This window comes from Rhinolophus sinicus, linkage group LG07, assembly GCF_036562045.2.
Source record: "Rhinolophus sinicus isolate RSC01 linkage group LG07, ASM3656204v1, whole genome shotgun sequence".
Taxonomy (NCBI): Eukaryota; Metazoa; Chordata; class Mammalia; order Chiroptera; family Rhinolophidae; genus Rhinolophus; species Rhinolophus sinicus.
In genome coordinates this window covers 85,536,606-85,654,284 of record NC_133757.1, presented here as the reverse complement: position 1 = coordinate 85,654,284, position 117,679 = coordinate 85,536,606, and the positions used below count along the sequence as shown (strand labels likewise).

At 42.3% G+C, this 117,679-nt stretch overlaps 1 long non-coding RNA gene and 1 pseudogene across 1 annotated transcript; both read right to left on the bottom strand.

Moving 5' to 3' along the window:
• Positions 1 to 51,867: 51,867 nt before the first annotated feature.
• On the bottom strand, positions 51,868 to 52,465 carry LOC109435992 (charged multivesicular body protein 1b; annotated as a pseudogene).
• Positions 52,466 to 67,160: 14,695 nt separating this feature from the next.
• Positions 67,161 to 94,792, bottom strand: LOC141572817 (uncharacterized). Its single transcript, XR_012498307.1, has 3 exons — positions 94,629 to 94,792; positions 94,017 to 94,536; positions 67,161 to 68,069 (listed from the first exon to the last, which is right to left on the bottom strand). It is a non-coding gene; the product is annotated as an uncharacterized LOC141572817 (long non-coding RNA).
• Between the last annotated feature and the right edge of the window lie 22,887 nt (positions 94,793 to 117,679).

The window sequence follows — 117,679 nt, the reverse complement described above, 5'->3', positions numbered from 1 at the left end:
GCTAGGACCTCTAATACAATGGCAAATAGTAGAAGTGTTGGAGATAAATCTTGTCTTATACCTGAATATTATGGATATTTTTGTAGCATAACATAAATTGACTGTGTGTCAGGTATTATTAAATAAGTATTTGTCTTAGGTTAAAAATAATTTTGATCACAAATACATGTTGAGTTGTATCAAATACCTTTTTAGTACTTATGAAGATGAGTACTCAATTTCTATAATTGAGATTAATTATATTAATACATTTACTAATGTTGGCCTATCCTTGCATTTCTATAATAAACCCAACAGAGTCAATGATTCATTCATTCATTACAAATGTATTAAATGCTTACCTTGCTGGAGACACCATGGCAAACAATGTCAAGTTCATGCCTTTGTGGAATTTATATTCTAGTGAAGTAGATGGAAATTGAACTAAGGACTTCTCGTTAATTCTATCTTTGCAGATGTGTGATGTATTTCATTGCTTGACACCTATCATTTATTCCCATCATGTCCTGGAAGTTAACTTCTTTCGTGCTTTGTGGGTCATTCCTACGGTGCTTACAGTCTGCCTCTCCAACTCTTCCAATGATTTTGCAAGTTCCAAATTTCCTTTATTAAATCCCTTTTGGCTTATGATGTTTGGAACAGTTTATATTTCTTGCACTAAACTAGCACATCAGGTTTTGGTATCAGGGTTACACAAGCTTTATAAAAATAATCTCCATCCTGTCTCATGTTCAGGATTAGTTTAAATAGACAGGATCTATGTGTTTTTAAAATTAACAGTACTTGCCCATAAGGCACGGAGCCTTTGATACTTTATCTAATTTATTTGATGTTTATTGATTTATTCAAATTTTCTATATTTTGATGAGTATATTTGGGTAATTTTTTTCTTATAGAAAATTATCTATATCATTGGTATTTTCAAATGTATAACCATAGAGCTGTATCTTGTTTTCTGCTATAATTTAAATGTTGTATATCTGAAATCATTTCTTTGCTGATTTCCACTGTGACACATTTGAATTTTATGTTCTGTTTTGTTTTTATTCCTCAAGACTATTCCAGCCTACACTCCCATGAGCAGTGCACCAAAACCTTGGTAGTATCAGACTTTCTAATTTTGGCCAATCCAATGGATGTGAAGTTCTATCTCAGAGTTGTTTTAATGTGCATTTGTTTGATTGCTGGCGGAGTTGAGCATCTCTTCAGATACTTTTTGGCCATTGGGTCCCCCTCCTGTTAACCACTTCTTCATCGCATTGCCCATTTTCCCATTGGATTTTCAGCCTTGCAGGTTGCTGTTGCTAATGCTTCTTCCCGCTGTCGCCGCTGCTGCTGTTGATGAGTTACAGGAGTACCGGGTATGTTGAGAGGTTAATCTACTGTCAGTGTTAGATGTTACAAATATTACCTCTTAATATACTTTGTCACTACTGTCTTTTTTTGATTAGACATACTTCATTTTTGTATAATCAATTCCATTCATTTTTGTGCCTTTGGGTCTTATGTACTTAAGAAGTCTTTCTGTAGCTCAAGATCACAAAGAAATACCCCCATACTTTATTAGAGTTTTATCTTTTATAGTCATGTACTTAATCATTCTTGAGTTTAACTTGTAGCATGGTCTAAGATAGTGGTCCAGATTTTGTTTTCTCCCTTGAGTGAGCTCCTTTTTTTAAATTTTTTTTTTTTAATTGAGGAATATTGGGGAACAGTGTGTTTTTCCAGGATCCATCAGGTCTATGTCAAGTCGTTTTCAATCTAGTTGTGGGGCCGGGGGTGCGCAGCTCACTGGCCCATGTGGGAATCGAACCGGCAACCTTGGTGTTATGAGCACTGCGCTCTAACCACCGAGCTAACCGGCCGCCGGAGTGAGCTTCCTTTGAGATGATTACATTGTTACATGATAAGATAGAAAACTGTCCCAAATCTGGTTGCTGTGTGTATATATGTGATGTAATTTACAATTCCTTTTTGGGGAATGATTAGCATTCTTGAGCAATTTGTTGATAGACTTTACTGAAATTAAGAGCACCTCCTGAGAACTTGTGGGTCTTGAGAGGAATCTGAAAATGCTAATTGGCATCCTTTTATTGTATCTTCTTTTTTCTAGAACTTTCTCTACCAAGAGAAATGTCTTTGAAATGACTAACTCAGGACACTCCTCCCTCATGGCAAGTTTAAAATAAAACTTTGATATGGGCTTGTTATCATTTTCTTTTTCAGATAAGTTGTTTTAACAAGTTTATACAATCTTCAGCTCTTCATTTAGATACATTTCTCAGTTAACCAAAGTACCTCTTTGAGTGATTTTTGGGGAAATAATATGTGGATATTATCACTTTTTACAAGACTATCACTATTTCTATTACAGTTCTGGTTGGTAATAATCCCCAAGAATTGTTTAGAACCCTTTCACAGAATATTGATATTTAGTGTTAGCTTCAAGTGAATTCTCTACTCTCATTGTGATGACAATTGTTTAGAAGTTGTTTAAAAGTATTATTTTTCCAGTCACTCTACACTGGTTCATCAGATCTCTCGCAACTAAAAATTTTTTGTAAATGTCTAAGACTTTGCTTTTCCTACAGAGGGGAATCAATTTGGGTCTCCTGAGCAAGCTGCTTAACATTTCTGTTTCAGTTTCTTCATCTATAAAATGTAATAATGATACATTGTTGCTATTTTCATGTAATGGGAGTTGAGATCAAGTCTTGTAAGGATTTTATTCCTCTCCTCCAGGACTCAGTGAAGAAATGAAGAGAAACACTTAGAACTATTGTACATTTTACTTTTCTAGATTTAAGCTGCAATGGTCTGTGGAGAATAAGAAGGCGTGGCTGAGAGTTTTATTTTCATGTTTATTATGACAACTCAGTGCTAACTGGAGCACTGATCTTCTATTTCGGGTCTTCTCTGCCCTCGTTAGGGTCAACCTCTGTAGTGCCCACCCAGTGTTTTGGAGACATCCCCAAACAGATGACTATTATGAGTATGGGAGCAGCCCCTCACCCTAAGAATCTCGCTGTGCCTCATGCACGGCTCTGGGGCACAGGTAGAGCTGAGGGCTCCCCCACTTCATCTCCAGCCTCGGCTGCTTCGAGTTAGGGCTGGTGGGGTGACTGTCACTGGTCCCTAGGTAGTTTTGCATCTGAAGAAAATGCATGCAATGAATGCAAAGGAAACACCTGTCTAGGCAGACCCTTCCTTCAATCCAGTCTCACCTGTAATGTATCTTGGAGAAATTCCTTGCAGTTTATTGTATGAGAATGGCACCTTTCTCTAGTTCCCAGCAATAATATGTATTTTTATTGTAATATTCTTTTGGCAATTTCAATAGGAATTTGGAGCATGGGCTCAGAGGACTGGAATTTCTTACTCGTTCTGTATCCCCAGCACCTACTAAAATATAATAAGTGTAAAGAATATGTGTGATGAAGACAAGATGAATTCGATGAATTATGATCACATAATTTATAGTTTAAATCAGGGTCCTTTTGAGAATTAAAGGGGATACTGGCCAGCTGGGTCACCAGAATAGCAGGAGTAAAATAGGACTGTCCCCAGTAAACTGGGCTATATGATCACCCTATGCATAAGGGAAATGGGGGGAAAAAGAGGGAAAATAGTAGTGCAAAAGAATGAAAGAGAAAATAATTGTGCATGGGTTTCCTGGGAAACCAACTGTACGATGGATACTAGGATACAGGAAGTTGATTGAGGAATGCTCTTGTCAACAATAAATGAGGAGGCATGAGAGAAGGGAGACTGGGCAGAGAGAGAGGTTAATTTTGATAGGCCACAGGGAACTCTGAAACTGGGATGGCCCTTCAGAGATATCCCAAATCAAGGCACAGAGCTCATGCCTTTGTAATCTAGCATCAGCTGGTCAGGGGATCTGTGCTGACGATGGGAAGGTGATATAGTGTTGGGGAAGGTGACCTCCACCTTCCATGAAGGTCAATATCCTCAGAGGGATGCAGCTGTGACCTTCACTAGCCAACAGACCCAGTAGCTAGGGCCTGCCTAGGGCCTGCAGGAGGATCAGGTCACTCACTGCAGTACCCGTTACGCCCCTGGTGCCGCTCAATCACCTCCCTCATAGAGTAAGTTTACCCCCATCTGGGGAAGGTCCTAGAGGGTTCAGTGGGACAAACTATAGCCCCTGCAGCTGCAGCTGGACTCAAGGTTACTACTGACACTCATTGTCTTCCTCTACAACCCATTCCAGATCCCCCTCACTCTCAAACAGCACTTATGCTGGTCAGGGTGACTTAGAATGTCATCCATGAGAAGGGTGAGTCTCTAGTAACCATATTTCTCTCAGGAAAAATCCAGCAGCCATCAAAATTGGGTAGGAGAGCACCAAGAGATTCCCCACTGGATCACTTGGAAGCCAAACACATCCCTTCCAGCTCCCTTTTCCCAATGTAACAGCAGCCTCTCTACCCTCCTCCCAATGGTCAGGGCCAATTACCCCAGCCAGGATGGTGAGTTCTTTCTTCAGCTGCTGGTCTCTTAGCACAAGGAGCCTCAACTGGGCACGCAATAGCCATCACTCAGGGCTTTAAGCTCTTGCCATCCAATGGTGGAAGTATTCCTCTCTCTGGGAACCAGAACTTCTAGAAACCCAGAGTTGCAGGGAAAAGAATCCTAAGTGGGTCACTGGGAATGAAGACAATGGGGCCACCCCTACTTCCAAACCATGTTTCTCAGGCTTATGTGTTCTATCTATTGGAAAGACAGTGCCACATAATGGCATCGATTAAGGGAGTGTCCTGAGTCCTGGAGAATGGCACACCATCCTCACAAGATATGATCCCAAAGCTGGCACCTCAACCATTTATCAGGCAAGCAATTTCTAGGTATTGGAATATGTGATAGCGCCAATGGATCCCCTGCTCATGTGCCCACTGCCCACCTCCTTTGCTGGAAAGTGTGTCCCATGGTCTGATGTGTTGTTTTGCAGTATCCTGTGTTGGTAGATCAATACTCTGTAAACAATCAGAGTTGTGCTGGTTTCAGCACCACAGGTGGGAAAAGCAAATCCATACCCCAATTGTGTCCATTCTAGTCAAGATGAATCACTGGCCACTTTCCACCAAGTGGCAGGTTGGTCAACTTGAGAGATGCTGCTGTTCAGGGGCTCAGCATCGGTCTGTTGCTGGCAGGTTGGACATTTAGCAGCAGCAATGGTCAGTCTTGGTGACTGGGCCCTCATGCTGTGGGGCCCATACATCTCTGCCGCCCTGGTTACACTGCCCAAAGCACTTCCCATTGAGAGGATTTTCCCTGCCACAGTTGTTCAAGGCCACCCCTGAGTGGGGCGATAAAGAAGCCGTAGTGTAGTTTTTATTTGCACCACATACCATCCTGACCCACCTGAGCAACGCACCTGGCCTTTTTCCTCCTTCATCAGCTAGTCATAAGGAATCACTCAACCCCGTGCAGCCAAAGTGTTTGCTGAGGAAGAGGCATTGCCTCAAAAACAGTGATGGTTTAAATGGAGGTTTGGAGGTTTGGACCAATGATACATTCAGCTTTCTGATGCTCTCGCTTTGCAAATGCCCAACCCCAGATGTACCACTTCCATCTTAAGATATATTGTTGCTGGGACCTCCAGACCTTAGGACTTGGTGGGTCTGACAGATTTCAGCTCATTAACAGTCAGTTCTGGCAGCCTGATCACTTGATGTCTCATAATCAGTTGCTCCACGTGTACTAGGTCCAGAAGCCTTCCAGGAATTGCTTTTCAAAACATATAGTTCGCTGCCAACAATGACCTGGCCTTACTCCAGAACTCTAAGGGTCTACATTGTGATTCTCCCCTTGGGGCATTCCATAAGCTTCCCCTGGCGTCTTTGGAGACCACAGATACCTCTAATTCCACAGGATCTATTGGATCATAAGACCCCAGCATCATTACTGCTTGAACTTCAGCCTGGACCTGAGCTCGTTCCTGCTCTGAGTACCACCAGAGTTGGCAGCCAATGGGAAAGCAGTATTCCCAGCTATGGAATATATCGCTCCGAGAACCTGAGGTTCATTGGGCATTTCCTCCTTAGTGGTGAGAGGTGCAAGATGTAATAATTTGTCCTGTACTTTGAAAAGGATGTCCTATCATGCTCCAGATCACCAGGTCCTTAAAGACCTTACTGTGAGGCAGGCCTCTGAATCCTCATTGGGTTTATTGCCCATTTGCTAAAGCACATGTGCTTACCACGGCCTTCAGCATACTGGTCACTTCTTATTCATCTGGTCTTATTAACATTATGTCAATAAAGTGGACCAACATGATGTTCAGATTGTCCCGTTCCCTTCAGCCTATGTTATAACAGAGGATGAAAAAGTAAACATAGCCCTAAGACAATATCATAAACATACATTTGCCTGGCACTTATGAATGTGAATTGCTTTTGCTCCTCCTTTCTAATGGGTAACAGGAAAAAAACATTTACTAGATTAATGGCTGCCCACTGTGGCTAAGACCATCTAAAATTGCTCTAGAAAAGACACTGTAACCAGCACATCAGCTGTAATTGGAACTACTACTTATATTAGTTTGTGGTTGTCTATTGTCATCCTAAAAGATCTGTGTGGTTTTTGTAGGAGCTGGACTGATATGATTAAATGGGGATGTAATGGGGACCACCTTCCCTGTATCCCTCAGGTCTTCAAGATGTCATTAATCTCTCCTCTCACTGCCAGGATGCCACATTGCTTTTTATTTTCTCTCTGATCTAGAGGAAAGGAGAAATTTCAGAGGCCGCTATTTGACCTTCCCCCCTGCCATTCATCTCACCCACAGGCTAAGGAACCAGTGTGGAGGTTTTCCAACTACGAAATATGTCCATTCTGATAATACATTCAGAGACAAGGGAAGTGACACTAGATGGATGATGGGTGCACTGGACCCACTGTAAGCCAGACCCAGGACAGAATTCCATATATTACCGTCTTCCATACGCTCCTTCTCTAGCAGGGGGGCCGTAATGACACTTTTGGGTGCCCAGGTATCAATGTCAACTTAGAACCTGTATCCAACAGTCCTCCAAATGTCTGAATGGTCACCTTTCCCCACGGAACAATTATTCAAATAAATGTACACAGATTCTTTTAGAGAAGGACTTTGGCAATGATTATAGACTTGCCACCGTGTTGTGGGATCCATTCTTCTGAGGACCCTTCCTCAACTTCATTCAGTAGGTCCCAGGTCTGAAAACTGCACATGTCTGAACACTGGACAAGGGATCATGACTTTTATCTGGATGGCTGCCCTCAGCTTCCTGACCCCTGCTCCTTGATTTCTGTTTATTTTATAGATTGAGCCCCGCTCCTGTTGATTGCCCATCTGTCTCCATCCTGGAGATACCTGTAGCGAGTCTAGAATTTCAGAGCTGGTCAAGGACAAAGATATGACCACCAGGGGGCAGTAGCACACAATGAGCTTGCTTTGACAAAGCTGCAGGCAAGGGGCAAGTCCTTCACAGAACTTCCAGAGACAAGGGGCCACCATCCAGAGGGAAAGAAGGCAAGAAAACTCCCAGGGGAGAGGGGAACAGCGAGGGCTTAGGTGTCTAGAAGATGTCACTCGGTAGCCCAGCGGGGAATCTCTGACTCTCCAAAGGGCAGCCGTGGGCTTAGAGTGTTTTATAGTTCCAGGGTTTGTCTTTTCTGTGGCTTGCATATGTTGAGCAGCGATATTTTATAGAGTATGCCAAGCAAGAGGGCTCTAAGTGGCTAAAAATCTATTGGGGCTGTATTTAAAGCAATTGGATAAATTTTGAGTTTGACTCTGGCGGGCTTTCCAGCTAATGGTCTCAGCTTGCTATGAAGAAGTAAACAACTTAGTGGCGATCTACAGGGGCTGTCTTTGGCTCCTTTATATAACAATGCCTCGTTCTCTTCATGAGCTCCATCTTTCTCTCTGGGTCTGGGCCCCTGACCGCCACCCTGATTTAGTTGCTCATTATCAGTATCTTCATCTTGCCTCTGATGGTGCAGTGCTTCCGCTCGGCCTCTGTTATTTAGCCATCGTATCATCGCCATCGCTGAGGAGGCCCAGTCACTTAACAGCATCTCATGTCATCTGCCCTGATCCACAGACGACAGCCCCCCCTCAATTTCTCAATGATGCTGGTGCTTCTTTCACGAGCTCGTCTCTTATTGCTTCTATGAATGGAATCCCCTCCAGATTCTCCCAGGAAACATGGCTGGCTGGTGAGTTTTCCAGCCTTGCATGACATGCCCTTTTCACTGAAGCTTTTGATCCCTTCTTCCACTGTCTTATACAAGTTTCCCCAAGTCATCCTAAATGTATTAGCAATGTCTCCCAGGGTCTCAGAGTACGAGGGTCCAGGGTCCTTGCCAAGGTATTACATACTGCAGCGTGCTCCCACATCGATAAACTCTCTTTACTCAACTTTATGTCCTGCCCATTTTGATCCACCCTCATATAAACTCTCCTGGCTCCTGCTAGTTCTGGGTGCCTAGGTCCGGAAGCCCCTTTGGAGCATGGTCACCTTCCTCCATCAGCAAGCCCAGCACTTCCCGGGCTGGGTTATGTTGGGACCCCACCTGAGTTATTGGTCTGATAGCCAGGACTGGAGTTGGGGTTAGGTCCTAAGAGGTGCGTGATAACTTGAAGGGTTGAGGTGCAGTGTTTTCAAGCAAATGGAAAGTTCCAGCCTTTAATTAGCAGGAGTGGTCACTTCTTCAGGCCCAGGATGTTCAGTGACTCTGGTAATTCAAGATGTTCCAGTGTAGATGTCACAATCCAACCTCTCAGGGTCTCATTCTTTCCAATCAGGACCCTTGATATCTGGAGCTGTGGTACTTTTATAATTCAGTTCCAGGCTTATTCTTGGGTTTTTCTGCCTTTGATCAACAGGATATGAGTGTCTTTACATGCTGCCAGGGAGGCCTCTGGATTCCATACTGAGCCTTTTGCTAGCTGGTGATTAAGCTCCCTCAGCCTTTCGTTGTCTTTGATAAGGCGTCAATTGCTCTCCGAGGTAGTGATCCAACTACCCTGGTTGTTATTCGACTGGATGCCTGTGTCCCCCCCCCCACTTTAAACACATATGTTGAAGCCTTAACCCAGCACCTCAGAATGTGACCTTATTTGAAAATAGGGTCTTTGCAGAGATAATTAGTTAAGATGAGGTCATTAGAGTGGCCCCTAATCCAGTATGACTGGTGTCCTTATAAAAATGAGAAAGAAACTTGGACAGAGAGACACACATAGAGGGAACATCATGTGACGATAAAGGCAGAGATCGGGGAGATGCTTCTATAAGTCAAGGATGCCAGAAAACCATCAGAAGCGAGGAGAGGGGCATCTCTCACAGGCCTCAGAAGGAACCAACCTGCCCACACCCTGATCTCAGACTTCCAGCCTCCAGAACTGGGAGACAATAAATTGCTGTTGTTTAAGCCACTCAGGTTGTGATCCTTTGTCACCCAATCCTAGCAAACGAATACAGCAAGTCTTCAGCAAGCAAACAAAGGCAGTTCAGAACGTAAGGGGTTTGGGAGAATGGGTATCCCCCTAGCAAGTGGCCCTGTCAAGCCTGGAGACTAGAGGGAAACAGCACAAGTGCCCCAGTTTCACTGGTCTGGTCCAAATTGCAGAGCAAAGTTCTCTTAACTGTGCCGAGTCCATTTGCTAAACAGACTGGTCCTGATGTGTTCCTGAGGGATCCCTCTTGGATACTCAAGTGCTCTTTTTTAGTGCCCTGTGAGAAATGGGACACCTCTCCCAGGGAATGCAAGGATTTATGCAAAAGAGAGAGACAGACAGAAGGAAGGAAAGGAGGGAGAGAGGGAGGGAGCGAGAAAGAAAAGGACAGACCTTCACCCTCATATTTTCCATTCCTTCCTGCCAAGACATCCGTTGCGACCTTGGAAAACCAGGTCCTCAGACTGCCCTGCAGGGTGGAGTTTGCACACAGGATGTATCGCTCTGCTCTCCCCACAGGAACTCCATGGAGTGGGTGACTTCTGGGGACAGTGGTGCTATGAAGTTGAGAGCTCATGTGAGCTCTTCATCTATAAGAAAGAGAAAGGCACCTCCTCAGCTGCTTCTCCTCTCACCCTCTCTAGTTTTTCCAGAGAAAGTGCATAGCCCTGTTCAAGTAGCAGGAAGAACCGCCCTTGGATTTAGTGTGTTAAGTAACCAAGAAGAATGGGTGATCATACAAATCACAAAAAATTGAGGACAAACTCAAGCTGTATTCATGTTATATGTTCTAATGTTTTCAGAGCACTTTCTCATCTATTATCCCTATTTGACAGTCTGATATCGCTGTAGAAATTGTAGGAAGAAAGATTATTTCCATTTAGCAAATGAAAACCTGTGTCATAAAGAAGCTAAAGGGATATGTCAAAGTTAAGCAACTAGCAGAACTAGGCTTAAAAAGTCAGACTTTGGTTTTTAGATCAGTAATTCTATGGACCAATAATGGGTCAGAAACATTGTATCATAAAATAATGGCTTCCAGGATTTATGTTAAAATGTGTGTGCTTTCCTAGTAGAGGTCCGATAAGAAAATTACCATTTTCTAAACTGATTATTTACTAAACGTATATTTGGTGTTTAAAAGATGTACCCAAGTCGGTTTTTATTTCTAAGCATGTATAAGCTTTTAAAAGCCTTACATGTAAAGTTTTTGTCTACAACAAATATTCCTGACACCATGATGTAAAAAGGGCAATAAAAGAAATGTTTAGCTATGTGGTTCCCTGCACTGTATCAATTTTGTCCTTGCAACTGCTCTCTATAAATAAAAAGAAAATGTGGTCACTGGAGTTTGCGAAGTATATGAATCTATTTTGAGTCTTTTCCAAAGGTAATTGAAAAAGCCAACGTTTCCTCAAACTGCCCTAGCTGATTTGACTGAATAATAACCAACAGCCAAAAGAAATACAATTTTGTTCCAGAATGGACCAGGGAGAAGACTCCCCTCCCAGAAACCATGCAAATAAACCCTGGCCCACAATTTTATGTCCTAGATGAAATCGGGATGCAGCGTGGATACAGTTTAACCACAGCTGGAACGCGACACAGTACTGGTCCTGTATTTCTTCAGCAAGGTGTCCTTGTAGCAACAGTAATGACTCCAGCAGACTCCTGAAATTCACTGGCTAGCTACATTGTGTTCAGACTCTTCGGCAAAATCATTCTCACTTGTGATTTGGGTGACAGATGCCCAATTAGGGGTGAGGGACAATGGATGTCTATGGTCCTTGTTCTCGACTGCCACCACTCGGGATTTAACTGGGACAACAGAAGCAAAAGGTCCATGGGAATGACTTCCATGAAAAGTTTCATGACTAGGATAAGGATCAAGATGGCAGTCGGGATGGTAAGAACATCATGCTTCCATGAAGCCACCTGGATGTAACCCTTGTTGCACCTGTTAGCTTTCTTTTCCTTCTCTATTGCTTATAACACCCAGCCCTTCCAGCCACTGGAAAAAGCCCAGCGGTCTGGGCAAGAGGCTGCAGAGAGGTCCAGGAAAACCCATCAAGGTCCATATCTTACTAGCAACAACACCATCCCTTACCCAGGGGAGCAGAGCTCTGCATTTTAAACATTTTATACCTGTTATGGACTAAGACTCTATTTAAAAAAAACAAAAAAACTTAAATCTTCCCTATCTGATCCACAAGTGGGCAGGAAGCAGAAGGGAGAGGGTGAACATTTTGTGTGAAGGGGCAATGAGTAGTGAGGCTGTGCTGGGTGGTACAGCAGCCGTCAGCCATGTCTTGGGGCCCTGGAAGTGTAGCTAGGGAGACTGAGAAACTGGATTTTCAACTATGCTTCATTTTAATTGATTTAAATTTAAATAGATAACCACGTGTGGTGGGACAGCCCTGAGTTAAAGGAAGAGAAGCAACAGAACCAACAAAATAGTTGCTATTTCTCTGCAGTCTTGGACGTCGAGTCTCTCATTTATGTCTCATAACATTGCATGTTGGGCCGGATGAGTAGGAAATATTATCTGCATTTTAAGCAGACATAAAAAAGATAAACAGACTCATTAAGAGTCATTAGGTAGTTTATAATGGAAGCATGCCTCTGACTCACAATTTCTGACAACTAGCTCAGAGCTTTATCTTTTATATCTGTATAATAATGACGACAATAATACATTAACGACATAAGTAATATTGTGGACTGCTCGCTATGTGCCAGGAAGCTCTTTGCCTATGGTGCTCGGTGCTTTCCAGCAGTTGCACGTTGTGGGGTTCAAAGAAAATGATACTGCAGATATGGCACACGGAGGGGCGGTGGTAAACTGGGATAAACTACACCCCTCCAGTGTGCCGTCTGAAACAATCCATTATACTCAGTTTACAATTTATAATTAAGCTAACAATAAAATGCAAAGTAAAAGGGTAGATAGTCAATGTTGATTTTGCATAAAACTTGCAAACGTTTCACGAAAAACTGAAGCTTGCTTGTTTGGCCATATCTTTTTAACATCAAGTTTTATGCTGGAAATCACTATGCACAATGCCTGTCCAAACCCTTTTAAAGGTGATCTCCTGAATGGTGAATCATGTTGACCATTGAAGAGGAGTTGTGTTCACAAGTAGGTCACAAAAATGTTAAACCATTTTTACACCCGTTCAAAAGCGTACAACAGTCGAAATTACATTTAAGGAATCTATCAGGTCTTTCGATGACAAATGCAGTGGTGCCATTTCTCATAATCATGTCAGTATTTTGAACTCTGAGAATGTGTGTGCGTTGAGAGTGGTCACCCTGCAGCTAGCGTGGATGACACTGAAAAAGGGCACATCAGCCCCAGAGAGACAGAAGTATCTAATTTGGTAGAGGAAGATGGTGCCCTTCACCTGAAGCTGGCACACTGGGAGCAGCTGGGTCCCCTGCCAGCCACCTCCCCACCAGCACATTGGACACCTGTGGCATGAACATGTGCCCCTTGCCTGTGGTGGGCAGAGAAAAGTCGGTGGCTGGCTGCTGCCATCGATTTCGATTTCGAGGGTTTGGACTGTGTGACTTCCCTCAGCACATTGCAATACAGCAGGTGCCAATATCACTCATCCTGCTCACTGTCACTCATCATGCTTGATACCCGCAGCAGGGCGGCTTTGTAGACATACAGCCAGTGTGCTTGCACAGGGCCACGTGCTCAGACGGACCCCACACTTGGTTGACTGCTCTGTATCAGCATATTGAAGTTCCTAATAATTTTTTAACAAGAGACCATACTTTTCCTTTCCCACTGGGACCCACCATGGTGTTGGCAGTCCTCAGGGCACTGCTCATTACCCAAGGCCGGTGGCTGGGGCCTCATGGGAGACTCTCTGCTCCCTTGGAGGGATTCGGTATCTCACAGCAAACGGCACATTGGCACACGGATTGGGAAGCTTGGCAACATCTCGTTTAATCCTTACAGCAATCCTATGAGGCTGTTACTGTGAGCATTCCCATTTTAGAGATTAGAAAATTAAGACCTAGTTACCTCCCAAAAGCCAAACAGCTCAAGGGAGCCGCTAGGTTCACACTCAACTGTCTGGCTCAGAGACTGAGTTTCTAAGTCTCCCAGCTTTCAGTCCTGGGCTTCATCCACTGAATCTCAATTATTAATATGAGAAAAGGAGCAAAGAAAACAACATAAGAAAAGATTCAGAGGGCTACTCTGAAAAATATTTTTCTAAAAAACCACCACGATAAGATGAAACTCAAAAGACTCCTAATTGTCATAAACACAAAATACAAAATAAATTTGTTCTGGCACATTCATGACATTTCTCAGATTGTAAACATAAAAAAGACTGACTGGCTTGGACAATTTCTGGCTTATGGGAATGGAAAGGCTGGTCCACTAATCTTCCAGGCAAGGGACCACATGGCTCTGACCCACATATGGCAGCCCCTCTTCACATCCATTCAGCACACACACACTGCCAGCCCTCAGTGTAAGTGACGTTTGTTGGGCATGAGTGTGGTGGCTTGTTTGACTTGGACACAACACTGTGAAGGCCTGAGATAAGGCACATGGACATGTACATGACCTCCAGCCATCCCCACGTACACATGAATAAATACACACCCATGTACACATTTACATATATGCACGCTTACATGTAGACACCAGCATGCACCCATGTGCATGCATCTGCACACATGTACACATCTGTGTGTATGCACACAGACACACATGTACAAATATAGGCACCCACACACAGGTGCACGCACAACACATGTATTTACATGTACACACACACATGCATACATACAGATGTGCTTCCATGTGTGCATGCATGTACACGTGCATGTGTGTGCACAGTTGTGTACATGCACACACATGTAGACACACATACAGGTGTACATGTACACAATACACCCACACATGCACACAGACACATGTATGCTCATGTACACAGTACACTCACATGTGTATATATTCATACACATACATGCACATACACACACCGCTCTGGGGCAGGCGAGCCCTCTGCGGGGAGTTGTGTCGGCTCAGTCTGAACACCCCAGAATGCAGCACTCTTTCTCTGACCATTGTTCTCTGCACACAAACTCCCAGCCAAGTTTGGGCTTTCTTTCGTGATTTGCGTGTAACTTCCATCCGAGTGCTACTGGAAAGACTTTTGGACTTGACAGACAAAACGAGTAAGAAACTGATGTCACTTGTATGTGTCGCTGCAGATGTCCTGAGTGGGTCAGTGGCCAGGGCTGGACATCAGAGGGCAGAGCTGCCTTGCCCTCCGTGCAGGTCCTCTGTGAGGCCCTGGCACAGCCTGCCGGTGCTGGAGGACTCGGTTCTGTGCTGTCCTGCTCACAGAGCCAGCCTCCTCTCTCCGAGCAGCCCCTGCCTTTCCCAGGCTGCAGCCACAGCCTCCAGACCCGGGACCCCTGAGCCTTGGGGGAACAAAGACTTTTGGGACAAGTTTTATTACTGATGCCTCCTGTGCTCATTCTCTGGGCCAGGTCAGTGCTATTAACCCCATTTCACAGAGAAGGAAAAAGACCCAGAGAGGTCAGATGCTTCACTCAAGGTCGCACAGCATGTGTGGGGCCGAGGTAGGACAATTAGTCCCAGCCTGTCTGGTGGGATAAGGCGCAATGATTTGTGACGCAGCACTCTAGAGAGGCCACTGTGAAGGTCCAGGAACTCAGACTTCAGGAGGCCAGAGATAAGCGTGGGGGCAGCATCCAAAATCTTTATTGCTGGGTGACAGCCTCCCCAGCCTACTCTGCCCCTCCTCCCACCACAAGCTCCCATCTGCCTTTTGTTCCACTAGCTGAGTGAATGATTCCAATTGCCCCCATATAGTTAGGCTGTGGCTTATAAAGAACTTCAGCAGCTATAGGATGCTCTGGCATTGCCAGCTAGAGTCCAAAGGCAGAGCAGAAGGAAACTAGCTCTTATTCTGTCCTGATTTTTCCTCTTCTAACTGATGCTGAATTGCACACGGCCCCCCCAGGTTGAATCAGCAGCCCTCACAGCGAGGGGTGGGGGACCGTGCGTTGCCCACTCAGTACCCGTCTCTTTCAGTCCCCCAGCTTTTTGCACGTGGCTGAATATAAACAACAGACTGGTGCCTACTTGTAAAAAGGAAATAAAAGAAGAAGGCAAAGCCAAGATGACAGACGTGCAAAATGGGAAAACACAAAAACCAAAGGCCACAAACCTCAGCTCAGAAAGTAGGTCCTCTCAGCCAAAGCCCACGTTTATGCCCAGCTCTCCCAGGGAGCTGTGCAACTGGCAAGACAAACCGCCGCGTGCTGGTGATGGGCACGTCCTGGGAAGGAGCCCAGACCCGCGGTGTGCGCCGCTGAGCTTGTGAATTTCGGCTGCCAGGGGCACGTGCATTTGCCAAATCCAACTGGGTCTTGCCAGATTTGGAGGTTCCCGAGAACATACAGACCCAGGACTCCCAAGCTTCTCCACGCGGATTAGAGGCGAACACAGGAAGGTCATCTATGGGGGCCCACAGAGTCTTCTTATTTAAAACGCCATCCTTCCTCATCCGCCCAGCCTTTCCTCTCAAAGATCCTCCCATCAGCAAATCTTTACCCACTGCTGGGAATGCCACCCAACAACGTCAAGTGAGTTGGGGTGGGGAGAGCATGAGGTGCATTTGTCACCCATTTCAGCTCTCCAACATTCCATCCCTTTCCCCGGTCAGGCACTTCCCTTCTGTATTAGCTCATGTTGCCACAAAACATACCACAGCCTGGGGGCTTAAACAACAGATGTTTATTGTCTCGTAGCTCTGGAGGCTGGAAGTCCAAGATCAAGGTGTTGGCAGGTTGGCAGGCCTCTCCGAGGCCTCTCCGTTTGGCTTGCACACATACAGACATACATACACGTGAGGGCAGATGGCTGTGTTTTCACTGTGTCCTCACATGGTTTTTCCTCTGTGTGTGCATACCTGTGTCCTCTGTGTGTCTAAATTTCCTCTTCTTATAAGGACACCAATCAGATTGGATCCGGGTCCACTGCAATGGCCTCATTTTTACTTAGTCACCTCTGTCAAGGTTCCATCTCCAAATGCAGTCACGTTCTGAGGTCCTGGGGGATAGGCCTTCAACACAGGAATTTTGAGGGAATACAGTTCAGTCCATAACACCTGCTTGGAACTCGAAGTGGGAGGCAGAGTCTGAGTTCCACAGTAGAAGCTGAAGATGTCCTGCCCTCTCCTTTCCCACGCTCCCTTGCAGCTGGGCCAGGCATGGGACTCACACCTTGTTAATGGAAGCTTGCGCTCTGGACAGAGGGTCTGGAGGAAGTAAGGCAGGCACCAGGGCAGAGGGGCTCTCTCTCCCTTTGCTGCTGTGGGCAACTTGCCAGGAACAGCCAGACCCTCTTTCTGGCACAGAAGAGGGGGTATGGCTGGCGGGGGAGGCCGTTTCTGCAAGTCTGTGCTCCTCGTGTAGCATCCAGTGCCCAGCAATGTCTGGTGCTCAGTTCAGCCACAGAGGATACAGTTTCCACAGCATGGTTTTGGGCACAGTTCCTGGCTGCTTAGCCTCAAACTCTGGTTCTTTCGCCTGCCCTGTAATTCTGTGAGCTGTCTGATATGCTTTCTAGTAAATGCCTTTGCTGCTTAAAGCAGCTAGAGCTGCATTCTGTTGCTTGCAGTTGAGAATCCTAACTCATACAGAAGGGGAAACTTTTCACTTTTATAGTCAGAGCTCCATCTGACTTTAAATAAAATTTAAAAAAAGATTAAAGTCAACTTTCATTGTAATTTAGGAACCAAAATGACTTTCAACATAACTATTAATTGATTGCGTAAATAAATAAAAGTTTCCCTCCAGACCAATTTTTATAAAACGCTCCTCCTCAAGAACCTATCATGGCTCCCTATTACCCACGGTTTCAAGTTTAAGCTCCTCTGTCTGATGCTCCATAATATAATTGCAGCCTGTCTAGCCCACCTCATACCTTTCTCCTGAGGCCACCTGCCGTTCTGATGCGCAGGCTTTCACATCAGACTGTTGGGGTTTGAATCCCGACCTGCCACCTTCTGGCGATGTGACCTGTGATGCTTGCACCCTCTCAACCTCAATTTCCTCCTGTGTACGATGGGGATGATGATGATCCAGGAAGGCGCTTTGACTAACCTCTCGACATCTGTGCCATGCCAGGAGAAGAGTCTGACCAGCAGGTGTCAAGAGTAATTGCGGGACCAGCAGCAGCATCACCTGGGAACTTGCTAGAAACGCCAAGTCTCGGGTCCATCCCAGAGCTGCAGCATGAGACACTCTGGGGGTAGAGCCCAGGGCACCACCACTCTGGGCTAGCAGTGGTTCCACCAGCACTGCTAGCAACTGGTTTAAGGACAGCCAACACTAATGCCAGCAAGACTGAAGAAAAAAGTTGCTGCAGCTTCTAGCAAAGAAGTTTCTTGGCTCTTAGTGCAAAGCCATGGAACACCACCTCCCTCTTCTCTGGGAGGGTTGAGGAAATGCCTTGCAGTCATGAGGAAAGATGAAGCCAGTGCGTGGGGAGGGCAGTGCTACGAAGTACACTGAGCAGTGAGAAATGGAGCCAGACCGGTGATGAAACCCTGCCTGCAGCCCACCCTCCTTCCAGATATCCAGTTATACGAGCCAGGAAAAAGCTTTATCTCTCAGCTTATGTGAGTCAGGTTTCTGGGACTTGCAGCTAGAAGAATCCTAATGATTCATCTCCTAGGATGGCCATCAGGAGATGACACACACACAGAGCACTTAACACAATATCTGACATCCTGGAAACACGTGGTGTGTGTCTATTGTCATCGTTAGTCTTATCATTACTGGTATTAAATACATTCCAGATACATTAAAACAAACTACATCTTGACCAATTCTAATTCTCCAGCCATGAACACATGCCATCATATGCTTTAGGCTTTGAAATCCCACCTTCTTATTTCAAGACCCACCTTGAATGGGACCTTTTCTGAAGCCCTTGGGAATTACTAAGGCTGCTCCAACTTCTTGTCCACTGAATTCTTGTATACACTTCCCTGCCTTAGTCTTCCCAGGTTTGCCATGGGACTGATATAATTGTGTCAAGTGGGGTGGTTATACAGTTGCACATCACACACAGCCTTCCCTGCCGTGAGGGGTAAGCCTGTGTGTCCAACCTTCGCTTTCTCTTCCCCAGCAGAATGCTAGCTCCTCGTAAGCAGAACCCACGTGTTATTTCTTTTGTTTCTCTACAAGGCTGAGCATGATGATGGGGAGGGACCTGAGCATCCACCAGGTACCCTGTGAATGCTTCATGAACTGTATTATCAAATTTGACTCTACACAGCTCTACAAGGTAGTTATTATTTTCTGTACTCCTCCAGCCACACCAGCACAGCGGTAAAAATAGTCACAATAAGGATCTTAAAAAACTATATTCTCTGGCTTCAACCTTCCGGGGAATTCCAGGCCGTCTCAGAAATCGTTCTGACATCCTCAAAGTGTGAGCGATGGCTCACCCCCGGAATCTGCCACCTCCCTCCTCTCATCCTCCCCACACCTCACCTCCACGACCATGCTGTCCCTGCCACCACCACAGTCCAAGTGTCAGCTCCCGGCCCCGTGTCAGAGCCTGGGACTGAGAACAGAGTCCCTTGTCGCTGCTGAAGCCTCAGATCCACTTGCTGCAGGTGGCGCTTTCCTGCTTCTTCACCTTGAATGTGTTGTCTTCCTCCTCGGAGCTTCTAAACCCATCACTCATGTTGTGAATTCACTCACCTCTTTCTGTTTTGTGACTCCCACCCAGAGAAGCCTTTCCTGCTGCTGAGCACAGTGAAGAAAAGCCACAAACCCCGCTGTCTGGGTTCATTCCCACCGACACTTGGTAATTGTTTAATTCATTTCCTGCTGACTATTAAACTCTTCCAGATCTCGTCCACTGTCTGGAGATGTCTGGCCCCTCTCCGCTTCCAACTCGTAGATGAAGAATTTCATCTCCTATTTCGCTGAGATCACTGAATCTTTTTTCATGCCTCGACTTCCTATCTCACTGAATCCTCACCTCCTTCTTTTCTAATGTTGCGGACTCTGCAAAGGATGGCTCTGTCCTCTGCCAAAGCCAGCCTCTCGCGCAGCGCTTGTCATCTCCCCTGGGTCTCTGGGCTGTCACCTCTCTGCCTTCCCTCATGGACTTCTTCTCCCCTGACTTCACCTCCTTCCCGGTGTCTACACAGGATCATGTTTACTCTCCACTAAAATGAAACCTACGCCCTTTCCCTTCACCTGCTCCTTCCACAAGCTTCTGCTCTCAGCTCTTAACCACCAAACTTCCGGAAACCACAGTCACCTCCGCCATGCCCCCTCCTACTTGCCCCCACCTTCTTCCCAATCTGGTCTCTCCCCCACTGCTCTCCTGAGACCGCCTTCTCAAAGGTGAGCAATGGCCCTCTCGGCACACACCATCTACCTGTTCTTGGTGGACCTGAGCCCCCACCTTTGTGAGCTTGTCCCCTCTGCTGTCATGACCTTGCAGTGTCCAGCATGTCCCTTACCTGCCGCCTTCCGGAGAGCACCTCCTGTTTCTGCTCTCAGCCCTCTTCCCCTCTCCTTCCATGCTCTCTCCCTCAGTGAACACACTCATATCCACGGTTCCAACTATCATTTCTCCTAACAAGATGAGGCCCCTTCTGTACCCCTTGCCTGACTTCCCCTCCCATGCACCAAACAGGCAGACTCACTCCTTCCGGAAGTGATCCCACCAGCTTTCTCTCCCGAAAGCTGCGTTTAATCCCGACACCCCTTTGGTCAACGACTTTCAGACCTATTCATCCAAAAGAACGGAGAGGGATCATGGAACCGTGGAACCTTCAGTTAGAAGGAGACTTTAGGATTATTGGCAGTCCAAACTCTGCTCCAATGTCGGAACACACGTCACATTATTTTTGGACAGATGGTCACCTGGTCTTTGCTTACATGTTTGTCGTGGTAGGAAGCTCACTATTCCACGCAGTGCCTTGTCCCATTTTAAAACAGTGTTAAATGGTTATTCAGTTCTCCTTCTCACGGGTCCTACGGCACAATATGCTCTTCTTTACCATTTCTCCCTCACGTCTTTCCCAGACTTTAGCCAAACTGAATTATTCTCTGTTGCCCTAATGTGTCCCTCTCTCCCACTTCCACACTCTCTCTTATGCTGATTCTTATCAGAACTGTCTTGACTCCTCAGCTCAGCCTTTCCATCCTGCAAGATGGTGCAGACGCCACCTCCAACAAGGACTTTTCCTGATCTCACCAACTAAATGCCCTTTCTCCCCTCTTGAAACCCTAAAAACACTTTATTTATGCTTCTTATCCACTTATCTCCCGTTCTATTCATTTATTTATTCATTCCGCGACATTTCTTGAACTCACAGTGGCCCTGACCCTGTCCAGGCACCCGAGATCTGGCAGGAAACAAGGCCTGGAGTCCCTGCCCGAGAGCCTGTCGGCGCCCAGGGAAGGAAGGCATTAAATGCTGGGCACCATAAAAATGTGTGTTGACTGTTAGACAAGGAGACGTTCGGGATATTTTGGGAGGGCCTGGCAAGAGGCTGTAACCTGTCCAGGTCCGAGAGCGCATCTCGGAAGAAGCGCGGTTCGCAGAGAGCCGGAGGACGCATGCGCAGCATTTGGATGGGCCTGAGCGAGGGTGTGCCAGGTACAGGAGCGGGCACCGCAGGAGCGGAGGCCCGGAGACAAGGCAGCGCCACCCTTCAGTGAGCTCAAAGAAGTTCTCCATGGTCGGTATTCAGAAGATAAAAGGGACAATAGTAAGAAATATTGGAGGCCTTTGGAAAGTATGTCAGGAACACTGTTTTAACATTGAACGTCTTTGGGAGCCTCTGAAGAGCTTTACAGAACAGTGGTACCACCAACATATCCGTTTCGAAACATCTCTCCGGTGTTCTGCCTTCATTATGGTTAGGTGTATGGGTCTTCTCTGCCCCCACCTTTCAGTTTTAACTTTCTTGCATGCAGGTCTGTCTATGCCTTTTTAGCCCCCCAAAGGCCTGACCCAAGGTAGAGGGCAGAGCAGGTGTGGTAATTAATCAATGTTTATAGAAGTGGGTGTGGGAAAGAAAATATCTTTAGTCACTAGATGGTGAAAGATGAAAAGTAATAGCTATGACTATAGGCTATGCAACCAAAGAGGGCAGCAATAAGTTAAATAAGTGTATTTGTTCATTAAAAGATTAAAGACTAGGAAGTGTTCCCTAAACCTAAAGGGTATTTGGGGCACAATTAGTTAACCCTTTGAGATACATGTCTTGGAAGAAACTTCTGTCTGAACATGGGATTCGATGGGGTACCCATGTCTGGCCCCTCCTTTGGGCAGACAGAACTGGGCTCCAGACTGGGCTGGAAACTCCTGGGGGAGGGGGCAGATCAGAAAGTGGGTAGGTGTATCCCCTGGGACTCAGGTGAGTAGGGAATACTGTCCATATCTCTTTTCTTAGTTTTGACAAATGTGCCAAGACAATGTAAGATGATGCTAATGGGAGAAGCTGAAACTGGGTGAGGCGGATGTGGGAACTCTCTGCTGTCTTTGCATCTTTCCTGTAAATCTAAAATTAATTCCCCAAAATGTTTGCTTAAAAGTGGGGGGAAGGATAAATTGGGGACTCCAAAGGAGGGGAAGGCAGTGCTTAGTCACCAAGAAAGGCCTCTCCTAGACGAGCAGAAGCCTGACTGAGGAGACACCTGTTCCTACGTGTGTGACTTAAAAGACAAGCTGGCATTAGACACTCATAAAAATTAGAGAGTGAAAGGATCTTACGCTTCCACCAGTTCAAATCCCTCATTTTACAGACAATTGAAGTCAAGAAGAGATAAACAGTAATTTACAATTGTTTAGCACATGTACTGGAAGAATTTGTTCTAATCTTTTATTAGGAACATTTTAAACAAACAAGATTAGACACTCTAGCTTAGGAATGCTCACTTGTTTTCAAACTTTTGCTAGTCTTTCATCCATTCCCCTGGAATATTTTAAAATAAATTCTACAACTGATTATAGCAGTAAATGTTGTAGCCTGCAGCGCCAGCAAATAAAGGAGAGGTTTTTGTTGTTATTGTTTCTTTTTTTATAACTAGTAAGGTAAGTATTATTGTTCCCCTCAGGGAAGTGACTGAGGCTCCCAGCCCTGGCTGATGTCACACCACAGGAAAAGCCAGGTCCCAAACTGCCTTTTCCAATTCCAAATTCATGGCTCTTCCTATTACATAGCTAAAGTGGTAGGAATCACTGCTAATAAATTGGAAATCATTTTCCTAAGTGTGTAATGTAATTAATGAGTGTACATACATCTTTTAGGAACACAGTCAAATAAATGAGAGAACATCAGAATTTTTTTTTTTTTTTTGGCTGCCTTTAAAAAAGAAAGCTGAGTATGCAGTGGCAGAGAAAAGGGAATTCTTCTAGTAGAAACTGAAATATCTAGGTGAAAAATCAATAGGCCTTGTGTTAATTTGCCTCCGGGATATTGGCATTAATGCCAAAATCTGTCTCCTTGCCAAGATTGGGGACGATTTGCCTGGACTGGGGCGCCATCTAGTGGACATTTCCACATCCTCTGTGGTACTGGGGCGCAGAGCCCAGCTGCACACTGAACGCAAGATGGCCTGCTCGTCCTCTCCAGGTTTCACTAGGCAGCGCTTTTCGGGGGAAAAACTGATTTTTAATAGGAAAAGCCTATTTCGCTATTTCTTTTCTTTATTTGAAAGATGCATTTGCATATCATTTTCCTCAAAACTTCAGTTATGAGTTCTAATTCCTGGTTTGGGTTTTGGTTTGGTTTTTGTAAGAAGTCCCCATTATTCCAGATACAACAGTCACCAGGCAATTCTGTGTGTGCACAAATTAGTGATTTGCAGCATGATGGGAAGGTTACCAGACCCAGAACAGCTAGTGCAAAGGGGACCACCCTGAGACAGCCCACCAAGGATGGCAACCATCACACATGAAGCGTGTGGTCTGTGATGCTGTGATAAGCTTTTCCCAAGCCAGGACTGACACGTACCTAGCTTGATCTTTCCCACAGACTCATGCAGCCCCTGCAGTGGCTGAGACACTACAGGGGATTGTTCTCACAGAGGTGTGTGACCTCAGGGGGAACTTTCCTGGACATGTCCAGCCTACAGTGACAATTAATACAGCATAGTTTTAAGTTACTCAAAACGCACAAGAATGCGTGATGGTTCCAGCTCTTAATGAATCTGGCAAATTTTATCAGCAACTTATCCATCATCTGGGGTTCTTTTTGTACCAATAACCCTTGAAGCACTTGGGAAGGGAGAAAGCATTTTTTCCAAGCTTCTCAAAAGAATCAAGTGACATTTCTCTGTTTGAAAAATATACCCAACTGCCTTCCTGAAATGTTGGTCTTAAGGAGTGATTCAGTGGATAAAATAAGTTTGTTTTGTTTTTGTAAAAACCTGTTCACAGGAGCATATTTTAGTAAGGACAATGTTTCTTAATTGGGAGGGCAGTATTAGAATCTTCTTAAAGTATGACTAAAATTATGGATTGTCTCTCTAGAAAAATACATTCAAATATACAAAATTTCGATTTACTGCTGCCCAAAGAGGATTAAAACTCTATCACTAGAGAAAGGGAGTGTGCAGCGCTGTGGATCACAGCCTTTTCAGCATCCAGAGTTTCTTGTCAATTCAATTTTATTCAGTAAATCAATGGAGTGCTTGCCAGGTGCCAGGCACTGGGCTAGGTTCTGAGTATTCAAAAAAACAACAGATACAGTCCAGGCCATCAAGAAATGTCATAACGTTTTCTTATCACTTTTCTTCCACAGACCTCATGTTTTAAAAGAATTTGCTAATGAAACTTCAATTATTGGTTATTCTCTGTCTTTCCCTAAGATAACCCATGTCACTGCCATGAAGAATCCAGAGATTGCATAGAACCTGGTACACAGCAGATGCTCAATAAATGCCCAATTATAATGAATGAAGTTGATTAAATTATAATCAAAAGTAAAAAGAAAAACTTAACATTTTGAGTTTTATCATGGACAAACCTTTTTTCTAATGGAGAAACTGATATTTGAAAAGGCTTATTGCAACTAGTCTCAGAATACTGTTTCACCTGAGGCTACTAGTTGCTAAGAACCATGGACTAGACACTCAGAATGTGCTGTCTCTGAAAAGGCTCTACCCCTTTCAAGAATTCCAATTATTCAATAAACATCACTGAGATGTTTGGTTAACGATAAAAAGGAAACTCATAAACCCTTCTTTCATATCATAAACCAAAATAAATTCTGGAAGGATTAGAGTTAAATGTTTTAAAAGAAAGGAAGAGCGAAAGAGAGAGTGAGCAGTGGGGAAGCAGGGGGAGGGAGGGAGGGAGGGAGGGAAGATATAAGTGAATATCTGATTTCTGAGTGGGGAGGATTTTCTAAGCATAAAGACAAGTTTAAAAACTTCTAATGAAAATATATCAATGTTCTACTTTTCAAAAACCCTAAAAGGCAAGTAGCAAACTGGAAAATGAATTCACAACAAATATGGCAAAGGTTGAACAAAGTTAAGTAAAGGATCAAAGCATATTGGTAATAGAATAGACAGTTGGGCAAAGGGGCTGACCGGGTGTGGCAGTCACTGAGGCTTCAATCATATGGCAGGGATACCACCTCCCAGATGCCTTCCTGCACCAGAGACCCCAAACCACCTAAAATTACATTTCTCTGACTCCCTGGAAGGTGTTCATCTCAGTTATTCATATAAATATATTCATATAAATATATATGTGTATATCTATATGTAGACAGTGATATGTATATATGTATATATACATATATAAATTACATATATGTATATTTTCCATATATATATATGGAAAAAATTGCGAGTAATCTAAATCTTCACCATTAATGGGAGAATTAAATAAACACTATTGAATCCATAGAGATTATTATGCAGTTATTTTCAAATCATGTTTAAGAAATATTTTAATAACCTGAGGTTAGGGAGATCCCAAGAAAAACCACCTCTGTGGAGACTATGACTTTCCTCAACCCCAATTTCAAAACTTAAGTATCTTTCCTTCTCTTGAGAATCAAACAAAATGACATTGATAAAACTGTGAATATTGTCTTTTGTTCTCTGTGTCTCTTTTTATTTACTGTTTGTCCTTCTTTACATAAAGGAGAAGTTTCTTTGTTTTCAAGAAATCAACTCACCTTGTAATCAGTGGTGGGGGAAATATATTTATTGGTGTTGAAATGAAGTGGGAAAGAATGGGAAACCAAGACCCATGCCTCTGTGTTTTTGAACGAGACTTTGACACCCAAACTCTTAGAGGGGAAGGTAGAGGAGTGACCAGTCAACAATCTAAGTTATTATTCCTTGTTCTTACACCAGACAAGTGAAGACCAAAGGACCTTTCCAGAAGAGGAAATAGATGGGTGGGTGAAAACATAGATAGACAGACAGTTGATAGATAAATCAAACATTATAGCATGTATACATATAATTTTATATGTGTAATATGTTATGTATTACATTATAGTATGTAATAAGATTAGAGGAAAAGTTTTTCCATCAGCGTCCCAAATAAGATGAAAGAAGATAATAATTAGGTTAATGAATAGGCCATTTTATTCTTGTCATAAGTGGAATAATAAAATATTTTAAGACATTTCTTCATCTCAGAACAGTCACCCTGTCATGCTAGCAAAGGTTGAGCGGAAGGTGTGGGGTAAAGCCCTTCACTCTGTCCAGTCACAACAAATGTCCCACACAGTTCTGGGGTTCACAGACTATTTGAATGAAGGTAGACTACTACTCATAGACAAAGGGCCAGATGAAGTATAGGTCATATCTGACATGGAAAATAAGAGGGATAAAGGGCAAGTCCCCAGGTGTCTAGTGGCTTCTGTCTTATTTAAATCAAAGGAATATTTTAAATGGTCTTGTCCAGAGAGGAATTTAGACCCCAAAACACAAAGTAAAAGTCTTAGTCTATACAGCTAGATATAAAAATCAAGATAACAAGTTTGTATACCTATTATGATAAGTTGCTAAACTAAAAAAAATGTAAGGCTGCACCGCTGATAAGCCAATGAATGTAAATGTTAAACACAACAGTTGATAATCTCACAGAAACAGAAGTCACCAGATACTGGATGAAGTAGTCAGGCCCAAAAGACCAAAACCAAATCTCATCAACCCTCTAAACTCAACTACCAATTTACAGGGAATCAGAAGCCATGATAAATGACACAACAGAGATACAAACAGCAAAATCCAGGCCATGAAAAAAAATCAGGTAAATAATACAGTTTCTTCAACAAATAAATTACAGCGGGTGGGGGTGGAATAAAAAGATAGATGGAAGCATCTAGATTACAATAGGCTCAATGGACATATCAACCGAGGACTTCCACATTAGATGAAAGGGGAGTCACTGGAATTGCCTTCCTAAAACACACAACTATAAAACTGGACAAAACGTATGAAGCAACTATTCTCAAATATTGGGCAATAGACAGAGGGGGTCTGCAATCCTTGAAAAAGGATACACATCAGGTGAACACCACAGTAGCCTTGGCTTTCAGCTGAGGAGAGCATTCCTGACCATGGTTCAGGGGACGGAGCCTGCGCAGAGCATGGCATCTCACTGGGCTGAGGAGGCAGCGGTTTGTGTTTGAGGCTGTGGCAGTGGGTAGCTTTTCAAGCACAGAGTCCATGAGATGAGGAAGCTCACAGAGGTCGGGGTGGGAGGCACAGATGTTTGCATGGGGTTTCCCTGGGAGTAGTTAGCGATTACTGCGCATGTACCAAGTGAGATTCCATTAGGCTTAGCAACGAGCAGTTGCTGTGTGATCGAGAGCTGAATAAGTACTAGAGTCTGTGCTTCTGGAAGATGTTAGAGTTTTGGCCTATTACAGAGTGGAAAGACCTCGTTGAGCATCTTGGGCATTTAGTTAAGACTCAGAAAGGAAATGCCTCTAAAATATGCCCCACACCCTACAGCTAAATTTGGCAAACATTCTATAGACAACTGGATAGCAAATATGTTAGACTTTGTGAGTCACATACAGCTTTTGTCTATTCTTCTTCTCCCTCTTTTTTCCTTTCTTTTAACAATTCTTTAAAATTGTAAATACTATTCTTAGTTCACAGTCTCCCCATAAATAGTCCATAAATTGAATTAATGCACAGGCCAAAGTTTGCTGGTCCCTGCCTAGAGTGAAGGCAGTGTTCTAGAACTAAAGACAAAACCAAAATAAGCCCATCCTAACAAAGAATAAAAATACCTGACAGGATAAAAAAGATCAAAAACAAAACTCATCAATTTTAATGGTGGATAACATAATCCAGACTCTGTTGTATCATTCACAATCTCCAGCATACAATTAAATAAATTACTGGATATATAAAGAAGTGAGAAAATGTGACTCATAATTTAAAAACAAACAAACAAAAAACAGAAAGAGATTCCAAGATGACCCAGATGTTGTAGTTAGCAGACAAGGATTTTGAATTATTATAGTCCTATTACGAAGATATTCAAGGATCTAGAAGAAAAGACAGACATAATGGATGAACAGATAAGGATTCTCAGATGAGAAATGAACATAATGAAAGGGAACTGAATGGAAATTCTAGAATAACTAGAAATTTCTATATTCTATAATATGTGAGATGTGCTTAATAATAGAAGGAATGATCAGTGGACTTGAAGATAAACAGAAATTATCCAAACTGAAAAACAGAAAAGACGTTGGAAAAGAAATGAACACAGTTTCAATGATCTGTGGGGAAATATGAAGTGATCTAACATACAAGCGATTAGAGTCCCAGAAAGAGAAGAGAGGGGGAAAGAAGCAAAAACAAAACATACAAAAAAGAAAAGAAGAAAAAGAAGACATAATGATCAAAATTTGTTTAATATCATGAAAAACATCAACTTATAGATCCAAGAAACTCAGTAAACTCCAAGAAGAACAAATACATAGAAAGGTCACCTAGGAACATTGTAGTCCAAACTCCTAAAAATGACAGACAAAGAGACTAAAAAGCAGTCAGAGAAGGGAGAAAAAAATAAAAGACATATCACAACCAGAGAAATAATGATACAAAATATGGCTGATTTATTTTTATGAGAAATAAAGAAGGCCATAAACCAATGGTATGACATCTTTAACATGCTGGAAGAAAATAATCTGTAAGCCCAGAATTCTACCTCCAATGAGAATATTCTTCAAAAATGAGGAAATAAAGATTTTTAGATAAACAAAAGCTAAAATAAGTTTTAAAGTAAACACGCTCTACAGTAAATGTCAGATAAAGTTCTTCAGGTTGCAGGGAACTGATTCCAGGTCGACAGATTATGGATTTACAGGAAGGAATGAAGAATATTGAAAATGGTAAATAAGAGAATCAATACAAAGTGTTATCTTATATCGTCTCTTAATTTCTTTAAAAGACAACTGACTGTTTAAAGCAAAAAGAATAGCACAGTATGATGGGGTTCATAATATGTCCAGAAATAAAATACTTGGCAACAATAGTAAAAAGGACAGTTGAAGTTGACTGTACTTTTTTTGATGTCCACAGCAATGTTAGTTTCGCATGCTCTTCCAGACTCTAGATATTTCTTTCAAAAGTTGGAGTCTAACTACTCTCTCCTTGAAGATGAGCTGGTCTTTATGACTTCTTTAACAACTAGAATGTGGCCCAAAAACATTATATTGATCATGTTCTTTATTTTATGTTTTGACATCTTGGCATGGGGGACTTGCTGGGTGGGGAAAGACTGCTCCTCCTAAAGCTAACTAATTCCCAAGATAATAAAAAACTCAACTTGAGAACATGCCCTTCGTATGCAAACCAACCAATCCTGAGCCCATATTTTCAAACATCTCCTTTATCTAATTCTCACACACAAAGCCCAAATTTCCCCTGCCCTAAATCGCCCAGAGCCAGGTAGCAGACAACTAGAGACCAGGCCCGTAGCACAGAGCCCACTGACAGTATTAAAACCCTCCAAGCCTAAGCTGTTTCCCCTGGCCTGCCTTGCCTTTTCTACGCAAAAACACAATAAAAGCTCTCGACCTTGCTTTCCTTGTGCTCCTGTGTCTGCCTCCTGACCAAACCTGGTGCTTCCCCACCTGGCCCTACACAGCATGGCATCCTCCCTTCTCTTGGAAACTATAAGGAATAAATTCTTCTTTCAATAGCATTGACCGCTCAATGTCACCACTCATTTGCTTCTATAAATTAAAATCTTGTATATACTATCACTGATACAGATATACTGCAAGACTTCTAAAGCTAAAGCATAAAGGTGAATATGCCTCTCACCTGGTTCTATTTTCTCTTGGATGCTCCCTCTTGAAACCCTTGAAAGCATGTTGTAAAGAAGCCCAGGCCACTTGGAGAGCCCACACGTAAACGTTCCAGCTAATAGCCCAGCTAATGTCCTAGCCAAGAACCAGCATCAACTGCCAGGCATATGAGTGAATGATCTTTCAGATGTTTCCAGGCCCCAGTTTTCAAGTCCTCTGGCTAAGTTCCCAACACTGAGAAGAAAGGCAAGCTGTATATCCAACATGTCCTGTCCAACTTTCCAATCCACAGAATTCATGAGCATAATAAATGTTTGCTTATGCCACTAAATTTTGGGTTAATTTGTTATGAAACCAAATTATCTGGAACAGAGACTAGGTTACTTTGTAATAACAAAACAAACAAACAAATTAAACTAAAGCATGTGGGAGTGGCTTTGGGAACAGGCAGTGGACCAAAGTTGAAAGGGCCTTGAGGAGAGTGTTAATGAAAGTGTAAAAGGACTGGGAAACAGTTAACAGGAGTCTAATGACTCTTCAGAAATCTGTCAGTAAGGGCTTAAAGAAACATGTAGGAAATAGTGGAAGTTGAAGAAAAAGGACTTTGTTACATATGGGTATAAAAATTTGCCACGATGTTCCCTGTGGTAATATGTAAAATATAAATTGTACCTGATAATGTGGATGATATATATAAAGAGAATTCCAGGTTGGGTGTTGGAAGTGCTTCCAGAATTCTTCTAGCTTCCTATAGTAAAATAGGACAGGAGAGAGATGAGCTAAAAAAAAAAAAAAAAAAGAAGCATTCTATTTTCAAATGAAATATATAGAAAATATGAAGGATCCAGAACTTACTGGGTTAAAAAAAATCTGTTTCCCAATCCCAATCTTTTAAAAGTTCTCAAAATTAGTCAAACCAAAGGCTCTCTGAGGATTCTTCAGAGCATGCTACAAATATTTTCCTGTGACTATTAAGTTTCTAAGAATTTTAAGGGTTTTGGCCCTTGGCAGCTTTACAGAAATCCCCCAAATAGAGGATAATTTATCTCAATGAAATTTCAGGGTATGGCTTTTGTCTAATAATGTGATCTCTGATAAATTCATAGAAAGATTGCAAAATTGTAAAGAGAATTGGAGTCAAAACACAATCAGACGGAATGAAGAGAGACAGAAACAATACAAAATGAAAAGAAGTCCATGGACCCCAAACTACCACAGCAAGAAGCAGCTGAAAAACTACAATGGCAAACACTGGGCACGTCTTATGAAAAAGACAGGATGACTTAAAGGCAGAGCAATGGAAACTCATTCCCACACAGAAGGACCCAGATCTGACCAAGGAACTGGAAATATGTACCTGGCTGGATTTCAGAACCACCATGGACCAGTAGACTCCCGTGTGTCTCTATTGTTTTCTCCCCTTTGAATGACAATGTCTGTACTAAACATATGTCTGTCCCACCACTATTGATTTGATATGGGGTGAGCAGATAACGTGTCTGTTTAGTTTATAGGGTTTCAGATCAAGACATGAGAGGCTGTACATGAGGGGTACATCCAAGGTGCCTCGTCCACAGCTGGACCTGATTTAGGAGATGAGATCCTAGACATTGAGACTGAGCCTGATGCCATAAAAGGATGACCTCAAGAGGTCATAGGGGAGAAGTGAGTATATTTTGCATGTGAAAAGATGAATTGTTGTGGCCAGAGGGCAGACTGCAGTAGCTTATACTTTTCAAAAAAGGCCACAGCAGTATTTCTGGTCCCAGAGTTGCTCTTTGACACTCTTTCCATAACAAGGTGTCTAGAGGGTATTGTGCTGAGACAAGTCATACAGAGAAAGACAAATGCCGGATGATCTCACTTATATGTGGAATCTAAAGAACAGAATAAATGAGCAAACCAAACAGAAACAAACTCATAGATACAGAGAACATTTTGATGGTTGCCAGAGACTGGGGACATGGGTGGAAAAAAGGAAAGGATTAAGAGGTACAAATTGGTAGTTACAAAATAGTCATGGGAATGTAAAGTATAGCACAAGAAATATAGTCAGTAATATAGTAAAAACTATGTGTGGTGTCAGATGAGTACTGGATTTATCAGGGTGATCACTTCTTAAGTTATATAAATAGCTAATGATTATATTGTACACTTGAAACTAATATAATATTCTATGTCAACTGTAATTGAAAATAAGAAATTATTTTCAAAAATAAAACATTTTTAAAAATCAATAGAGAGAGGACCTTCCTTTCCCCCGTGCTGCCTCCCTTGTGCTGAAGCACAAGCTTAATAACATTGGTCTGGAAAATTAAAAAAGTAATAGAAAAAAGCTTAAAGAATGAAGATGTAAAGACAGAAAATATTTTTGGACAGCTCTATAATGTGTTTGTGTTTTAAACTGTTATTACAAGAGTCAAAAAGTTTTAAAAAATTAAAAAGTTTATAAAGTAAAAAAGTTACAGTAAGCTAAGGTTAACTTATTATTGAAGAATGATTGTTTTATAAATTTAGTGGAGCCTGAGTGTAGCATTTATAAAGTCTGTAGTCACGTTCTCTAATGTCCTTCACATTCACTCACCACTCACTCACTGACTCACCCAGACTCACTTCCAGTTCCTGCAAGCGCCACTTATGGTTAAGTGCCCTCTACAGATGCACCATTTTTTTTTACTCTCTTATACCCTATTTTTTTTGTACCTTTTCTATATTTAAGTATGTTTAGATACACAAACACTTACCATTGTGTTATAATAATTGCCTACAGTATTCAGCTCACTAGCAGCTGTGCAGGCTTGGAGCCCAGGAGCAATAAGCTCTACCTTATAGCCTAGGTGTGTTGTGAGCTAGACCATTTAGTTTTATGTCAGCACACTCTGAGATGTTCACACAACGACGAAATCGCCTAACAATGCATTTCTTAGAACATATTCCTGTTGCTAAAAGATGCATGATTGTAACTATCTTGAGGTAAAGAGGTCAGACCAAAAAAAAAAAAAAAAAAGTATGTATGGTTTAATTCTTTTAATATGCAACTCTGAAAATGACAATTCTAATATATAGTAACAGAAGTCAGACGAAACTTTTCCTGGAACTAGGGTTGGGGGATTCACTAGGAAAAACAGTGGGTCTTTACAATCAATTATGTGTGGTATTTTCTTTTCAGCTAATGCAAGCTCTGCACTTGAGCATGTTTCTCTGATCATTAGAACTGCCAGAAATCTATTTACATCCGGTACCTTAGAGCCCCTATTTCTTTTCATTCTTTTTTTCCTATCTCTAGGAAAACAGCATCACCAACCATTTCTGGGTTTCAGATAAACCTCAGCAAGTAAAGACGTGTTCACTAACCACCCTCCTTGTTGCGGGGAGTGGGACGAAGGAACAGGAGGGTTTGTGGGGGGAGCAGCAGGACTGAGACCTGAGCAAGCCGTCCGGACTCGACCTTCATTCGCCCCTGAAAGAGGATGATTTCTTAGCAGAAGAGCTCTGAAATGCTACTACTGCCATCCTTGTTTCCTGCTCAGGTTCTGACCTTGAAGAATAACAGATGGTACAGAGAGGAGGCTGGAGATGGGGGAATGGACAGCACTAGTAGCTGTTGGTCCTCAAGTTGGAAGCCTGTCTCTTTCTTCATCATAGTCATTATTGTATGACACTCAGAATTCACCAGTCTTTGATATAAGCAGACAGATCACCCTGTTAGGATTCATTTCCTGTTTAGTCTCCACTCTAGAAATAAAGGGGATGAGGGCCCTCCTGGTGGCTCAGGCGGTTAGAGCTCCGTGCTCCTAACTCCAAAGGCTGCCGGTTCGATTCCCACATGGGCCAGTGGGCTCTCAACCACAAGGTTGCCAGTTCAATTCCTCAAGTCCTGCAAGGGATGGTGGGCAGTGCTCCCTGCAACTAAGATTGAACACGGCACCTTGAGCTGAGTTGCCATTGAGCTCCCGGATGGCTCAGTTGGTTGGAATGTGTCCTCTCAACCACAAGGTTGCTGATTCGACTCCCGCAAGGGATAGTGGGCTGCGCCCCCTGCAACTAGCAATGGTAACTGGACCTGGAGCTGAGCTGCGCCCTCCACAACTAAGACTGAAAGGACAACAACTTGAAGCTGAACAGCACCCTCCACAACTAAGATTGAAAGGACAACAACTTGACTTGGAAAAAATCCTGGAAGCACACACTGTTCCCCAATAAAGTCCTGTTTAAAAAATAAAATAATAATAAGAAGAAGAAGAAGAAGAAATAAAGGGGATGAGAGTGCTTGTGTTCAAAAGAGGGTGCTAGGCGTACTTGATGTTTTGTGATTAAGGGTCCAAAAGGAGAAGCAGGGCAAGTAGGCAGAGCTGGCCCTGGCTGTTTTTAAACACCAATCTTACTCTACCTTCTGAGAAAGATTAAAATCTTCCCCATGGTTAGGAGGACTTCAGGAGACAAGGAGGCATGTCCTGGGGCCAAACCAGGGCAAGGGGAGGTGGTGAGAAAGGGAGCTCTGGGTCCCTGAGCCCCCTCCTGAAACCCCAATTCCAGTATTGTTCTGCCATCCAGAATATATTGGAGCCTGTGAACAACGTGAGGACCATTGGGGGCAGGCATCACTCAGTGACTGAGGCTCGGAATCTCCAAGTACATCTGCAGGTCACGCACTGCTCGACCCTAGGAGATGACATTCCTGCTGGAGTCTGTAGGAATGCTGCTCCCTGAAGATGTGCAGTGTATGACCTTCACAGTCATTTGCCACTATTCTGCCAGGGCAACGGGAAAGAAAAACGCCAGACTAGAAGATTCACCTTCAGGGAGATGACTTGCCCGAGCAGATGGCTGCTCTGCCGTTGGATGCTCTGCCATCGGAACTGGAGATCCTACTTGCCAATCTATTACTCACCGCAATATGATATGGGATTCTCTTACTTATATGCTCTGGGGACCACTATAAACGCAAGCAACATAGGAAGGCAAAGCTGGACAGCTGGGGTATGTTATACAGACTGAGCTTAAACGTAATTATTTTAATTAAATTGAAACAGCAGTAAAAGAAAAAAAAAAGATACGTAAGGTGGCAGGAAGGTTCCACTCCCCAAAAATGGCAAGCTCAGGTGGAGTGAAGTAAAGCATTAATATTAGGAGGGTGGGACATGGCAACAAGAGTTTGGGGACAATAATGGAGATACAGGCAGAGCAGAGGGGTCATTCTGGGAGGTTAGGAGAGAAACACCAGATGCACAGCTAGTAACTAGGGCTCCTTTTAGTCCTGCTGCCTCAGAGGATGGAACTAGCAAGAACTGGATAGGCAATCAGAACAGTCGCCAAGTACTTTTGCTTCATAGCAAAAGCAGCTTCTTCAGGGAGATTGAAGCAGTATGTAGAGAAATTGGAAAATGCTGTGGAAAACGAACCAAGACAGAATTCCAATAGTGCGGGTTAGGTCTACCCTGGGAGGAAGGAGACCTATGAAATAGAGTTTGGTCTGGCACCCTGGGCTTGCTCCTCATAGAGTGGGTTGGATGTTGGGGATAAAGCTATGGATATAATTCCTGAGTTGGGCCTACAGCTAAGAGTGGAAACCATAGAGAATGACACCACTCATCATCTGGGTAAATCTACAAATGCTGGGCTCAAGAATAGACCTCAAGAGGAAGGAAAATGGTATTCTGGAAGGAGACACAGTGCAAAGGGGAACTCAACTGTCCATGAGAAGAAAACTTCCTCTGTGAATATCCAGTGTCCTGGAGGGGTGAGTAATGAAGGGAATCACAAGGGACCCAAAAGAGGAGTCTGACTGGAGAATGATCCCAGCTATTTTAGCTGGAGCATAGGAGAGAGAGGAATGGCGGATAGACATCAAAAGAAACCACGGCACTCTGTTAGATTCTAAAAAGCTCCCTCTCCGTAAGCCGTAATGTGTTCAAGCATGATTCAGTATGGTGTTTTGAAACACTGTGAAGCCTCGGTTTGTTGATGTTCCTTTCTTTTCAAAGTCGTCCCTTTCTGAAGCCTGTATTACCACTACTATTCAGGGGTCTATCCAGCCATTGAGTGCAATGCATTTCCCAGGTTTCTGATTAAGAGTTCTGGTCAGGCACGTATTTCAGTAGATTTTGTGGCCCACCAGGGTCCTGAAATACGATGTCAGCTTGGCTCGTTTGCCTCCACTTCGGCTTCAATTCCCACTTCCCAGGCCTTTTACCCCACTTGCCCTGAAGTTCCATATCCTGCCCTGAACCCAGCCTGATGGCTATGTTCCCAATGCCTCTGTCAGCTCTCATCATTCCCCTGGGTGTCAAAGCTCACTGCCTATTTCCTGCCTTCCCCAGTCCGTGGGTGGTTAATGTCATGAATGTACATATATTCCTCTAGCTGAGGCCACATGGTTGCCTGATGTCTGGAATCTCTAGCTGTCATGCTCCACTCCCTGGGTTGGCTATCCAAATTTTGATTCTTAGTAGAATGTAGCCTAAGCTTGTCATGAATCTGGAACACATACTCTGTGTCTACATTTGGAGGAATAGCTTCTACAACTGGGCCAGTGTTCCAATCCAAGTGGTAACCTACACCCAAGGAAATAGAGTGTCATCAGTACCAGTTCACCCCCACTTCTGCTATCTTGCTACTCTGTTCAGCATGCTTTGTTCTAGATCTCGCTAAACTTATGATAGCCCAAGGGTTACACTTAAATAAATGGTTTTCTTTAAAACAATAAAAAAGTCTGTATTGTTTCCAATTTTGTAGCCACTTACGAGGACAGAAAATAAAGATCCTCAGAATAACAAACAAATGCAACTGATAGAGCTGTATTTTTTCTGAAGGGTGGTGCTCAATGTCAGTTCAGCCCAGTGCATTGGCTAGAGAGCGCCGGCTAGTGGGGAATAAGCTGCCTATTGTGGAGGTGCGGAATATGAGAGGACAAAACATCTTTTACTGATGTTAGAGACGTTTCCAATCCCACAAAGACAAATTACTCTGCTAAAAACAGGAAAGAAGTTTAATTGCTTGAAGATACAAAATCATTTCGACAAAACTCTTTTGGTATTTTTTGGCATGAATATATTTTTAGGTAGACAATCATGTGCTTTGTTAGAGTATTATGTAATTGAACTTTATATTTCTTATTTTTAGGCAAATGTACAAATTAAAAGTTTAAACTTTTAACACTTCTTTCCTAAAGGAAGTTATGTCCAGTATACATCAGAGAATCAAGACAATGTAGACTTGACCTCCTACTTTCTATAGCTTTCATACAGTAATTGTTGACGCTCATAGTGATAAACCTAAAGCAGTGGTTCTCAAGTAGTGCCCATAAGAGACACATTTTAAAACATAGAAGTGTGTTTTTAAATCTAAATTCCTGGTCTCTAAGCCCAGTGACTCAGATTCGCTGGTCTGCATGGGGCCCAGAAATCTGCATTTTTAACAAGCACCCTAAGAGACCATGCACGTGGACCCATAACAGGCTTAGAGAGATTTAGGGCACTGTCAAATGCCACAGTTCCTTCTGAATCATTAAAGAATGATAAAATTATGTGTATTCATATGTATTTTAATGCTTGGAAAGCTAGTAACCCCATATGAGTCACATGTACTAGCTCTCTGTCATCAGCATACTTGATAACACAAGTCAATTTGACACCTGAGCAAGTTGGGTAACAGGTAACTCACCCCTGAGTGTCAGAAACACGGTTCTAGACTCAATATTCCCACTGGAGAATTCTTGCTACTTGCTACTTGCCTGATATCTAACTGCCAACTGACCAGACATGTGTGTTCTGGTTTCTCCATACAGTCTGCCTTGCTCCACAGCTAAAGCCACTGTCTCACCCATAGGTTCAGCTCTGTGGCCCCTCCAATGAAACCCCACCACACTCAAAGGAGTCCTTGAAGCACTGACAGCCAGACAAGTGAGTTCTCCTGATTTCATTAAATACCTCCCTACGTTCTGGATAATAAAACTGAATTCTCTCCAAAGCACACTGACCAATTCAAAGAGTACCAGCTCTTGACTTTCAGCCCAATTCTATCACACCTTCTTCAAAATATATACATATATATGTATATATGTGTATACATATATATGTATGTACATAGGGATGTATATATATACATAGATATAGATATAGATATAGATATAGATATAGATATAGATATAGATATAGATATAGATATAGATATAGATATAGATTAGATATAGATATGAATGTATCCTCTAGCCCTTCTTCCTCAGCTATTTGGAGTGGTGACTCTCAACCTTGGCTGCCATTAAAATCATTGCAACAGCTTGTAAAAGTTCCAATGCCTAGCCACCAGCATACACAAAAATTAACTCAAAATGGATCAAAGACTTAAATGTAAAAATAAAAATGATAAAACTCCAAGAAGAAAACATCGGGTAAACTGTCACAACCTTGGATTTGGCAATGGATTCTTAGACATGACAACAAAAGCAAAAGCAAAGAAAGAAAAAATGGATAAATCGAACTTCATCAAAATTAAAATCTTCTGTGCATCAAAAGACACTATCAAGAAAGTGAAAAGACAACCGAAAGAATGGGAGAAAATATTGCAAATCATGTACATATCTTAACCTAGCCTGCATAGTGAACTCACCTGGGGAGGTTCACAACATATTGATGCCTAGGTCTCACCCCAGAAATCCAGATTTAATAGGTCCAATTCCTGACTCTAAGTGGAGAGATCCTAAGAGTGCCAGGAAAGAGAGAAGGACCCATCTTTCAAGAACCTTCCAGAACCTTTCAGAGCCTTCCAGATATCGCTGCCCAGGGACTGACATGTGAGTGAAGTCATCTTAGACCCTCCAACCACACCAGCCACCAGCTGAATACCAGTATGTGATTCCCATCCACACAATGTGAAAAAGAAGAATTGCCTGTTCAAGCCTTTTCCAAATTCCTGACCCATAAAATTGTTATAAATAATAAAATTGTTGTTGTCTTAAACTGTTAAGTTGTGAGGTAATCTGTTATGCAGCAACAGATAACTGGAACAGAGTCCAAAGGAATGACTGATGAAAAAGTCTTAAGGCAGGAACAACTTTTGGAGTGTTCGAGGGACCAAACTAAGTCCAGTGTGGCTGAAGCTAATGAAAGAATGCAGAAGAGTGGGATATGAGTCGGGGGACTTGAGCAGGGACAGATAGTGTGGTGCCTGGTGGGCAATGCGGTGGATGGCCATTGAAGGGATTTTAGTGGATGAGGTCTGAATTAAGAAAGTTCTTTCTGGCTGCTGTGTGGCAAACAGAAAGTAGTGGAGCAAGAGTGGACAGAGAGCAACCCATTAGGAGGCTGTTGCAATTGGTTATTTTTCCTGGTTGGGAATTTGGCCCAGTATGTAGAAACTTACCCTGCAACACTGCCATCATGTTCCTGACCTTTCTTCCAGTTCAAGCAACTGAACCTCTGCCTTATTTCTGTAACTTGTCCTTCACTTTTCATCTTGATATCACCGATGGTGCCTTTATCTTGCTCCCCAGTGTTCTATGTTAATGGAGGCAGCAAGGAGAGGAATTTTTCCTCCTTTAGCTCATTCCTCATATGTAGAGAAGCCCCACTGATATACGCTTGGGGAGGAGGGTAACTTATTTGGGAACAATAAATATTGTGAGCATACTCAGCTCAGCTCCCAGTTGCCCATACATACCAAGAGTCCTGCTCTACTATCTTCTATGTGATAAAATAGCCCTGTCCCCATGGATGAGGCCCAGGGTGGCCGAGTGCTATGGTGACTGGGGGTAAGTCCAGAATTTTCCTCACCTACTGACATAAGCCACATTCTTCAAAGTTTCATTAATAACGAAGGGGATATTTTCACTAATGCCAGTCAAGATTGTGGAGTAGGTAAACGCTGTGCTGTGCTTCTCTCATAACCACATCAAAATCACAACTAAACTACAGAACAACCATCACTGAGAATCATTTGAAGTCTAGCTGAACAGAAGTCCTATAACTAAGAATATACAGAAGAAGCCACGTTGAGACTGGGAGTAGAGGTAGAGACACAGAACTTGCTGGTCCTATAGCAATGTGTGGTGGTTAAAAATTGGAAGAAATATCCTGGCTGTGGAGGTCCCCATTGAGGAGCAAGGGGTTCTAGCCCCATACCAGGCACCCCAGACCAAGGCGCCAGTGCTGGGAAGAGAAGTCTGCACAACTTCTGGTTGTGAAAAGCAGTGGATATTGTTGCTAAGTGAGACAGAGGGCTGCTGGAGTCCCAGGCATTCCTCTTAAACTGAGACCCTGCCCCACCCAACTTGTGGGACCACCCAAGCCTCTTCCAGTGGCTTTTCCATACAAACATCCTATCTTGGCTCACACTGTGGACTTTCCCAAAATCTTTCAAAGGTTCAAACCCCAATAAGCAGCATCTGGACTATGCGTGCTCTGTACCTTTTACTAAGTAGCCCCAAGCTTGGCACTAGCAGCAGCTGGCCTCAGTTCACAGCTTAGCCTCTCCCAGACACCTCAAAGCCCAGCACAAGTGGCAACTATTTACAGATCACTTTGTAGCTCATACCAAGTGGCCCTGGGCAGGGTACAGACAGCAGCTGAATTTGGCCTGCAACAGAGACCCTCCCAAGAGTCCCCAAAGCCAACACACCCAGTGGCCAGTTTTAGGCAACAGCAGAACACTACCCAACCACCTCCATAAATAACACATCCAAACAGCAGACTGGGCAGGCACCAAAGCCCTGCTAAAGAAAATCTGTAGGGTCAGCCCCTGCACCACAGCTCCTCCATTGTAGTCATGGCCAGCCCTCACAACCAATCATCCTGAGGGTCAATCCCTCCCATTGACATGCAAACAGCAATCAAGGCTCAGCTACAACAGGAGGACATACACAAGGGACACACCTGGAGCATGTGGCTCAGATGACCAGGTAGATTATGTCATTGGGCCACACAGGACACCTACTATATAAGGCCACTCTACTAAGATGAGGAGACATTGCACTTAATTGCACCTAATTTGCACCTAATACACAGAAACAAAAACAGGGAGGCACCCAAAATGGGGAAATAAAAAAACATAAATAAATAATAAAAGAACAAAACTAAAAGTTCCAGAACAAAGCTTCAGAAAAAGAACTAAACAAAATAGAGACAAGCAATCTATCAGATGCCAAGTTCAAAATGCTGGTTATAAGGATGCTCAGTGATCTCAGGGAGAACTTCAACAAAGAGAAAACATAAAAATGGAGATAGAAAACAAAAAAGAACCAGTCATTAATGAAGACTACAATAACTGAAATAAAGAATATATTAGAGAGACATAACAGTAGATTAGATGAAACAAAGGACTAAATCAGCAACTTGGAAGATAAGGTGGCAGAAAACACCCAATCAGAACAACAACAGCAACAACAAAAATCCAAAAAAATGAGGTTAGTTTAAGGAGCCTGTGGGACAATAGCAGGCACACCAACATTCACATCATAGGGACACCAGAAGGAGCAGAGAGAGAAGGCAACTGAAAACCTATTTGAAGAAATAGTGATGGAAAACTTCCCTAACCTGGCAAAGGAAATAGACAGGAAGCACAGAGAGTCCTAAACAAGATGAACCCAAAGGGGCCCACATCAAGACACATCATAATTCAAATGCCAAAGCTTAAAGACAAAGAGAGAATTTTAAAAGCAGCAAGAGAAAAGCAGTTAGTTATCTACAAGGGAGCTCCCGTAAGACTGTCATCTGATTTCTCAACAAAAACTGCAGGCCATAAGGGATTGGCAAGAAATATTCAAAGTAATTAAAAGCAAAGACCTACAACCAAGATTACTCTACCCAGCAAAGCTATCATTCAGAATGGAAGGACAGATAAAGATCTTCACAGACAAGAAAAAGCTAAAGGAGTTCATCACCACCAAACCAGCACTACAAGAAATGTTAAAGAGATTTCTTTAAGAAGAAGAAGAAAGATAAAAAACATGAATAATAAAACAGCAATAACTACATACCTATCAACAATTACTTTCAATGTAAATGGATTGAACGCTCCAAACAAAAGACATAGGAGGGCTGAATGGATAAGAAAACAAAACCCTTACATATGCTTCCTGCACGAGACTCACTCCAGATCAAAAGACACACCGAACAAAAGTAAAGGGATGGAAAAAGATATTTTATAAAAATGGAAACAAACAAAAAAATTCTTTGGTAGCAATACTTATACCAGACAAAGTAGACTTTAAAACAATGGCTAGAACAAGAGACAAAGAATTACCTAGTAATCCCACTTCTGGGAATTTAAGAAACCCAAAACACTACTTCGAAGGGAAGTGTGCATCCATAAGTTCATTGCAGCATTATTTACAATGGCCAAGATGTGGAGGCAGCCTGGGTGTCCATCAAATGGATGAATGGATAAAAAAGAGGTGGTACATATACACAATGGAATACTACTCAGCCATAAAAAGAATGAAATCTTGCCATCTGAAACAACATGGACAAACCTAGAGGGCATTGTACTGAGTGGAGTAAGTCAGACAAAGAAAGACAAATGTCATATGATGTCACTTATATGAGGAATCTAGCAAACAGAATAAATGAAATAGAAGCAAGCTCATAGATACAGAGAGTATTTTGATAGTTGCTGGATGGGGGTGGTTGGGTGGATGGGTGAAGTGGGGAAAGGAATTCAAAGATATAAATTGATAGTTACAAAATAGTCATGGAGATGTAAAGTATAGCATGGGAAATTTGGTAAGTAGTATTGTAATAACTATGTATGGTGTCAAATAGTTACTGGATTTATCAGGGTGACCACTTCATAAGTTATATAAATGTCTAATCACTGTGTTGTATGCCTGAAACTGGTATAATATTGTATGTCAACTGTAATTGAAAAATAAAACAATATTTTTTAAAAAGAAAGGTAATATTTTGGCCTCTGTTGCCTGCTTTCTGTCTCTCAATTGGATTCAAACTCAGGTGGAGAAAAGGGCCTATTTATTGAGACCCTAAATCCCTAACAACTGAGATCCTGCATCCATAATCTGCCTGGTAGTCAGGACCCTTGCTTTGTTCACTAATGCTCCCAGGAAGGACCTGCCCCAGACCTCTCTGTTGGTGACCACCTGATTGCCCTGATGAATTTTCATATTTCCAGTTCGTAGGCTTTTCCGTTTTCATATGACATCTACCTGTCCCAAAGGCTACCCCTCACATTTGGTTGGATTTCCCAGAGTGGCCTGCTTCCCAGCCCATCACAAGTCACCTAACTCTGGAACTGAGCATGGACTTCCTTGTATGCTGTACTAACATCAGCTGAGTCTGCTCCTTCAGGTCTGTCCTAACAAGGACTGCAGTAGATGTGTCATTCACATGTCAGAGTCCCTCCCACTGACCAACACACTCATTGACCTATGAGCTCCCATCCTTACAACATAGATAACAGAGGGTTCTAGAGTTCTACCAGATACTAACTGTATGTCCTTCAGCTAGTTTCTTAATCTCTCTGTGCCTGGGGGACAGTGATTGGGGATGGGGATAGTGATTATGGCATCTACCTATTTCTATGAGAATTCATGTCCCTTCAGTGATACACAGGACTTGAGGGGATGATGCTGCCTCCACACCTACCTCTCCTGAAGGAAGCTGGGATGCTAGGAGGATGGCAGAGGTGTCACTAAGGCCATTTCATCAGAGAACAGAGGGACAAGAGGGAAAACAACAAAGGAGAATGAGCATTTGGATGCCGGAAAAACAGGCTCCACAGGGGCTTATGGGTAACTAGATGGGCTAAGTAAATAAACATTTTATACCTCTGGACTCCAACATTCTGTGATACAACTATAGTGTGGTCACTAAATATGTTAACAATATTAAGAAAAAGAGGAACGTGATGACCACCAGGTGGCATATTACTTTGTCAAAACTAAGAAAAAACAAAAAGAAATTATATTGGCAAAAGAATAGACAAATAGATCCATGGAACAGAATAGAGAGACTAGAAATAGACCCACATAAATATAGTCAACTGATCTTTGACAGAGCAAAGGCAATACAATGGAGCAGTCTGTTTAACAAATGGTGCTGGAACAACTGGATATCCACATGTGAAAAACCGAATCTAGACACAAACCTTATACCCTTCACAAAAGTTATCTCAAAATGGATCACAGATGTAAGTGTAAAATGCAACCTATAAAACTCATAGAAGATAACATAAGAGAAAATCTCAATGACCTTGCATTTGGCAGGGACTTCACAGATAAGATAACAAAGGAATGATCCATGAAAGAAAATAATTGATAATCTGAACTTCATTACAATTAAAAATTTCTACTTTGCGAAAGACAATGTCAAGAGAATGAAAAAATGAGCCACAGACTGGAAGAAACTGTTTTCAAAATACATATCTGATACAGGACTGTTATCCAAAATATACAAAGAACTCTTAAAATGGAATAAAAAAACAACCAACCCAATTTAAAAAATGGGCCAAAGACTTTAACAGATACTTCACCACAGAAAATACACTGATGGCAGAAAAGCACATGAAAAGATGCTTCACATCGTATGTCATTAGAGAAGTGCAAATTAAAACAATGAGATACCACTACACACCTATTAGAATAACCAAAATCCAGGACACAAATGCCGGTGAGGATTTCACTCATTGCTGGTGGGATTGCAAAATAGTACAGCCACTTTGGAAGACAGTTTGACAGTTTCTTACAAAACTAAACATACTCTTACCATAAGATCCAGCAACACACTTCTTGGTATTTACCCAAAGAAGTTGAGACTTATGTTCACACAAAAATCTGCATATGGATGTTTATAGCAGCTTTATCCATAACTGCCAAAACTTGGAAGCAACCAAGATGTCCTTCAGTAGGTGGATGGATAACCTGTGGTCCATCTAGACAATAGAACGTTATTCAGGGCTAATAAACGGCCTATCAAACCATGAAAAGACATAGAAGAATCTTCAATGCATATTACTAAATAAAGAGAATCCAATCTGAAAATGTTACGTATTGTGTGATTCTAACTATATGACATTCTGGATGGTGGGGATATTGACAATGAGGGACGCTATGTGTGTTGGGGGTGGGTATATGGGAAATCTCCATCTTCCTCTCAATGTTAGTGTGAACCTTCAACTGCTCTATACAATAGTCTTCAACTAATTAATTAAAACAAAAATTAATAACTCCTGTAATATAGGTTTTTTAGATGCAGAAAATCATTACTTGAGTTCCAAAACTAGAAAAATGTCAATTACCTTGGTCTAGGCAGCGCTGCCTAGAAGGTAGAAAAAAATGTCTTTTTTTTTTCTAATTATCTTAGCCCAGAGTCCTAAACATGCCACATAAAGCCATTTTTTAGCTAGATTATTTCAACATCAATTATTATTTTAGGTGGTGATAACACTAATAACAAAACAAAATGAAACATGCTAACCATGGGTAGGAGGATGGGAAACAAGAAAAGTATTTCCTGGCCCCAGGAAGGAGTTGCAGCCAAAGAGGAAAAGCTAAGGAAAGAACTGGCATGTTGAGTTTCATCTCCAGCCTGCAGAATTATCTGGAAAGCATGCAGTCCATGTGAATTCCTGAGTGTGATCCAAAACCAAGAAACTTATTCACCTGGAGTTCTTTTTGTAGGATGACTTACTCATGCTTGGTTGGGTTCTTAATTTGGCTTTATCTTTCAGTTGGCAGTATTAAGCAATTTTTCACAAAAAGAATGCTTGGGTGCTATGAAATAATTTTCTTTATCCTACCATTTAAAACTTTTTCCAGGAAGTGAGAAGCTGTGTTCATAGACTCATTTTGAATCATCATACTTTATTTCTATTTACATACTTAATGCTTTCTTCAAAAAGCTTCCTTCAATTTTGTCTTTGATTATGCCTTCTGTTTCAGTTGTTCTGTTTCTTAAGGAGCCCCCATAAGCCTTGGGTTGAACCTCCAAACTCTATCATCTATGTTTATTATTTTAATCATCCCTCATAGTTGTCTTGTTTATATATTTTTCAGATTTGTTTGTCACATCACTAATTTAGCTTATTCACTATATTAGCTCTATGCTTTGCACCTTCTAATGAAGATTTTAATTTCACTGTTGCTCTGATTACCTTCCCAATCTTAAGCTGTCACTGATGACAACTAAAAAAAAAACCTGACTCTATTCAACTTGCAAAGGAAATCTATTGTTTCACATAATAAGGACTTCTCGGACCCTCAGTTAGTTATTAGGACGATGTACGTAGCTACTAACCCTATTTTCATTATTTAGGAAGTCATCATGTACTCTGTCTGAGGGACTTACATGGAATCCTCTTCCACCTCCACTGCCTATTTCTTTGATTTGATTATCAATTGAAATATGCAAAAATATGTAATCTTGGGGACCTGCTGCCAGCGCTTCCTGTCTCTGATTTTGCCTGTGGTATTTCCTTGAGAGGCCTTATTGCTCTTTCCAGGATGCACTGGGCAAAATGCAGTTCTCCTCAATGTCACCTTTCTCTCTCTCTGCACCCTCCATCCCCACTCCCACCTCCATCCTGTCCATCTCTGGTGCTGCAGTAAGTGTATGGATGTGTTACAAATTATACTAATAGATGAGAATTGAGAGGGTGTTGTACGTGCCTTGGTTGTTTCAAGTTTTGAGTTTTTGATCCAGGGTGAGGATAAAGAGGCCTTTGCCCTTATGTCAAGCTGGAAGCAGGCTGAGTATGGATGGTTTATTAATTTACTTTCAGTGTGATGCCCTTGGCCTTGTTCTTAGTAGAAACTCCTTCCAAATCTTGGCATTAGGCTGATTGTCAGTACTAATTTATGATGATTGGCAAGTTTTGGTCTTTTTTTGTATTTACATGGATAGCATATCTTTATCAGAACTACTGCACTATTCAGAAAATACAGTACTTTGTGCAAACATATTCACCCCAAATCCACTGAAATCTGAAATCTACGGTAAGAAATTTGCAGGCTTGAACCAGTGAGCACATTAAGTAGCCCTGAGCCCAGGCTGCAGGATACAGAAAGCTCTCATTTTCCCCTGGCCTCTCGTAGAGTTGCAGCCCTTGGTGGTTCCCAGGTTAGATCTCCAGGGCACCCGGGGGCACTAACAACCTGGGTGCAGTGCAGATAGAAACTTGAATGCTTTTGACATATTATTTCATTATTGACTTACGTTGTAGCACATGTCCATTCTATGGCATAGAGAGAAAATATAATTACAACCTATGTGGCTCAGTGATGTTGTATATGTCCCACAAAGAGACCCACTAAAGAGTGGGCTAACGGGTATGCAACTGAGCCTTCCAAATGCTTTATTTTATTCAGAAATTTTTGGTGGGTTTTATGTAGATGTTTAAGAGTATCTTAGTCTTATTGTTGTTTGCTTGTTGGTTTGTTTTTTTGTGTGTTTTCTTTTTATTTTCAGAAAAAAAGATAGTTGAGGTTTTAGGCAACCACAGAAGCATTATGATTTTTCCCACTGAATAAAATCAGGCTCCCGTTCTCTAAAAAATTGTTATTTAGCACATTTTCAGTAAAGAGTGAGCTTTAGCTATGAAGGGATGACTGCATTTCAGTGGGAAGTTGGGAACTGTGTCAGCATTCTTAGCCAACAGTATTTTCCTGACCCATCTTGACCTGTTCGTCTCTCTTCTCCCTTCCCAGCCATTGTAAGTGGATGTCCCACCCCCCATTTTTACCTCTGTAATATCCCAGAACTCGGGCTATAGGATTGTCAACGTGGACTCTACTGAACTGACCACAGCAGCCAGTTTTACTTCTAATGAAAGAGTCTACAGGCTGAGCTTAAGGAATGAATAATGATGGTCTGCAGATGGCACAGTAAAGAGCTGAAACAGAGAAAAGATTGCATTAGTGCCTAGAAGAAGGAAAAGACAGCCTTTATACTGCCTCTCACTACCTTCTGCCTTTGCCCCACCCCCCACAAGGTCACACGTGCTCTTCTTGCGGCAAACAGCAGCATAAGGAGTTAAAGAAACCAATCTTCTCTCTTTTCAAATCCTGCAAAACCTGGCAGCTGGTAAAGGTTGCTCTCACAGGCATCGTGTGTCAGTGCTGACTGCAATGATCTCATTATTTCCTCATCAAAATAGCATTTTCTAACATCACCATTGGCAGAAACAGGCTTTAGGGAAGAAAAAAAAAGGAACTTGCACTAACCCAACAACATCTGACTTATTTTTTTAATCAAATATCCAGGCTTAAACAAAAACAGATAACAGATTTTTGCATCCCCTTTCCCCACCCCAACCTGTCTCCTCCAAAAATCCTATCTGCCACCTTATTTTTGAAAAATTAGGGATGAAGTAAAGTGCATGAGTTTATATATAAAATATTTGCAGTTCTTTGTTAGCCCAGGGGTTGGCAAACCACAGACTATTTTTTGTACAACCTGCAAGCTAAAAATAGTTTTTCCCTTTTAAATAGTTGGGGGGGGGGATCAAAAGAAAAAGAATATTTTGGGACATATGCAAATTATACAAAATTCAAATTTTGGTATCCACAAATAACCTTGTATTGGAACTCAACCATGCCCATGCATGTACATATTATCTATGGCTGCTTTTGCAATGCAATGGCAAAACTGGATAGTTGCACCAGACCAAGTGGCTCGCAAAGCCTAAAATATTCACCATTGAATCCTTAGACAAAATTTACTAGCTCCTATGTTAGCTCCTTAAAATAAACAAACAAACAAAAAAATCAAAGTGTTGCTTGCATGATATTATTAGGACCCGTTACATTATTAATGAGCAAAGTAACTGCCTCCCACAGAACAGAATCTTAAATCAAAAATCCAAGGAATCATCACCCTCTCTTGACTCTGCAAAGAAGCTCAGAGGCAGAAGCTGGTGAGTCAAATCCTTAGAGGAGTCAGAAGTCACACACGTGGTGCAGTTGGTGAAAAACCCTGTCCGGTACATTCAGAGACGCCAGAAAATGTTACTTCTTTGTTTTTTCCTAAGTTACTCCATTTTTCCTTGAAGTACAAGAGGGTGGAGATTGGAGCCAGCTAAATACATCTGTCTTTTCCAGTTTAACACTGTTTCATTTGGGTTACTTTGTCTTCTTTCAGGTAAAATCACCCTTTCAAGATTTCTGCCCTTTCGGACCTCCATTATTGTAAGGAAAAGCTTACCTGAGCTTAGCTACAAGAGAGGAATCTCAGATCCAAGTTTGGGCCTTCATGCAAGAGACCAAGTTTGTCACCCCACCTGGTCATAGCCACTCTGCTCTCTCTTCCCCTCCCAACGCTGCCATCTTGGCTCTATCTGGCTCTCCCTGGTATTACAAATGATCTGAATCTTAACAATGTCCTCCTTCATCCCCTGGCCTGGCTGTCCACCCGCAGCTTCTGCTACAGTCCAGGTGCCCTGAGTGGCCCCATGGCAGGTCTCCTGGCTCTCAACTCAGCGACCTTCTACAGTTCTCCACTAGAAGCTCACAGACTATCTGGATCTTTTCTATGCCACACAGGAGCCTAAGAACACTTGCAGGCTGTATCTCTCACCTCTCTGTCCAGGCCCTTCCTTAAAGTAGAAATGGGTGGGGATTGGAGAGGAAAGATGTACAAACTTGGGCAGTTTGTACTTTCTAACTCACCACCTGGGTGCCACCATGTTGGATGCAGCAATTCTCTGGGACTTGACATTTCCCCAGTCAGCACCTGGAAAGGTGAGGAATGGAACTACTGCTCTGGAATTCCCTCCAACTATCCAGATGGTGCTAACATGGCCCTCTTTCAGGGGAAGAAGCCCAGGCACAGATACCTGATTATTTTACCTTTACCTCCTACTTTCCTCTTCCTGTCTGGTCAGGACCACCCTTATGAATTAACCTGAGTTCTCTCTACCTAAGGCTTATATGTCTAAGTGCCAGACCTAATTGCCGGTATATAAAGGGAGCTTTTAAAATTCAGAAAATAAACACTTTCTCTCTCCTTAAAGCCTGGCTTTTAAAACCAGTATTTCATTGTGGAATCAACAAAGTCAGCTTTTGAAAACCAAAGGCCATCAATGGCCTTTTGATTCCCGTCACTGCCCACCCCTCCTCTTTCTTGCAGTTTATGGCTTAGCATTCATGAAGGAAGGCTGTGAGGTGCATGATTTACTGGGTTATGACAAACATGTCAGTTTATTATTTCAAAATATTTCTGTTACCCTTACTAAGTGAAAATTCTTTGTAAACATTTCCATTCTTAAAAAAAAAAAAATTATACCTCAGCAGAGCATTTTGAACTCTGTTGTTGTATTAGTTTGCTTGGCCTGCTATAACAAAATACCGCACACTGGGTGGCTTCAACAACAGACATTTGTTCTCTCACAGTTTTGGAGGCTGGAAGTCGAAGACACCAGCAGGGTTGGTTTCTCCTGAGGCCTCTCTCCTTCTATTGCAGGGGGCCACTTTCTCGCCGTGTCCTCATATGGTCTTTCCTCTGTCTATGCTTATGTCTGCGTCTTTCTCTTCTCTTCTCAGGAGGACACCGGTCATACTGGATTAGGGCCCACCTATATAACCTCATTTTATTTTCATCATCTTTTTAAAGGCCTACCTCTAAGCAGCCACTTTGCGGGTCAGGGCTTCTACATCCGAATTTGGGGGGAACACAATTCTGTCCAAAACATTTGTCAAAACCAGTGTCAAATGAAAATTATATATTGTTGCTGTTGGTACAGTCTCTATAAAAGGATTATAGGAATGCACACATCGGCTGACAAATGGGGGTTGATCACACGACTTTTTGCTCGAAGGACAGGTTCTTCATATTGTGTAGGCCCAGGGTTCTCCCTTGTGAGCATTAGTGACACAAGTCATTTTAGAGCCGTGGTTCTCCTTCCTGGCTGCACATCAGAATCATCTTGAGAGCTTTGAAAACAATTCTTTGTAGCAGGTGAGAAATCCATTACCTTGACAACTGCCACCAGAGTTCCTGTGAGAGAAGGGATCTATCTATTTAGGAAAATATCTGGAGACACAGAGGGTGAGAAGGGGTCAGCCTCTGAGGGTCAAGGTTAGAAGACTGGGAGCAAAGAAAGAGCTAACTGTTGCGCATAAGACATAAGCTGGAATTGGGGGAGGAAAGGGGAGGAAACAAAAGAGAAAGGAGGAGGATGGAGGAAAAAGAGAAAGGTCAAATGACAGGAGAGGAGGGTGGAGCCTGAGGAAAATCCCAGTGGCAAGTGGATGTACAGTTGACCTGTGAACAACGTGGGTTTCAATTGCACGGGTCCATTTATATACAGATTTTTTCAATAAATATTGTAAATGTATTTTATTTTCTTTATGATTTTCTTTTTTTCAAAGTAATCATTCTCCTCTCTTTAATTTTTATGCATATGTCAATTCTATAGAGGGTGCCAAAAAATGTGTACACGTTTTAAGAAAGGAAAAAACTACTAAAATTGTAATAATATATACCAATAACAAAAGATGAATACAAGTCACATTTGACTTTTGCAATTACAACAGGTTCTCAAAATGGTTACTATCAGCATAATTTTAATACAGCTTTTTCTTTTCTTAAAATGTATATACATTTTTTTGGCACCCTCTGTATATATCATCAACTATACTAAGTTAAAAAAACACCTTCAGGGGTGTCTGGTTAGTTCAGTTGGGTAGAGTGTGGTGCTAATAACACCAAGTTGCTGGTTTGCCACTGTGAACTGTGTCCTCCTTAAAACAAACAAACAAAAAAAACAACCAAAAAAAACCTTCAGTTTTGATAATTTGGGCAGAAAACTAGAGTTTAGATGAAATTTTTGAGAAACTCTCACATACACCAAATTGGCTAGTCCTGTTAAAAGGCAGCTATTAAAATACACACCATCACAAGCTATACAGAACTTTAAAATCCAGTTAAGGGTGAAGAAAGCCTGGAATTTCTTAATGTATCTGAGAGCACTATAAACCCAAAGGTAGAAGCATCTTAAATAAAGAGCATTTCAGCATTCTGGCATATTCAAATTTCTATTATCTAGTATCTCTCTAATACACAGAGAGCATTTCAGAAGGTGACTACAGCTTGGAAACCTGAGTGGGTTCTGAGGTCACACTTGATCTCGCAGGAGGGCCAGTCTCTGGGACAGTTCATCCTGCTCGGCTGAGGCCACACTCATGCCCATGGAGCTGGTCTGCCCCTGCGGCAGCTGCATGTTGAGGTCTAGGCCGGCGTCGTCTGCCATTTCCTGGAGCAGCATTTCTACCTGGTTCTGGGGAGTGGTCAGCATCATGGTATTGCTCATCATGTCTTCCATTTGCTGCGGTTGGATGTCCAGTGTCTCAAACTGGTGCTCGACTTTGTCCATCAAGGCAGAAATCTTTTCCAGATCCATGGCTTTCAATGTCGCTTCCATCGACGTAACCATCCTGGCCACTGACTTGGTCACCTTGCTCATCGTCACTGTCATCTGGACCCTGGTAGCTACCACATCGACCCGCTCACTCATACTCAAGAAATTCACAGCCTGGTTCTGGCGAATGGCATGTTCAACGTGTATCGTTGCAACGTCCCTGTTACCCTTCTGAATGGCCTTTTTAATGTTGGCCTTTTTGATCTTTTCCTCCTTGTCTCATTTTTTTGGCACTCTTGCTCAGTTCTTTGGCCTCGAACTTTAGGTTGAAGAGGTGTTTCTCCATGTTGGACATAGTCAGATGCCTCCTTGGAGTCTGCAGCCAGGGCCCAGATGACCACCGAAGAGAGGCAAGAAGCAGGCCTGCACAGGTTGCCGCTCCTTTGTTTTGGTTTCACTTCCTGTTTCCCTTGTGATTTTCTTAATAACATTTTCTTTTCTGTAGCTTACTTTATTGTAAGAATACAGTATTTAATACATACACATACAAAATATGAGTTAATTGACTGTTTACGTTATCAGTAAGGCCTCAGGTCAATAGTAGGGTATTTGCGTTTTCAGGGAGTTAAATATTATATGCGGATTTTCGACTATGTGGTGGGGTGTTGGTACCCCAACTCCTGTGTTGTTCAAGGGTCAACTGTATTGGTTTGCTAGGCGTGCTGTAACAAAGTGCCACCAACGAGGGGGCTTACACAAAAGAAATGTATTTTCTCACAGTTCTAGAGGCTGGAAGTCCAAGATCAAGGTGTTGGTTCCTTCTGAGAGCTGTGAAGGAAGAATCTGTTCCAGGCTGCTGTCTTGGCTTGCAGAGGGCCATCATTTTCACATGGTGTTCTCCCTGCATGTGTGCCTGTGTCCAAATTTCCCCTTCTTACAAGGACCCTAGTCATATTAGATTAAGGCTCATACTAATGACCTTATTTTAACTGATTACCTCTGTAAGACCCTGTAAGGTTACATTCTAAAGGGGTTAGGATGACAACATAATTATTTGGGGGGAGGGGAAGGCGAAGACCACAATTCAACCCAAACCAGTGGGCCAAAGAGCACCCAGTGAGGTCTACTATTCAAGGTCAAGTTGTTTGTGTCCTGGCAGTAGGTCTCTATTTTCTCAGAGTAAAAACACTCAGGATTTAGAGGTCTGGCAGCCACAAGCATCACGTGCGTGTTCACTTCTGCTACCAGCCAGAAGGTATAGGATGGTGATCAGAAACAAAGTAGGGCTTCCCACAGTTTAGCCAAGAACCACCCAGGAAGCAGCGGAGGTGAGACCCAAAACTTTTTTCCCAAATAGATAATCTCAGAAAGAAGGGAGATTGCCATCAGACCTACATATAGACAAACAGTCCCCACCAGACCTACAGAGTGAGAATCTAAGGAATCTGAGTGTTTCTAACCCCCCCAAGACCATCCTGATGCCACGTTTTAAAACCATTGCTGTCACCTAGAGCTGAAAAGGGTCAGGGTCACATCTGTTCCCTCTGGAGTTGTTTAGCCCTAATTGTAGTTAAACTCTTTGCCCTTGTTACCTCCCAAGCAAGTGACTAATAATACAGTTGACCCCATTTTCAAAATGGCAGCCCTGTGTCTCTCCAAAATAATGGCTGAATTATTTAGGGGCGGGGGTGTCATGTCTTTTGAAATCCACACCCGCTTTTTTTCTGATTGAAAAGCTTCTCACAAAGTCTTGCCAGAGGATTTAAGTAGGTTTGAGATATATTTCTTCCACTACTGATCATTTTTGGGAACATTTCACATGAATAAGAGCTGACTAAGACCTGCCTGACACTTTGTGCTGTATTCACTGATGTATATATTTTTTTTAATAGGTGGTGCTTGGAAAGAGATGGGCAAGCCAAATATTCTTTCTATAGTGTCAAGATAAACAAAGCCAGACTAAAGTGGTAAGGACAGATTTTCATCGGTAATATACTATTTCAGTAGGGAATAAAGTGCAGTGTGAACGGAACTGAAGTGAACTTGGTTAGGATACCTATGCACCTCATTCAATATAGGAATAGTAGTAATTGCAATGGCCAACAATGAGGACAGGAGCAAAAGTTCCTACCTGGCGGCATTGCCAGACCATAATAGTCAAGGAGTGATGACCAAAGAGATAACTGGTTCAGTGTTTTCAGGATTCCCTGTTTGGGGGGGTGGCATGGGGGCGGGCTGACTGTATAAGGTTGTAAGCACAGGCAGTATTCAAGGTTGGATAACAGAACCTCACTTTGCAGGGATATGTTCCCTCAGGCCTGGTCCTTTGTCAGTGACTGTAGGAGACTAATTGCCGATTCTCAGCCCCACTGAGCTCAATGCCCCTTTTTATAACAAATATTTTATAATGCCCTTTTTACTAACCTAAAATGAAGTTAGTAGCTTATTTAAACTACCTATACATAATTTTAGCAAAAAAAGATAATGTCTTAATCTGAGAATAAAAAGGAACATCAAATATAATAAAATAATGCATATTTCAACATGTGAATGTTTGGAAATAATTACATTAGAACATATAGCAAAGTATCAAATGCCTGCAGTCATGTTGCATGTAGCAGTGACAAATGCAGATTAATGCATGTGAATTTTATTGGTGAGTCAAATATCACACGTGGCCTTGTCACCGGTGATGGTAATTTTCCAATAGATGAATTCTTGGTGAAATTTTTAATAAAACAAAGGACAGATAGCTTATGATCACACTTATATGAGGTACCTAGAATAGGCAAACTCACAGAGACAGAAAGTAGACTAGAGGTTATAAAAGACTGGGGGGACAAAAGGGAGGGAATGGGGAGCTATTGCTTAAAGAGTACAGAATTTCTGTTTGGAGTAATGAAACAGTTTGGGGAAGAGACAGCAGTGACGAATGTACTACATTGTGAATGTACTTAAATGCCACTGAATTATGCACTTAAAAATGGTTAAAATGGTAGATTTTATGTTGTGTGTATTTTTTTACCACCATAATAAAATACCAAAACAAGGCGGGGGGGTTGTTCATTTGTTCATACATAAAATGGAGTCAGATTCTAGCTCAGATAATTAATAATAAATGGCCTTTCACTTACATGATTATCCCAAGGAACAATTCTTTACTGTGCAGGACTGCCCGGCACTTTGCGGGGTGTCTAGCATTACTGGTAAACGCCGGTGGGGTTCCCCTGTGTTGTGATAAAAGTGGCCCCACCAAGTTCCACTTGCTCCGGAGGGTACTCCCTTGAGCACCCCTGAGATGCTAGAAGTGAGAGCCAGGTAGATTATCTGAGTTCTGGCCCCGGGAGGGCCTGCAGTTCTCATGGGGACCTATAGTGCTGGGCAAGGAACCAGCAGAAATTCAGGGCTTTGACGGGTCGACATGGACCATGGGAGCCAGGGGAAGAAGGATGCGGGAGCCAGGACATGAAGGCTCCCTCTGATCCCTGGCACACGGGCTCCTGGTTTCCCCGGAAGCAAGACTCATTGCCATCCCCTCCCAGACGGTGGAGCTAAAGAGCCTCGGACGCGTCTCGGTCCCGTGGTTGGCGCAGGATGAGGCAGGGCTAACTCAGTCAGCCATATGCAGACCACACCGCAGTGCTGACGGTTACAGGGCAGTAACAGCTCCTATTTATTGAGTAATTAGCAAGTGTTTCACTACATTTTCCACGTCATTTTAACAACCTATTTGTTACAGGTGAGAAAACAAGTTCAGGCAGTTGCGAGAAGTTCGGGAAATCAAGTTACTGAAACAAGGCAGGGCACTGTCACAGAGATTCCTACCGGAAAGATCCAAATCTGTGCGTTCTGACGGATGTCTCCTCGGCAGCTCCTACCCCCTCCCTGCGGTTTGCTGGGACTTCAGCCAGAGAGCCCACAGCCACCGGCCAAGAAGGGGATCCCGCCAGCACCCTTTTCTCCCAGTTTCCTCCCACCACGAGGATCTGACTGATGCAGGGGCACGTACCTCACCCCCGTGATGCGATCTCAAGGGATGAACTTTGCTTGCTTTTTCAGATTAGAAAGCTGACGCTCAAAGCAATTCAAATTATTCAAGCTATTCAAGGCACTATCTCTAGTAAAGATGAAAGCTGGAACTCAACGTCAGGCATTCAGATCCCTCAGCTACAGCTTTTGCCCGTTACATCTCAGAGGTACCAGGGTGTATTTGGGGACTGTGTTGTATCTGTTTTTGTATCCCCGAGGCCTACTACCATGCCTGGCATCTAGTGGGTATTCATTAAATGTCTGTTGAATAGAAAAAAAAAAGAACTTGGGAAACACGACTTCTCCCAAGATGCTTGGAGATCCTCATGCTAGAACGAATGGGGTTTGGAGACAGCTGCTTCCGGAGCCGGCTTCTTTCTCTGATATCTGCCTGGAGAGGCTCTTCCCCAAGATCCAACTTGAGATCTCAGGCACAGAAGCAGGACAGAAGGTCCCCATTTTTCCTCCTTCTACTCCTTTACAGGGGGCTGGAAAAGCCCTCCTGATGTCAGTTCCTCCCCCAGAGAGGGCTCTAATTTTAACCCTTCCCCTATCACCTACCCCACCCCTAGCACTTACCAGGACTTGCCTGTCAGTGAGCACTGACTCTGCCACAGTCATTTTCTTTCTGTGCATAAGATTTGGATGTCCTTTTAACTTTAGCCCATATTCCATTTTAATTAATACAATAATTAGGTACATGGCACTAATAATTAGGGCAACTGTTGTGTTTTTTTTTTTTTTACACTTTCACAGCACCTCATTTCATCCTCACAACAACCATCTGAGGCAGGTGTTATTCCCATTCTAGAGATGAGGAAATGTGAGGCCTGAGTCGCACACCTGGCATGTGGCAGACCCATTCTTGAATCCAGGTCCTCTCACCCCATAACCCCAGTGTCCTCAGCAAGGATTTCACACACCTGCTGGTGAGTCCTTGGAGTTAGTCTCTTGAAAAAATCACATTGCTTGAGAGGACATTGTCCAGAGTGCTTTAGCAGTTCCTTTAAAAAGTAGCAAGATTTTGTACTTTCTGCCAAAGTATTTAAATAACTTCACACCCATGAACCAGTTTAAGGCTACAGAACCTCAGTAAGATTCAAAGAGCAGGTGTTATGTTCCCCGTTTCACAGAGGGAGCCACAGAGAGGATCATCATTATTTATGGGTCCCATCTGGGTCCCTGGACCAGGAGAAAGATGGAGAGTCCAGCTATGATGACCAGACCTCTTAATGTCCCTAGTATAGAATTTGGAGCCAAGGGGTACCAAATATAGAGTTTAGAGACAGGCTTATAGATCCAACAGGCAAGGCAAGATAGTGAGCCAAATGCTGAGCTAAAATCATAGAATCAAAGTAAAATTAGATGTAGATATAGATGATATAGACAGATATACATATATATACATATGGGTATATACCAGGGGTACCAAAAAATGTATACACATAACTTGTATTCATCTTTTGTTATTGGTATATATTAAATATTACAATTTTAATACCGTTGTTTTCCCTTTCTTAAAATGTAGATACCTTTTTTTGGCACCCTCTGTAGATATAGCTTTATAGAAATTCCTGGAGTCAGAAGCCAAGAGTTCCAGAATTAAGCTCCAGGTGGGTGAGATTTGAAGTACTGAAGGTCTGAGCCAACTTGATCCCTACACGAGTCCCCAGGGTCTTGGTGTGTCAAAATAGAAAGGCAGAATGACCAGCTCCATCTCAGCGAGGAATGCGTAGAGCCAGAGAGAAAGACTAGAGTGAGTCACAGATCCAAAGGGACAGGTAAACAGAAAAAACCAGAAGTGAAGGCAAACCAACAGGAGCGAGCAGATTTATTTCTTCACGGGGCAAGGCCATGACAGCCAGCCGTGTGAGTCCATAGTTTCCACAGCTGACACAAGGGTTACTAAACTCACACAACAAATAGGTATTAGCATCAACAAAACAGCTCTAATCTCTTGACAATCGATCAGATTGCCTTCTCTTCCAGACTCCCTCAAGTTGAGGGAAGTTGGATGACTTTGAGGAAGGCACTTATCAGCATGTCATGTCTTGAGTGGTCCCCAACATGCCATATTGAGGTGTTATTAGTCTTCCCTTGTGAAGCCTTGGGATGACGAGTTGCCAGTATAGGCAAGAAGGGCCTTTGCAAAGACAGCTTCTAGCATTTCAAGCTGGAAATATTCCCAGGGAGAAGATAGGGTCAATCCCATATCTCTGGTCAGGCTGAGCCACCTGTCTGGAGTACAGATGCAACCAAAGGTATGTGCAAAGGACACCTCAAAGCAGGATCAATCATGTTATTACTTTTTTCTAATGGCTGCTATTCTTAATTAAATCAATGACATTACAGATAAATTAATAAAACACCGAGTAAAGGAGAAAGTTTACCCACACCAATAACACTCCAAGTTGAACCAGTTTTCATTTGTTCTATTTTTCTGTTCATTTCATTGGCGTATATCATTTTTATGTAGCTGAAATCATACTAGTGTGTAATGTATTCTTTTAATCACTTAAAATTAAATCATAAACACTGTTTTATGTTGTTATGGAGTCTTCATAATTGCTGTTGGATCAACATATATCACGAGAGAATATACTACATCATCTACCCAATCATTTCCCTACTAGTGTCAGCTTTTCACTATTGTACCTAATAATATGATGAACATATTAGTGCGTTACTCAGAGTCCAGAAGCCTAAGGGAAGATTGAGAGTGGGGTATGGGCAGTTTTTCTGGTAATTCTTTGCATAAGATGACATGCAACAGGGAGTGGGCCTGTTCTGGCCGAGTGAGGAGAGAGACGGGGAGTTAAGAAAAATGGAAGACACAGTGTTTGTTCTGCACCTGGACAGAGGCGTTGGTTCTGGTCTTTTGCAAAGAGTTGGTGAATCGGCAAAAGCTGAAGGTGCCTTTTTGCTGGTCCGGGTGAGAAAAATACAGTGGCCACAGGTCGGGGAACTAGGGGGCATTGGAAGAGCTTGCCAAGCACATGAAAATGGCCTAGATGGAGCCCTTTCATGCAGGCAGAACAGATGGGGTAGATGCCAAGGTCACCTTCAATGGCTTACAGGTTGAGGACTTCTATGAGCAGCCTGGAGCAGAACAGAAATAAATTTGGTCCTTAGCATGTGTGAGACATGGGCAGGGGACTCTAAGAATTGACTAGGGACTCTGAGGCAGGGGCTTGAGGTCATCCAGTCGTGCATGTGGGCCAGGAGTCCGAGGACTGTGGACATCAATGTTAATGGACTCTCGTCTGTACCCACAGGCCAGACAGGCTAGGAAGAGTCAGGGGCTTAGATATTTTTTTCCTTTGGATTATTTTCCTAGGATAGCTTCCAGAAGCAGAATTACTGGGTTAAAGAGCACGAAAGCTTTTTTTCCCTGTGGAATTCCCAAAGCCAGTTCTCAGGCCCAGATACCAGGTTCTTTTCTTCCCTGACCCAGTCCTGGGGACACAGCTGCTTTCATTTTCTCTTAGTGCTGCCTCTACTCTCTACCCCATGGAGTTGCTTTCCATCCATGACACCCCCCTCACCACTGCCATCTCCCTCCTTTCTCACTGCTTCTGAAGACAAACACATGGGTCCATTTCCTTTCTAAGCATCACGACAAGGATATGATAAGGGAATGACTGAGACATTTGAAACAAGGAAAAAGGAAACACAAATGTGGAGGCCAGTCAAGATGGTAGAGTAGGTAAATGCTATGCTTACCTTCCCTCACAACCACATCAAAATTAACAACTAAACTACAAAACAAACATCATTAAGAATTGCCTGAAATCTTTCTGAACCGAAGCCCTGCAACTAAGGACACACAGAAAAAGCCAACTCGAGACTGGTAGGAGGGCCAGAGACGAGGAACAGGCTGGTCCCACATCCATGTGTGACCATTAAAAATTGAGAGGGATATCTCAGCTGCAGAGGTGGCCCCCAAGGGAGCGAGGGGGTCCCATCATCATACCAGGTTCCCCAACTGGGGATCCAGTGCTGGGGAGAGAGGTCCCCATAATTTCTGGTTGTGAAAGCCAGTGGAAATTGTGACTGAGACAGAGGGCGGCTACACTCCCAGGCGCTCCTCTTCAAGGGACCACGCACAAACTTACCTATGAATCACTGGCTCTGGGCTCCTTCACTGGGGCAACAGCTGGAGAGGCAACAGGGACATGCCAGGGAGAACCGAGTTCTCTGGCTTTGCATGAGGGCAGGAAGGGCAGCTTTCTCCCGGGTGGAGGAGCTTGTGGAAGCCATTGCTTCTTTGTTGAACCCTCCCCCTTCCCAGTGCACAGTCACAGGTGGGAGCCATATCTGAGTCTCCATCAAGTGGGCTGATACCATTCATTTGCCACATCCTGGTTATTCTAAGACCCCACCCCACCCCACTTTCAGGCACACCCAAGCTGCTTCCAGTGGCTTTTTTGTACAAACCGCCTGCCTGAGCTCATGCTGCAGTCTTTTCTAGGGTCTCTCAAAGGTTCGTGGAACCCAGATAAGCAGTATCTGGCTTGAGCATATCCTGAACCTCTGGCTGAGCAGCCCCGCACTAGCAGCAGCCAGCCTAGGTTTGCAGCTTGGCCTCTTGAGACACTTCCAAGCTCAGTGCAGGAGCAGCCATCTATGGATTGCTTTGTGGCTTCTGCGGGGTGGCCCCAAGTAGGGCACAGGCTGTGGCTGAACTTGACCTGCAGCAAGTCCCCTCTCAGGTGGCCCTGGGCTGGCACGCCCAGTGGCCATCTTCAAAACAAGCTGGAGTATCACCCAGGCAGCTCCACAGATGACACACCCAAAGGGTGGATTGGGCAGGCACCAGAGCCCTGCAGAGGCAGATCCTGCTCTGTAGGGTCAGCTCCTACCCACAACTCCTCCACTGTAGCCACGGCCAGTCCTTAGAACCAATGAGCCTGAATGGATGAATGGACAAAGAAGAGGTGGTACATATACACAGTGGAATATTAACATTTAAAAAAAAAAAGAATGAAATCTTGCCATCTATGACAATACGAATGGGCCTAGAGGGTAATATACTGAGTACAGTAAGTCAGACAGCCAATAACAAATGCATGATTTCACTTATAAGTGGAATCTAAAGAACAAAATAAACAAACAAATGAAACAATCTCATAGATACAGAGAACATTTTGATGGTTACCAGATAGGAAGGGGTTTGGGGGTGAGCGAAAAAGGGGACGGGATTAAGAAGTACAAACTGGTGGTTACAAAGCAGTCATAGGGATGCAAGATATAGCATAAGGAATATAGTCAATAATATTGTAATAACTATGTATAGTGTCATATTGGTACTAGATTTGTTGGGGTGTAGATGGGAGGGGGTTGGGACAGGGTGAAAAAAGATGAAGAGATTAAGAAATACAAATTGGTAGTTATAAAATAGCCATGGGGATGTAAAGTAAAGCATAGGGAATATAATCAATACCATAATAATAACTATGTGTAGTGCCAGGTGGGTACTAGTCAGGGGGATCACTTTGTAAATTATATAAATGTCTAACCACTATGCTGTACCTGACATTAATATAAAATAATGTTGAATGTCGACTGTAATTGAAAAATTTAAAAAGAGGGGAAAGATAAAGGGGAATAAGAGGTTCAAATACCAGGTATAAAACAAGTAAGTCTTGGAGATGTAATATACAGCATAGGGAATATAGTCAATAATACTGTGATAACATGGTACGGTGTCAGATGGTTGCTGGACTTAGCGTGGTGATCACTTCTTTAGCACAGGGAATATACTCAATAGTATGGTAATAACTATGCATAGTGCCAGGTGGGTACTGTTGAATAACCGTGATGTATACCTGAAACTAATATAATATTTTATGTTAGCTATATTTTCATAAAAATTAAAAAAAATAAAACGAGGAAAACGGTACAGAAATTTTAGAAGCTTTCTAAGTTTTGATAGTCATAAATCATCACTTATTATCCCTGTTTCTTTCTTGAGATAATTGCTTGATATCCATTTAAGATATCAGGTCCTTTTAACCCGGAGTCTACGTTGAAGATTCAGGGGTCTAGGCAAGATGGGGCCTGGTGAGGAAAATGAAACCGCACCAGTTATTTTAGCAGACAGAATGCAACATAAGGAATTAAGTAATCAGGTATTGGAGGGCTGGAAGACAAAAGAGATACACCAGATGACACAGAAATAATAACTGCAGGAAGCGGCTCCCAACCTCAGGCTGGGGAAACAAGGAAGCTTCAACTGGGGGAAAGAGAAGTTTGGAGGTTTCCACAGAGCTAGGAGCCAGACTTCTGAAAAGAGGTGATAGAGATTGAATTGTGTCCTCCCCCAAAAAGATATGTTTGAAGCCTTTAACCCGCAGTGCCACTGCATGTGACTTTATTTGGGAATAGGGTCCTTAGAGAAGTAATCAAGGTAAAATGAGGTCTTTAGGATGGCTCCTCATCCAATATGATGGTGTCCTTATAGAAAGGGGAGTTGAGGGCACAGAGAGACACAGAGGGAACACAATGTGGCGACACACAGGGAGAAGGCAGCCCTGTGACTGCAGTGATGATATATCTATGAGCCAACGAATGCCAAAGAATGACAGCAACACCAGCAGTTAGAAGAGGCAAGGACAGATTCTCCTCTAGAGGTCTCAGAGGGAGCATGGCCCTGCGACATCACGATCTCAGACTCGGAGCCCCCAGAACTGAGACGATAAATTTCTGTTGTTTTAAACCATCCAGCTTTTGGGACTTTGTTTTGGTCGCCAAAAGGAGAATGCCCAGCTGGTGGTATCTCTGAGGGGAACACCCTGCGGCTAGTTCTGGGAGTGTGGAAACAACTGGAAGCTGGAACCAACTGCTAAAATCACCTGCCTCTGCTAGGATGGAACACTAGCATGACGCTGACAGAGACAGTGAGCAAAACAGAAGACCTTTCTCTCTCTTCCAGCCTTCCAGTCTCCCTCTCATTTGCTCCTTGGCCAATGCACATGTAATAGAGGGCCAGCTGTCAGGGGAGAAATGTGTGTGCTGAGTCCCAGCACCACAGAGATGACTCTGGCAGGTGGACGGGGGCTGAGAGCCAAGCGCGTAAAAATCAGCATGGGGCACGTGAGCTTGCATGGGGGAAAAATATCACATCTTTTCTTCGTTAACCTCTCTCTGAGATCTAGCGTTTCCTTCCCCTATGAATACGGGCCAAAAATAAATGGATAAAACCACAGTAAAATTAGCAGAACCTGGAACTCCATCACAAATGTTTTCATTGCACATTAGAGTTGTTGCATGTATTTCAAATTATCATTAATGCTCGTCATCACTACTTTTAAATTATAGTAGTTGTTAGACTTGCTGATGGATCTAGTAATTTAATGTGCCAGCAAATGTATCACTAACATTACTTTGTTTTTAAATGTTTTCATAACTTTAGTATATGACTTGCTTTGGTCCTTTAATTATTATTGTATTTTAGTCATTAAAAATCTTATTTGGGGGAAGATGTGCAAAGACTTCACCAGACTGACAAAGGGGACTATGGCACAAAAAAAGTGAAGAACCATTACAGAGGACTGAGAGATGAACAGACAGAGTCAGAGGATTTTTAAGGCAATGAAACTACTCTGTGTGATACTGCTGTGATGGATGCATGTCATTATACATTTTTCCAAACCCATAGAATATACAACACCAAGAGTGACCCTAATGTAAACTATGGACTCTGGATGATAATGATGCCAGTATAGGTTCACCTTTGGTAACAAATGCACCATTCTGCTGGGGGATGTTGACTGTGGGGGAAGCTGTGCCTGTGCGGGGGCAGGTGAGTCTATGGGGACTCCCTGTACCTTCCTCTCAGTTTTGCTGTGAACCTAAAACTGGGTCAAGCCACAGAGCAGGTAGAGAAGGACAGAGATAGGATCTGGAAGGGATTCTATGCAAGAAACGGCCAACGCTGGTGTTGCCGCCTATGCTACAGGTGCCAATGTCAGGCCAAGGGTTCTAACATCAGAAGCAATGGTATCAGTGCCTCCATCTTCACCATCAACATAACTGCCACTTGCAAGGCTAATAAAGAATAGTGAAGGGTGGCTGGTTAGCTCAGTTGGTTAGAGTACAGTGCTCATAACACCAAGGTCGCCAGTTCCATTCCCACATGGGCCAGTGAGCTGCGCCCTCCACAACTAGACTGAAAACAATGACTTGACTTGCAGCTGATGGGTCCTGGAAAAACACACTGTTCTCCAATATAAATAATAATAAAAAAAAGAATAGTTAAGTCCAATAAGCATTCAGCCAGTCTGTAACGTAGGTGGGAGAGGGAATGAGACAGGGAGAGAGAGAGATATATAGAAAGAGAAAGACATAGAGATAGAAATAGAGACAGAGATAGAGATAGAGACAGAGAGATAGAAATTCCATTCTAAGCTAAGGCTGGGAAATGTCTTTATTCCTGACAGATACCTTGTTGTAATAAAGGCCAGCAGTAGCGCAAGGAGGGTGGAGGTGGAGACTTATGCTTTTCCAACTTCAATTAACTTCATCTGATAGCTCAACATTATCCAATATCTAGGTAGGGGTGGGTCCTGTGGAGGAGGAGGGTGACACACCAGAAACAGGAGTCCCAGGGGTGTGGCCAGGACATCAGTATACTATGAGACATGAGCTCCAGGTCTCAGAGCTCATAGTACCTTCCTGTTATCTACTGGCGTGGGAGTGGCCACAGAGCCTTTTATCCGACTGTCCCGCATCTATGTGGGCCCATTGGCTGAGCCATTGCCGAAGAGAGTGGGATTCTATGATGCTTAGGACCAGCTTTCTGGGTCCTATTGCTCTTCTTCTGTATGTAGAAGGCACAGCCCCAGTGCTCTGGGTAAACTGGAACCCCGATGGAAAGGGAACCTGAGAAATAAGTGCTCAGCAGGGGACGCAGATGATAATGAGCTGACAGCAGACCTTCTACATCATTGGGAAGGTGCATAGAAAACAAAGTACGGTCGATCCTCATTATTTGCAGTATATAATTACGGTCTATAAAGTTGCTGTGAACATTGTATTAACAAACATTGAACCGCTGCTCCTAAGGGAAGTACAGAGTTAGGCTCTTGTGAGCTTTTGGTCATGACATTTTCATCAACGGATTAGTACATAACCTTATTTGATATGTGTTTCTATTTAAAGACACCTTATTTAATGTATATATTTAATATATATTGTTGATTCTTCAAAATTGAACTCATGGTCAACAGCACTGTAACTCACTAGTAGCCATTTACATGCCATTTACACATGTGTTTTCTCTGTAAAATACATCACAGTTTTCTTTTACTTAGGAACACTCGATAGCACTTTAGCACTATGTTCAGGGGTTATTTTAAACATGAAATTACTAATAAAAGGCACAATAATGCAAAAAACATAGCACTAAATAGACCACACAGCGGACTCTTTACAAGAGCTGAAACGAGAAGGTAGCGTGTTCCCTCATTTGACCTCACCTGGAAATTATGTGTCAGGCAACTCACAGTTTTCACTGCTCTGCACATTTCTGTGTATCACTGCAAAGACGCCATGAACGCTGATTTGGAGGTTACAGATCAATGTTAGCTGGTAAGGAAATTCACAAAAAGAGAATCCACAAATAATGAGGATCAGTTGTACAGAGAACAAAAGATGGAAAGGAAATAAAGCACTAAAATAGAAAACAAAAAATAAAATACACATTTAAAATATTTAGTGTAATCAAAGGCAAAAAAAAATTACTGAGGCAGCAATGGGCATCTATCAAATTGTCAGAACAGATCAGAATCTTGGAAAGCATGTAAATGGCTACTAACTTTCTTGAGAAAAATTTTATAGTAAACAGTAAAGCCTTAAAAATATTCAGACTCTGACTTGGCATTGCAAATCCAGGAATTTTAGCTTAAGTTAATAAGCTTAGATGTATACCAAGATTTAATTACAAGAGTATTTATCTCTACAAAATTTATAATAGCAAAAGAGAAAGCATAAATAACCTAACCGTCTTGTCATAGAAGATTGCCTAACTAAATTATGGTACCTCTATAAAATAAAATACTATGCCGCCTTCAATCGTGTTATAGAATGATATTAAATACATGTTGGGAAGAGTTCATAAAAGGTTAAGTCCACAAAAAGACATTAGAAAATAGTATATAGAGTTCGATTCCATTTTTTTATCTAAAAGAGAAAAAGGAGAAACATAATTATTTAAATAATTGTGAAAATGATGTAATTAGTTTAAAGGCAAATTTCTCAACAAAATCTCAGCTATGTAGGATGGAATACAAGTGTATTTAAAGAATTAAATGTTCTAACACCAGTATCATCTTTTGCTGTGAAAGTGACCATGCTATTCGGAGAAAAGACGAAGGTACGATTGTTATTTAAGTTCTCACCAATAAAACAAGATAAAGAAAAAAAGGAACTCAAACATCCTTGAAAAGAGGTATATATATCATTATTTACACATGATCTATTTGTGTACCTAGAAAACTGAATAAAGTCAATACAAATCTTTTGGAAATGATCAGAGTTAAATTAGATTGTTGGTAACATAAATATAATAAGCACATGGAAAGATGTTCAATGTCACTGCTCCTTAAAAAAGTCTGACCACACTGAGTATAGGACAGAGAAGAACTGGAATTCTCATTTCCTCTTGTTGGGAATGTAAAATAATATGATCGTTTTAACATGGTTTGGACAACAGTAGGGCAGTTTGCTAAAAAAGTTAAACATGTACCTCTGATATGATCCTGCCATTCCACTTGTAGTTATTTACCCAGAGTAAAGAAATCATATGTTCACACAAAGACTTGTACACAAATGTTCATAGCAGCTTTATTTGTAATTGCCCAAAGCTGGAAACAAGCCCATATCCATCAGCAAGTAAATGGATAAACAGATTGTGGTCTATCCACGTGAGAGAATACTAGATAGCAATAAGAAGAAACGAACTATTGATATACTAAATTTATTTGAATGAATTTCCAAATAACCATGCTGAGGAGACAAGCACAAAAAGGGTACATACTATATGATTCCATTAATAAAAACTTCTAGAAAATGCAAACTAATCTCTAGAGCCAAAACACAAATGAGTGGTTGCCTTGGGCCAGGGGCTGGTGCCAGGGAAATATAGATGACGAAGGGACATAAGGAAGTTTTGGGGGTGATGATTGTGGTGATGTTTTCATAAATGTATACATATGTCAAAGTCATCCAACTACACGCTGTAAATATGTGCAGTTTACTGCATGTCAATTATACCTCAATGAAGCTGAAAAAATATAAGTAAATAAACAAATAAATACAATAACCCATATATACTGTTTTTACCTACTAGGAATAATCACTTAGACTATTTAACAGGAAAAGTTCTCATTCCACATTCCGACACAAAATATAAAATAACCTATAAAAACTAATACATTGAACAAGCAGAGTGTAGGCATGATATGAAAAAAAACGTAAGTCTTTGTGATGATTTGACTCTGAAAATCTCTGGGAAAAGACAGATTTGAATAAATGAGAAGACAGTCATCCTCATTGCGTTGTAGTGGATGTTGTGACGGGCCACCCAGATTTCCCACTTCGGGACCAAAGCCCTCGTTCCCTTAGCTGCTGAGTGTTGGTCATCATTGGCTCTTTGCTGTGTTGTTCTCCAGGAATGTCTTTCAACTGGAGAAAGTCCCCTCTTCTCCCAGGTAGTTCTCATCTCATGACTGGTCAATGGTGGGGGAGGAAGTTTTACAAAGGCCTCAGTGTGGGACAACTATGAAGTCCCCAGAGCCACAGTTCAAACGTTTCCTCTGTCCAGTCCCACATCCTTCTTTCCCCCACAGGTATGGATCCCACAGGTACACTCTAATAAACGTACTGCGCGCACATCTCCCTCTCAGAGTCTGCTTCCCAGAGAACTTGACCTACACAGCAAAGGGTAAGTGTATCAATTATACCCAAATTATCCATTTAATGCAATTTCTCATCAGAATAACGGTGGAATAATTTTATTCAGTGAAAATAACTAAGGCCTTTTGGAGGGGAAAAGAACAACAAAGTTAGCCTGGAAACACCAGAAATTTAATTTTATTATAGAGCTATAATCATTTCAACAATACATTCATGATAAATAATAGGAAAAAACTGAGTGAAGCAGAAACCACAAGCAAGCTCCAGGGTTACATTATCCTTCTGCAATGTTTCTCTACTCCTTGACTTTTTGAATCCTGTCTCATCCCTGAGGATAGCAATTCCCTGGAACCCTTTTTAGCGGAGGCGGCTTATTCTCCCATATGGACATCAGAGGTAGTATCGGCCTTCTCTGAACTCTCTGTAATGCTGTCAGAACATTATTTTTACTGCCTTGTACCAAATCCCCCCCTTTTAAGGTTCAGGCCATTTTGTTATACCTACTCCTACCCTTCTCATTGACAGTCTACCAAAGTGAGCATCGGGCTTCTACATTCATTGAGCACTTTGATACCTGGTGGTCTTCCTCTACACTTTAGCATCTGCTATCATCTTAAATGAATTAAATATCTACATGGACATCACTTCTAACACCCTTGCCTCTTAGTCCCTTAACCTCAATGGCAATAAAACTCTAACTCCCTCTCCTCTCTGCAATCTAATTCCATGGCCACAGTGGCCCTTGTATTCATGAGCAATGGCTCTGCCTCTAACACCTTGAACTCCAACATCTCTGTCGATAACCACAATCTCTGCGCCTTCTGCTTTTCCACCACCTCTCTTCTTCTAAGTGTAATCCTATTTCACAGTGATCCCAAAAGAGTCGTTTGAACTTAGCAGTTAATTAGAGTCTCTCAATCCCACGTGTAATTTCTTCCTTTTATTGTTTGAACTTGAACCTATCATTTTCAGCTTCTGATTGCTTGGTCCTTCCACCATATCCAGCCCAAAAATCCCCAATCCTGGACCAACATTATAATCTGAAATCTGAATGTTGTTACTCAAGTGGCATTTTCGTGTTTGGGTGTGCTTTGTATCAGCTTGAAAATACTTGACTTCTCTGTCCCTTTCGTTTCTGCTCTCCAGTTTCTCTCTGTAGCTGTTCCAAGTCATTTCCTCATGCTCCTTACCTGTCCTTACATGCTACTGACGACGTATTCTTGAGGTACTTGCTTCCTTTAGCTTCCCAGACCTCACACTCTCCAGGTTTTGCTCCTACCTATTAATTTCTCATCACTCACCTTTATGATCTATCTTCCTCACCTGTCCCTTAAATTGTAGTGCTTCCTGTGTACACTCTTCATGGCTTGTTGTCAACCACAGACAAGGCTTCAACTACCACTTTTTTTCTGATAATGCCATAACCCCCTTTTCTAGCTCAGACCTCCCTCCTGAGCTACAGAATCCCATTCTCCACTTTGTACTGGACATTACTACCTGGATGTTCTACAGTCATGTCAGACTCAGCGTATCAAAAAGGCAATGATGATTACCTCCCCACCCCAAGCCTATTTCTCCTTCTATATTTCTTCTCCAGCATAGAGAGGAGGAAATTCTTGCTCCTTTTTATTTTACTTTTTTCCCATTTACCTTCTATGCTTCCATCCACCTCCCTCTAAATGGAAAAATTACAAAACAGATTGGTCTTACTCCAAGGCATAGACTGAGCCACATTTACTGGTGGCATGAGATTACCGTAAATTAAAATTTTGTGTACTCTTCCACTCTCTTGCTTTTCCATCTCGTTCATGCTTGTGGCCCTCAAGAGTTTACATGTACTGCTTCCTCCACCTAGGAGGCCCGCCCCACATTCACCTCATTCTTTCCTGACCTACTTCTCCAGGCAGCCCGATTACTCCCGCCTGAAAAATTGCCATTGTCTCTTATACATACCCAAGGCACTTAGCACCCTATATGGATACTATCTCAGTGTCAAAGTCTCCTACTAGACTTTGTGTCTCGGCAGATGTCAATGATATAGTCACCATTACATCACCACGCCTATCGCACAGTACATGGCACAAAGCAGACACTAGGCAAACATGAATGATAGCTGCTTTACAGGATGGTGCTAAAGAGCAAATGAGATAACAATATGAAACACGTAAGACAGTGCCTGATGTACAAAGAGCACTCAAAGTTTAGTTTCCTTCTTGTCTCTCTTTCCTCCTTACTTCTTGTTTTTTCTCCTCTTAGTTCTCATCTCCTGCCCCTCTCCTCCGCATGCCTTTGGAAACAGCAAGAGGAAGAAATAAATTCAGTTTCTGTGGATCCAACCAAAGTGTTCAAAGTGTTCCAACTCCCAACCCGTGACTCAGCCAGAGCTCACCTCACTGCTGCTCCACCTTAATAAATAGTTGCCCTTTTAGCTCATCTGATGAGAAAAGGTTGCTAGAAATAAGTTAAATGTACTCATTGGGTGTCTTAGAATCTTCCTAATGAGGAAACACTGAGTGTCCAGCACTTCACTTAACAAGCCTTGGGGAGGGGGGGACATCTGGAATTCCTACAGCCAAACCCATCTCCACCCTCAATAATGTTCTGACCACTGACTAATATGGTCATTACATCCAGGTGTTACTTAACATTGTACCAATGAAACATACAGGGAGTTTCAAATTACTCTGGTGATTCAGAAAAGAAAATGGACTGGACACAGAGAAATCACCAGTTGGCAAATTTCAGATCTAAGCCTTTGCCGGGGTTTCCTTGATACTCACGATACTCATGAAAGAACATAATTTTACAGCATAGTCCTGTAGAGTCTATCCTTATATAGAGACAAGGGTGACACTGAAGGCTTAGCAAGGAAGATAAACAATGTAGTAAAGACAGTGACTGTTATTGTGTTTCCCCGGAAATAAGACCGGGTCTTATATTAATTTTTGCTCCAAAAGACTCATTAGGCCTTATGTTTAGGTTATGTCTTCCTGAAAAATCATGTTAGGGCTTATTTTCCGGTCAGGTCTTATTTTTGGGGAAACACAGTAGCAGGGCACAGAAGAAATGAAGGAAACAGAAGAGAAAGGAAGAAACCTTCTCACTATCCTACGCAGCTCTTTCCTATTTTCTAAATTAGGAATAAAAATAATAACAGTAACGTAATTCTAAGGAATATAATCTAATTCCCATTTTACATATTAGAAAACTGAGGCTCAGAGAAATCAAGTAACGTGTCCAAAATCACACATCGGTCACAGTCAAGTTTAATGTCAAGGCTGACATCAATCACATCAAATTTCCAAACCAGGTCTGCCCAACCCCAAAGCCCATATCATTTCTTGTCTTCCAAGCTCCCTCGTATTAAACACATGTAAAATTGATCCACTAGGTTGAATGGGGTTTATCTAACTTCATGGGTCATCATTTGGCTGAGAAATATTTCAGAACATCCAAAACCAATTAGGAGGAGACTTTCAGTTTTTGGTCTAGCATGTGGGTTGCTTAGAAGTTGTCACTCTGTCCTAACAACAATTGAAAAACTGGGAAAACTGGAAATAACAAACCAATAACATCTATTTTTATAAAGGCTATGTAGAAAAATAACATCAATCTCATTCAATGCTAACCTTAAATATAAAACAATTGTATTACTCTATGATAAATGTAGAAAAAAATATATACAAGGTCAAGATTGGACAAGAACTAAAATGAAAAGTTACTTTAAGTAAGTGAGCTTACATGTGACTTTTTCCCTCTTCTTCCATTTCCATTCCCCTTTCCATCCTGAACAACTCAGTCCTCAAGCTATTAGATGGGCAGGGAAGGTAAGTGGGATAAGGTGGGGGTGGCAGTAGGGTGCACCTGAGCAGAATCCAGTGCCCAAGCAGACTGAGAGGGGCACACAGGTAGAGGGCTGCTCAGTACAGGGTGCCAGAGCCCGAGCAGCATAAAGAAAGCATATTCATAGGAAGGTCCTCGATGTGAAAAGCCTGGGAGGGGAGTGAAGAGAGGTGGGCATCTATATGGTGGGCACCACCCAGTGTGGGGAATTAGACCCTGAGCAGGGTGAGGACAGTGTCCACAGAGGGGCAGTGGGCAGCCCAGCGTGGGAAGTCAGAGCCCTGTAATGGTACTGGAATTGAAGGTATCAGTGTGAACTCAAAATTTTCAAGATAGACAGATAAATAGATAGACAGACAGACACAGGTAGATACTAGATACATAGATTAATGCATAGATAGATATATAGATACATAGCTAGTTACACACATCACATAAAGAAATAAATAAAAGTGTATGCACATGTGTATACATATATATACATATGTTCTCTAGCTTTGTCCACTGAGAGGGCATGGGAGCAGCAATACCTCCATAGCAATGAGCACACTTACTTCCCAGGTTTTGTATTCTAAATATCATTGTCCACTAAAAGCAGCCAGGGCTCTTTGGAGAGATGGCCTAAGGTAGGTAAATTACAAGATGAGCCTGGACCATCGTTTTGTGTTAGAAAGCAAGGAAACGTTCAAAGAATATCGCAACATATGAAAAGAACACAGAAAGAGATCTGGTGGAAGCTCCCATTTTCTAAATAAAGGGCAATTTTAGCATCAAAAGAAATGACAGTAACAGATTATAATTCACTAAATAAAATAAAAAACACTGAGTCCATATTGATATAAATAAATACATGAATAATTTGAAGCTAGGATAACGAACAGGATGTTTTCATATATTCAAAATAACTCTTTACAAAATACTTAGTATCTCTAAAAGGAAAATATTTACAGGGGGAAAACCTGGCAAATACCATGTTAATCAAGTGAGCAAAGTGAACATGACCTGAAAAGGGACAAATGGAAATCATGTACCTTCTGTCCCACAATAGAGGCATCATGTGAATCTTACCATGAAAAATGTGAGACAAACAAAAATGGAAGACAAAATAACTGGCCTACATACCTTCAAAAGCATTCGTGTCATGAAAGTCAAGGGAAGACTGAGGAAACACTGCACGCTAAAGAGACATAACAACTCAATGCAAGAACTGACTCTGAACTGGGGCCTTTTGTTACAAAGGACATTATAGGGACAACTGGTAAAAGTTGAATGAGAGCTAAGGATTAGATGATAGTCATGTATCAGTGTTAATTTCCTGGTTTTGAAGGTTGTATTGTTGGTCATGTAGGAGAATCTCCTTGTTTGTAGCAAATATCCACTGAAGTATTGTATTAGGTTGCTGGGGCTGCCCTAAAAATGTACCACAGACGGTGTGGCTTAAACTGATATTTATTGTCTCACAATTCTGGAGAATGGAAGTCCAAGATCAAAGTGTCAGCAGGGTTGGTTCTGAGGCCATGAAGGAAGGATCTGCTCCCGACCTCTCTCCTTGCTTATACATGGCCATCTTCTCCCTGTGTCTTCACATCATCTCTCTGTACCGTGGCATGTCCAAATTTCCTCTTACTATGAGGACACCAGTCATATTGAACTAGGGCCCACCTTATTGATCTCATTTTAACTTGCCTTCTTAACAACCCTATCTCCAAATTCAGTCACCTTCTGAAGTCCCAAGAGTTAGGACTTCAACATACGAATTTCGGGGGAAGGGGACACAATTCACCCTATAACAAGTATCAAGGGACATATTGGAGCATTGCATCAGCAATTTACTCGCAAAAAGTTCAGGAAAAAACAAGTTCTTTGTACAGTATTTCCAACTTTTCTGTGAACTTGCTTTTGTTTAAAACAGATAAAAATGTACTTGACAGTTGAACTTAAGTCTTTCTATTAGGTTGATGCAAAAGTAATTGTAGTTTTTGCAATTATTTTTAACCTTTTAAACCACAATTACTTTTGCACCAACCTAATAAAATATTCTAAAGCCAAATGAAGGCAAGAGAGTGATTGTGTTTTATAAAGATTGAAATGAAAAAGTGTTAATTTTATCCCTCACATGATAAACTTCCATTATTTTGAAAATGTGCTTTAGTAGAATACTTCGTGCCCTGGAGATACTGGATATGTGACATATGCTATAACAGATACACTTTAATGCCAAGTAACACGATCACGACGGACTCATCTGTTTCAGATCTCTGCTGGATTTTCCTCACACAGTCAAGCTCAGGCATTTTGCAGGATCAATGTGTTTATTCCTGAAGTGGCATCTTACATCATCGTATGGCTCCTTCAACAGGCTACCAGCTGTGTGAGCCTCCCACAGAACCACAAAGTGTATTAACTAGCAACAGAAGAAAAAGGAAGGAAAAGGGGAATGTAAAGGAGAGTTTAATTTCATTTTACTGTTTTTTGCCAAATTATAACATCACGCCATATGGTGTATGTGTGATGGTGTTGGATCTGGAAAACGCAGGTGGAGCTAAAACGGAGGAAGATGGGAGAGGATAAAAATGGTAGACTGACACATAAATAAAACAACCAAGGAGAAATGACGCTCACTGGGAGATACCCAGATAAGATGCAGAACCACCAATCCCTCAGCAGGCCTTCATCTACAGCCTCCCATCCCTGCTCTCCCAAATGCTACGCCCCGAGACAGAGACCCTCCTCAGTGCTCACTTACCCACGGTGACGATATGGTTATGCTCCCTGCTCCAAAGTACATTCCTTATAGACCCCTTGCTGAAGGTGTAAAATTCCACTCTAAAAAAGTAGTACCACCAAGTAAATCACTACTATAGTATATGTGTATATATAGTATGCATATACATATATACACTAATATGTGTGTGTGTGTATATATATATATATATATATATATATATATATATGAAGAGTAGTGAGTTAAGACTTTTCTTTTGTTGAGTCACCTCCGTATGAATCAGTTTGTGAACCAATTTCTGCAGGACAGACGTCTGAAATCAATAGGATCTGAGAGAAAAGCAAGAGGAAGGGGAATCCCATTTACTGACAGCCAAGACTAGTTCAGGCATCCATTCTTTCCCATTTTCCCTTTCACAAACTGTGCTTCTGCTCCCCCTCATACAACCAAGGCACAGGGAGACTGGATTAAGCACCACTTCACGAGAATCCTCTGCATTTTCCAGGGCTTATCTTACTCTCTTTCTTCCATCTGGATTCCCCATCCTGGCCACAATCCTCAATTCAGCTGATTTTTATCGATCCTGTAAGATTCAACTAAAATGTCACTTGTTCTAAGAAGTCTTCTGCCGTCCTCCCACCTACTTCTCTATCTCTTTTTTACACCTCTCTTTTAGCACTTTATTCTGGCATTTATTTGAGTACTTGTCAATTCTATTACTAGGTTGTAAACTGTTTAAGTGCATACACCATGTCTTGCTCCCTTTCTGTCCCCACCTCCTGTCACACTGTCTGGAACACACAGTGTTTCATAAATGTTTGCTGAATTAAATAGACTCAGAGTTAATGAGACCTTTGATTTTCCAGGGCCTTATTTACACATTCTTCTCACGCCACCGTGTAGGAAGGCATTAAACCAAAATGCATGGGAACAAGCCTCTTCGTGCAGTAAAAAAAGTCTCAAAAAACATTCATTAAAAGGCATTTCCCATTAAAAGGAAAGAACAGATCCAAGGGCAGTAACTCCATCCTCACATACCTAGTTAGTTAAAATGCATACGCTTTTGTGCCATGGATTTGAAAGTCATGAACAGTTCCCCTTAGCTTTGTGAGCTCTGAATTCTGTTTCCTTCCCCATTTGCTTAACATCAATGACACCCAGAACAATGCCAGGAAGGGCGCTGGGGGTGCCCGTGATGTTATCAGTGGTTGCAGGGGAACCAACTCGAGAGCCTGAATTGGAGCCTGGCCAGAAACGAAAGTACATTTCAAAACATTGCGTTTATCATTCTTGTTTGTTATTTGAACCCACTCTGAAAGGTTCGATTCTGTATTAATGAGATTTTTTCAAACCAACACACTAGAATTTACAAATCTAAATGCGTACTCTCCCCACTAAAGTCCATATGCCCCCTCCGTTTACTTCAACATTGCTCACCACGTATTTGGAAGTTCTCCTCGGGATTGCCTCAGATTGGAGTCATTCAAGACATGCTTTTGAATCTGAAATGACATCTTCAAGCTGGGTCACTCACCGCCTTTTGTCAGACTTAGCTCCAAACGACCTGGAGCTGATTTCAAAAATTGAAATCTGCTTTCAAAGGACGCAGTGACGACTGCTAAAGAAAGATATCTAAGAGAAGGTGCCTCCGACGCAGACACCTACAGCCATAGTCACCTCTGGAATAAGCATCGTGAGTGTCAAGCTGATGCTGTAAGAGAGAGGCTAATCATTCAGATAGCCCAAATTCTGGCCTGTTTATTTAAAGCACAGACTCTTGGCCTTCATCTGTAAAACAGAAATGATGGTTCCATCCGTAAAAGAAGAACAATGATGTAGAGGAGAAAAAAAACAGTAACTATGTGAGGTGATGGATATGTTAACTAATCTTATTGTGGCAATTATTCGCAATATATACATGAATCAAGTCATCATGTCGAACATCTTAAACTTATGCACTATTAAGGGTCAATTATACCTCAATAAAGCTGGAAAAAAATAAAGGAGTGGAGATCACAGAAAAAAAATGATCTACAGGGATTAAATAAAAAGGAGAATGTGGAAAAGAGCAGAACATCGTTTGTTCATTCATTCATTCTTTCACTCAACTCACATTTACTAAGCACTGGCTGTAAAGAGTGCTGCCCCAGGGGCAGAGGATACAGATGTGTGGGATTCGGTTCTTGTCCCTCTAAGAATTCATACACTGTTTGGGGTGAGAGACACAGATCAGTTCCATATCTCTTCAGTGCTTCCCAGGGGACATGGGTAGAGGAGCCATAAGAGCATATACAAGAGGAGCTGACCCAGGATGTAGCATGCTGTGTGTGGGGACAGGCCCAGAATAAGTAGCACAGACTTTCTGGAATAGGAAAAAACTCCACTATGTAAATAAGAGCACTAGTTGCTTTAAGACAGATCACACTGCAACGTCCTCATCCCAGGATAAAATATTGCAACCCAGAGAGGCTATATATAATTTATCCAGAGCCTAACAGGAGGGAGCGTGATGATCTATGAAAATAGCTACACAACTAATAAAATATAAGTCACCATTCTATTTAGTCTGTGACACTGCAAAACATCTCAAGTTTTCACCAACATAGGAACAAAGAACAAAGATAAACAACGATTGTCTCTCACTGGGATCTGTCACTGCTGGGTTAGACTCCTCCCTCCCCAACCTCCCCTCCCCCAACTACAGTCCAGCTGCTTTGATTTCTAACGTGACCAGAAGGGAAAGAAGGTGCTGTGTCATCTGAGAGTGAGGCCTTGTCTCCACCTTCTAATCACGCTTCCTCATGGGGAACTACCCCCAATCCTGCCAACTTCTAGCCATCTCCTCCTCCTCCTACATAGCGCTCACTGTCCCGGATTCTAGAGTCTATCCCGTAACTCACCGAGGCGTACATCTAAGAGAGTTCAGTCATTTCACAGTTAGTCTGGCTCCCATCTTGTCCTTGTTCTCATATCTAGACTTCCGACTTATTCTCTAATCTAACCACCAACCCAGAACACATTTAACATATACCAATTCCGTGAGACCACTATTACATTGCCTTACAATCTTACATGTAAAAAATTCTAGGTTCAGAAGAAATTTACCTATTGTCCAAGATCCCACCACATGAAAGCTGTGGAGCAGGGGTATGAACACAGGTCTGTCATTCCAAATGGTCCCCTGGCCTCCCAATAACTCACCCAGTGACTTCTGAATCCATTGCTTCATCTCTCTGATCCCTACATTCCCAATCTGTAAAAGAAAGGGACCATATCAACATTTCTAAAATTATTGTGTCTTGGCATGCTCATGTTCACAAGTTAATAGTGTGGGCAAAGGTGGGGGAGGTCCACAGTCAAGTACATTTGAGAAAACAGATTTAAACAAAAACCAACATATTTGTCTCCTTCAGGACTTCTCAGAGCTTTTAACATATTAATATGCTTTGGGAACCTTTGAGGTACTCAGGGATATAGTCTTATTTCCTCTATTTAACCAGAGAACGCTGTTCTCTTTGGAACACTGGTGCCCCTCGGAACCAGTTTGGGAAACACTGTCCTGGATGCTAGACAAGCGGCATCCAGTTCCTAAATCCAGTGCCTGGACCCCAGAGCCTCTGACTCTTGCTCTAATATGACACAGTTTTAAAGACCTCTTAGGAAGATGAATCCATAATGTTTACCCGTGGCCCAAACTGAAGCTGCAGAGAGAATCTGTTAAGCTAATTAATGGAATCGTTAATTCTTTAGTGAGTACAAATGTAGACTACCTTGCAACCTTCTCAATGAGGACCAGAGTGAAATCCCATACCTGCAGAGCACTGTTTGCACACGCCCTTTCTTCTTCCCACACGGCTGTCATGGGCCCACATCACTGTCTATTCATGGTCAATGATTTCTCCCTAAGCACTTAGACTTGGATTTATTTCCATAAACTTAAAGCTGCTATTTAAGGATTTGCTTTGGTTACTCTAAATTGATTTAGTTCATAGTGGACTACACTTTGTTGCATCTTTCTAAAAGGAGAGCTGCCCACTTATCTGCATTTGCTGTCTGTCTAAGTGCAGTGCTGTCTGGATGGAAGGAACCGGGCTGAAGGTTTATGAAGGTTCTTAAAGTCCAGGATTCTGTGATTCCCTAATTTTTCATCCCACTCCTCATATATTTCCAACTCCTTCAGAGAGCCATAGAAATTTTAAAAGGAAGGAAGGAGGGAGGGAGGGAAGGAGAGAGGAAGGGAAGGAGGCAGGGAGAAAGGGAGGGAATGAAAAAGAGAAAGAAACTCTGATTTCCCTTCCCTTCCATTGGTTAATGCTTCCTATACCCATTATAATTTTAAAAAATAAATTTTCTGAAGTTGTTAAAGCCAGGTTGGCCCCAGCAGCCAGATGAGAATCCCTGTTTTTATGAGTAGGAAGCTAGGTTCTATTCAAACTGGCCTGTAGATTTTCTACAAACTAATGGACAAGTCACAACAATTTCCCCAATGTTTTCCCAATTATAAAATGGGATAATCTCTCTAACCCTTTCTTCCACCCTTAGATTTCCCCAAAGATGAATTTAATCTTACAAAATCACTTTGAACACTTCAGTGAAAGGAACTACGCAACCAAAAGACATAATTATAGAGCTGCTAGGTAATGCAACTATTGCATTCTGACTACAGTGAACCCAGACCAAATATTTTATTGGATGTTGCTGCTCTGTTTAACCACCATATAGTATATGACACATCCTATTTCCCACTGAAAGGACCTAAGGCTCCTTGGAGAAAGGGCTGATGTCAGATCTGAAACATTCTGTCATGACAATATGGCAAGGAAATTAATAAAGACTATGAGAGTCATTTCGAAATGACTCTCATTGTCCCAAAATGAGACCACTGGGGCCTCAAAATAAATAAACAAATAAACAAACAAATAAAATAAATAAATAAAGGCATTGAAAATATCAACATGCTTAAATTTAGCAGCTCATAAAATACTTTAAAATCTAATTCATGAGCAATATATTCATTTTCATAATTAGGGTGATATTTCACAGGTATGTAGATACACTTGTCAAAACTCCTAAAATTGGAACACAATGAAATTACAACTAAAGTATAGACCAATCAACATGGAGAACCACCCGGTGTAGCCAAACAGAAGGTTTATAACTAAGGATATAAAGAAGAAGCCACGTGGAGACTGGTAGGAGGGGCAGAGATGTGAAACAGGCCTCAAACCTCCCTGTGGCAGTTGAGAATCAGGATGGCTTATCTCAGCCACAGAGGCTCCCCCTGGAGGAGCAAGGGATCCCAGTCCCCCAAACAAGGATCCCCAGCCCAGAGTCCTGGTGCCAGGAAGAAGAGCCCCCTACCACACATGGCTGTAAAAAACAGTGGAGATTTCAACCATCCGGATGAGATAGAAGGTGGTGGGAAACCTACATGTCCTTTTAAACATCCCACACATGGACTCACTTGCTCACAAGCACTCACCTTAGACTCTGGCAGATGGATGATGACTCGGGTGTCGTCAGAAGTATAAAGGGAGAAGACTGAGGTGTGTGGCCTCATGGTGAGGGCTGGAGGACAGCTGCCATTTTCCCTATGAGAAGCCCTCTTCCCATGCAGCTGGCAGGTGGCTGACATCTTTAATATGTTGAGTCCTCCCCCTACATTTACAGCCAAATCTGAATCTAATTAGCCTGGTGAGCTCTGCAGCTCTACCCTTCTAACTCATTGAGACCCTGCCCTACTCCATCCCCCCAACAGCAGAGGCACTTTCTCCAAAAGCAACCACCCCGCCCATATTGCAGTCTTTGGAAAACTATCGGAATCCACCAGCCCCAGGCAGACAACGACCAGCCTCAGTGTGCTCTGAAACTTTGGCTGAGTAGTTCCAGGCTCAGCACTGGCACCAAACCAGAATTTACATTAACCTGATGACCACAACTTTTGCCACTCTAATAATTCCCTGGGACCCTGCCTCACCCAACTCGCGTACTGCACAAGGCTTTATTAGCAACTGAAACTTAAAGGACCTGGCAAGTGGTAGCAGGCCTCGGGGTGTCCTGGCCTTTTTGCAGAGCTACCCCAGGCCCGATCTGGTGATAGCCATCCTCAGTTCTCAGTGTGGCTTCTCCCACACGCTTCCAGGTTTAGCACAGGCAGTGAAAAACTGCAGATTGCTTTGTAACTCCTACCACGTAGCCCTTGGCTGGTCACAGGCAATGCGTGACTGGGCCCTGTACTGAAGACCCTCCCAGGAGGCCCCAGAACCAAAATAATTGGAGGTTGGCTTCAGACCACAGCAGAGCACACCCAATTAGCCCCACAAGTGGCACACACAAAGGGCAGTCTCAACAGGCACAAGAGCCCACTGGGACAAATCTTGCCCCATGGGTTAAGTCACCCACATAGCTGCCCATAAGCTGTAGATGTGGCCAAACCCCACAGCCAGCTGGCCTGAGGGTCAATCCCGCCCACTGACATGCCAGTAGCAATCAAGACTCAACTACAACAGGAGGGCACACACAACCCACACAAAGGACACTCCTGGAGCACCCAGAGCAGGTGTTCAGAGAGACTGCGCCAGGACCCCACAAGGCACCTACTACATAAATCCACCCAGCCAAGACTGAGAGATATAGCAGATCTAACTAATACATAGAAACAAACACAGAGAAGCAGCCAAAATGAGGAAACAAAGAAATACATCCCAAATGACACAACAGGACAAAACTCCAGAAAAAGAACTAAACGAAATGGAGGCAAGCAACCTACCAGAGACAGAATTCAAAACAATGGTTATAATGATGCTCAAGGAACTTAGTGAGAATTTCAAGAAAGAGATAGCAGGCATAAAAAAGGACATAGAAACCATAAAAAGGAACCTGTCAGAAGTAAAGAATATAATAACTGAAATGAAGAATGCACTAGAAGGAATCACCAGCAGACTAGATGAGGCAGAGGATCAAATCAGTGATTTGGAAGACAAGGTAGCATAAAACGCCCAATCGGAACAGCAAAAAGAAAAAAAAATCCAAAAAACAAAAATGAGGATAGTTTAAGAGACCTCTGAGACAACATCAAGTATAACAACATTAGCATCATGGGGTTATGAAAAGGAGAAAAAAGAAAGCAAGGGCTTGAGAACCTATTTGAAGAAATAATGACTGAAAACTTGGCAAAGGAAATAGACATACAAGCTCGGGGAGCACAGAGAATCCCAAACAAGATAAACCCAAACAGGCTCATACCAAGACATGTTATAATTAAAATGGCACAGGTTAAAGACAAAGAGAGAATCCTAAAAGCAGCAAGAGAAAGGCAACTAGTAACTTGTAAGGGAGTCCCCATAAGTTTGTCAGCTGATTTCTCAACAAAAACTCTGTAGGCCAGAAGGGATTGGCATGAAATACTCAATGTGAAGAAAACCAAGGACCTACAACAAATATTACTCTATCCAGCAAATCATTTAGAATCGAAGGACAGATAAAAGAGCTTCCCAGAAAAGAAAAAGCTGAAGGAGTTCATCAGCACCAAATCAGTATTACGAGGAATGTTAGAGGAACCTCTTTGTGGAGGGGAGGGGGAAGCAAAATTATGAATAATAAAATGGAAATAGCTACATATCTATCAACAATTACTTTCAATGTAAATTGATTAAATGCTCCAGTCAAAACACATAAGAGAGCTGAATGTATAAGAAAACAAAACCCTTACATATGCTGCCTATAAGAGACTCACTTCAGATTGAAAGACACACAAAGACAGAAAGTAAAGGGATTGAAACAGATATTTCATGAAAATGGAAATAAAAAATTTTTTAAAAACCTGGGGTAGCAACACTTATACCAGACAAAATAGACCTTAAAACAAAGGCTAAAACAGGAGACAAAGAAGGACGGAGCTGTCCCAATTCAAGATATTTATCTGAAGAAACCCAAAACTCTATTTCAAGGGGACATATGCATCCATATGTTCATTGCAGAATTGTTTACAATGGCCAAGATGTGGAGGCAGCCTGGGTGTCTAACAATGGAAGAATGGATGAAGAGGTGGTGGTACACGTATATACAATGGAATATTGCTCTGTCATGGAAGGGAATGGGTTCTTGCCATCTGCGGTGGCATGCATGGACCTGGAGGGTGTTGTGCTGAGTGAAGTGTCACACAGAGAAAGACAGATGCAATGCTATTTCCTTATATGTGGAACCTAAAGAACAAAATAAACAAAACAGAAACAAACTCATAGATACAGAAAACATTTTGATGGTTGCCAGATTTTGGGGGGGGGGGTGGAAAAGGGGAAGGGATTAAGAAGTACAAATTGGTTGTTACACAGTAGTCATGAGGATGTAGGGTATAGCATACGAAAGATAGTCAATAATATTGTAATAACTATGTATGGTGTCAGATGGGTACTAGATTTGTTGGAGTGATAGATGGGAGGGGGATGGGGACAGGGTGGAAAAGGTGAAAGGATTAAGAAGTACAAATTGGTAGTTACAAAATGGTCATGGGGATGTAAAGTAAAGCACAGGAAATATAGTCAATACTATAGTAATAGCTATGTATAGTGCTAGGTTGGTACTAGATTAGTCAGGGGATCACTTCTTAAATTATGCAAATGTCTAACCACTATGCTGTACACCTGAAATTGATATAAAATAATACTGAACATCAACTAATTGAAAAGTTAAAAAGGGGGGAGGTGAAGGGGAATAAGAGGTTCAAGTTTCCAGGTGTAAAACAAATATGTCATGGGGATGTAATGTACAGCATAGGGAATATAGTCAATAACAATGTGAGAGCATAACATGATGTCAGATGGTTGCTGGACTTATCCTGGTGATCACTTCTTTAGGTCTATAAATGTTGAATTACTATGGTGTGTGCCCAAAACTAATAAAATATTGTATATTAGCTATATTTTTAATAAAAATATTTTTTTAAAAACTCATCAAATTTCCCACTTTAAATATATGTAGTATACATCAGTTATACTTCAATAAAGCGATATCAATTTAACTGGTTACTATTGGATGATGCTACAAACCAACTCATTATTTTGAAAATTAGTAAATAAAGGGAGAGAATCAAGCACTTTTCTTTCCAACTCAAACTGTACTTGTCTTCTGGAGATATTTAACTATTATGATTGAAAATATATGGCACCTGAGATTTACATCAAAATAATGTGCAAGGGTAGAACAGGGTGAAAAAAAATTGGCCATGAGTTCATAGTTGGACGGTAGACACATTGATGTTTAGTACACTGTTCTCCCTACTTCTGTATGTGTTTTAAATATTCCACAATGAAAAGTATTTTTGAAAAATAATAGTCTATACATCCTCTTGGCAAATAAGCTAACTCTCCATCATACCCTCACCCAGCAGAGAAATGGATCCAGTAGCATCAAACTCTTGGGGCTGTTCACGTCTATTAATATTTAGAACAATTTTTGAGGTTTGAAGATGAAAGAGACCATAAAGTTGTAAGGTATTATTATCATACGAGAATTAAATAAATTACACAGTAAATTTGGAGATCCAAATCTGATCACCACCTAACTCAAGATTTGGGTCATGTGGAGAATGAGCTTCCTGAGAAATGCCATTGAGGACCAGTGATCAAAGGTTGATTCAAAGGACATTCCTTCCCATATAAGACCCCTGCCTTAGGCAGGGCAAACCTGAGGCAAAAGTACTAAGAGGCTTAAGTACACCACAGTGTCCTCCATCTTCCTAATGAAGATGCATTTTCTGCCTCTCCTATGCCCTCTTCTATGCTTCCAATTAACCCACGAACATCAAAAATTTCCATGTCAATCAAGACTTCATTTTCCTCAACAAACATTTATGTAGTGTTGACTCTCTGCTGGCAATACAGTCATGAATCCAGCTCATCTTGGAGGAGCTCATGGACTATTGGGATTGCAAAACATCTAAATAAATCATTTCAATGGAACCACATGAGGTATGGACAAAGTAGGAGAACAGAGGGAGCTACTAACTCCCTGTGGGAAAATCTGGGAAAGTGTCACCAGGGCAGTGACATTTAACCTGCCTCATGAAGGATAAATAGGAGCTCACAGATGGACTCAAAGGAGAAAGGCATTCAAGCTGTATTAGTCAGGATTCTCCAGAGAAACAGAGATACTTGGAAGAGGTTTATTATATGTATTGGCCCATGAGGTTATAAAGGCTGAGAAGTCCCAAGATCTGCCCTTGCAAGCTGGAGAACCAGGAAAGATGGTGATGTAATTCAGTCTGAGTCCAAGAGCCCAAAAAACAGGACAGGAGAAGATAGAGGTCCCAGCTCAGGAGACCAAATTCACCCTTCCTCATGTTTTTGTTCTATTCGGGCTCTCAACAAATTGGATAATGCCCACATTGGGGAGGGCCATCTGCTTTACTCAGTTGACCAATTAAAATACTAATCTCTTCACACCCTCACACCCTCACAGACACAGCCAGAAATAATGTTTTACCAGCTATCTGGGCATCCCTTAGCCCAGTCAAGTTAACCACCATTTAAAGTGTCTGACAGAAAAGGGACACAAAATTAACCACCACACAACGCAAAGGGAGTGACAAAATCAAAGTCATTAGAGGCCTGGAGACAACATACTTGTGAAGTTTGTTGGTTTGGAAAGCTGGGTGGAGATTGGTCTTGAAGAGACCTGTACACTGTGCTGGGATATTGAACTTTATCCTGGGGACGCCTGGATGCTTTCTAAGGAAGACATGCCTTGTTAAGATCTGTGTTGGGACTGTACGCTTATTTGTCTTTGGACTGTGTGAGACTACAAATTCTTTGCCCAGGCTTATTCTATCTTGTAACACCAGTTCCCAGGACATATTTAGACCTTTCAGAAGGGTCAGACTTCAAGTCAGCAATTTCCATTTTTTTCAGACACAATTGCTACAAACAATGCATTGGAAAGGAGCCTGAGGAAGGAAAAATAAAAGAGGACTCTTTTCCTTAAAATAGGTCTAGCCTGGCCACATGAGCTAACGTAACCTTCATTCCCACTTCAGAACTCTGGGATGTCCCTCCTCATAAGTCTCCCGTGAGAGAAACTGAAAAAGGACTTAGAGGTCAGAGGTCATGTCTTTAGGCAGAAGTATTAAGATGACTGTACAAAAGAAAGGAGAAAAATGTAGGCCCCAAGGCCCCTGAAAGGAAGGTAAAAGGAGCTCATCTTAAATGAGGAGGAACCTGTGTCCTCATTATGAGTTGGGTCAGGGGAGGAGGATGATCAGTGCAGCACAGAGCAGTATTTCCTCAAGGGACTTCCTTCCCAGCTCATGGGAACTTGGTCTAAGTCAGTGACAAAGATCAAGACTTCCACTGGGAATTTGAAAAGAGTTATAAACTCTCAGAGAGCTCAAAGGCTGCACTGCCCACAGCTGGCCGGGACAAAGTGCCAGCTGCAGGCATCTCTTTTGCTTGGGTGGAGGGATCTTCTGACCCTCAATGGGTGGGTTTCCTGGGGCCAGAGAACAGCAATGAGTTAGGGCACGGAAGGGACTTGTAAAGGGCAGGCTAGGGACCCCCAGCCTTTTAGCAGGACCTTTGGCAGTCGCCCCTGGACTCAGAGGGATGCATCTATGCAGCATGCCTACAGATGAGAAGCAGCTTCTAGAGGCCAGGTAGTGTGTGGATGGACAGCTGGTGAAGTCCTAGCAAAACAGTTGGGAGGTCCACCCTGGGAATGGGGTTTCCTGCCTCTGAATCACAGACTCTTGATGGAAGTCCTCTTGGATGTCCCCAATGCTGGTCCTTGGCTAGAGTGCGGATCACATTAATACCAGCTCAGACCTCTCTGGATTACTGACTTTTTAGTCCTCTGATAATACTGCTTTATCTTAACTCACTCTTTCTCCAACAGACTCTTCTGCCTTTGGTTTCATCCCATTGTCCAATCTTAGCATTTGAAGCTGCTTTTGAGAGAGATAACACGATGCTCGGTAAAGCCATACATGTGGCAAGTTTTGTTTCTCTCAAATAATCTACTTAGGTCCTCTGACATAACCCAATTCCTATTTTCTGCCTTTTTTATCCTTATTCACAGACGTTTTGAGAATGTGTGACCTTATTAATTTATTAGTAATTATTAGTCATAGGTAATTCATTTTTTTTTCCTATTGTTCCATCATCAACAGCCCATTATCTACTACCACGATAGCTAAATGACTAAACGTTGGTGTAAACACCATTGTGCGTGTGACCAGTCTGGATATTTTCATTGGTTGAATCCATTTGTGGTCCAATTGGCCTAAACATCAATCAGTGATACACAGCCAGCATCATAATCACTCATAACTTAAAAATCATGGTACACAAAGTTTACATTTTACATTACACCTCATAATATCTTTAAAAATTCTGTTATCAATATACTGGAGTATTTTATTTGTCTGTGTTTATTTTTAAATTTTTTAATAAAAAAAGTTTTTTGAAAAGTTGAATGGGAATTGAACAACTTACTATGCTTACAAGCAACTGTCTTTGCTTTTTTCCTGTGATTGGTCCATGTTAGAAATACATATGGCTTCCGGATTTGGAATTCAGTCTTTGGGTTGCTTTAGTGCACTACAGCCTTGGACAGTGCTCTTGAAGTAGTGCTTAAAGTGTCTGACAGAAAAGGGACACACTTCTCTCGGTGTACAACACACTTAGTGTGTAAGTAGGGGTGCGGGCAGGGAATTGAGAGAATCATCCAAACTGTAAGAGTTTTGACTAAGAGCACAATGTATTCGTTATGACAAATTACCCCGAAACACAATGATTTCAATCAACAATAAACATTGCTGTACTGTGCACTGTCTCCTAGTTTCTATGGGTCAAAAACGCAAGGGCATCTTGGGTGTTTCTGGCTCCTGACTCATGAGTCTCTCATGGGGTTAGAGTCAAGATGACAGCCAGGGCTGCAGCCACTGGAGGCTTCACTGGGACTGGAGGATCTGATTTCATGGTTGGCAAGGTGGTGCTGGCTGATGGCAGACATAGTCCCTTGCCACATGGACCTCTCCAGAGGACTGCTTGTGTCCTGACAGCATGGCAGCTGGTTTCCCCAGAGAGCACGGCCCAAGAAAGAACCAGATGGAAGTCACAATGTCTTATTCTTACCTAGCCTCAGAAGTCACACACCATCAGTTCCATAATATCATATTGACTGCCCAGGTCAACTCTATTTATTCAGTGTAGGAGGGGACTGCACCAGAGTTTGCCTACCAGGGGGCAAGAGTGATTGAGAGCCTTCTTAAAGTTTAGCTACCCCAATAACCCACATAGATATAAACCCCTCAATATTTCCAAGTCTCTCCCTTGCTAGAGTTTCCTTGTCCTTCACAATATAATTCAAACTCAGCTCAAACACCCATCCCACATTTGGAATAAAACCTAATGACCATCCCATCATCTGCATCTCGGCCCAAAGGCCTGTGTTGGGCATGGAGACGCTCAGCCCAGACGCCCTTCCAGGAAGGACCTGTTGTCCCAGCTGCTGAGAATGCTGTGAATGGACAACCTCCAGCTGTCATCTCCTCCAAGGTGCACCTCAACTGTGCCTTGCCCAAGGCCACACCTGCTGAGGGGGCCCATGTCCAGTGATGGATGGAGGAGAATGTATGAAGGCCCAGTCATTTCAGCCCAACTAGGGACAACTCTAACTGGTCATTTCAGCCCCAGATTGCCCTTCAAGGTCCCCTGAGGTTGTAGGGCACAGCTCAGCCTCTCCCTGAGTTAATCCTCCTCCTTCACGTAGCCCCCACAGGCCCTGCTTAGTAGACGTCCTGGATACTAACTTCTGTCTAAGTATCTGCTTCTTGGAAAACCCAGACTACAACACTTCCACTCACCCTCCTTTTCTTGAGAGTTCTTCCAGAGCTTTCTCATTCCTCAAACCCAAAATGTCGGTACACTGCTTTGACAGATGATTAACTGCCTCTGACTCACACCTGGCCTTGGCCAGAGGCCCTGAGTTCTCTTTTATCACAACCAAGTTGCTCCATCAAGGTCTTTGTTAAATAGGCTACTGTTCCCTCTAGGAATTCTAAGCTCAGATATGAAGCAATTTTTTTTCTTCTCCTCACTCAAGGGGGAGGGGAGTGAATTAGGAGAATGCCTGCACTTGACGTCCAGGCCCCACCCTGCTTCCACATCACCCTGTATCTAGCCTTGGCCTCCACTGCAGATTGTCTCTGCCCTCTCAGCCGGTCAGGCCACTCTTCTGCCTCACTCCCTACACACTTGTTTGTGCCGTTTTCATATTGCTCCTCCCACCAGCTCCTCTCCCTCTGTCCCCTTCCCCCACCTCCCACAGCTAGCTGGCTGTACTCCCTCCTTGGAGACACAGCCCTGCCCCAGCTCCAGAGCCCATCCTGACTGGGCCAAAAAGGACAAAAAGTCTTCCGTGGCTGTAGCATCCTTAGCATGAAGCATCCTTCCTATTGCATATGTTTGTGGTGTTGTAGGGATAAGAAACGCCCAGCTTCCATCTTTCAGTGCTGATTTTCATCTTATGTCTGAGTTCTTAGAATGAAGCTGGGCTCCACAGCCCCATCCCCAGTGCCTACCTCAGCCCCAGCCCTGTTACACTGGGCCATGCCTTGCTTCTGCCAGGCCTTCAGCCAAGGTGTGGATCCTAGTCATGCCTCCTGGAACAAGACTTGCTAGATCGCTTGCACTGCCCCCCTGCTTTATTGTCAAGTGGGGATTGCTTCCTGCATCCCCCACTGCAGTGATCTACGCAACAGCTTGCTTGGGACCTTTGATGCTTACTCCTACTGCACATTGCATTCTGCTGTGCCCAAGCTGATGTCTTCAGACTACTGAGCTAAGCCTGTGCCCAGCCTCCAAGGTGGGCCCCCAAGAAAGAATCACAAGTGAAGAAGACTGTTTCCTCCCCTGGTGCACTGTTGGTGGGAATGTAAATTGGTGCAGCCATTATGGAAAAAGGTATGGAAGTTCCTCAAAAAATTAAAAATAAAACTACCATATGATCCAGCAATTCCACTTCTGGGTATATATCCAAAGGAATTGAAAGAAGAGATATCTGCACTCCCATGGTCATTGTAGTATTACTGACAATAAGGAAGGCATGGAAACAACCTAAGTGTAAAGAATGGATAAAAAAGATGTGCATATATATATATATATATATATATATATATATATATATATATATCTCCAATAGGTGCCCTTCGCCCATGGTAGTGGCCTTCTACCATAGACTCCAGTAGGTGAAGAGAGATGTTGCTGAAGAGATCTGTAACTGAAACAGCAAATAGATATCAGAGGGACCAGGAAAAAGAGCAGCTAGAGTGCTCAGTTGAAGAGCCTGCAGGGGATCCTGCTCCTCAGGGCCCCAGTTAGCATGCTTTATGATATCTGGGTGCTATCTGACCCTTGTGAGAATGTGGCATTATCTGAATCATCCCATGAGTTGCTCGGATTAGTTTAATTTTTAGGGGGTAATGAAGGCCCAAGGCATAACAACCATCATCTCTGAAATGATACACTGTACCTCTTTACAGCTCATGCCCAGGAATCTTACTTCAGTTTTAGGTCCTTGGAATGGTCCTTACTGATAATATTAGTCCAGTTACATGCTGCATGTAGGTGAACAGGGCATCCACTTCTTTTTGGGCAGTGCCCTTGTCTGAGCCCACTAGGATGATTTTATCAATAGAGTGGAAGGCTAGTGCTCCCTCCAGAAGCGAGACTTTTTCCAGGTCTTGACTTATGTATTGATTATAGATAGTCAGAGATTTTAGGGAGTCTGTGGAAGGACACTAGTAATGCAACCCATTCTGTATTCAGCTAACTAATCCTGACCATCTGCATGGAGAAGGATACTGAAAAGGGCAGTTGTGACGTCAACTGCAGCATACCAAATTCCTTGATCTTGGGCAATAACCTCTATAACTGTCACAATGTTAGGTATCACTGGTGCCTAAGGCAGCATTAACTCTCTGTGCAGCCCTAACCAATTTAGAGTCTAGGCATCAAAGGTCTTACACACAGGCCAGATGGAGCTATCGAACAGAGAAATAGTTTACAGATATACATATATATATATATATATATATATATATATATATATATATATATATGTCACAATGGAATATTATTCAGCCATGAGAAAGAAGGAAATCCTGCCATTTGGAACAATATAGATGAACTGGGAGGACATTATGCTAAATGAATTAAGTCAAACAAAGAAAGAAAAATACTGCATGATCTCACTTATATATGGAATCTAAAATAGTCATACTCATAGAGGCAGAAAGTAGAATGGTGGTTGCCAGGGGATCCTGGGAGGGAGAAGTGGGGAGATGTTGGTCAAAGGTACAAAGTTTCAGTTCTGCAACATGAGTAAGTTCTGGAGACCTAATGTACAGCATGGTGGCTATAGTTAACACTGGACTGAATACTTGAAATTTGCTAAGCAGGTAGATCTGAGGTGTTCTCATCACACACAAAAAGAAGGTAACTATGTGAAGTGATGGATATGTTAATGAGCTTGATTGGGGTGATCATTTTATAATGTATACGTGCAGCAAAACATCAAGTTGTACATCTTAAATATATACAATTTTTATTTGTCGATTGTACCTCAATAAAACTGGGGTGGAAGGAGGGGGAGAAAGGCAGTTTACTCTCCATAAATTGCCTCCCTCACTTCTATTCCAAACCTACCCATCTTTCCTTGACTTCTTCCACCCACAAAAATATCTCCTTCTCTCAACTCCTCCTATGCTTAAAAGCTGAACCACAATTTAATACATAATTATATCCTTCCTTTATTTGCTCACTGCCTTGTGTACAACATGTCTCACCAACGAATTTGTAAACTCATTAAGTGCAGAGACTGAGTCTCTCTCCAATGTTCATATTAGGCTGACTCATTCGCTAATTCATCAGATATTTCAGTGACTGCTCTGTCCCACTGTTGTTTTAGATACTGAGATACAGAAGGTGAGGCGGCAAAAATAAACACCATCCCTGCTCTCATGGTGGGAAGACAGACAATCAAATAATCACACAAATCAATGTAAAATTACAGCAGAGAGCTTCTATGGAAAACAATATGGCAGTATCTCAAAAAATTAATAATAGAATTACCATATGATCCCGCAATTGTTCTTTTGGAAGAGCAATAATATTCCATTGTGGATATATATATATATATATATACTCAGAAGAATTGAAAGCCGGGTCTCAAAAAGATATTTGTACCCCCAAGTTCATAGCAGCATTGTTCACAATAGCCAAGAGGTGGATACAACCCAGGTGTTCAACACAGGAATGGATAAACAAAATCTGATATGCAGTATGCATATAATGAAATATTATTCAGCCTTAAAAAGGAAGGAAATTCTGACATATGCCTCAACGTGGATGAATGTTCAGGACATTATGCTAAATGGAATAAGCCAGTCACGAAAGGGCAACTACTGGGCCATTCCACTTATATGAGGTACCATTTGTGGTAAAATCCATAGCAACAGAAAGTAGAATGGTAGTTGCCAGGAGCTGGGAGGAGGGGAAATAGGCAGTGAGTGTTTAATGGGGACAGAGTTTCCATTTTGCAAGATGAAACGAGTTCTGAAGATGAATAATGGTGATGGTGGCACCACAATGTGAATCCACTTACTGCCACGTAACTGTACACTTAAAACTGGTCAAGATGGTAAACTTTGTGTTATATGTATTTTAGCACAATTAGAAATAATTTAAAAAATAAGAAACAAAATACACCAGAGATAAGAACAATAAGGGCAAGTCAAGGCTACCTAGAGGAAGTGATGAGCAAGGTGAGTTTTCAAGGATGAGCAAGGGCTGTCAGGGTCATTGGGTGCATGTGTTCTTCCCCACCGATGAGGTCATCAAATTGCACAGAGCCCTGGGCTCATTCAGGAGCCGCTTCCCTCCTGTTTAAGAACTATGTACAGAAGTAGATAAAAGAGCCTTCCATACAATATCCTGCGATGATGTCCTGTGATACACAGATTGCCCTTCAGGTGGTGTGTTGTTTTGTTTTCCAAGGACTAAAGCAGTGCTCTCAAACATTAGCAAACACAAGATTCCTCAGAGGTGCTTGTTAAAGACAGACTCCCAGGCCCTGACCCCACACATTCTGATTCAGTAGGTTTGAGTGGGCCCCAGACATCTGTATTTTAAATAACATAGACCCTCCAAGTGCCTCTAAAGAAGACCAACCCGGAAACCACACTTTTGTGAGATACTGACCTGGCTCTATATTGATTGTGTAAGCCTAAGACTCCGTTATTATTCATTTGCCACTCAATTGCGGGGTTAGAAACTGAAGCCATTTATTTCAGACTGGCCTCATATAGTCACACGACGCCTATGTCTCAAACTACTTTACAAAGTTACCTTCTACAACTTTCTGGGAAGCAAGGAAACAGAACACCCATTCTAGAAACAGATAAGTGAAGGCAGGCACAAGGCAGCAATACGAGTTATCTAAAAGACAGGAACTTGTCATGAAATATGGCTCTCGACCACCTGTCTGTGTACCAGAACACGACCTGCCCGCCAATTTACCGGACTTTCATTCCCTCGAAGCAAGGCTGTCAAAGTTACTTACTTAGCGGCCCGCACAGGTAATGTTTACAGGCTTATTAGCCCGAGCTATTAAAATGTGTCCCAGCAACTAGGATTAGGTCAAAGCTGGCATATTTAGCACTCCATCAACCTGAAATCATTATTTTCCAATTTCCCTGCAATGATGATCGCAGCCGACTGGTGACTCTGCACCATTCTTTGGGAGAAATCCTGCTCAGTCATCAAAGGAAGATTACTCTGTTCTGTATGATCTGACTGTGAAGTACACTATATTGAAACTTACTGCTTTCAGAATTGGTAACAAGGTATTATTAAATAGTATGGCTACTTTCTAAACCTGAATACGCTCTTCCCCAGTCATGGCAGGTAGTGGTCCACTTGCCGCTGTATGCTACAGAACGACACTGCTCATTTCACAGGGCTTTAGATGGGACTGGATACAAGGCGGAATGAACACTCACACAGTGTTTGGAATGAAAAAGTTCCTATTAATAAGGATGGGCCATTCTTTTTGTTTTATCTGCATCTTTTATTTTGCAGAATACCCATTCGCCAGAGTTATTTAATTTCAACTCTTTCTGAGATTTTCGAAGACATTCATTGGCTTGACAATTCCATTTTAGTACTCAACCTTTATTCCTATCATTTGTTTGTGTCTTATATCCCTGGGGAGTCAGGAAGCAACCTGTTAAACAAAAATGATAATTTCCACAGCTGAAAGTCTTTCTAAAAGAAAAGGTTTATTAGGCCATTGCTAGCAAAACAAAACAAACAAAAACGGTCTTCAGTCGTCAGCTTACCTATCAGCTTTCTTCACTGTTCGACTGTCGCATCCAGACATAGTAATTGGAAATACACTGTGCCCTAAAGATGCATTTAGAGGGGAATCTTACCAAAGCGCAGGGCCTCTGCTGAGCTAGCTAGGAGATAAGGTTAGCTGCAGTTACTAGTAAATTGAGGCCTGCTTTTCAGGCTGTCTTCAATTGCCAGAGGAAAGATGAAGCCTTTGTGATGGTACTGAATTGGGAGTCCTCAGCAGGAATCTTGTCCGGGAGCTGGAACTGGATTTGCTCCATCGCCACGGTCAGGTCAGTGTCCGCAGAGGAAAGGGCAGGGCCCCGGGGCTGACTTGCCTCTGGAGCTCCGTAGGTGGCAGTGTGCGTGCAGAGATGAAGGCGGTAGGCGGGCGTGGCCATCCCGGCGTCTGGCCCAGACCCAAGATCAATTCCACACCCCGGAAAACGGTTCCCGCAGTGATCCAGATGGCCTTCCAGGCGCCCATCCACTGGCCTCCCCTTCTACTTCAGCCAGCGTGCTGCGCTGGAAACAAAACTCGGATTTCTACAGGCTCATGTGCAATAAAAATACCGCGTGAAAAAGCCTCAGCTGACTTTGTAAACATGGTTACTTACCCCTTGCTCTCAGAATGGGTTCTTAAATTTGTTTTTCCTTTAAGTAACTGATTCCGTGGTCAGTCATTCCTTCTCAGTCTTGAGAAAAGCATTCAGCCTGTGAGCAGTTTAAAGGAAAGGAGATATGGCTTTAAGGACTCAAAGCCAGGCTCATTCTCAGCGTGTTTGTCATTCACACAGAAGTAAATGTTTTGCTCACTCCACCCCCCCACCCCAACAAAATGATTTGAGGCTTATGCGTAATCTATACCCTCAGGGCACTCCACAAATTCTCTCCTTCTGGCTCCCCTGGAAAGCAGCTGTTTCAGAGGCTAAGGATACCAGTTGTCTGGAAGATATATGAACAAATCCTTACAAGAAGGCAGAGTGTTGAAGATTTAAAGACATTAACCCCACAAAACCAGGCAGGTGGCTACAGTCTTATGAAACCAGCACAGACAATGGAGTCCTGGGTTCAAGTTCCCTCCTTACCATTTACTAGAGTAAATTACTCGGCTCTTGAATTCCAGTCTACAAAATGGCCCTACCTCAAGGGTATGTATAATGAAAGAGTAGTGCCATGCCCAGCCATTTAGGAGCTGGGGGCCAAAGAAAAATAAATCACTAACATGGATATCCTGTCTTTATTTAAAATCTCGATATTTTTCTCATAGTTGATTATTTTGCATTGATTTTTAATAAAAAAATAAAAATTGCATTGAAATAGTATTTATCTTGATTACTGGATCGCAATGGTTTTTTTTAGCACCCCTACCCCCCTAAATTTGGCAGAAGAGGCTAGCGCCTCACTCACCTCATCCTTTTCAAAGACCCTGAGAGTTAAAGTAATGTATGTAAACACACCAAGAACCTTGTAGACTTGCCATAATACTTGCCAAACGAATGCAGAGAATTTGGGGATGGGTTTGAGAGCTGGGGGCCACATGAACCCAGCATTGGACCCTTTCATATAGTCTCTAATTTCCACAACAACTTGGAGCTCAGTGTTAATTTCCCCATCTTCAGATGAAAACCCTGAAGTCCATAGCAGTGTTTGTAAGAAAATGATACTTTTGGTCCCCTGAAGTCTCCAGGTTGCAGGCCCCGTAGCAATGATGCTTCTGCTCTGAGTCATTTGAATTCTTCCTCTAGCTGCCTCTTTCCTGCACACTCACTAATATGTGAGACAGCACGCCAGCCTGGCAGTGCAGTGATGGCAGTGGCGGCAAGTGGCACAGTGTGTTCCTTAAGGGGGGGCATTCTGAGGCAGCCAGAGAACCTAGGCATCTGGCAGTGGGGGGCGGGGGCATTCACAGGAACTCATTTCAGAACCTGTATTGGCACCTTTGTGATCCAAATACTTTCAAAACTTGGTTACCTGCTTGCTGTCTTTGGGGCGTTGGGGGAAGGGGGGCTGATCAGCAGTGTAATGTACTCACTGAAGTTCTTTACAATTGTTTCCTTTTTTTAGAAAATAAAATACTATTATTAAGGTTCAGCTTTTTAAGCAATGACTCCAGTATTATTCCTAACCTTGAAAAAATAATTTAGAGTTCAGTGGTTTAAGAAAAACAACTTCTTGATATGTCTTATAAATAAGCTATGTCTGCCGAACAGAATTGGTCTTAGAATAGCATGAAATCAAGTAGAATGGATGGTGTGCTTGCTTCCTTCCAAGAGTTTTCATTGAATTCCGCTATTGGGTTGGTAAGGACCTATTTAAAACAGCTTCCACTTCAACTGCTTGTCGCAGCTCCTCCTTCCATTCTTGCTTCTTTATACTCTATGGCTCCCCTCTGGGGGGAAGAAATGAATTACTGAGTCCTTGCCTTGCCAGGTCCTGTGTTAGGGGTTTCCGTGTGTTATCTAATGTAATGCTAAAAGATGCTGTGAAGTAGACATCCTATCATCATTTTAAGGATGAAGGCAGCAGTTCAGTTTCACCCAGAACCTAATGGCTACCCCGGGGCTTAGCCAGGCCTTCTGACTCTAACACTTCTCTCCAGCCTCTCACCCTAACCACCATCTTAAATTCTGACTTCAATTCTGTCAGAACCCATAACTAGATTAGTAGAGAATGGGTGTCCTGCAAAACGTTGTGACCTTGAATTTGCCACACCCAACTGTGTATTATTTCATTAATCTTCATTTTATTGTATGAAAGGTAAGAGGTGGACATTCTCTATGTTCGAAAAGAAAGAACAGATGTATCCTGATATAAGAGTACTCAGTGTAATCATTAAGTGACTGAATACAGGTCCAGGTCCCAACAGAATGCCATTCTTCTTCACCCAGGAGACCCTAGTGTGTGGAGTTGTTACTGGAGAGTGGCCCTCCTCGGCGTGGTGTCCAGGTTCTTAGCGTCTTGAGCAAAGAATTGAACGAGATACCGAGGTAAAGTAGTGAAAAAGCAGTTTATTAGAAGAAAAGGTACACTTCAAAGAAATAGAAGCAGGCCCGAGCAGAAAGCAGTGGCTCAAGGGCCATTATTAAAAGAGATAGTGTGCTCCAAAGAGTTTGGAGCAGGCTGAGCAAAAGAAGAGGCTCAAAAAAGGGGTCTGACTGGCAAGGACTTGGAGTTTTTATCCTTTTTCCTCTAGAATAAGCTGTTCCTTTCCGGGTCTGTGACCACATGATTGACACCTATGATTGACAAGCGATCATTACCTCATCTTTTTAGACTGCGCATGTTCTTTCCCAGAATTCAGTCTGTTATAATGAACTTCCAGGCATATGTGTGATATTATGATGATGGTATAATGAGGCCAAGGTGAAATGAAGGTGGTTGTGGCCTTTACTGCGCAGCTGTGAGTGACTGGTCTAATTTAGTTGGGTATTTTGTAACCATTTGTTCCTCATAGGGGTAGATACTTACAATAAAAAGGGGAAGTTTTGGGCAGAGAGGAGAGGTCTTTTGGGCGGTAATGCAGAGACCCAATGTCTATCTCTAACTGCCTGCCTTGTTTTTCCCTTGAGAGACGTGATCCCCATAAAATTTCTATGGGAAGTTGAGGGGCAGGACGTCTGTTCTTCTGTATCTGCTTCCTGCTGGGCAGGGGCTTACAGCTGTCCCTACCTGTTGGGGGATTCACAGAACTCTCACCCTATCTGATCTCAGATGAGAGGAAGGGGTCTCGAGATCGGCCTGGAAGACCATGTTGGCTTCTTTGGTTGGGACTGGTAACCTTGCTGGGGTATCCTCTGCATCCCCAAGGCCCCTGAATGAGGAAAAATAGATTTTAATTAATAACTTCGTGAGCTCTGTAGAGCCCATGGGCATTCAATCAGTTATTTCGGTGGCATCAATTGTCCCGGAGCTGAGCCCAGAATGGATTGGAAAGAACATTAAATGTCAATGATTACAATCAACAAGTATATACTGGCCTGGGAGGGGTGTCCAGAATGGCTTGGGGATGTTGGGAAGTCACAGGCTTTTAAGTATTTATCTGAGAGACATGCTGTGATGCGGTCCAGGAGCAATCTTTATAGTCTAGGATTCAGAAACTGATTAGAAGACTAATCAAAGCTGGAGCTAAGGAGCTAAGAAACCAGGGAAAAGGAGATTTAAATTTTCTGTAGTGAGGGGTCTCTCCCATAACAGAGTGGTTACCCTTTCCTTAGAGCTGCTCCTCCTGAACAAGATGAAATGCTCGGGTTCTGCTGATGGCAATGACTGTCCAGGGACCAAGTACACAGCGTCCAGTGATCAATGTCAGGATGACTAGCGTTTAGTCACAGTTCAGAGGGCAGTTTTCACATGAGCTCTGTGTACATATGTAGAGAAGAAGACCATGAGTGTGTAGGTGGGAGAATGACATCATTTCTTCTTTTGTTTTGGCCTAGGATGAAAAATGTTAGTGGCATCACTTCTGTTTCCCTCCATGTAAGATGTCAAGATATTCATGACAGTTTTTATGTAGAGTGGGAGAAACATAGAGGGAAAAAAACAGCTATTTGTCTTCTCCAGAATGGAAGAGGTGAGAGGGGTTGCAACTGGCTGACCTTAAAATTCGAGTCTCCCTTTCCTCCTTTCTGTTAGAATCCCAGACTTAATTTTTCAGCCTTTCTTGCAGAGGCCATGTGCCTAATTCCTCACCGAAGAGGTATAAGAAGTACTGTGTGTGTGTTTTTTTGTTTTTATTTATCCATTTTAGGAAAGTCTTTTTTAAAGAGAAAGGATGCTCTTTTCTTCTCCCCATTCCTCCATCTTGCTGAGTGAATGTGGATGTGATGACTGGAGCATTAGCAGTCATTATGGACCAGGAGGCTACCGAGGGGTAGAGCTGGAAACTGGCATGGAACTTTGGTAGCTTTGTGGAGCTAATCACAGGAGTCCTGGAATGCCTAACTCTAGTCTTTTACGTGAAAAAGAAATGGAATTTTATCTTATCTAAGACTAAATTGGGGGAGGGTCAATGTGTGTGGGAGTGTTTCTACTTTATGCAAATAAACCTAATCTTAACTGATAGAGAATTTATGTTGAAACAACCGTTCTTTCTACCCTTTTTACTGGGAACTTTCTTTTCTCAATGTATAGGAAGAGACCACGGCTAAAAGGAGAAAAGTTGTGTAAAGAATTTCACCTTTCCTGCATTTTTTAAATGCCACATTCATGCCAGAGGCCAGAGCAACTGATGGACTGAATGTACTGAATTTGACTGAATTTACTATGCATTATTAATGTGCCAGGAACAGGACAGACTCTGCCCAGGGAAGTCCTGCTTGTTTCACAATAACTTAATGAACCAAGTAGACTATCAACATTTTAAAAGTCCCTCCTTTGCCTCCCTAGCCCTGCAAGAGAGAAGTGAAATAATCAGTGGTCACCGGCCCTGATGAGAGGATTAAGTGTCATGAACACATGCCAAGGTTTCATGTCCTCACCCTCTTTTAAACTTTAAGCCAAACTGGCAATAAGTATTATTGTCCTCAATTTGTACATGTGTAATCTGAAATGCACAGAGATGGACCAATTGGCCCTTAGGCATCCATCCAGTCCATGCTTGGGATACTGCTCAGGAAATATATGTTGAATGAATGAATCAAAGTGCATGCTCTGTTCACTTCTTTGTCCAACATAAATGTAAAAGACAGATATTAAAGAAAAAAAGCTCACGTAAATCATTCCCATTCCTAAATATCTTTGGAATGAATGAGTGAGAATGGATGTGGGTGCTTCTCTGGAGCCAAAATTGGATGAGAAGTTTTATCTGCTCTAGACTCTACACATTTATCAATCAATCCACTGACCAACCTTCTAGATCACACTACTGCTTGTTAGGTTCTGTCTGCTTGACGGTTGGCAAACCATGGTACAGGCATCAGGAGAAAGTGTAAGATACACCCCTTTTGCTGGCAAGAACAAAGGCTCAACCAATGTATTCTTGCCACAATTTCACTAGGAGATGTGTGACCTTAAGCAAGTCACTCAATCACTGGGTCTCAAGTGCCTAATCCATCAATGAAGGATTTAGTCAACAAATACTGGGGCTTGGCACTATGGGAAATATGGAGTATGTAGAGAGAAAAGATGTAATACTTGTCCTTAAGAACCTGAGTCAAGTGAGGGAATTTGCAGATACACATAAAATAATGATGTGGTTAACAAGACATGCTGTCCTGTTTCCTGAAGTCCCTAATTTGGGGTACATGAAAGTACTCCAGCCCAGCTCAGAAGAGGGGTGCAGCACTTCTCTCCATCCTATCCCCACCCCCTGGCATCACCATCCTGCTGGATTTCCAGTTGTCTAGGGTTATGAATCTCCTGGTGTTGCAGGGTGGTGTCTTCTGAAGCACCATAATGCTCTTGGCATTTACTTTATGCTGCCTCCAGTGGGGCTCTTCTCCTGACCCCCTGGCACTTCCTGTCAGAGCTAGACCCTCCTCTCCTGGTACTGTCTCCCCAAACCTTCATGGTTTCTACCTGTGGCCTAGTCAGTCCTCACTCCTAATTAAGGCCTAATTTTATGTCTTTTTTTTTCAAATGATAGGTTTTTCTGGCCTATAGCAAAAGACATTAGGACAAAATCCAAACCTTCAGTAACACAGAATAGAGAATCCAGATTTTAGAAACAGATGGTCTTCCTTCCCAATAAGGGAGAGAAAATGATTTTACTCAGATTGGAGTGATACCAGTAAAGACTTGTCGCTGTAGGTAACATTCCAACTAAACGTTCAGGATGACAGAGTTATTCTCAGATAATCAGCACTAACATCTTTTGAGCACTTCCAGCACTATGTGCCAAGCACTGAGCTAAACACTTTACAGCTAAGCATTTAATCTCCCCTCTAGCAATCCTGCAATAGACTCTAGTATCAGCTGAATTTTACAGATGAGAAAACAGAGGCACCATGAGTCTTGTAACTTTCCCAAGGTTAAGTTGAGTCCCGCCCTTTCAACTCCAGGGCTCACACCTCTAACCACTATTCTAGACTAGATTTTGAGTCTTTTATCTATTGCTTTGAGGATCCCAGCAGATGTCCTCCTTTGTTTAGAATGCCCTCCCGTCACCTCTTAGTCTAACCAGCCCCTACTTATTCCTGGGCCTCAGGTTGCGTTAGTCAGCTTGGGCTGCTATAAGAAAATACCACAGACTGGGTTGACTAAACAACAGAAATTTATGTTCTCATAGTTTTGGAGGCTAGAAGTGCAAGATCAAAGTGTTGGCAGGTTCAGTTTCTCCTGAGACCTCTCTCCTTGGCTTCCAGAGAGCCACCTTCCCTCTATGTCCTCACACGGCCTTTCCTCTGCACATGCTTCCATGATGTCTCTATGTGGTCAAATTTCCTCTTCTAAGGACACTACTCAGATGGAATTAGGGCCCACCCTAAAGACTCATTTTAACTTAATCACCTCTTTAAAGGCCTTATCTCCTAAAGCAGTCACATTGTGAGATTAGAGTTGCTGTGTGTAGGGTGGGGGGAGGGCTTACCACACTGAGCGGGATTTGCCCCAGCATGCTCTGGTGCCTGTTAAGCCCACTCTTTCTATGTGGCACTTGTGGGGCTAATTGGGTAGTACTCTGCTGTGATCTGAAACCAACCTCCAAGTATGTTGGTTCTGGGCCTCCTGGGAGGGGCTCTGGTGCAGGCCCAGGTCAGCCACTGCCTATGACTGACCAAGGCCTACCTGGTAGGAGCTGCAAAGTGATCCACTGTTGTTCACTGCCTATGCCAAACCTGAAGGTGCATGGAAGAGGCCACACCGAGAATTGAGGAGGGCTGCCACCAGTACCAGGCCTTGGGTAACTGCACAAAAAGCCAGGACACCCAGAGGCCTTCTGACACCTGCCAACTCCCTTAAGGTTCAGCCACTGATAAAACCTCATGTGGGCATGCAAGTTGGGTGAGGTAGGGTCTCAGGAAGTCACTAAAGTGGGAAGAGTTGTGGTCACCAGTTTAATGTAGACTCTGGTTTGGTGCCAGTGCTGAGGCTGGAGCAACTCAGCAAAAGTCCCAGAGCACACGGAGGCCAGTTGCACTCCTCTCCCCACTCCCAGGGCCCATGGACTCTGATAGTTTCCCAAGAAAAAGTGCAATTCAGGTGGGGCTGTCTGCTCCCAGAGAAAGTGCCTCTGGTGTTGGGCCAGTTGAGTGGGGCAGGATCTCAAGGAGTCAGCAGGGTGGAGCGAGCAAACTTCCCCAAGCCAATCAGATTCAGATTTGGCCTGTGCAGGAGGGCTCAACACAGGAAAGGTGGTATCCACCTGCTGCCGCTTGATAGAATCACACAGGGAAAATGGGAAACATCCTCCAGCCCTTGCTATGAAGACACACCTCAGTCTGCACCCCCACTTACCCCTGACACCTCCCGAGCCACTGTCCCTCCGCTGGAGCCAAAGGTAAGTGCCTGTGAGTGAGAGAGTCTGTGTTTGGGCTGTTTAAGAGGACACCTGGGTTTCCTGCTGCCTCCCGTCCTACGCAGATGGTCAGAATCCCCTGTTTTACACAGCCACATGTTGTGGGGGCTCCTCTTCCCAGCACCAGTCGGGCTGGGGAGACTGGTTTGCAGCTGGGGTCTTCTTGATCCTCCTCGGGGAACCTCTGCAGCTGAGATATCCTTCCCAGTTCTCAGCTGCCATTTGGACGTTTGGGGCCAGGCCATTTCATGTCTCCATCTCTTCTATCAGTCTCAACATGGTTCCTTCTTTATATCCTTAATTATAAAACTTCTGTTCAGTGAGACTTCAGATGGTTCTCCAGGTTGATTGTTCTATAATTTAGTTGCAATGTTAATGTCTTCATGGAAGGATGCAGGCACAGTATTTATCTTCTCTGCTGTCTTGGATATCTGCAGACTAGAGAGCTGATTTTTAAATCTTCAGGAATTTTTCAAGTCAGCTGTTAAACATAACCATTATTAAAACTTAAATTCTATAAACTTCTAATTCAGTAAATGCTATTTAAAACAAAAGAGGGGCGGCCCGATGGCTCAGCTGGTTAGAGCACAAGCTCTTAACAGCTGGTTCGATTCCCACATGGGCCAGCGAACTGTGCCCTCCATAGCTAGATTGAAGACAACGAGCTGCCGGTGGAGCAGCCAGACAGCTCAGTTGGTTAGAGTGCAAGCTCTTAACAACAAGATTGCTGGTCCATGGGATGGTGGGCTGCGCCCCCCACAACAAGATTGTAGGATGACTTGACTTGGAGCTGATGGGTCCTGGAAAGGCACACTGGTCTACAATATTCCCCAATAAAAATTAAAAAAAAAAAAAGGAAATACTCAAATTCATTATTTCTTAATTATTTTACTCCATTTGTTATGGGCTGAATTATCCCCCCACAAAACTCATATTTTAAGTCCACCACCTCAGAATGTGACTGTGTTTGGAGATGGAACCTTTAAAGGAGTGATTAAGTTAAAACGAGTCTGTAGGGTGGGCCCTGTTCCAATCTGACTGGTGTCCTTGTAAGAAGAGGAAATTTGGACACACAGAGACACCAGGGATGCATATCCACAGAGCGACCAGACAACCATGTGAAGAGGTAGCAAGAGGAAGGCCCTCTGAAAGCTAAGGACAGAGGCCACAGAGGAAATCAACCCTGCTGACACCAGGATCTTGGAGACTTGCAGCCTCTAGAAATGTGAGGAAATAAATGTCTGTTGTTTAAGCCATCCAGTCTGTGGTATCTTGGCAGCCTAAGAAACTAATACACTGTACTATTTTCTATAATCTTGAGGTTATTGACACCTACTGTATCTTCTGGTGAGATGTCTATGGATGGTGTGCTATTGTTCATCTCTTCCCAACACCAATCTTGATGACATCACGTTGGTAGCTTCAAACCCACCATGGTGGAAATATTTACACCATAGAAATGGGCAAACCAGAGCTTTTCCTCCCCAATGAACCTCGTGTGACGCACTTATCTGTACACACCGCTTTTAAGGTACCAAGGAAAGAACAGTGGGAAAAAGAGACTGAATATAATAGAAATGTGAGAATGGTTTTGACTTTTTCTTTCCTTTACTCATTCACTTCAGCAAACTCTGCTAGTTTTCTCTCTAATACCCATCTCTATTTCTTAAACTGACTTTGTTTAGGAGAGTATCACCCTCAACTAAAAATACTTGCCTTCCCAAACTCCCCGTTAGCTGGGAGTTAGATTCTCGGCTGCTTACAGCTTAAATGCATTTCTAATGCCTTATCCACACACTCAGAACATGAAACTAAAAACCACTGACTTTGTGGGTAATATACAAGCACGAGGTTCAGAGAAGGTATTCAACAAATAAATAAAAATGAACCATGCTCTGCATGTCCACAAATCATCTTAGCCAAGTGTCAAATCTCAGTTTTCATGAATTGGAAAAACTATAAAAACCAAAAACTTTTAAATAAAGGAAGAGACAGTAGTTGGAATTTGCAATATATATTTAAAGGAGATAAATTCCTTCTGTCTCTTATACAACTATAAAACCAAGGAAAACATACTCGATCATGTTTTGCTAAATCAATTCATACATGTTGTTAAATAAGTTGGTGCTGTTGTTAAATAAGTTAATACTCTTATTTAAAAATAAGACCCTGTAGCCTCAGGTCCGGCTCTTTAGTTATACTTTTCTATATTTTGACTTCCATAATAGTAAAGCAGAGAACCTCTGTTTGCATAGTATGTTGTACAAAATGGCATTAATAATGTCAAAGCTTTGTTTGCTAGTTCAAGATAATCCAAACCTATGCTTAACCAAAATTCTGCCAGGGGTTGGCTTTCAATGTCAATGTCATGCAGTGTCATTTGATCTCTGCAAAGTAGTTGTGTTCACTTGAACGTGAAGTTAACATTGCAGCTTTATTGAAACCTGCATTTAATAAGTATCTAATCCAATTATTATTGAAATTGGTTACAGAAAATTTCTTCATGGCACATTTACTACCATATTTATAGCTAATGAACTGTTGCCAAGTGGGCATGTTCTGTGATGGGCTCCACACAAAACATCGGATTGCTCTGCCAATAAAGGACTGACGTCCTGGCCCAGGGCTTTTTGAGGATACATGTGATGGTTTGAGCCCCTCCCTATTTTCCCTATTTGAACTCCTGCAAAACTTTCAGTTACATCATATGCTGTGACAATATTTGAGGCAGTGTATTGTAAATAGTTGAGATTGTATTCTAGAGTCAGAGTGCCTAAATGCAAATGTTGGCTCCACATTTTACTAGCTGTGTAATCTTTGGCAAGTCACCTAACCTCCCTGTGCCTCAATCTTCTCATGTAAAATACTAAGAGTATAATCCTCATAAAGTTGCTGACAGGATTCATGAGATAACATATGGGTTTAGAAGAGTGCCTAGGACATAGGATGGGCTCAGTAAAAACTTCTGATGCTTTTGTTATCACTGTTTGGCCTTCACTTGATATGAATTCAATCTTAAACACAAATTCAAATGTGCACTCAAGCACCAGCATCTTCCTGAAGCCTTTCCTTACATATCCACTGCTCTATTGGAATGGATGAACCACTCTTCTCTGAGACTAACCTTGCAGTCTTCTATCACGGAGCATGTAAAGGTTTATTGCCTTCCTACATTGGTCTCCACCAGCTAGACCATACGTTCCTATTGTCAGACGAATCCTGACCAGCCTTTGTAACCCAGTGTCTGGCACACTATCTAGCAGAGTTGTCCTGGTAAATTCTGAAAGAGAGAATAAGAAGAGGAGGGAGAAGGGAGGAGGGGAAGGAGGGAAGGTTGGAAGAGGGGGAGCCGGAGGAGGAGGAGGGGAAGAAGAAGGACGAAGAACTCCTAGGTCCCTAGGCTTTCCAGAGAGATTTGTATTTTGAAGAGAATCCTAAACTTACAGTAAGACACTGATCGTGGACCAGTAACTGCATCTGGCAGGAAGGGACCGTCTGAGGGTGAAGCAAGTACAGCCGCGGAGGTGTGCTGGAAGATCTCATCCCTGAGTTAAAAGTTTTCAGTTTTTATGGTTTTCCCAATCCTTGAAAACTGAGTTCTCACACTTGGCTAAGATGATTTGTGGACGTCTAGAGCATGGTTCATTTGTTTTTTTGGAATGCCTTCTCTGACCCTGGTGCTTGTTTGTTACCCTCAAAGTCAGTGGTTTTCAGTTTCGTCTTCTGAGTGTGTAAATAAAGTATTTAGAAGTACATTTAGGCTACAAGCGGCCGAGAATCCAACTTCCAGCCAGGGCGAGCAGGGTCCCAAGAGCCAATCATGCATGACTCTCCCCAGTTTGTTTTGAATTAGGGAGCTTGAAATTGCTCCCTAATTCGAGGGTATTAACCCTGGTCAAGAAGGTATCTTGACCATCGAAACTTTCCCAAGAGCCAACTTTTCCCACACACCACTGGCAACAAGGTTCTCTGTGATTCTGAAAGCCAGGACATTTTTACATGCTGAGTGACAGAAAACTGTGTGGGGCACAGAGGGACTCTTACAGCAGAGCCATCAGGCTGAGGCTGGTCCTGGGTGGGTGCCAGGCCTCTCCATCTGCGACATCACAGCCCTGGCCCCAGTCACGTCTCTGGGGGCCACACCTTTATGATTCTCATCAAAGTCATCATGGAAGCATCCATGGAGATTTGTGCCTTGGTACTGTTGACTGCTTCTAATCTGCTAAAAGTAGGCTAACAATAAAATTCATTATGTTAATGACTTTCCAGTCATAAAACTAAACAATTGAACTGGACTCTTTGCTTAATATTTTCCTGAGAGAATGTGCACGTGACCTGGCAGCTTGGTGCCAGTTACATTTCTATTTACATGGAGACCGGGGACAATTAGAACATTTATCTCACTTAGTCACTAGTCACCCTTTCCCCCAACCTTCCCCTCCCTTTTCCCAAAAGAAATGAGAAAACGTTTTCATTATAAACTGCTATCTGTTGGTGAAAGCGGCTATTTTTAAAAAGTGATGTCACAGCGTCTAGAATGCTACATTGTTCTGGTTTCAGAAAACACTAAATGGATTCTTTAGTTCTAGCTGTTTCTACATGTCAAGTGAACACTAAGTAACCTCCCCTCCTTATCTCATATCTTCTTTTATTCATTTCCAGAACTGTCGTTAGGCACCAAGGGTACTTCTATATCAACTTCTGTTAAGTTTATATTTTTTCCTACCCTTCAAATAACGTATCTTTTCTTACATTGTATATGCATATAACCATCACCCTCCTTCATAGGACTTCAAATTTCCATTTTGTAACTCCAACTCAGAATATTCTTGTTACATAAGTATGCATTTGTATATTTAAGTAACATTTACTTGTTCTACAAAACCTGAATAAGTCACAGGCACAGAATTATTTTCCACAGGATACTTCAAGAATAAAAAAAAAATGTGAATTTTTTAAAATTTTTCATAAAAAATAAAATAAGAAGAATAACCTTTCCAACCAAAAAAGACAAAAGAAAACAAAGACACCGACTATATAGCAACAAATATTTATTATTTACCTGTATAAAATTGGAAAATTGCCATTAGAGGTCTGTTTTCTAGCTGTAGTCTTTCAAACACTGAAGAATAAATTGCACTTTGGCAAGAGCAATATTTTACATGAGAAAAATAAACTTCAAGTTTAATCTTAACTGAGAAAACAATCTCAGTGTCTGGAATGAGTGTGACCCAAATGCCATGTTTAACATGCAAGGCCTCAGTGTTTGTGAGACTCCAGTAATGCACACATTATAGGCATGAACTACTGATAAATTGAATTAGAGCTGTGACAGGGATGCAGGGATATCACAGGAAACTCACAAGCCAGTCCATTAACCTTGCCTGAATCCTCTCCAATGTGCTTCAACTTTAATTTACCACCACAGTTCTTCCCCCTTCCTACACACACACACACACACACACACACACACACACACACACACACGTACACATTCACAACCGTATTCTCCCTTTCTTCTCAAATCATTTACTGTACCTTCCGGCACCCCCCTCCATAGTTAACATACTTGCCTACATTTATACTCTTAGCCTCTTGCTTGAGTGGATTCCCAGCTCTTGGCTTTCAGTAAAACCTAGCTGTCTCCAAGTCCCCCCTAAGTGCACTGCTCCACCTGCCACACCACGAGGACCTGCCACCCTGGGAGAGACTGGGGTCCTCCTCACTAGCTTGTGTGGTTTTCAAATCATTATTCCCTCACTTTAGTGTACAGCTTTCTGCTCCTGTCATCTGCCCCCACTCACGGACGTCATCTACCCACATCCCAATTATTCCTGCTCGTTTGAGACCTAGCCTGTGACTCATAGTCTTTCTTTAAGCTGAGTTCTGCCTTTATTTAGGTAACTTCACGATATATGGAGATAACCTGGCCAACATCTCAGTTTCTTGAACTTCTCAGCTTCAGTGTCTCTCACTTCAAGCCCACTTCCGACATCCAACGCCATGAACCCACAATCTTTGGCATCTGGAATTCAAACATTCTACTCTCCTTTCTCATTCTATTTTTCAGTGCTTGTATTGTTATGTAATTAATGCAGCAAAACCAATCACCCCCAAACTTAGCAGCCTAAAGCAAAGACAATGTATTAATTCACACAATTTCTGATGTCAGGAACCCAGGAGCAGCATAACTGGGTGGTTCTGGCTCGAGGTCTCTCAGGAGGTTGCAGCTCCAATGTCCAGCAGAGCTGGAGGCACCTCCTTCCTCCTTAGGTGGCTCGCTTACATGCAAGCAAATTCATGTGTGTTGTTAGCAGTCCCTCACCACGTGGTCCTCTCCATAGGGATTCTTTTTTGTTTTTTGTTTTTTTTTTCAGTTTCAGGTGTACAAAACAATGTAATAGTTAGACATTTACACCCCTCACAAAGTGATAACCCTCGTCCCCCAATCTACTACCTCTCTGCCGTCATATACAGCTATTACAATTCCACTGACTCTATTCCCTCCATAGGGATTCTTGACATGTCCTCAAGACGTGGCAACTCAGTTGCCCAGAGCAAGAAATCCAAGAGAGAGGTGCCTTTTATAACCCAGTTTTATCTTCTGCTTTTTTTCTGTATGTTAGAAGGAAAACATTAGGGCCAGCCAATGCTCAAAGAGGGGAGAATCACGCTCCCCTTTTTAAAGGGAGTAACAAAAAAAGGGGGCTATATATTTTAAACTACCATAGGGTTCTTTCTTCATTATTCCTGCTACACCTGCTCTTTGATTCACTGAGCTTTTTTATCCCATGTAAGTTCCCATTTCTCTCTGTCAGCCCCATTCCGTTTTCACTTCCTGCCATTTCCATATCCCGTCTGGTCCATCAGTTCATCTAGTGTTTTGCCAATATCCTGATTTCTTTGTCTTATCGTCCTTTTCTTACTTCCACCTAAAGGGGGAAAAGCATTTTAGTTCAAACCAACCATCCACCTGACTCCACCACCCATGACCATGCTGCTTGGTCATGAGCCCACTGATGCTACGACACGGCCTCACATTCCCCGGGCAATCGGCACATCACAGAGTTCCTTCTGTTTCCCAGAGTGGCTATGTTGATCCTCACCCACTGCCCTCAAACCTTCTTCAACACCATGAATCAGGTTCCTTCTCAGTTTCTTCCCTCGCAGACCTTGCAGTGCCCCTCCTCTTCCATCTAAACCTCCACGCGTGGCCCCTGGCCTTGCTCCTCCCCTCAGTCACAGTGGAAGAGGTGAGGAGGTATCTTATCTAAGATCCAACCTTACATGGAGTAAACACTCAAGGAGTGTGTCCTTTTATTGGGAAAACAATGACATGAACTCTGGATCAGGACCTTCCCACACCTCTGAAACCTCACTGCATCTCTAATTTCCTCTCTTTCCTGTGTCTTCACCTTCCCTCCACTGACTCATTCCCTCCAGCGTTCATAAATGCTCAGATCTCCTCCATCCCACAGAAAAACCCTCCCCTTCTAGCCCACATTCTCCTCAGGTGAACACTGTTTCTTGTCATACTTAAAATGTTTGAAAGCGTAACAAAGTGATCTACACTCACCCTCTCCATTCTTTACTTCCTTTCATTTCTAGAACCCACTCAGTACTCCACCAAAATGGCTCTTGCCAAGGTCACCTCCGTGGGGCTGACATCATCTGCTCGCCTCATCTTTCTTAAGGTCCTTGAAGCATTGATACATGTGGCCACACACCCCCAAAAAGGTTCCCCTCCACAGGTTTCCATGTCTTTACATTTTTAACTGCTGCTGTTGGCAGGCTCTTCCTCCATGAGCCTGTAAAATTTGCGGTTCCTCAGAGTTTTGTCCATACCCCTTTTTTCTTCTTAACCTGCACAGTTTATTCACGTCCATGGCTTTAAATACCATCTGTAAGCTGATAAAGTAATGCCAGTCTATATTTCCAGCTCGTATTTCTCTTTTGAGCTTCAGTCTTAGAACTCCAACTACCCACTAGATATATTTTCTTAGGTATCTCATAGGCCCTGAAAACTTACCATGGAGTCAATATGATAAGTGATTAGAAGCAAGGGCTCCAGCATAAATTCATTCTAGCGTTAACTATACCATTTAGTAGCTGCAGGACTTGGATAAGTCATTTCATCTCTCTGAACCTCAGTCTCCTCATCTGTAAAATGGGGGATATTAATAGCCCAACTATTTCACAGTTATCACAGTTATAAGGTAACTGTGAATAAGTCAATTTATGTAAAGTTCTTGGCAAGATCCTGGTATATGGTAAGAGGGCTCAGAAATGTGAGCTATTATTGTGAGGCTTCAATGAGACAATACGGCACATGGCCACAGTAAGTGTTGACTAAATATTATCTGGTATTATTCATTCTAACCTGAATTTTTCTCCCCAGCCATCTCTCACTCTGACAAGTCACCTCTTCCTCCAGTGTTTTCTCTCTCAGCAAATGGGGCCTTTAGCTCCCATTTCCCTACTCCTCATATCCAAGCAATCACCAAGTTCTAGCTGTTCCACTGTATCACTCCCTTTCTAGTCAGTCCACTTCTTCCATCCTGGTTCCGTCCCTTCTGTGTCTCTCCTTGAGTTACTGCAAAGCCTCCCACCTGGTCTCTGCCTCTAGCTCTGCCCCTGGCCAATCCATTCTTCACACGGGCAGCCAGAGTGAGCAGTCTAAGATGTGCATCAAATCGGGTAATTTCCCTGAGGGCTTTGCATTGCCCTCAGGCTGAAGTCCAGTGCTTTTAATTGGATTACAAAACCAATTAGGGTATGAACTTTGCTCTCCTCTCCAGAATCAACTCTCAAGTTCACATTCCTTTCAGTTTCTCCGTTTTCTCTAGCCTCTCTGTGTCCTGCACATTCTTCTAAAACCTCCTTACTTGGCCAACCATCTGATGCTTGTCCTTTAGTTCTTAACTTGGACGACATCTCCTCCAAGAAGTTTATCTGACTGTCCCCAAACTAGAATGGGTGTTTGCCCCCATATACTCTCCTAGAATCATGCAGACTCTCCAAAGCCATAATTATCATACTGTTATAATTGCCTGTTTATTTTCTGCCCTCCCCCACCTTTGGATCAAAAAGGTCACCAAATAATGGTTGAATGCATGTATGGGTGACAAATGAAGAGCTGTCCTTTATCCTGTGTGGACAGTGACACTTGATCTCTCTCACCACAATGTGGGTGGGCCCTTTCCAACCTCTCCCTAATGACATATGTATAATACCATAATACCCTCGGGAGTATAGGTGGGAAACTGGGAGAGCTGAATTTAAGGCTTGTCTGTCATTTACTAGTTATACGATCTTGTTAAAGCTGCTGAAGCATTTTGAATAGCAGTTTCTTCATCTAAAAGCTAGGGACAATAATGCCTTTCTCCTAGACTGCTGGGAAGCTCAAATAATGTATATGAAGGTGCTGTATAAACTGCAAATCATCACATGGTACCAATTCCAACTCTTTCCATTTTGGGGTTCTTGCTCCCTTTCCTCCCTCAGCCTCTTTCTCTTTTCCCTCCTCTCCTTCTCATTCCTGCTAGAGACACCCAAGTCTTGGCTGACAGTGGTTCTCAGAACACCCAGGGTCAGGGAGTTAGCAACTGTTGAGGACAAGCGTGGAAGAGCATGGAACTGGTCAACCAGGACACATAGCCCAGTTGCCGCCATTCACCCAGCCAGTGGCCAGAATACCCTGCCGCTGAACAAAGATGCACAAGGGAATCAAGGTGAGAACAGAAGAGCCAATTATCTGGCCCAGCATAAATTGCTGATAAGCAAATTAGAAAGTAAATAAGTGGTTGTTGTTTTAAGCCTCTGGCTTTCAATGTGGTTATTATGTAGATATAAGCACTTTCAAGCTGCAGTTTCAGTCCTGGTTCCCTCATCTGTAAAACTGCGATCATATTTTTTCCCACAAGCACATTGAGCCACTAAGCAAATAAAAGATCATCAATAAATATTGCATCAGAATAAATACAAAAACCTAAAAAGCTAAAAACAAAAATCAATCATCCATCCTGACAGCATCCTGCATCTAGCCTCTCATCTAAGAAAACACAGCCCTCCTGCTTTCAAGCCAGGCATGTCCTCAGATGTTCTGCTGCGGTTGTGTGTGAACCAAATTCAGCATTCCCAATTACTAGATCTAATCAGTTTAGCAGCAGACGGATTCTGCAGGATTGAACTGTTCAGTGTGCAAGCCCAAGTGAGTTTTAAGGATGACAGATTGATTTTTGCTTCCTGAAAACAAATTTAAATTGATGAGACCTTAATGAATTCTTTCTCCCATTCCTGGGGGGGGTGGGGGGTGGGGGGGGGTAGGGAGGACTCAGATAATGCTTTAAGCACACTGTGAGTAAGAACTGTTTGCCAAGCTCTCTGATACTGAGAAGGTACTGGATTTCCCCTGTTGAGGAACTCTGGGCTTGTTCAGTGAGAACAGTTTCAGGGTCTAATGGAAACTGTTTCCCTTTTAGTTGTCAGGGACTCGCTCTCCAAGTTCTCAGAAGTGATCAGTCAACAGGATTTGTTTATTCTGAGTTATTTACATCATCCTAGGTGCTTGGGGGGAAGTGAGAGAATAGAATCCATAGTCTTTCCTCCATTCATTCAACAAATATTTATCGAGCATCAAGTCTGTTCAAAGGATTTGGGGTATATAATTAAACAAAACACTCAAAAGAAAAAAAAAAAATCCCTGCTCTCCTGGGGACATTCTATTTGGGGAAGACAGATGAAAAAAAAATAAATCTCATGAATCAGTAAATTATATAATACATAAGAAAGTTTTCAGTGCTCTGGAAAGACTAGAATGGAGTATGGAGATTAGGAATGTCGAGTGGACTATGAATACCAATTTTAAATAGGTTACTCAAGGTCGGCATCTTGTCAGCCTGAATTGATAAAACCACACAGCCCACAATGAGTCAGTGGTGGCAGCTCAGGTGGAGAGAGCAATTGTGGGTCTAAGAGATGAAGGATGCATATAATGTATAGAAGAGACATATAATGTATCTCTAATACACCATCGACACACTGGAGCCACCTTGTACCAGCTCGCTGGAGCTGAGTATGCACATTCCTTCCCAGTGTGGTGTGCAGTGTTGTCATGTTGGTAGCTTGCAATTGGTCATGATGAGTATTTACACCATGGAAGTTGGCAAACCCTACAAATCAGGGCTTTTTTTCTTTTTTTTTTTTTTTTTTTTTTAAATGAGAGCTGGTTGTTAAGCATTTCTTAGCATGCCTCTGAGTGGACCCCACCTCCAACCACACCACAGGAGGAGTGCAGATATTTGCCCTTTACTAATATGCATAAGCATAGAGGTCAACTAAGTGTAATACTTATGGGGAGAGATCACCATGGCAAAGTTTCAGGGAAAAGTTTTTTGGAAGAGTCCCTTGAGGGAGGAGCTACGTTGTATTTATATAACACAGAGGACAGAGAGGACAGAGTGGGTAAAAAACGATGACTGATAGACAAGAGATGGAGATTGGGCTGACATGGTGTAATAGAAAACCTCCAACAAGCAAACATCAAACTGACATTGATTTCAGTGTCTCACAAGGTGGGATGGGATGCTTTCCAAAATGGAACTAAAATTACCTTGTCTTTCACGCCCCCACCCAAGTTATTCCTAGCTCTTTGAAAGCTTTGTAAACCTTGATGAACACGGTCCATGGGTATCTTTAGGAATAGAATGTGGGCTCAGCATCTGTTTGATTGGAGTTCTCTCTGAATTTTTCTCCATGGAAACGTGAGCTGGTAAATAGCAACTAGGAAGCTGAATGCTTGGTTCTTTTCACATTTCTGTAACTGCTTTGCTTGGTAGCGTCAGGCAAGTTATCTCAATGCTCCATTTCCCCCCTTTAAAGTGATCGATTCACATTCTTCACTCATAGGTAGATAAAGATGAGCAATATCATCTTTGGGAAATAGTCCCAGCTCTTTTAAGAAAGACATAAACAACGATATGCTTATGAGAAATGGAATCATATTATTTTTCTTCCAAAAATAAATGTGAACATCCTTGAAAAGCTCCAAAGGGAGAGAAGTCCCTATTAAATGTTTCTGCTGTCAGGGAAGCCTTTTTCTCTCAAAGTACTTACTCCTCCTGCAGATCATAAATTTACAAGAGGAATTCCCACAAAGCCTGTGGTTAACCTGGCCTCCAATCATGGATTCAGAATATTAGGCTATCCAGTAGAAGTATAGGGAGTGAAGGGGGTGTCCTGGCCAGATGTCATATTCACATGACATTCACTCTCTCAAATTCTCTCACCTCCCCAGCACCGTTCTTCTTCTGTGACATTCCAACCTTGGACAAGTCCAGCAATTTGTTTCAACTTACACTGGTGCCTTAGGCATGGTGGGAGAAAAATCACACGACCTGGCAGATCAATGGCTCTTTAAATTCTGATCACCAACATCAAATGAGCATTCAAGACCCACTCAACAAGGTTACTGTGATTTTCTAATGTGATTTTTAACCTCCTCACCACAAAACCTAGTTCATATCTTTCCCCTTCACCCTCAGCTAATAATTATCTTAGTCAGTTCGGGCTGCTATAGCAAAAATACCATAGACCGGGCAACTTACACAACAAATATTTATTTCTTACAGTTCTGGAGGCTGGGGAGTCCAAGTTTGAGGTGCTAGCAGATTCTGTTTTATTTTTTTGTTTTTTTTTGTTTTTATTTTTCAATTTTTAAATTACGGTTGTCATTCAGCATTATATTAGTTTCAGGTGTATAGCATAGTGGTTAGACATTCATATAATTTACGAAGTAATCCTGCCGATAAGTCTAGTACCCACCTGACACCATACATAGTTATTACAATATTATTGGCTATTTTCCCCATGTTGTACTTTACATCCCAGTGACTATTTTATAACTGCCAATTTGTACTTCTTAATCCCTTCAGATTCTGTGTTTGGTGAGAGACTCTTCCTGGTTTGTAGGTGGCTGCCTTCTGACTGTGTCCTCACATAGTGGAGAAAGACTGAGGAAGCAAGCTCTGTCTTATCTCTTCTTATAAAGGTGCTAATCCCTTCATGAGGCCTCCATCTTCATGAATTAATCACCTCCGTCTCTTAATACCATCCCAGTGGGGGTTAAGCTTCACCTTATGAATTTCCAGGAGACACATTAGCCTTGTCTTATTTCCTAATTTATAGTATAAAAGTCACCAGACAAAACTTTCCCAGCACTAAATCCACAGACCTACCTTTCATTGCATCCATTTCTTTTCACTCTTCTTGCAAATGAAAGTCCCTTCTCCTCCCAGAACCCAGTTCCTCCAGGTAAATCTTCAATCCTACTCCTCCCATTTTTTTTCAAGGATCCCAGACCATTGATTATCACCTCCCTTTCCTTCATCTCCAATCTCTTCTCCTGACTTGATTATTCCTGCAAAGATCCTAAGATGTGCTCATAACTACTATATTTCATTTTTAACTTTTTATTTTGAAAATAATGTGTGTGCATGTGTGGAAGTGTGTGCATGTACATGTATGAAGGCAGGGAGGAAAGAATAAAAAGAGAGAGAAAGCACATATGGCAAAATGTTAAACATTGTTGAACCTGTCAAATAAAATGATCAAGTCACTTATAGGGGAGAGAAATCAGGCTGACCTCAGAGTTCTCCACAGCAACTGTCAACGCCAGAAGATTGTGGTGCAATACTTAAAGATCTTTACGGAAAAAGAAAGTGTTACTCAAGGATTTTATATCTAGCCGAATTATCTTTCAGCTGCAAAAATAATCTTGATCATGAAAGAATTAAGGGAATATTCATTTTATGAACCTTTCATTGAGGAAACTATCAAAGGTTGAATGTCAGCCAACTAAGAGATAAATTGGGAAATTATGGAAAAAAGATTGGCAGCAAGTTTTGAATACATTTACTTTAGATTAAAACTAAAATAATTCTACATATTGGAGTAATTGAAAGGGATGTAAAAAATACATGTACTGACAATACATAAACTATATCATTGACAAATATTGGTAAAAGAAGTGAGAAAGTAGGCGAGAGGTAGAATAAGTTTAGTGATTGCTGCAACTGTTATAAGTGGGAGTCAGAAAACATCCCTCACAGCTGACAAACCAGGTAATAAAATCATTTTTAAAGTACAAAAAAAGAAACTGTTGAATCTGGGTAAAGGGTATATTGGAGTTTTTGTGCCATTCTTATAATGTTTTCCAAAGTTTGAGATTATTTTAAATGCCACTTCCTCAGGGAGGTCTTTGCAAATTATCTACTTTAGAGTAGTTACTCAGTATTATTTTCTCTCCTAGTAAACTGTCCTTTTTATTTATAGCACTTACCATATCTTGTAATTCTATACATATAACAGCCATCTTAACTGTGTTTAATCCATGATGCAGACATGATTAAATGTGCCTGAAAGGCTGATGGGAGTGGATGCAGGGCTGGGACTAGGGTGAGGCAAGTGAGGTACTCACCCTGGGCACAGAATTTACAGGTGCACCAAAAACTCAGGAATCAACAAATAATGTTTTAATATAATATTTTAAAAAGTCAAAATTAATGCAAAAACCCCATGATAAGCAAAACACCACAATTTAAACAAAGACAAGATCTAAATCTGTAGTTGCATAACCCTGCCTCCCTCACCTTACCCTGATTCTCATGTTGGTTCCACTAAAACTTTATTTATAAAACCAGGCAGCTAGTTTATGGGCCATAATTTGCTGCTATTAAAAAAATGTTGGGCCAGCCTGGTGGCTCAGGTGGTTGGAGCAATATGCTCCTAAGATGGAGGTCGTGGGTTCAATTCCCACATGGGCCAGTGAGCTGCACCCTTTATAGCTAAGATTGTGAACAACGGCTCTCCCTGGAGCTGGGCGGCCGTGAGCAGCCGGAGGTTAGCGTGAGTAACCCAGCAATGAGCAGCTGGTCACCCACGTGTCCTACACAGCTAGACTGAGAAATAAGGGCTTGAACCGGAGTGTGGGAGGGAGGCAGAAGAAGGGGAAAAATATATATATTTTATATATATATGTATTTATATATTATATATGATATATAAAATATATATAATATAAAATATATTATATATAATATATAAAATATATAATATATAATATATATTTATATATAACATATATATATATACCTCGATTATATATACTCGATTTTATATATATATATTATATATATATATATATATATATATATA